The sequence below is a fragment of the Xenopus tropicalis genome, chromosome 4, assembly GCF_000004195.4.
Source record: "Xenopus tropicalis strain Nigerian chromosome 4, UCB_Xtro_10.0, whole genome shotgun sequence".
In the NCBI taxonomy this organism is placed as follows: domain Eukaryota; kingdom Metazoa; phylum Chordata; class Amphibia; order Anura; family Pipidae; genus Xenopus; species Xenopus tropicalis.
This window is the reverse complement of record NC_030680.2, coordinates 138,014,498-138,134,618: the sequence shown is the minus strand read 5'-3', so window position 1 is coordinate 138,134,618 and position 120,121 is coordinate 138,014,498. Positions and strand designations below refer to the sequence as shown.

Below are 120,121 nucleotides of genomic sequence, written 5' to 3'. Positions count from 1 at the left end.
AGAGCTTACACTCTACAAATGCAAGTAGTTTCAGTTTTGTGATATTGTCATTTATCTCTCTTGTAATACATATATATATATATATGTAAAAAATGCTGATGCACACCAGGGGGGAGACTTATCAATCCACGAACGGGCCCGATCGTCGTTCGATCGGACCGTTCGTGTTTTCTGCGACTTTTTCGTACCTTGAGTATTAACGTGTTATTTAACGTTATTTAACACGACTTTTTCGTACTGTGCTTAAAAAAAATGCACCAAAATCGTATTGTCGCAACGAGTACTAAAGTTTTGGATTCATTCAAGCTTCAGTATCGTGACTTTCCTCGGGCCGGGTTGGAGCTGCAGAGTGCCATTGAGCCCTATGGGAGACTTTCCTTGGGCCGGGTTGGAGCTGCAGAGTGCCATTGAGCCCTATGGGAGACTTTCCTTGGGCCGGGTTGGAGCTGCAGAGTGCCATTGAGCTCTATGGGAGACTTTCCTTGGGCCGGGTTGGAGCTGCAGAGTGCCATTGAGCCCTATGGGAGACTTTCCTTGGGCCGGGTTGGAGCTGCAGAGTGCCATTGAGCCCTATGGGAGATTTTCCTTGGGCCGGGTTGGAGCTGCAGAGTGCCATTGAGCCCTATGGGAGACTTTCCTTGGGCCGGGTTGGAGCTGCAGAGTGCCATTGAGCCCTATGGGAGACTTTCCTCGGGCCGGGTTGGAGCTGCAGAGTGCCATTGAGCCCTATGGGAGACTTTCCTTGGGCCGGGTTGGAGCTGCAGAGTGCCATTGAGCCCTATGGGAGACTTTCCTCGGGCCGGGTTGGAGCTGCAGAGTGCCATTGAGCCCTATGGGAGACTTTCCTCGGGCCGGGTTGGAGCTGCAGAGTGCCATTGAGCCCTATGGGAGACTTTCCTCGGGCCGGGTTGGAGCTGCAGAGTGCCATTGAGCCCTATGGGAGACTTTCCTCGGGCCAGGTTGGAGCTGCAGAGTGCCATTGAGCCCTATGGGAGACTTTCCTTGGGCCGGGTTGGAGCTGCAGAGTGCCATTGAGCCCTATGGGAGACTTTCCTTGGGCCGGGTTGGAGCTGCAGAGTGCCATTGAGCCCTATGGGAGACTTTCCTTGGGCCAGGTTGGAGCTACAGAGTGCCATTGAGCCCTATGGGAGACTTTCCTTGAGCCGGGTTGGAGCAGCAGAGTGCCATTGAGCCCTATGGGAGGCTTTCCTTGGGCCAGGTTGGAGCTGCAGAGTGCCATTGAGCCCTATGGGAGACTTTCCTTGGGCCGGGTTGGAGCTGCAGAGTGCCATTGAGCCCTATGGGAGACTTTCCTTGGGCCAGGTTGGAGCTGCAGAGTGCCATTGAGCCCTATGGGATACTTTCCTTGGGCCGGGTTGGAGCTGCAGAGTGCCATTGAGCTCTATGGGAGACTTTCCTTGGGCCGGGTTGGAGCTGCAGAGTGCCATTGAGCCCTATGGGTGACTTTCCTTGGGCCGGGTTGGAGCTGCAGAGTGCCATTGAGCCCTATGGGAGGCTTTCCTTGGGCCAGGTTGGAGCTGCAGAGTGCCATTGAGCCCTATGGGAGACCTTCCTTGGGCCAGGTTGGAGCTGCAGAGTGCCATTGAGCCCTATGGGAGACTTTCCTTGGGCCGGGTTGGAGCTGCAGAGTGCCATTGAGCCCTATGGGAGACTTTCCTTGGGCCAGGTTGGAGCTGCAGAGTGCCATTGAGCCCTATGGGAGACCTTCCTTGGGCCAGGTTGGAGCTGCAGAGTGCCATTGAGCCCTATGGGAGACTTTCCTTGGGCCGGGTTGGAGCTGCAGAGTGCCATTGAGCCCTATGGGAGACTTTCCTTGGGCCAGGTTGGAGCTGCAGAGTGCCATTGAGCCCTATGGGAGACTTTCCTTGGGCCGGGTTGGAGCTGCAGAGTGCCATTGAGCCCTATGGGAGACTTTCCTTGGGCCAGGTTGGAGCTGCAGAGTGCCATTGAGCCCTATGGGAGACTTTCCTTGGGCCGGGTTGGAGCTGCAGAGTGCCATTGAGCCCTATGGGAGACTTTCCTTGGGCCAGGTTGGAGCTGCAGGGTGCCATTGAGCCCTATGGGAGACTTTCCTTGGGCCGGGTTGGAGCTGCAGAGTGCCATTGAGCCCTATGGGAGACTCTCCTTGGGCCGGGTTGGAGCTGCAGAGTGCCATTGAGCCCTATGGGAGACTCTCCTTGGGCCGGGTTGGAGCTGCAGAGTGCCATTGAGCCCTATGGGAGACTTTCCTTGGGCCAGGTTGGAGCTGCAGAGTGCCATTGAGCCCTATGGGAGACTTTCCTTGGGCCGGGTTGGAGCTGCAGAGTGCCATTGAGCCCTATGGGAGACTTTCCTTGGGCCGGGTTGGAGCTGCAGAGTGCCATTGAGCCCTATGGGAGACTTTCTTTGGGCCAGGTTGGAGCTGCAGAGTGCCATTGAGCCCTATGGGAGACTTTCCTTGGGCCGGGTTGGAGCTGCAGAGTGCCATTGAGCCCTATGGGAGACTTTCCTTGGGCCGGGTTGGAGCTGCAGAGTGCCATTGAGTCCTATGGGAGACTTTCCTTGGGCTGGGTTGGAGCTGCAGAGTGCCATTGAGCCCTATGGGAGGCTTCCAAAATCGTGCACAGAAGGATCAAAGTCGGAAAAATTTCGTGACTTTTGGATCGCCAATACGATATTATCGTGACTAATACGATTTTTTCGTAAGTAATTAGTGAGTGAAAAATGAGTGAAACTGTCAAAGAAAGTGAAAGCATGTGAATGCGTTTTGGGTTTACCAAACCTCTTTGAAAAAAAAAAAAAGCAATTGTTTTGCCTTGGACCACGCCCATTGATTCTACATGAACTTTTAGATGCTAAAGTTTTGCATTCAAGTTTTTCAAATTACTTGCGCTAAATAAATATTAAACATTTAAGTTCTGGAAATCATCATTCAAATTTGGGAGTTTTAGTGCAAAACATTTGAATCATGGAAAAATGTGAATTTGACTGTTGATAAATCACTCCCTCAGTGCGTGCATATCATCTTTGAATGTGGTAGGGTCCTTAGATTGTAAGCTCTACTGGTGCAGGGATTATTTGAATGTGTGTAACACATAGGCACTAGTGATACACAGGTCAGCCTGAAACCTATGAGACTGCGTGGACCAACCAACGGTACCAGAGGAGAGTGGCAGGCAATATTTTCTATAGCAAAAAAAAGGAAAGTTGTGGTCACCACTGAACCATTTTAAACCACTGGGGGCACTGAGGCTGTTACCACAAAATTCATACAAAGACAAGAGGTCCCACTCACTCACCCATTATCAATATACAGTATATAGGGCATTAAGAAATTCTATTCATTGAGCCACCAAGATACTCCCTCTCCTTTAGGCAAAACAGGGATTGTTTGTCCATATATTGCAATATACTTCAAGCTGGGCAACTGCGTCAAAGTCATCCCTTCTGGCCAGTCCTAACCACCCCCCACTTTTCATAGGAGCAGTGCCACCTCCACAATTTGGCCCCCAGCATACCAAGCTACACTAGTAGAACTATTAATGATCCATCCTTAATAAATCAGGTTAGTCAGTGCAGAAATCAGAAAAGATAACCAGATTTTTCCTATGTAAGATCCCCAACTAAACTATACATCATGGCTGCTATTGTATATTATTACGGAAATGCAACGTTTCGAGGCACAGGGGCTACTTTGACAAAGGGGCTACTTTGTGCCTTGAAACGTTGCATTTCCGTAATAAAGATAATTAAAGGGCTTGTCCCGTATACAGCTCTAGAGTGCCAGTGCTAATTTTTCTATACAGAACTTTTGGGAGGGTGCCGATCCCTCCAGCAGTGTGCACTGAGCGGTGAAATTGCCAGGAGAGCTGAGGGTGTGCGAGTTAAGGTAATTTTGTTTTTGCTATTGTATATTACACATATTGTAAGTAACTCTACACATCCATGACCATAAACTGTTAAAAAACAGTAACGTATAATCCCCCAACAGTACGACAGGAGCGCAATAATAGACTACTGAATGGAAGAGTGTTATGGTTGGATGGCTGGTCCGCAACACTGCAAGTTTCCAAATGTTAATCAATGGCAGCTATCATCTGGTAACCACTGGGACAATCAGTTTCTCTGATGGGTAAAGTGCTTCAAATAATTGTGTTCAATTTCAAGCATCTCGACTTAATTACTAAATATATGTTTGATATATGGAGTTGTACCTAGGTTTAATCTGATAGTACACATACTAGAGTTTTATTCATGATTGCTTTCACATGCAAGGGCATAAGTGTTGCTTTATCTCTGTGCCCATAAAAGCAAATTTTAGATATTAATCTACAGGATAGGTGTTCTACAGATCACTCGCTCTATATCCCTTGGTAATACAGTATACACCGACGCTGCTGTAGGGGGGTACTGAGAACCCAGGCAACATCCCCCTTATAATTCCTGGAGACCTTCAACCCTATATGCAGAGTAGTGGATAGGTACAGATATGGGATCTATTATCTGCAATACTTGGACCTGTATTTCTGCATATACAGGTATAGGACCCGTTATCCAGAATGCTCGGGACCAAGGGTATTCCAGATAAGGTGTTTTTCCGTAATTTGGATCTCCATACCTTAAGTCTACTAAAGAATCAATAAAACAGCACTTAAATCCAATAGGATTGTTTTGCATCCAATAAGGATTATTTGTATCTTAGTTGGGATCAATTACAGGTACTGTTTTATTATTACAGAGAAAAGGGAATCATTTAACCATTAAATAAACCCAATAGGGCTGTTCTGCCCCCAATAAGGGGTAATTATATCTTAGTTGGGATCAAGTACAGGTACTGTTTTATTATTACAGAGAAAAGGGAATCATTTAACCATTAAATAAACCCAATAGGGCTGTTCTGCCCCCAATAAGGGGTAATTATATCTTAGTTGGGATCAAGTACAGGTACTGTTTTATTATTACAGAGAAAAGGGAATCATTTAACCATTAAATAAACCCAATAGGGCTGTTCTGCCCCCAATAAGGGGTAATTATATCTTAGTTGGGATCAATTACAGGTACTGCTTTATTATTACAGAGAAAAGGGAATCATTTAACCATTAAATAAACCCAATAGGGCTGTTCTGCCCCCAATAAGGGGTAATTATATCTTAGTTGGGATCAAGTACAGGTACTGTTTTATTATTACAGAGAAAAGGGAATCATTTAACCATTAAATAAACCCAATAGGGCTGTTCTGCCCCCAATAAGGGGTAATTATATCTTAGTTTGGATCAATTACAGGTACTGCTTTATTATTACAGAGAAAAGGGAAATCAGTTTTAAAATTCTTAATTATTTGATTAAAATGGAGTCTATGGGAGACGGGCATTCCGTAATTCGGAGCTTTCTGGATAACGGGTTTCCGGATAAGGGATCCCATACCTGTACTATAAAATGAACATGAGGGAGGGTAAGGGACCTATTATCCAGAATGCTCAGGACCTGGGGTTTTCCAGATAAGGGATCTTTCCATAATTTGGTTCTCTATAACTTAAGTCTGCTAAAAATCATTTAAATATTGAATGAACCCAATAGGCTTGTTTTTCCTCCAATAAGGATTAAATATATCTTAGTTGGGATCAAGTACAGGTACTGTTTTATTATTACAGAGAAAAGGGAATCATTTAACCATGAAATAAACCCAATAGGGCTGTTCTGCCCCCAATAAGGGGTAATTATATCTTAGTTGGGATCAAGTACAGGTACTGTTTTATTATTACAGAGAAAAGGGAATCATTTAACCATGAAATAAACCCAATAGGGCTGTTCTGCCCCAATAAGGGGTAATTATATCTTAGTTGGGATCAAGTACAGGTACTGTTTTATTATTACAGAGAAAAGGGAATCATTAAAAAAATTAGAATTATTTGCTTATAATGGAGTCTATGGAGATGGCCTTTCTGTAATTCGGAACTTCTGGATAAGTTTCCAGATAAGGGAAACTTTTTTTTTACAAATTTCACAATATTTCATTCATTTTTATATATTTGAATTGTAAAAAAAACTCACAAAATAAAATAGCTTGAATGTTATGTGTGCTCTTCCCGCCGACTAATTGAGAAGCTTGCCAGGCTTTAGCTGCCGAATTGTCTCATTCAAAGATTTTTTCACTATTTTGCCGCAATATTGTTTTTACAATTTGAGATGTAAGATGTAGATCTCTATAAAACTATATTGCATGAAACAGCCCATCACTAAATGGTGGATGAAGGGAATGGAAAAGGGCACAAACATATAAAGTCCTTCTAAGCAGCACAGCCAGCAGCTCTGAGACTGTTTCATAAGTAATAGTGAACCTGAAAAACCTTAACCTGAACCCAACCCTAATCTGCAAAATGTCGTAGGACAGACACACAACCCGTACCTGTGTCTTTCCACTCTGTACGTTACCTCTATGTGCACCTTAGGTTTCAGGACAGGAAAACTTCAGGAGCAGAGGAAGAATGTACTTCCCCAGTCACCAGCAATGGTCGCCCAAGTTTCAACCCTAACCTGCTTCACCTAAGAGTAAACCGACAGATCACTAATAAGTAATCAAGTTATTCTCGATCATCCCACTCTCAGCAATCTGTCTCGCTACACGCAGGCTTTGCAGCAGTCTTTTTCATGTGTTGTTTTTTTTTTGCTCTAGATCTTCATCCTGTAGGAAGTACAAGCCAAATATGCATTAGTAACCTGTCCATCATATAACTGACTCTGACATAAAGCTGCATGTAGAGAGACAGATTGCTAAGAAAGGAATATTTAAAAAATCTATCATTTTCATGTGATGAAGCTTTTACTCATTTTATTTCCCTAATTACAGTTAAATAAATATTATGGTAAATCTTATGATAAAAGGCCAATAAGGACCTGTAATGTTCATGGAGTGCAGCTCAGGGAGTCTATACACCCATGGCCGGTCATCAAAGTGGGAAGGAAACCTGATTGTAAAGTATCAGTGAGGTGCTTAAATAATAAAAACAAAACATTTTTTATAATATATTTAATAGGAACATGTTTCAGAAAAAGTTAACATATGATTTGAACATTAAAACCATCACAACTTTCTTTACTGAAATCTAAATGTTCTACATTGTTAATAAAATAAGACAATGAACAGATGAAACACAAATAAGCTGACAGAAAGTGAATTCAGGTCGACCATCTTTACAGACAGTTTTATAGTATTTGCTTTTCCCTTTAGAAACACTTCTAAACACTGACACTTCCGGAAGTAAAACTGCTGAAAGATGTCTGACTCGCAAGTCAAATGCAGTAAAGAGGCAACAGAACATTACAGCTAATTGTACAGGTAGAATTTTCTCCACAGGCAGATAGATACAAGTACCCCCATTGTGCAGCCAGCCGTCGACTGGGAAGCAACGAGGAGAGTATTGGGGCTGAAAGGTGAGTGCCAAACAAGCCAATGGAGTGAGACATACGTTTCTCCACTGGCAGAAATACACGGGAGGAGAAAATGTGCCACAACATTAATAAAATAATAATGTGTATTTATGCAGTTCCACTTCTAAAACATCTCAGCCTTTTGGAACAGTGGACCTATTAATGCATATGGTCTAGAACTTTTTTAAAGGCCTTTTTTTAAAAAAAAACACAACAAACTAATAGAGGTTTTAACATAATAATATACAGACTGATAACAACAGTGAGGGATTTTTTTCTTCTGAATTTAATATGTTAAGTGTTAGACATTTGTGATAACTGCTAACAAACAAAACATGGGGTTTAAGAACTTCAAAGGTTTTTATTTAATAAAAATGTGTTCTTATTTTATTTTAAAACTGTGACTCTTTATAGTTCACTGGCTGGAGGCATAAGGTGAATTAAGCAAATGATCACAGTGCTGTTATGGGTTCGTGAATCTCCAAACATGAAGTGCAAATGACATTTTCATTGTTGCTGAAGCTCTGCAGTTTAATATATATATTTCCTATCTTAGGCTGATGCCACACGCGGCGTAGGGCTGATTTTTTCGGCAAGCGGAAAAACGCTTGCCGAAAAATCAGCCCTACGCCTGCTACTTGTGCCTGCGCCCGAATGAATGGGATACGCTCGGGTGCAGGCACATGTAGCCAATATACACATGAAAACGCAAGAGAATGCAAAGTCTCGCGTTTTCATGCGTATATCGGCTACATGTGCCTGCACCCGAGCGTATCCCATTCATTCGGGTGCAGGCACAAGTAGGAGGCGTAGGGCTGAATTTTCGGCAAGCGTTTATCCGCTTGACGAAAATTTCAGCCCTACGCCTCGTGTGGCATCAGCCTTACATCCACCAGCGAATCAAGTTTCTACTGAGAAGCCGCCCAACCCTGCAGCAATAGCAGCTTCCCTCTCTCTCTATATCCTCAAGGATCAATTTGTGCTGTGACATCCAGAAATGAAAAAACTTTATTTAATCTGTAACTGTTATTTATTTGGATTACTAGAATCTTGGGGGCTGGATGTTATATTATGAGATAGCACATAGCACATATACATAGTTGGTAGATGGGATTGTGGTTATAATGGGGAAAAATAAGTAAAGGGATATAATTGTATATGGTTTATCTGAAAATTGGTTAGGTTAAAATGATACTATGTTAAGTTGTATTGCCATCATAGAAACCAAAATACTCTTTTTTCAGTCTTTATTTAGCATAAGGGTGGTTCAACATGTTCACTGGGGTCAGTTAGACCAGTGGCACCAATCACTTCTCAATAGAAGTTTAGTGAATGCAGCCATATTGCCAAGCATCAGAGCAGTGGCAACAATCAATTAAGAGTTTAATTACAAATATATAATTTAAAACGGAAAGAAGAACCTGACGTCACTCCTTAGATTGTTGTTAACTAAAGATGGTGCAGGAGTGAGTTAGGAGAGGAGCTGAACTTGTACTTTTGACTAATTATCCATGTAGACAGATATGAGAGATGGCGATAACAGGATGTTAATAAACTGGCCATACATGCCCAGATTTGGTCAGGCCAGTTTAAACTATACTCCTAGCTGGGCATGTATGGCCAGCCTGGAATTCTGCAGTCCAGGTCGATAAAGGATTTCCAATGGTTGCCGAAGAAAGTGAAAGGAAGCTGCAGCTCCTATTCATGCTATTCTGATCATTCAGGCAGTTGGCTACAAAGGTGGATATATATATATATATATATATATTTACAATTAAACATGAATGCCCCTTGTACAATATCCTTTCCTTTGCCCCAGTTGTAGTGCCACACAGTTTGCCTGTGTACGGCCATCTTTATAATAATCTGCCCTTATATTCCATCCACATTCTGGATGACTGGAATAAGCAAATTATATCAGTTTCAATTTTAGGTTTGAGAGAAGCAGTATCGATTAAAAATGCCAAAGAAAGCAACATTTCAAAATGCCTTATAATACCACTGCTATAACTCAATAAAATATTAAAGTTAATGTGTGGATTTTCTTCTTTGCTAATTATCTGAGAGCAGCAGAACATATTCAGTGTTTGTATGGGATGTTGCTAATATAGGGTGGCTTGTTTTGAAATGATAAACGTAACCTTCTAGGCCAATATTTTTGTGGCATTTATTTTAAATGTTAGTGTTCAAGGGGGATCTCCACCCAAAACTGTTTTTGCTTAATTAAGAAAAAAAGTTATTCTAGTCAACCAATATAAATTGTCAGTTTTTGCTTTTTTTGAAAGCATATGAAACGTATCTGTTTATCCCTCTTTGTATATGAGGATCTCATCCACGTCAGCTGGTTCTGCTACCCTGTTTCACAAGTCTGAACCAGTTGTGTAGATGTAAAGGATAAGAACAGCCAATAGATGTTTCACTAGCAATTACATTTACAATTAAGCTTAACATTACTGAACATTTTTAAAATAATGTATATTGGAAAATTTTCTTGCACTAAGCAAAAAAAAAAAAATGAAACAACAAAAACCAAACAGTATTTGGGTAGAGATCTCCTTTAAAACAACACAACTGGGTAAAAACCATACAGAATTTGCAGCAGCCATTGGGGAACTGCATAATTCTGTCATAATATTAAACTGCCAACTCCCTAAAGATGTTTTGGAAGCAAATGCATTTACCTGAAATGAATACACTGAATAAATATTTTACAAAAAAATACTTGCAAGTAGAAGTTAAAAGAGATGACACAACCAGTTTAACAGGCAGGCTTATCCTGAGAAATAAGACGCTTGATTGGAGACATAAAGCTGCTTTCCCACACTGCCTCCATTAGTCAGAGAAACATTTGGTGAGGATGGGTAGCTGGAATACGAGTACGGTTTGGGTGTGTAAGGGAGGACACCTGATGATCCAGATGCGGCAGCAGTGCTAGGCAAAGATATATTTTTGCCTGAAGTAGGATGGTAACTGTAATCTAAAAATAAATAGAAAATGTATTATACATTATAAATTAGCAAACAAAATGTTTCATATTTTACACAGAGCCTATTGTCTCAAACACTTGTATTCTTCAGGTTACCAGTGATAGATCAGTATACATAAAGCACATGTATCTACTAGAACAGTGATCCCCAACCAGGAGCCTCATGTTGCTCACCTACTTCTTGATTGTTGCCCCCAGTGATTTTTAAAGCAGGTGCTTATTTTTGAATTTCTGTGGGCTGCCAGTCCACATAAGTGCTCCCAAACAGCCAATCATAGCCCTAATTTGGTAACCCCCAGGAACTTTTTTTCATGCTTTGTTGCTCCCAATTTTTTTTTATATTTAAATGTGTCTCACCGGTAAAAAAAGGCTGGGGACCCCTGTATTTCCATATTTCCTTGCTGAGGAGATACAAGTCCTTGTGGGTTCAGCATTTGCCAACACCTCTCCATACTGACACAGAAAAACACAGTCTACACAAAAGCCAATTTGATCTTACAATGACATCCTTGTAGGTGACATCTTTAACTTAATTAACCTGCTTTTCTCTTAGAAACTGTCCTTTAGTCATTTTCATAATTAAAATTAAAAAAACAAAAATTCCCCAAAACGGTCCTAAGCCCATAAAATTTTATTACATAGCCCCTTTAGAATGTAATGTCAATAATTATTCATTGTGTCACACTGTAACTTGGATAACCTGTATAACGTTAATTCACAATGTTATATTTCCTACATAAAGTAAAAAATATTTTTTATAATTTTAATAATTCAAATATACCAGGACAGTACTTACCTAAATGCATTAGTGTAAACTGAGCTGCCAGTTCCTTTGCGTCTTCTACAATTGAACACAGCTTGTCTGGCATGAAGTAACTGTTGGTGTTACCTGCAATGGCTGGCACTATAACTTTATAAGCTAAGAGCATTTTCCCATCTTGACCGGTAGTTGCATACAAATAATATTCAGGGAATGACCAATTATTTTTGTAACAGTAGTACTCCAGGTGCATTACTGCTGAATGGAAATGATTTATCTTCAACGAATACAAATTCATTGGAGTAAGCTTTGTTCCAGGAATACATGGATATGTGCATCTCTCTGCTTCTAGGAATGTTGGGCTGTTCTGATTGTAATATGCTGGGACATTTGAACACATATCAAGAACCTTCTGGGATCCTTCTTTATTTGCAAAATTCAGTAAGCATTCAGAATTAGGATTCATGTGACCATTTCCATTCTGCCTCCAGGCTGCTTCTTTATTCACCGGCTTTGCCAGTGTTACCTCTATCCTCGCTCCATCAATTAATCTTCCATTCATTTCTGACATAGCAGCAATGGCATAATCACGTCTGAAAAAGTGCACAAAGGCATAGTCTCTTATTTTTTTGACACGTTCAACAACTCCAGGTTTGTACCTGTTGAATTCAGCTTTAATTGTTTCCTCAGTCGTTGACATCATTAAATTTCTAACATACAGAACCTTTACTTTCTGCATTGTTTCTTCGTCAACTTCTTTCTCTGGATCTGCCCAGTCAACCTTTATTGTACGTCCCCATAACTGGAACGTTCCTGAATAACAAGCAGAAGAAGAAGAAGTAGAGATTAACATGTTATTAATCCAAATAAGTAATAATATCAATGAATCCAATTTTCAAGACTTCTGTATCCCCAGTTGTTTGACTATGACTTTAAATAAAATCGTTGTAACAGCAGGGGGTACATTTACTAAAACTCTAATATTTCTCATTTTAAAAATTTGACTGAACTCACTTCCATGTCTGACATTTACAAAAAAATCTGAACGGAATAAGTCTGTGTGGGATAAAGTTGAAGAAAACTGCGACTTTTTCGAAATGTTGCCCTGAAAACACAAATTTTTCAAATTGCCGCACAAAAACCAGTGTCAAAAATCCTAAACCTCTAAAGTTTCAAGGCAAAAGAAGAATCTTTCAAAGAGAGGGAAGGGACATCTGCCATTAACTTTTTTCTACTTGATCTCAGCAACTTTTAGCTGGCAAAAAAGTTCGGATTTTTAGCCGTTTGGACGCATAGTAACTCTTCAAAAAGTCTCAACTTTTTTTTTGTGACTTTTAGGGCTAAGAATCCAAATCAGAAAAAAAAATCTGATGGTTAGTATATGACCCCTAAGTATTAAAAGAAAAATGGACCGAGAACTATTTCCAGAATTTTTCATGGAGATTTCTACACAAAATTTCATGAACTAAAATGCATTGCATTGTTAATTGTTCTCATGTTTTCTGAATTCTTCTGTAACTACAGAAATTGAGATTCCAAAATAACATATTTTAGCTGCTGGGTGTACATAACTGAACAGCAATGAGGAGAAAACATTTATGGGATTTTAGCAGTATTCTACTTTAGGCTAATGCGGAAAAGCGCTTGCTGAAAATACCGCCCTACGCCTCCTATATGTGCCTGCACCCGAATGAATGAGATACGCTTGGGTGCAGCCACATGTAGCCAATATACACATTAAAACGAGAGACTCTCGCGTTTTTATGCGTATTTCACTACATGTGCCTGCACCCGAGTGTATTCTATTCATTCAGCTGCAGGCACAAGTAGGAGGCGTAGGGCAGAATTTTCGGTAAGTGTTTTTCCGCTTGCCGAAAATATCCCCCCTACGCCTCGTCTGGCATTAGCCTAACAATTATTATTTTCTTTGAAATAGTAAAACTATAGGTTAGACAAGAGTAGAAAGGTTCAAAAGAAGACATTGGTTTTTGTGGATGCTCAGTACATACTGTATCAAATACCAGCCACAAACAAATAATAGCAATAAATAAACAACAACCCCTGCTCCAACTGATGGAAATTTCAATGTAAATTTCTAGAAACTAAACAAATATAAATTATTGTGATGCAAACACTATTGTTCAGTCCCTCAAAGGGGGTTGTTCAACTTTAAACTAACCATAAGCATATTGTAGAGCAGTGCTGTCCAACTTCTGCGGTGCCGAGGGCCGGAATTTCTCGCGCATACATGGTGGAGGGCCGCTAATGGAAGCCAGTTTGACCACTCCCCCCTTTTAAACCACACCCACTTCAAACCACACCCATTTTATCACAATGGTGTTAGTGCAGACACACCCTAAAATCCATATGACTTCTCCTCCCCTGTGGATAGCACAGCAACCCCCAGCATATAATTACACACCTTAGGGACCATTTAATGGCTATTTCCAACTGCTAACAAACTCCCAGAACAAACCCCTGCCAGGTTCACCTCCCACAGGCAGCATAGGGTAGAAAGAGTATGGCACACACAGGCAGCACTCTGCCTGGCCTACGCTACCTGTGTGTGCCATACTCTGCCTGCCCTATGATGCCTGTGTCTGCCATATGCTGCCTGTGTGTGCCATACCCTCCCTGCCCTATGCTGCCTATGTGCCTACCCTATGCTGTCTACACACAGGCAGCATAGGCCAGGCAGTACATACAATGTCTGAGGTGTGAACAGACAAACAATGTGGGTGATTACAGCCCAAGCCTGAGGTGTGAACACTGCAGGGGTTGAACAATGCAGAGATTAAAAGGTGTGAACACTACAGGGGATTACATGTTTAAACAATACAGGGGGATTACAGCCTGAATCTGAGGTGAGAACCATGCAGGGGGCCAGTTAATCTCAGTACTGATACCATTTAAAGCTTACACAAGGGTAAAACATCAAAGCAGCCAGACAGGTGGGGGGCCACAAAGAGGGGGGTCAAGGGCCGCCAGTTGGACAGCACTGTTGTAGAGTGCTATTCTGAAACAATTTGCAGTTGGTCTTAATTTTTTATTACTTGTGATTTTCAAATTATTCATTTATATATTTAGCGACACTTCAGTTTGAAATTTGAGCAGCAATATGGTCACTAGGGTAATTTATACCCTAGCAACCATATTGCTGCTCAATTTTCAAACTGGAATCTGAATAGGAGTTGGCCTGAATAGAAAGATAAGTAATTAAAAGTACATAACAATGAAACTATAGCCACAAAGAGCAATAATTTTTGGCTGCAGAAGTGTCAGAATAGGAAAGCAAATAATTCAAAAACAATAAAAAATGAAGACCAGTTAAAAAGTTGATAAGGACCTGTCATTCTATAACATACTAAAAACCCACGCTTTAATTAAAAAAAGTATAGTTTATGTGCAAATCCGCCAACAGTAAAGTTTGGGTATAGTACAGGTATGGGATCCCTTATCCGGAAACCCATTATCCAGAAAGCTCCGAATAATGGAAAGCGCGTCTCCCATAGACTCCATTTTAATCAAATAATTCAGAATTTTAAAACTAATATGCTTTTTCTCTGTAATAATAAAACAGTACCTGTACTTGATCCCAACTAAGATATAATTACCCCTTATTGGGGGCAGAACAGCCCTATTGGGTTTATTTAATGGTTAAATGATTCCCTTTTCTCTGTAATAATAAAACAGTACCTGTACTTGATCCCAACTAAGATATAATTACCCCTTATTGGGGGCAGAACAGCCCTATTGGGTTTATTTCATGGTTAAATGATTCCCTTTTCTCTGTAATAATAAAACAGTACCTGTACTTGATCCCAACTAAGATATAATTACCCCTTATTGGGGGCAGAACAGCCCTATTGGGTTTATTTAATGGTTAAATGATTCCCTTTTCTCTGTAATAATAAAACAGTACCTGTACTTGATCCCAACTAAGATATAATTACCCCTTATTGGGGGCAGAACAGCCCTATTGGGTTTATTTAATGGTTAAATGATTCCCTTTTCTCTGTAATAATAAAACAGTACCTGTACTTGATCCCAACTAAGATATAATTACCCCTTATTGGGGGCAGAACGGCCCTATTGGGTTTATTTAATGGTTAAATGATTCCCTTTTCTCTGTAATAATAAAACAGTACCTGTACTTGATCCCAACTAAGATATAATTACCCCTTATTGGGGGCAGAACAGCCCTATTGGGTTTATTTAATGGTTAAATGATTCCCTTTTCTCTGTAATAATAAAACAGTACCTGTACTTGATCCCAACTTAGATATAAATAATCCTTATTGGATGCAAAACAATCCTATTGGGTTTAATTAATGTTTTATTGATTTTTTAGTAGACTTAAGGTATGGAGATCCAAATTACGTAAAGACCCCTTATCCGGAATACCCTTGGTCCCTGAGCATTCTGGATAATGGGTCCTATACCTGTACAGACAGCAGAAGTCTAAACACAATTTGCAACTGATCTTCATTATTTTAATTTCTTGTAGTTTTTGCAGCTCTTAGGAAGCATTTTTAAAATAAAAATAAAAGAAGGTCTAAAAGAAGTCAGAAAATAATAGTAACTGTAAGGGGCTGATTTACTAAGACACGATTTCGAATCCGAATTGGAAAAATTCCGATTGGAAACGAACATTTTGCGACTTTATCGGCGTCTTTCCGATTTTTGCGTAAAAACGCGAGTTTTTCGGCGTCTTTCCGATTTTTGCGTAAAAATGCGAGGTTTTCGTAGCCATTACGAAAGTTGCGCAAAGTCGCGATTTTTTCATAGCGTTAACACTTGCGCGCAAAGTCGCAAAACTTGCGCGCAAAACTTAAAAGGCGCGATGTTTCGCGCAAGTTTTAACGCTACGAAAAAATCGCGACTTTGCGCAACTTTCGTAATGGCTACGAAAAACTCGCGTTTTTACACAAAAATCGTAAAGACGCCGAAAAACTCGCGTTTTTACGCAAAAATCGTAAAGACGCAGAAAAAAATCGCAAAATTACCGATCATTACGAAAAAAACGCAATCGGACGCATTCGGCCCGTTCGTGGGTTAGTAAATGTGCCCCTAAGTAATAATACAAGAAACCCAATAACCAGATAGCATTTTTAGGTGCTGTCAGTTAAGAGGCAGTCTAATAGATCAAAAAAAAAAAGTTTTTAAAAGTTGTCAATCTGTAATATAATAAAAGTTCCCCTTTAAACTTCTTTTCCTATTTAATTCAGTTTCTAAGATTTTAATTGTGGCTCTTCTTGGTAGATTAGGTGACTGCCACTTCACTGAATTTCTGAGAGAAGAGACACAATAAAAAAAAAGAAAATAATGAAGTGCCAGCGTAGAAGTTTCAGGTGTATTCAGATATCCATAGACAGCTAGAAACAGAGAAGCATCGGCACATACGCTGTAGCACAAATATAGGTTTCTGACACAAGCGTTACCTGGAATTAGCTTTCTTCGTGCCATGGCAGCTGCTCTGTGAGATTCATACGTCACAAAAGCAAAACCACGATTTTTTGTTTTATCTGTTGCACTAGGGCACACAATAACATCCATCACTCCTTCTGTTACTTTCTTCATTTCCTCTAAAATGTCTTCTTTTCTCTTTTCCTGTGGGATAGAGCCAATAAACAGTCTGCAGTTGTCTAAACTGGCACAGACTCCAATAAACTTTCCTTGGCGAATTTCATAATTATTTAGCATTCGAATGGCTAACAAGGCTTCTTCTTTGTTTGTGTACATGACAAACGCATAGCCTCTATTCTCACCACTAAATTCCATCATCAGCCTAAACTCATATATTTTTCCAGCCCTTTCAAACAAAGGAACCAATTCATCTTCATACATATCACGAGGAATTTTTCCTACAAAAACTTCACAGCCTCGTGGAGGTGGAGGTCCTTCCCAACCTGGAAAAAAAATGAATGCAAAAATGGAATCGGTCAGCAGCACTAGCAAAACAAATACATAGAGAAATGTGAGATACAGGTAGGGGACCTGCTATGCAATATATTTGAGACCTGGGACTTTCTGGATAAGGGGTCTTTGTGTAATTTGGATCCCATACCTAAATATACTGAAAAAGCATTTGAACGTTAAATAAACCTCATATGATTGTTTCACCTTCAATAAGGGGTAATTATATCTTAGTTGGGATCAAGTACAGGTACTGTTTTATTATTACAGAGAAAAGGGAATCATTTAACCATTAAATAAACCCAATAGGGCTGTTCTGCCCCCAATAAGGGGTAATTATATCTTAGTTGGGATCAAGTACAGGTACTGTTTTATTATTACAGAGAAAAGGGAATCATTTAACCATTAAATAAACCCAATAGGACTGTTCTGCCCCAATAAGGGGTAATTATATCTTAGTTGGGATCAAGTACAGGTACTGTTTTATTATTACAGAGAAAAGGGAATCATTTAACCATTAAATAAACCCAATAGGGCTGTTCTGCCCCCAATAAGGGGTAATTATATCTTAGTTGGGATCAAATACAAGGTACTGTTTTATTATTACAGAGAAAAGGGAATCATTTAACCATTAAATAAACCCAATAGGGCTGTTCTGCCCCCAATAAGGGGTAATTATATCTTAGTTGGGATCAAGTACAGGTACTGTTTTATTATTACAGAGAAAAGGGAATCATTTAACCATTAAATAAACCCAATAGGACTGTTCTGCCCCAATAAGGGGTAATTATATCTTAGTTGGGATCAAGTACAGGTACTGTTTTATTATTACAGAGAAAAGGGAATCATTTAACCATTAAATAAACCCAATAGGGCTGTTCTGCCCCCAATAAGGGGTAATTATATCTTAGTTGGGATCAAGTACAGGTACTGTTTTATTATTACAGAGAAAAGGGAATCATTTAACCATTAAATAAACCCAATAGGGCTGTTCTGCCCCCAAGAAGGGGTAATTATATCTTAGTTGGGATCAAATACAAGGTACTGTTTTATTATTACAGAGAAAAGGGAATCATTTAACCATGAAATAAACCCAATAGGGCTGTTCTGCCCCCAATAAGGGGTAATTATATCTTAGTTGGGATCAAGTACAGGTACTGTTTTATTATTACAGAGAAAAGGGAATCATTTAACCATTAAATAAACCCAATAGGGCTGTTCTGCCCCCCAATAAGGGGTAATTATATCTTAGTTGGGATCAAGTACAAGGTACTGTTTTATTATTACAGTGATTAAATAATTTTCAAAAATTTTAATTATTTAATTATATTTGATTAAAATGGATATGGCCTTCCCATATTTAAGAGCTCTCTGCGTAATGGGTTTCTGGATAACAGATCTTATGTATGTATTGCTGCTAACATACATACAATACATAATAATATGTTCAATGTAACAGCATTAAGCTATAAAGCAAGAGCAATTTGCAAAATTCATAGTAAATGAGCCCCTGTAACGTATTAATTAAAACCTTTGCTGCAATAATAAAAGTACCGTATTTTTCGCCCTATAAGACGCTCCGGAATATAAGACGCACCCAATTTTAAAGGAGGAAAATCTAGAAAAAAAAGATTCTGAAGCAAATACTGTAGTAAAATATTTTATATCAACTGTATAAAGTTAATTGTCTCTGGGCTCGCACATAATGAGGCTTCCCCCAGGGCCCCCCCAAGTATCCTTCAGCTTCCCCCAGGGCCCCCCCAAGCATCCTTCAGCTTCCCCCAGGCCCCCCCAAGTATCCTTCAGCTTCCCCCAGGCCCCCCCAAGTATCCTTCAGCTTCCCCCAGGCCCCCCCAAGTATCCTTCAGCTTCCCCCAGGGTCCCCTCCAAGTATCCTTCAGCTTCCCCCAGGGCCCCCCCAAGCATCCTTCAGCTTCCCCCAGGCCCCCCCAAGTATCCTTCAGCTTCCCCCAGGCCCCCCCAAGTATCCTTCAGCTTCCCCCAGGGCCCCCCCAAGTATCCTTCAGCTTCCCCCTGGGCCCCCCCCAAGTATCCTTCAGCGTCCCCCAGGGCCTCCAAGCATCCCCAGCTCCCCCACGGCACCCACAGCATACTTCAGCTTCCCCCCCGGGCCCCCAAGCACCTTCCATTTCCCCCCAGCGGCCTCCGGCGAATGTGTCTTCCTCTCTGTGCCGCGGCTCCCAGCTGCTTCTGTACTTTTATAAGGTTGCGCCCTGTACGTGTGACGTCAGTACGCACGGGCGCAACCTTTTAAAACCCTGTACACAGGTCTTGGTCTCGGTGCAGGAACGAGGCATTATGGGAAATTTCTTTACAGAACTCAGTGGTTTTTTTTTCCTATGAGACTTCTGTTCATCTGAACGGGAGAAATATGGGGAGACTTAAGCGCACTATTAAGAGAACTGAAGGTATGCCTTCAGCTTGAGATTAAAGGTGGCCATACACGCACCGATAATATCGTACGAAACCTCGTTTCGTACGATATTCGGTGCTTGTATGATATGTCGGCGAGTCGACCGATATCGCAGGAAGCTGCTGATATCGGCCAACTCGCTGATCGGACTAGTTTGAAAATTTTGATCGGGCGCCATAGAAGGCGCCTGACCACAATCTCCCTTCAGCGCTCAATCGGCAGAAGGAGGTAGAAATCCTATTGTTTCTACCTCCTTACCTGCCGATCCAGCCCTGAATGGTGTGTGGCGGATCGCCACGTGTATGGCCAGCTTAAATCTTTATTCGCCTTTCTTTGTCCTTTAAGCTCAAAAACAGAACTGCACTATTGCAAACAAGCTGCTTACCAGGAGGAGGGCCACCAAATTTCCTCTGTCCATTTACTTGTACCATGGTGTAACCGGTCTTATCGATTAAAGCAAGCAAAGCTACTTGAGTCTGAATGCTAAAATCAAATTTGCTGCATCCATTGAACATATCTGTACAATTATCTTCCATGTCTCCAAAAGCATCTATTTTAAAACCAAAAGAAAACATAGATTACCAATATGTATTTTATATGAGACTATTCTTTCACAAATCCTCTTTGCCCAGATAATTTCATCTGTATTTCAGAGACAGACAAAAACAAACACCACAATGCTGCCTCAAGGAGAAAGTATTAAAGGGGTGGTTGACCTTTAAATCAACTTTTAGTATGATGTAGACCAGGGGTGGGCAAACTTTTTGGCTCACGGGCCACATTTACTCACCCCCGGGCCAGGGCGGGCAAGGCAAGGCCAGCGTTACGGCCCCCTTCGTCTCTTTAATTCCGGCACGCCAATGACACCAAGTCTCGCGTGATGAGACTTGGCGTCGTCGGCGGGCCGGATTAAAAAGGCCAAGGGGCCGGATGTGGCCCGCGGGCCGTAGTTTGCCCACCCCTGATGTAGACACTCATATTCTAAGACAATTTGCAAATGGTTTTCATTTTTTATGGTTTTTGAAATATTTAATTTTCTGGTTGCTAGAGTTCCGCTGGATGGAATGATGTTCCCCGTTCCCTGGCTGATATGGTATTATTATTTACAACAGACAAACAAATAATGAGAGCAGTATGAAAAAACCTTGCCATTATATTTATTTACCATAAATACCCCATAATGCGATTCTTTTTTTTAGACTTGAGAATAATAATAAGTTAATGTATTAGTTACCAAATACTTGGACTTATTTCAAAACTCTTCTCCCCTAAAAATGAAGTCTCACTGTGACATCCAGTAAATAATCCTTCAGAAAATAGTCATCAGGTCAAGGTGATTAAAAACCATGTTAAATTTGTTATGCTTGCAGTATGTGTTTTTTCCCTCCAGTAAAGAGCAAAAAGGACACTGTGGAAAGTTTTATGACCTGCCCATAAGAACAGGTCTTTGCATCAATACTCCTCCTTTAAAGAACAAATTTACCTATTTTTTATCCCTAAAAAGACCCTAAACTGCCCCCAGAATATACTTTGCCTACCCTATGCTGCCTGTGTGTGCCATAACCTGATTGTCCTACCCTACCTGTCTGTGCCATACTCTGCCTGCTCTATGCTATCTGTGTGCCATACTTTGCCCACCCTACCCTGCCTATGTGTACCATACTCTGCCTGCCCTATGCTGCCTGTGTGCCATACTCTGCCTGCCCTATGCTGCCTGTGTGTGCCATACTCTTCCTGCCCTATGCTGCCTGTGTGTGCCATACTCTGCCTGCCCTACCCTGCCTGTGTGTGCCATACTCTGCCTGCCCTATGCTGTCTGTGTGTGCCATACTCTGCCTGCCCTATGCTGACTGTGTGTGCCATACTCTGCCTGCCCTATGCTGACTGCATGTGCCATACTCTGCCTGCCCTATGCTGCCTGTGTGTGCCATACTCTGCCTGCCCTATGCTGCCTGTGTGTGCCATACCCTGCTTGCCCTATGCTGCCTGTGTGTGCCATACTCTGCCTGCCCTATGCTGCCTGTGTGTGGCATACTCTGCCTGCCCTATGCTGCCTGTGTGTGCCATACTCTGCCTGCCCTATGCTGCCTGTGTGTGCCATACTCTGTGAACCAGGCAGGGGTTTGCTCTGAGAGTTTGTTAGCATTTGGAAATCATCAAGGGGTCCCTAAGGTGTTAAATGATGTTCTGGGGGTTGCTGTGTTATCCACAGGGGAGAGGAGGCATATGGATTTAAGGGTATGACTTAATAAATGTCATATATATGTGATGTGTGCTACAAACATTATTGTGGGTATGGTCTTAAAGAGGAACTATTGTGAAAATCAAATTGTCTAAATGGATAGATATGATGCAAATAATAATATTGTCAAATGCATTTGTTTAACAAAAATGCTTACTTTTTTAAATAAAACAAATAACATTACAGACTTTTAGAAGCCTTTCTTTGGGAGCCAGTTCAGGTGATTGCTGAATGGGAGGGGCAACACCTTGCTGCGATGTCATAACACCAGTAGCAAAGTCCCGGCCTCCTCTATAATGAATGCAAAACATTCTCCCACCAACTGTATGTGCTCTTTCTAACTAAGGCTGGTTTCTCCATATATGTACAGATCTACTGATCTTAGTAGTCAGGTCTGAGAAAGAAAACAAAGTGCGCATATGCACCCAGGTCTGTATTTAGGTCCAGTGGCACACCTATATAGGCCCTCTATGTTGTGTGTGTGACGTCACTTCTACCAAGCAACCCCATCCCTACCCCTCACCCCCCCAGCTCTTATAATGGGGCACCTGAGGGCCGGGTTCATGTATTTTCTTGTTTTTGTATTTAAAAAAAAAATGCCCCCACCTTCGCCGCAGATTTCCATAGGAGAGGTGAGGGGGTAGGGGAGCTTAGACACTCTGTGGGAGTGACGTCACACAAACAATGTAGGTCTGGTGCCTAGGGCGACTAAATACACCCCTTGACCTCGGGTGCTTTAATATAAATACAGCTCTGTATAGAAGTATTGCTTGCACTGGAGTATATGCAACATTTGGTGCGGTTTGTCATCTGTAACCCTTTAGCTGCCAAGCATGTACGTGCTTTCAAAAAAAGTGTTCATCTGCTAAGCATGTATGCCTTACTTTGTTTGGCAGATAAAGGTCCTGCTTCCTCCCCCCCCCCTTTCCCCATCCAGTGTTGCCCACTCCAGGACCCTCCAGGACCCTCATGCGATCCCTGCATCCTTCTACCTCCAGAACAGGCCTTCTACCTCCAGTGGCATTTATTTGCACTACTACATACATCTACACCCACTTACATGCATTTATACACACATACAGCACACAATTTAGCACAGTATTTTTTTTCATTTTGCACACTAGTTAGGGGGTGTTACGGCACTGCGCTATTTTCATTTTGGGGTCAGTACACACCAGAGACTTTGGTATATCTATGCATATTGGGCATCAAACTTCGAAGTGATTTTCCAAAAATTTCACAAATTTTGATAAAAACCAATAACTTTAGGAAAGCATTGCGACTTGGTAATTTGGAGTAGACAGAATTGTGCCTATTGTGCCCAGAATCTGTTCTTTCCAAAAATGTATAATTTTCTGGGATAAACCTTCTGTTAGTGGTAGTTTTGCCCTTGAAATCTAAAGTATGCAGCTTGACAAGGGGACTCCTCAATTTCCCTCTGAACCCCATTGTTACATACATTAATAAAACACCAGGAGCCGGAAATGGGTAAAAATAGGCCACCGCATTTATTTACATTTTATCAAATAAATAGGACCTTGCCAGCCTCACCCCAAGGCAATATTCAAAGCCAGAATTCCATAAGAGATCGCTACTATGCTCTGCTGTTCCTTACTGAAGACTTGAGATCAGCACTATGTCATTATATCCACCACTGAGTATTAGGCTGCCTCTACCTACAGAGAGGATGGCCCCAAACTCTGCTACCAGCAGGAGCTGCATCTCCCACCATGAGAGAAGTTCAGCAGCCCTGCTGCCGGTCCTGAATCTGCAGTGCCTCGATGATAGGAAATCCAAGCAGGCTGTCACCTAGCACAAGCAGTAGTAGCGTCTGTATCAATCAACCCACCGTGCAGTCAAAGGAGAGAAGCTCCTTTCTCCCTCTTCTAAAATTTCCTGTGCAGTACTCTGGCAAGGTCCTACCGCCACAACGAGCCCAACTGAAAATCTTCAGTTGGGTTTGTCCCCACCATAAATTGATAACTATGTTATAAAACATTTCTTTTTGTATCACACATACTGTACCACAGGATAGAATAGAATTGGCCATTAGCTCTATGGTATAAATATATATCATTTTTTTTTTTAAATATCATATGTTTGCAAAACATAAATACTTTTCTTTATTGAAATACCTTTAAATCTATGACCATGTGCAATTACCAACATGGCCAGCTATGGATGTATATTTTTTGGACACGTTACAGCAAGGCAAAACTTCCCACTAGGATGCCTGGCATATCAGCCCAAATAGTTCTCAACTAGAGGATTTGATGAGCACAAAAAACAAAAACCACTGGAGCATTCTATAGGCCAAGTGACTAAAAATTTGTAGCATTATTTTGCTGCAAATTACCATGTATTCTGCCCATGTGGTAAACTAGGATGCAAACACGGCTTTTCAAAGGCAATCTGATTCTATCCTGGATACCAAACTTGCACTTCTATTAATAAGAATGGAGCACAAGTCAACCAACCCCTTACCATGCCCTCCAGCTGTACACGCCTAGCTCAGAGGGTAAGATCAACCAACCACTTACCAAGCTGCTCCCATAGCTGCCTGTCCACTCTGTGGAGACCTCCCTCCGGCTGTACTTGCCTAGCTCAGAGGGTAAGGTCATCCAACCACTTTGCCATACTGGTCCAGTAGCTGCCCATCCATACTGTGAAGACCCAGCTCAGAGACCCCAGCTCTGAGGGAAAGGCCAACCAACCACCCCACCATGCTGCTTCCGTAGCAGCCCTTCCACACATATGGAGACCCAGCTCAGAGACCCCAGCTCCGAGGGTAAGGCCTACCAACCACTCCACCATGCTGCTTCCATAGCAGCCGTTCCACGCATGTGGAGACCCAGCTCAGAGACCCCAGCTCCGAGGGTAAGGCCAAACTGCTCCTGTTGCTGCTCCCGTACACTTGCTGCTCCTGTACACACTACCGCAGCTCTGAGGGTAAGGCCAACCAACCACTCCACCATGCTGCTTCCGTAGCAGCCCTTCCACGTTTTGAGGGTAAGGCCAAACTGCTCCTGTCGCTGCTCCCGTACAGACTACTGTGCTTTTTGCCACAGCCCATCCCTTTGTGCAGAGACCTCCATCCAACCTAGCCAAAGCCTAGCTCATAAGGGCCCAGCTCAGGGAAAAAGGCCAACCAACCACTTTTTCTTAGGCTTTGATATTATAGTCACTGTAGTGAAAACTAGCCACAGAAATAAATAAATAATAACCTTGTCGAGAATGGGGGCTATTAGTTTCTTGCCTGCTTGTACGCTTACTCCTTGATCGCCCTCCCCCCCAGGTGATCAAATCATATACTGACAGTGGGGAACTGCTTTCTGCCCAGAAAATTTAAAAAATAAGTTCTATGAATTAATAGCATTGTGCCAGGGAGCTATGTGATCAGCTTAAATATACATATATATACATATATATACACACATACACATAATAAACCTATGTCTACCCCCGCGCGCAAATGGAAGCTACAGTAAGCAGGCCTCTATCATATAATCTTGGGGTTGCTAATTCTATATAATTGCACAGATATGGTGAAATTGTATCTACCCCCCAATTGCAAGCTGAGTGCCCTGAAACTGCAAGCGACATTGTGCTAAGCGTATGGTATTTTCACAGGCGCTGTGGCTTTCTTATACAAACCTTTTTTCAGAGGGAATGCTTGCCAGTAATCAACCACCATCCGCCTTCATGGACTACCTGGCATGCCAGCCACCCAACCGCTACGGGTTGGGTGGGCAAGTGTAACCAGGCAGCCAATTGTCAACACTCCTGCGGGACCCATGCCCATCAAGCACCTGCCTCGCTAACAGTCGGTTGCATCCCAGCTAAGCTACAATAGGCAGGCTCTGTTTTTTATACTTACCCATTGGTATCTGGACTCCTACTAGTTGTACTAACAGAGGATTATACTATATGTAGGTTCTGTCTGCAGTAGCAGCGGATTGTCCTCTGAGCATGACCTGAAATCTGTGACTCAATAAATTAGAGGTAAGGATCCTACTAAAGGCTGCTAAATCGAGAACTATATCTATAGAAATACCATGCAATGTACAGACTTCTTAAACCAAAGCCTGGGAAAGTTACTGTATTCAGGCTTTGCCCTCTTCCTGACTAAGCTCCTCTCTGTAAACTCAAACAGCCTGGATTTCTATATTTAATAGAGAGGATGCCTTTTTGGACCCAGCCTGACTCCCCTGCTGCCCAAGTGACTACAGTGCAATTAACTGCTGTAACAGCAACAAGGAAGTGACTACTGAGCAGCCTGCCCAAATAGTTCTACCCCCAATGCTAGTAGTATAATGAGGAGTAAATTTGTATATACTGCAACTAATAACATTATGTAAAAGAGAGAGGTCTGTACATGGTCCATGATACACTCACAGGGGCAATTGTACTGTAATCCCCTCCTCCCTCACTCTCTCTCTCTCTCTATATATATATATATACAGTGGCTTGCAAAAGTATTCGGCCCCCTTGAACTTTTCCACATTTTGTCACATTACAGCCACAAATATGAATCAATTTTATTGGAATTCCACGTGAAAGACCAATACAAAGTGGTGTACACGTGAGAAGTGGAACGAAAATCATACATGATTCCAAACATTTTTTACAAATAAATAACTGCAAAGTGGGGTGTGTGTAATTATTCAGCCCCCTTTGGTCTGAGTGCAGTCAGTTGCCCATAGACATTGCCTGATGAGTGCTAATGACTAAATAGAGTGCCCCTGTGTGTAATCTAATGTCAGTACAAATACAGCTGCTCTGTGACGGCCTCAGAGGTTGTCTAAGAGAATATTGGGAGCAACAACACCATGAAGTCCAAAGAACACACCAGACAGGTCAGGGATAAAGTTACTGAGAAATTTAAAGCAGGCTTAGGCTACAAAAAGATTTCCAAAGCCTTGAACATTCCACGGAGCACTGTTCAAGCGATCATTCAGAAATGGAAGGAGTATGGCACAACTGTAACCCTACCAAGACAAGGCCGCCCCCCTAAACTCACAGGCCGAACAAGGAGAGCGCTGATCAGAAATGCAGCCAAGAGGCCCATGGTGACTCTGGGGAAGCTGCAGAGATCTACAGCTCAGGTGGGGGAATCTGTCCATAGGACAACTATTAGTCGTGCACTGCACAAAGTTGGCCTTTATGGAAGAGTGGCAAGAAGAAAGCCATTGTTAACAGAAAACCATAAGAAGTCCCGTTTGCAGTTTGCCACAAGCCATGTGGGGGACACAGCAAACATGTGGAAGAAGGTGCTCTGGTCAGATGAGACCAAAATGGAACTTTTTGGCCAAAATGCAAAACGCTATGTGTGGCGGAAAACTAACACTGCACATCACTCTGAACACACCATCCCCACTGTCAAATATGGTGGTGGCAGCATCATGCTCTGGGGGGGCTTCTCTTCAGCAGGGACAGGGAAGCTGGTCAGAGTTGATGGGAAGATGGATGGAGCCAAATACAGGGCAATCTTGGAAGAAAACCTCTTGGAGTCTGCAAAAGACTTGAGACTGGGGCGGAGGTTCACCTTCCAGCAGGACAACAACCCTAAACATAAAGCCAGGGCAACAATGGAATGGTTTAAAACAAAACATATCCATGTGTTAGAATGGCCCAGTCACAGTCCAGATCTAAATCCAATGGAGAATCTGTGGCAACATCTGAAAACTGCTGTTCCCAAACGCTGTCCATCTAATCTGACTGAGCTGGAGCTGTTTTGCAAAGAAGAATGGGCAAGGATTTCAGTCTGTAGATGCGCAAAGCTGGTAGAGACATACCCTAAAAGCCTGGCAGCTGGAATTGCAGCAAAAGGTGTTTCTACAAAGTATTGACTCAGGGGGCTGAATAATTACGCACACCCCACTTTGCAGTTATTTATTTGTAAAAAATGTTTGGAATCATGTATGATTTTCGTTCCACTTCTCACGTGTACACCACTTTGTATTGGTCTTTCACGTGGAATTCCAATAAAATTGATTCATGTTTGTGGCTGTAATGTGACAAAATGTGGAAAAGTTCAAGGGGGCCGAATACTTTTGCAAGCCACTGTATATATGTGTGTGTGTGTGTGTGTGCCGAAACACAGTAGAACTACTTCTGCCCTAGGTACACAGCCTGAGTGACAAAGTGTAGCCTCTATAAGAATGTTGTCTAAATAACTAGATGGCTATCTGGCAGGTTCTGCATGGGTTAATAATATATAGATAGATGACATCCGCAACTGGATAAGGCCCAGTAAATTTAGGGGTCAAACTCTGACAGCAGGCTGCTGAATCAAATGATTATATCTATAGAACTACTGTATAATACGTAGTGTTAGTAAAACAAAGCCCAGGAAAGTTACTGAATTCAGGCTTTGCCTTATTACCAACTGAGCCCCACCTCCAACTATAGCTCTCTGTATACTCCAACTACAGCTCTCTGTATACTCCAACTACAGCTCTCTGTATACTCCAACTACAGCTCTCTGTATACTCCAACTACAGCTCTCTGTATACTCCAACTATAGCTCTCTGTATACTCCAACTATAGCTCTCTGTATACTCCAACTACAGCTCTCTGTATACTCCAACTACAGCTCTCTGTATACTCCAACTACAGCTCTCTCTGTATACTCCAACTACAGCTCTCTCTGTATACTCCAACTACAGCTCTCTGTATACTCCAACTACAGCTCTCTGTATACTCCAACTACAGCTCTCTGTATACTCCAGCTACAGCTCTCTGTATACTCCAACTACAGCTCTCTGTATACTCCAACTACAGCTCTCTGTATACTCCAACTACAGCTCTCTGTATACTCCAACTACAGCTCTCTCTGTATATCCAACTGTAGCTCTCTGTATACTCCAACTACAGCTCTCTGTATACTCCAGCTACAGCTCTCTGTATACTCCAACTACAGCTCTCTGTATACTCCAACTACAGCTCTCTGTATACTCCAACTACAGCTCTCTGTATACTCCAACTACAGCTCTCTGTATACTCCAACTACAGCTCTCTCTGTATATCCAACTGTAGCTCTCTGTATACTCCAAATATAGCTCTCTGTATACTCCAACTACAGCTCTCTGTATACTCCAACTATAGCTCTCTGTATACTCCAACTACAGCTCTCTGTATACTCCAACTATAGCTCTCTGTATACTCCAACTATAGCTCTCTGTATACTCCAACTATAGCTCTCTGTATACTCCAACTATAGCTCTCTGTATACTCCAACTACAGCTCTCTGTATACTCCAACTATAGCTTTCTGTATACTGTAATGAGTTGCAGTAGCTGCAGCTCAACATCCCAGCCTGGATTCCTATTTAATAAAGAGGGTACATTTTTGGGCCCAGGCTGACTTCCATGCTGCCTGAGTGGCTACAGTGAGAGTAACTGCTGTAAAACTGCAAACAAACAGCAAGAGACTAACAAACAGCTTCCCAAATAGTTCTCCCCCCAAAGCCAGCAGTATAGTGAGGAGTTAGTGTGTATATACTGCAGCTAATAACATTATATTACAGAGAGAGCTCTGCCTCATGTTTCTACCTGTTCAGAAGATAGGAAGTGAACTCCTTCTTTTGTGACATCACATCCCTATCCTTCTCCACCCCCAGCCCAGCTTTCCCCCCCTTAACTTACTGCTTCTCGCCCAATCACAGCTGCATCTGATTTTTCCAATATTTAAAGATAAACCAGTGTAATGTGGCTGCTGGCCATTCGGATCCCTTGCCATGCAGCCCCTGCGCTTATAGCTTCAGGGCTTCCTTTGTGGAGCAGTGCTTTGGGAATTTGGTAGTGTACTGCTGGGAGTGTTTGGCCTATACAAGAAATCTCAATAATGTGATTCCATAAGAATCACATGTTTAGAAGTGCACACACATCCATACCCAACACATAGGGGCTGATTTACCAAAGCACAAATTCAAATCCCGAATGGCAAAAATTTGGATTGGAAACAAAATTTTTGCGACTATTTCGCCGCTTGCATTGCATTGCTTGCATTACATGCTGGGCCCCTCTAAATATTTATTTGCAGGGGAGCCCCAGGTGATCTCCAAATGCCACTGAGGCATGCTGCAGACTGAAATGATTTATGTGTAGTCATGCAGCATGTATCTTAATTATTTATTTGAAATGTTATGTTGTAGAAACTGTGGTGGAACTAAAACCATACCTCCCAACATTTGAAAACCGAAAAGAGGGCCAAAAAGACTTGGCGCGCGCGCAGCGTGGCACATTTTTGACCACGCCCATTTTTGTGATCACGCCCCAATTAACACACCCCATTTTTTTGTAAAAATACTCCTTTTATATAGTTGAAATGGCGGGATCAGATGCAAATGTGCTATACCCTCATACTGTACTACCTAAGGAAAACAATATAGCAACTCCTACATATAAAATACAAATATAGAGAAAAGGCAGTCAGTTATAAGTGAGTTCTAACTATCTACCAGTTTTGCCCCCCCTACACAGGGGAGACAGTACCCCTCATACTCAGAGCCCCCCATACACAGTGCCCCCATACACAGTGCCCCCATACACAGTACCCTTTATACACAGTGCCCCCCATACAGTGTGCCCCCCATACACAGTACCCTAAATACACAGTATCCTTTATACACAGTGCCCCCCATACACAGTGCCCTTCATACACAGTACCCTTCATACACAAAGCCCCCCATACACAGTCCCCTTTATACACAGTGCCCCCCATACACAGTACCCTTCATACACAGTGCCCTTCATACACAGTGCCCTTCATACACAGAGCCCCCCCATACACAGTGCCCTTTATACACAGAGCCCCCCCATACACAGAGCCCCCCATACCCAGTATCCTTTATACACAGAGCCCCCCATACACAGTACCCTTTATACACAGAGCCCCCCCATACACAGTACCCTTTATACACAGAGCCCCCCCCATACACAGTACCCTTTATACACAGTGCCCCCCATACACAGAGCCCCCCCATACACAGTACCCTTTATACACAGAGCCCCCCCATACACAGTGCCCTCCATACACAGAGCCCCCCATACACAGAGCCCCCCATACACGCGCTGACTCCTTGCGCTGCTTCTCTCCTTATGTGGCTCCTTCTCCAGCGGTCCCAGGTCCTTTTATAAGCTTGCGCCCCGTCTGTACGTGTGACGTCATTACGCACGGACGCAACCTTATAAAAGGGCCTGGGACCGCCGGAGAAGGAGCCACATAAGAAGAGAAGTAGCGCAAGGAGTCGGAGCACTCAGCTTAAGACCTCTCATCCTGCTGTCGCGGATCGTTCTATGAATGTCCCGCATTTCCGTAATCTATTACAGAAATGCGGGACATTCAGGGAACTATCTGGGACAGCGGGATGCGCTATAGAAAGCGGGACAGTCCCGCTCAAAGCGGGACAGTTGGGGGGTATGCTAAAACTCACTGCACCCAAAAATAGCTGTTATGCACTATTATTAAGTATGCTTTAATCATAAGATTGAGAGCTTCTGTTTTCCACAAAAAAGCTATTTTCTGTTTTTTTCACAACTAGAATTGGGAATGCCGTGGCTTGAAAAGTTTCCTTTTCTATTTCCCCACCTAAACGTACACTTCTCCTGCTTTCTTCTTTGACCCTCCTCCCCAACCCAGAATGATATGTGGAAAGGCAGCGTCTGGAGTGAAGATTTCCTCCTCCGTTCCCCCATCAACTCACATAGAACTTCCTTCACTGTTTCCCACCGCATTTTCACTTGCTATAATTCTCTGAGACACGCAGGCACAGGCTGTGCAGAGGGGAGGGTTTGAAGGACAGCAGCAGTTATATGCGGTCAGGAAATAGCCAGGCCCGGATTTGTAGAAAGGCCCGGGCCTAGGGCGGCACAAGTTTAGGGACGGCATGCCGCCCCGCCGCAACAGAATTTTAAAATTTTTAAATGTGCGACTAGGGGGAGAGGGCGCCACGCGATTGCGCATGCGCACTCGTGGGGGGTGGGGGCGGCCTCGGGGCGCCGTGAAGTTAAATCCGGCCCTTGGAACAGCGAAGGATGTCTATGCAGCCACTTTAGTACCGATGGCGATTTTTAACATACCATTCTGGGGGAGAGGTCGGGGGTCAAAAAAGAAAGCAGGAGATTTGTGTATTTAGGTCGAGAAATGGAAAGGAAAGATTTCAGGCCACCGCAAAACCGATGCTGACTATATTCAGTAACACGCTCTTGATTGACAGTGTAACAACCAATAGACGTTTGTTATCTAAATTAACCCGACTCCGACTTCAGTGCTGGCCAGAGTCAGGTAGGAGGGAAGCAGCTTCAATTGGCACCAGTATAATAATGGAAATATTTTAAAAACTGTATAAAATTTTTAATATTTAGAAACTTTCATAACATGATGTTATGATTAATTTCAAGAATTAATTTCATGATAGTTCCCCTTTAAAAGGTCATATGATAACATGGGTGTGGTTTAAAAAAGGGGAGTGGACAAACTAGCTTTCATTATTGGCCTCCACCATGTAAGAAACAAAATTTCTGGCCCTTTACCACAGAAGTTGGAAACCCCTGGCCTAGAACATTCCCAGGGCAATGTATTGCGATTGATGCCATTTAGTGACCAAACTTGTACATTACATTTAACTGTAACAGAACTACAGTTTCCATTTCTCCTGTGTGTGTATAAAGCCAATGATCCCTGCGACAGAGACATAGGAAATGCATTGCTATTCGCAGGGCCGCTGCTGGCCAAATGGGTGCCCTAAGCAGAAATTTACTTTGGTGCCCCCTCCCCCAAATATTACGGACGTAAAAATAAAATAATAAAAAAAAAACACCTACTATAGGGGCCAAAATAGAACCAATTGCCCCCATAAACAGTACCCCCCATAGACAGTAGCCCCCACACACAGTGCCCCCATAGAAAGTACCCCCAATTGCCCCCATAAACAGTGCCCACAATTGCCCCCATAAACAGTACCCCCCATAGACAGTAGACCCCACACACAGTGCCCCCATAGAAAGTACCCCCAATTGCCCCCATAAACAGTGCCCACAATTGCCCCCATAAACAGTACCCTCCATAGACAGTAGCTCCCACACACAGTGCCCCCAATTGCCCCCACAGAAAGTACCCCCAACAGACCAGTGATCGTCGGCGCCTCCTTCTCTCTTATGCTGCGGCAACAGGCACTACTATAAGGTTGCGCCTCGTCGCTGACGTGTGACGTCATACGCACGGGCGCAACCTTATAAAAGGGCCTGTTGCCGCGGCATAAGAGAGAAGGAGCCCCTGGCGCTGGCGAAGACTTGAATTAACCCTTTAAGTGCCAGCAGAATTTGACATTTCGGTGCCAGACGTTCTGTAAACATTCTGTGCTCTCTCAATTTAGGGGCTTTTACTGGGGGCAGGGTTAAGTTTAGGTAGGCAAACTATATATTGTGTTTTTCAGGAGAACCTGAACTTTCCAAATATGCCTGAGTTTTTGTGTATTTCCACTTCTGGAACAAGATTTAGAGCTTGAAATACAAAAAAAAAAAAGAAAAAATGCTATTTTTCATGATATGGGAATTTATACCAGAAACATATTTTATTTTATGGACAAAAATTAAACTGATTTGGAAAGCCACATGTCTCCCGAACGTGCCAATACCTGATATGTATAGTTTTATTGAGATTTCTGACTTCTATAGATCAAAAACTCCCAGCAGTAAATTACTAAATTTTCAAAGCATTACAGCAGAATACGGCATACTTTACATTCCAAAGCCAAAAATCCTGAAACATTAGGTTTTCCCCAGGAAACCATACATTTTTGAAAAGTACACATTCTGACAAATCCGAAATGGGTAACTATGTCTTCCAACTCCTAAGTACCAAACGGCAATGCTTTACTGAATTTAGCATTTTCTATAAAAAAATTATGAAAATTCAAAAAAATCGCCTCAAATCTTCCACTTTCAAGCATCATATCTCCCACATAACATTAGGTACCAAGAAAACACATCCTAAATATGAAAGCCAAGGGTCCACTGAACGGTTTGATGCCCATTGTGCATAGGATCACTGATGTATCTGGAATTTAGAAACCCCAAAAGGAAGTTAGTACATACAAATTGCCCCAGAGATCTATTTTAGCTACTGAAAATTCAACACATTTACTGCATTTTCTGTGGGGTAAAAACACAAAAAAATACATTGACCCCCCACATTCTGGCGAATTCAAAATTGGTACCCATGTCTTTCTACTCCAAACTAGTCGCAATGCTTTCCCAAAATTGTTGGTTTTGATGAAATACCTGAAAATCACATCAAATCTTCCACTTTCAAGCACCATATCTCCCACATAACATTAGGTACCAAAAGAACACACCCTAAATATGAAAGCCAAGGGTCCACTGAACAGTTTGATGCCCATTGTGCATAGGAACACCAATGTATCTGGCATTTAGAGACCCCAAAAGGAAGTTAGTGCATACAAAGTGTATACACTGCAATATAAGCTATCGGCATGTGCATTATGTGCCATACGACCCCCTAACAGTAAGGAGACTCTAGAAAACTATACATTTTCCAAAAGTACACAATCTGACAAAACAAAAATGGGTAAATACATCTTTCTACTGCAAACTACCAAACTACAAAGCTATGCTAAACAGAACGTTTTTTTTTACATTTCTGAAAATCGTCACAAAGCTTGCATTTTACCCCATTATGTTCCCCCACATTTTGTACCGTATCAACATAAAACATTCTAAATATGAACACCAGGGGTCTACTGAACAGTTTGATGCCCTATATACATAGATTTACCAAACTATGTGGGGTACAGGGGCACCCAAGTAAAAATAGTGCATATGAATTTTCACATAAGACGCTCTGGCTCATGCAGTTTTTGCACCCGGTATGTGTATTATGTGCCATAAGACCCCCTAACAGTACAGAGACCCTAGAAAACCATATATTTTCCGAAAGTACACATTCTGACAAAACAAAAATGGGTAAATACATCTTTCTACTGCAAACTACCAAACTACAAAGCTATGCTAAACCGAACAGTTTTTATGACATTTCTGAAAATTGTCACAAAGCTTGCATTTTACCCCATTATGTACCGTATCAACATAAAACATTCTAAATATGAACACCAGGGGTCTACTGAACAGTTTGATGCCCTATATACATAGATTTACCAAACTATGTGGGGTACAGGGGCACCCAAGTAAAAATAGTGCATATGAATTTTCACATAAGATGCTTCGGCTCATGCAGTTTTTGCACCCGGTATGTGTATTATGTGCCATACGACCCCCTAACAGTAAGGAGACCCTAGAAAACCATATATTTTCCGAAAGTACACATTCTGACAAAACAAAAATGGGTAAATACATCTTTCTACTGCAAACTACCAAATTACAAAGCTATACTAAACAGAACGGTTTTTGTGACATTTCTGAAAATCGTCACAAAGCTTGCATGTTGCCCCATTATGAACCCCACATTTAGTAACGCACCAACATAAAACATTCTAACTATGAACGCCACTAGTCTACTGAACAGTTTGATGCCCAATATGAATAGATTTACCAAACTATGTGGGGTACACAGGATGCCAAATTGAAATACAGCAGACAAAATGTCCATGTGCAAAGACAAGTACCGTATTTTCCGGCGTATAAGACGACTTTTTAACCCTGAAAAATCTGTGCCAAAGTTGGGGGGTCGTCTTATACGCCGGGTACTTGCTTACAGGGCCCAAACGATCGAATGGCCCCCCAGTGTCCTCCACCACCCCTCCCGCTCACCTGCTGCGTCCGGCTGCTTCATCCGGCTTTAAAGGGGGCCCGTGCTTAAAAATTGTATCACGGTCGGGCCCCCTTTAAAGCGTTACAGGCTCATTGGTGGTCAGCGGTTAATTTTATTGGTTGCGCCCCGTGCGTACACGTGACATCAGCACGCATGCTGCGCAACCTAATAAAAGAGCAGCTGTAGCGGCGAGACGGTGGACGAAGCAGCTGGAGGACGCAGCAGGCGAGCGGGAGGGGTGGTGGAGGATGCTGGGGGGAGCTGAAGTATTTGGGGGAAGATGTTGGGGGGAGCTGGAGAATGTTGGGGAGGACGCTAGGGGGATCTGGATGATGTTGGGGAGGATGCTAGGGGGAGCTGGATGATGTTGGGGAGGACGCTGGGGGAGCTGGATGATGTTGGGGAGGATGCTAGGGGGAGCTGGATGATGTTGGGGAGGATGCTGGGGGAGCTGGATGATGTTGGGGAGGACGCTAGGGGGAGCTGGATGATGTTGGGGAGGATGCTAGGGGGAGCTGGATGATGTTGGGGAGGACGCTGGGGGAGCTGGATGATGTTGGGGAGGATGCTAGGGGGAGCTGGATGATGTTGGGGAGGACACTAGGGGAGCTGGATGATGTTGGGGAGGATGCTAGGGGGAGCTGGATGATGTTGGGGAGGACGCTAGGGCTAGCCGGATGATGTTGGGGAGGACGCTAGGGGTAGCCGGATGATGTTGGGGAGGACGCTAGGGGGAGCTGGATGATGTTGGGGAGGACGCTAGGGGTAGCCGGATGATGTTGGGGAGGACGCTAGGGGGAGCTGGATGATGTTGGGGAGGACGCTAGGGGTAGCCGGATGATGTTGGGGAGGACGCTAGGGGAGCTGGATGATGTTGGGGAGGACGCTAGGGGTAGCCGGATGATGTTGGGGAGGACACTAGGGGAGCTGGATGATGTTGGGGAGGACGCTAGGGGGAGCTGGATGATGTTGGGGAGGACGCTAGGGGTAGCCGGATGATGTTGGGGAGGATGCTAGGGGGAGCTGGATGATGTTGGGGAGGACGCTAGGGGTAGCCGGATGAAGTTGGGGAGGACACTAGGGGTAGCCGGATGATGTTGGGGAGGACGCTAGGGGGAGCTGGATGATGTTGGGGGAGGACGAGCTTTAGGATGCTGCGGGGGGGGGGAGCTTGAGGATATTTTAACTGGAAAAGTTGGGGGTCGTCTTATACGCCCAGTCGTCTTGTACGCCGGAAAATACGGTAACAAAGAACAATGTAAAAAGCAATAAAATTGATAAAAATAAAAAAAAATCACTAAAATCATTTTTTTTTTTTGCCTAATAATATCTGCCGTCAGAATAACAGTTTGAGTATTTTGGCTTGGGCAAATAAGTTTTACAGACAAAGTCAAGCGAACAACAACTATACATAACTGAAAACGCAGTAAAATGGCTAAACATGCAACAAAATACCCCAAAATGCACCAAAATCACAGAAAATGTAGTAGAAACACCAAAATAATACACAAAAGGTATTGCGCAGTGCGGTTAGCGAATACACTATCCGCAATGGCAATAAAACATTTTTTTCAGGCAAGAATAAAAACGATGCGATAAAAAAAAAAAATTACAAAATTACAGTGTGTAAGTGTGTGTGTACATTAGGTAAAATGTGTTTTTTGTGCATGTGTGTGAGTGTGCAAGCAAGTGTGAGTTTTCTCTAAGTGCTGTAAGTGATATGAATGTGTGAAAACCTCCCCAAAATGCATGTGTGTGTGTGTAAGTGTGAGTATACAATGCCCCCTTCCTGATTTCTTATTCTTTTGCATGTTTGTCACACTTAAATGTTTCTGCTCATCAAAAACCGTTAACTATTAGTCAAAGATAACATAATTGAACACAAAATGCAGTTTTTAAATGAAGGTTTACGTTATTAAGGGAGAAAAAAAACTCCAAATCTACATGGCCCTGTGTGAAAAAGTGATTGCCCCCCTTGTTAAAAAATAACTTAACTGTGGTTTATCACACCTGAGTTCAATTTCTGTAGTCACCTCCAGGCCTGATTACTGCATGAAAACGCGAGACTTTGCATTCTCTCGCGTTTTCATGCGTATATCGGCTACATGTGCCTGCACCCGAGCGTATTCCATTCATTTGGGTGCAGGCACAAGTAGCAGGCGTAGGGCTGATTTTTCGGCAAGCGTTTTTCCGCTTGCCGAAAAAATCAGCCCTACGCCGCGTGTGGCATCAGCCTTAAATAGGAGCTACCTGACACAGAGAAGTAGACCAAAAGCACCTTAAAAGCTAGACATCATGCCAAGATCCAAAGAAATTCAGGAACAAATGAGAACAAAAGTAATTGAGATCTATCAGTCTGGTAAAGGTTATAAAGCCATTTCTAAAGCTTTGGGACTCCAGCGAACCACAGTGAGAGCCATTATCCACAAATGGCAAAAACATGGAACAGTGGTGAACCTTCCCAGGAGTGGCCGGCCGACCAAAATTACCCCAAGAGCGCAGAGACAACTCATCCGAGAGGCCGCAAAAGACCCCAGGACAACATCTAAAGAACTGCAGGCCTCACTTGCCTCAATTAAGGTCAGTGTTCACGACTCCACCATAAGAAAGAGACTGGGCAAAAACGGCCTGCATGGCAGATTTCCAAGGCGCAAACCACTTTTAAGCAAAAAGAACATTATGGCTCGTCTCAATTTTGCTAAAAAACATCTCAATGATTGCCAAGACTTTTGAGAAAATACCTTGTGGACCGACAAGACAAAAGTTGAACTTTTTGGAAGGTGCGTGTCCCGTTACATCTGGCGTAAAAGTAACACAGCATTTCAGAAAAAGAACATCATACCAACAGTAAAATATGGGGGTGGTAGTGTGATGGTCTGGGGTTGTTTTGCTGCTTCAGGACCTGGAAGGCTTGCTGTGATAGATGGAACCATGAATTCTACTGTCTACCAAAAAATCCTGAAGGAGAATGTCCGGCCATCTGTTCGTCAACTCAAGCTGAAGCGATCTTGGGTGCTGCAGCAGGACAATGACCCAAAACACACCAGCAAATCCACCTCTGAATGGCTGAAGAAAAACAAAATGAAGACTTTGGAGTGGCCTAGTCAAAGTCCTGACCTGAATCCTATTGAGATGTTGTGGCATGACCTTAAAAAGGCGGTTCATGCTAGAAAACCCTCAAATAAAGCTGAATTACAACAATTCTGCAAAGATGAGTGGGCCAAAATTCCTCCAGAGCGCTGTAAAAGACTCGTTGCAAGTTATCGCAAACGCTTGATTGCAGTTATTGCTGCTAAGGGTGGCCCAACCAGTTATTAGGTTCAGGGGGCAATTACTTTTTCACACAGGGCCATGTAGGTTTGGATTTTTTTTCTCCCTAAATAATAAAAACCCTCATTTAAAAACTGCATTTTGTGTTTACTTGTGTTATCTTTGACTAATAGTTAAATGTGTTTGATGATCAGAAACATTTTGTGTGACAAACATGCAAAAGAATAAGAAATCAGGAATAGTTTTTCACACCACTGTAAGTGTGTATTAGTGTAATAAGTGTGTGATTGTGTGTTTGTGTGTGTATTTACCACTTACTTGGGGGCTAGAAGGTCAGGATCTGCAGAACACACACAGTGGCAGCAGCTCATGTGAGGGGGCGGGGCAGGAAGCAGGGGGGCGAGAGGGGGAAGCTGCAGAAGGGAGAGGAACTGCCTCTCAAAGCCACATGGATGGCAGTAGAATCTACGTTCTGTGGCACTTAGGTACTTTGATACCCAGGACGTAGATTCTATGTCCTGTGGCACTAAAAAGGTTAAAAGATAAAACATATGGCACCTAAAAAATAGCATGTTGTTCAGTAGCGTAACTATATACAGTGGAGCTTGTGGTGCCCCATGGGGCGGGGAGAAGGGACTGGCCCAACCAGATGGGGGGGGGGGGGTCTGGCTCAACCAAGTTATGCTGCTGTTTGAATTAACAATAAATGATTAAGGATAAAACAGCAAAACAACATAAATCAGTGATTGAGTCTAAAAGGATTGAACAAGCAGGGGCAGGTCACTTTGCTCAGGGTGGGACATAGTGTAAATCACAGCTTGCCTAAAGCTATTTCTTCCTGCAAGTTGATGAAAATGAAAACCAGACTCTCCTGCTGTAAATCAGATCCCTCCCAGTTTCCTCTCTTCTGTTCATGGGATAGCAGGTATAGTAGGGAGAGATGGTGCCTATAGTAGCAGTGGGATAATAGCCTCTGGGAAGGGACTGGGGCTGTGGGATAGCAGGTATAGTAGGGAGAGATGGTGCCTATAGTAGCAGTGGGGGAATAATAGCCTCTGGGAAGGGACTGGGGCTGTGGGATAGCAGGTATAGTAGGGAGAGATGGTGCCTATAGTAGCAGTGGGATAATAGCCTCTGGGAAGGGACTGGGGCTGTGGGATAGCAGGTATAGTAGGGAGAGATGGTGCCTATAGTAGCAGTGGGGGAATAATAGCCTCTGGGAAGGGACTGGGGCTGTGGAATAGCAGGTATAGTAGGGAGAGATGGTGCCTATAGTAGCAGTGGGGGGATAATAGCCTCTGGGAAGGGACTGTGGCTGTGGGATAGCAGGTATAGTAGGGAGAGATGGTGCCTATAGTAGCAGTGGGGGGATAATAGCCTCTGGGAAGGGACTGGGGCTGTGGGATAGCAGGTATAGTAGGGAGAGATGGTGCCTATAGTAGCAGTGGGGGATAATAGCCTCTGGGAAGGGACTGGGGCTGTGGGATAGCAGGTATAGTAGGGAGAGATGGTGCCTATAGTAGCAGTGGGATAATAGCCTCTGGGAAGGGACTGGGGCTGTGGGATAGCAGGTATAGTAGGGAGAGATGGTGCCTATAGTAGCAGTGGGGGGATAATAGCCTCTGGGAAGGGACTAGGGCTGTGGGATAGCAGGTATAGTAGGGAGAGATGGTGCCTATAGTAGCAGTGGGGGGATAATAGCCTCTGGGAAGGGACTGTGGCTGTGTGATAGCAGGTATAGTAGGGAGAGATGGTGCCTATAGTAGCAGTGGGGGATAATAGCCTCTGGGAAGGGACTGGGGCTGTGGGATAGCAGGTATAGTAGGGAGAGATGGTGCCTATAGTAGCAGTGGGGGGATAATAGCCTCTGGGAAGGGACTGGGGCTGTGGGATAGCAGGTATAGTAGGGAGAGATGGTGCCTATAGTAGCAGTGGGGGATAATAGCCTCTGGGAAGGGACTGGGGCTGTGGGATAGCAGGTATAGTAGGGAGAGATGGTGCCTATAGTAGCAGTGGGGGGATAATAGCCTCTGGGAAGGGACTGGGGCTGTGGGATAGCAGGTATAGTAGGGAGAGATGGTGCCTATAGTAGCAGTGGGGGGATAATAGCCTCTGGGAAGGGACTGGGGCTGTGGGATAGCAGGTATAGTAGGGAGAGATGGTGCCTATAGTAGCAGTGGGGGATAATAGCCTCTGGGAAGGGACTGGGGCTGTGGGATAGCAGGTATAGTAGGGAGAGATGGTGCCTATAGTAGCAGTGGGGGGATAATAGCCTCTGGGAAGGGACTGGGGCTGTGGGATATCAGGTATAGTAGGGAGAGATGGTGCCTATAGTAGCAGTGGGGGGATAATAGCCTCTGGGAAGGGACTGTGGCTGTGGGATAGCAGGTATAGTAGGGAGAGATGGTGCCTATAGTAGCAGTGGGGGATAATAGCCTCTGGGATGGGACTGTGGCTGTGGGATAGCAGGTTTAGTAGGGAGAGATTGTGCCTATAGTAGGTAACTGTAACACATACCTCCCAACTATTAAAATTTTTGCTGGACAGTCACGATTTTAACAGCTCAGCCCACAGGCCCGTTTTCTTATTGAAATGTCCACTGCACTGAATGCCAAAAAAAGATACAAAGTTTCTCAAACTTAATTAGATAAGTAGCTTTTGGCAGAGCCCAGAATACTCACCCCCTGCACTGAGATACAATTGTAACTAATAAGCTAAACAGGTCTCTTGGGAGAACTGAGACTTGCAACTTAAAGAGCAATATCACCGTTATTAGTAAACCTGTAATAACACATAAAAAACCCCCAGAAATATGGTCAGACTTTACATAACCTGCCAGATTTTGTAAAATGTGAGTGGTAGTTAGGCTTGGCCAAAAAATTTTCGCCATGCTACACAGCATTACTTTTTGTCCCTCTTTGCATTTTTCAATTGTTGGGAGGTATATTAACACTTTTAATTAGTCTTTTCCAGTGAACAGGCTTTCACTTGATATTAAAATACACATTGCTGCACCCACTGACAAAAGTGGGTGACACTGACAAAAGCCTTGTAGACAACAGCTGAGGCCCCAAATATCAGAAATTTCTACTTCATATAAATAATGGGGCCCTATTCTGACTCCAGCTCCCTAGCTTTGCAGACATCTCAGGCTGAACCATAAAAGGACAATTAAGTGATACGTTGATTTATTAGAGTAATGCAGCTTTACCGTATCGGAGACAACATTGTGATGTGTATGTAAGAATGGGAAAGGCCCCAGCTCCAGGTCTAGTCCCTCTGATGAGCACCATGTGACTGTTGTGGAAATGGCTGCTGATACCCTGCCAAGACCACCCCAGATAGGCCCTTGTTTCATCTCAGTTAAATAAATAGAAAAGGGAATATAACAACAATGTTAGACATCAATTTCTTCAGCAGTTAGGAAGTTATTTTATTTCACAGTGTGCGGTCCCGGGTGCTGCTTGTTGACAACTTGTGGCCGTGTTAACCTCTTCCATCCTGGCTGACTTAGAAGCTGAATAATCAGTATAACCTACAATTTTAACATCATATTTAGTGCAACCATAAAGGGGTGATCTTACTGTTAATGTAACTTGGACCACTGGGTGGCAGTAAACAGCTGTATACACAAGTATGGCGCTATCCAGACTGCAGCCATCATTCAGCAGCCTGTCTGATTAAAGTGCTGAGCGAGCATTGCCTGCAGTTGATCACCTTGCACAAGGGATTTCATTAAAATCTTAACCCCACAGCCTTCTGGCTCCATAGATGTATCCATAACCCCCCACCCTTAATCATGAACATGCATGATAAGCATTAAGCATGTTAATATATATATATTTTTTTTTTATAAGTTCATTTTTCTTTCTACCATTAAGCCATTAAGGCTGTTGCCCTATGCTGGGTCTTCTTTGGCCTCTGAAGATCACTTAAAGAAAATTGCTCTGTCTAGTTAATTGGGGCCCTTTATACTCCGGGGCCCCCCGACAGTTGTAGGGTCTGCTTCCCTTATTATTACAGCACAGCCATGCTGCAACGTTTATAATTTTCTTTGATCTAAAATACCAAGTGACCTGGGGGGAGGCAATTTATTCACGAGGAAATAGGCAATTTCATGTATCTTTTATTCTTTCAAATTACACAAATGTTTTATCTTTGGCTTCAGCAACACACAAATGACAGCAATTTCCTGTTCCTTTAAAAAGCCCAATATTTTTTCATGTTGCTCTACCCATGATAATATCTGTACAGTATGTACTGTATGCCTGACTGTGCTGTACCATGATATAAACAGTGGGATTCTATTACTAAAATTGCCTAAATTAGTGCTTAAAAGGACACTATGATTTTTTTTAATTTAAAACTGATATGTATTTAATGTAACGGCCCAAGAAGTCCCAAGTCAAAACCCCAGGCCTGGACAAATGCCAGAGGGGCTGCTGTAAGGTGCCATAAACAGTCACTATTTATTGGGCTGGGGGGGCTGTTTGGCACAGACACAGCAATGCTTCTGACCTCCTGGTCCTTTCTCAAGCTAACAAAAAAGGACCAGGAGGTCCGAAACGTTGCTGTGTCTGTGCCATTTGTAAAATAAAGGCAGTTTTATGGATATGAAATGGAAGTGCTGCAATTTCGATATACAAGTATGGTATCCGTTATCTGGAAAGCCGATATCCAGAAAGCTCCGAATTACGGAAAGCCTGTCTCCCATAGACTCCATTTTAATCAAATAATTCAAATTTGTAAAATTGATTTCCTTTTTCTCTGTAAAAATAAAACAGTGCTTTGTATTTGATCCAAACTAAGATATAATTCATCCTTATTGGGGGCAGAACAGTCCTATTGGGTTTATTTAAGGGTTAAATGATTCCCTTTTCTCTGTAATAATAAAACAGTACCTGTACTTGATCCCAACTAAGATATAATTACCCCTTATTGGGGGCAGAACAGCCCTATTGGGTTTATTTCATGGTTAAATGATTCCCTTTTCTCTGTAATAATAAAACAGTACCTGTACTTGATCCAAACTAAGATATAATTAATCCTTACTGGATCCAAAATAATCCTATTGAGTTTAATTAATGTTTTATTGATTTTTTTTAATAGACTTAAGGTATGAAGATCCAAATTATGGAAAGACCCCTTATCTGGAATATCCTTTGCCCCGAGCATTCTGGATAACGGGTCCTTCACCTGTAATGACCCTAATTTTAGGTCAGATTGAGATGGGATGGGACACATAGAATGCAATGCCCTACTGTTAGTAACAGCTTGGCCACTCCCATAATGTCCAACCATTTCCTGCCTGTCCAGTGCTGTCTCTTTTCAAAGTAAATTTTAGGCCCATAACGCCCTCACAAGTAAATGTAGGCGCATGCCACAGATAGAGGAAAACTGGGCTTCCAATGCAGGTTCCTATGGCACGACAATATCCTTGGTTAAGCAATTAGTCACTTTTGAAATGAAATTATACGCTACACAAAAATGGAGTCAGCAATTATTTTATTTCAGAGTTGTACTTTATTTACACTTGTAATTTGGCACACAGTATGGCTGACCAACCAGGCCTCAGCACTGGGTTATGTACACATTCAAAAGAGCAGGTTCTCACATTTGCACACAAAATGGCTGCTCTGTCAGATTGTCACAGCTTCAACCCTATAATTCACACAGAGGCCTGAGTCACGTGACCTCCTAATTCAGCTGCCTCAGCTCCCGCACCAGACTCCCCTATTCCCCAATGAAGGAGGGAATGAAATACTCAGCAATGTCCATGGTCACTAATGATCTTGTTGCAGAATGATTGCTGGTGCAATAAAAGTGCATGTATACATACATACACATATATATATATACACATTAATACACAAATATATACAGGCTGAAGTGGAGTCAGAATTTTTTTTTATATTTAATGAGGGTGGTTAGAAGTAACAGCACAAAAGGGATTTTATTTGCACTGCACCAATGCAGGTGCCATTTTGTTGTCATTCAGGATTAGCTCCTAAAAAGAAGGAGCCTCAAGTGGTAGGAGGCCAGAAGTGCCCCTAAAGCTAGTCATGAGCCAATTCCAGTGTGACTTGATAGCTAAGAGGGTTATAAAATTGATTGTGCGTCATGAACCAACTACCAAATACTGATCTGTCTGCAGGCAGAGCATTTAGATGACTAGAAAGCAGGAAGTGGGTATGGTTGTTGTGGCATGCTGGTAATCTCCTACATGTGTACTTCTCCATCATAACTGACGCCCATGGGTGCTACTTTTGGTGTGTGACAGTGGCCAATTGGACAATACTGCAATGGCCAGATCTCAAGTAGCCCTGTGTATGTGGCTGGAGCAATAGATTACAAACGCAGGAACGCCAATATAGTTAGAATTCCCACCTCACTTCTTTAAAACCAGTTATGTTATTGCAGACAAATGGCTTATTAGTATATAATTAGGGTTCATGCTGCTGATTGCAGAAAGTGCAGCCATAAAGCATGCATCTAATTCAGTTGTTTGTTAGCCATTTAGCATGAGAAAATTACATGTGCCATATTTTAAAGCGGTGATATGCATTCACCGCCTTAGCCTTTTACAATTATTACCATGCTCAGGCAATATCCACGTGCCTTTAACAGATTTAGGCTTAGCCTCTTGATGACATATAAATAGGTATGCTGTCAGAGGAGCCTGGATGAGTTCTTGAACAAGCATAGTATCCAAGGCTATAATGATACTAATATCTACAGGGGATAGATAGGTCCGTGTGGGTCTGTATGTGAGTGTATAGATAGGTCAGTATGGGTCTGTATGTGAGTGTATAGATAGGTCAGTATGGGTCTGTATGTGAGTGGATAGATAGGTCAATATGGGTCTGTATGTGAGTGTATAGATAGGTCAGTATGGGTCTGTATGTGAGTGTATAGATAGGTCAATATGGGTCTGTATGTGAGTGTATAGATAGGTCAGTATGGGTCTGTATGTGAGTGTATAGATAGGTCAATATGGGTCTGTATGTGAGTGTATAGATAGGTCAGTATGGGTCTGTATGTGAGTGTATAGATAGGTCAGTGTGGGTCTGTATGTGAGTGGATAGATAGGTCAGTATGGGTCTGTATGTGAGTGTATAGATAGGTCAGTATGGGTCTGTATGTGAGTGGATAGATAGGTCAGTGTGGGTCTGTAAATGAGTGGATAGATAGGTCAGTGTGGGTCTGTATGTGAGTGTATAGATAGGTCAGTGTGGGTCTGTATGTGAGTGGATAGATAGGTCAGTATGGGTCTGTATGTGAGTGTATAGATAGGTCAGTGTGGGTCTGTATGTGAGTGTATAGATAGGTCAGTATGGGTCTGTATGTGAGTGTATAGATAGGTCAGTGTGGGTCTGTATGTGAGTGGATAGATAGGTCAGTATGGGTCTGTATGTGAGTGTATAGATAGGTCAGTGTGGGTCTGTATGTGAGTGGATAGATAGGTCAGTGTGGGTCTGTATGTGAGTGGATAGATAGGTCAGTGTGGGTCTGTATGTGAGTGTATAGATAGGTCAGTGTGGGTCTGTATGTGAGTGAATAGATAGGTCAGTGTGGGTCTGTATGTGAGTGAATAGATAGGTCAGTGTGGGTCTGTATGTGAGTGTATAGATAGGTCAGTATGGGTCTGCTTGTGAGTGGATAGATAGGTCAGTATGGGTCTGTATGTGAGGGGATAGATAGGTCAGTGTGGGTCTGTATGTGAGTGGATAGATAGGTCAGTGTGGGTCTGTATGTGAGTGGATAGATAGGTCAGTGTGGGTCTGTATGTGAGTGGATAGATAGGTCAGTGTGGGTCTGTATGTGAGGGGATAGATAGGTCAGTGTGGGTCTGTATGTGAGTGGATAGATAGGTCAGTGTGGGTCTGTATGTGAGTGGATAGATAGGTCAGTGTGGGTCAGTATGTGAGTGGATAGATAGGTCAGTATGGGTCTGTATGTGAGTGTATAGATAGGTCAGTATGGGTCTGTATATGAGTGGATAGATAGGTCAGTATGGGTCTGTATGTGAGTGTATAGATAGGTCAGTATGGGTCTGTATGTGAGTGTATAGATAGGTCAGTGTGGGTCTGTATGTGAGTGGATAGATAGGTCAGTGTGGGTCTGTATGTGAGTGGATAGATAGGTCAGTGTGGGTCTGTATGTGAGTGGATAGATAGGTCAGTATGGGTCTGTATGTGAGTGTATAGATAGGTCAGTGTGGGTCTGTATGTGAGTGGATAGATAGGTCAGTGTGGGTCTATATGTGAGTAGATAGATAGGTCAGTATGTGTCTGTATGTGAGTGGATAGATAGGTCAGTATGGGTCTGTATGTGAGTGGATAGATAGGTCAGTATGGGTCTGTATGTGAGTGGATAGATAGGTCAGTATGGGTCTGTATGTGAGTGTATAGATAGGTCAGTATGGGTCTGTATGTGAGTGGATAGATAGGTCAGTATGGGTCTGTATGTGAGTGGATAGATAGGTCAGTGTGGGTTTGTATGTGAGTGGATAGATAGGTCAGTATGGGTCTGTATGTGAGTGGATAGATAGGTCAGTATGGGTCTGTATGTGAGTGGATAGATAGGTCAGTGTGGGTCTGTATGTGAGTGGATAGGTCAGTATGGGTCTGTATGTGAGTGGATAGGTCAGTGTGGGTCTGTATGTGAGTGGATAGATAGGTCAGTGTGGGTTTGTGTGTGCTGGGTTTACTTGGAAGGGTTGAACTTGATGGACTTTTCAACCCTATGTAACATGGATGCACATACACGGTATATTAGGGTGCAGGGTGGTATAGTGGTCTCTGTTTTTTGGCTCAGATAGCTGATTTCATTTTATTAAATTGTATTTGGGTTGCAGAGATAAGTACAGAACTTTAGTGGCAAAAGGATTGCAAACCCAAATGTAGAATGTTGCACAATGAAATCAAATGTTATTCTACATTATACATTAAGCAAACATTTCCAGTCATTGTTTAGAAATATAATCGCTATCGAAAGCAGTATCAGTCTGTCCTTTCCTATTCCCGGCGCTGCTGGTTCTGCTGGTATTGTTGCAGTAGTCAGCTCTTCTCCAGCCGAGACTCCATTTCCCACAATGCACACTTTTAAGTTTCTTCTCTGGTAATCACAGAAAAAGCATGGTATTGTGGGTACTGGAGTCTTGGCTGGAGGAGAGCTATGTACTCCATTATTGGCCATGCTGCTACTAGCAAGACTATGACAAAATGATACTTGTATCTGGGCCTATAGAGCAGCCAGTACATTTACTAAGGGTCAGAATCAAAATAAGAACTTGGCACTTTCACATTATCTAAAACATTTTCTCAGCTTCATTTATTTAATATTTATGTTTAGATGTATTGTTATACCTGCATCATACCTTATTTTTCTGTGCTGATATAAATCTGCGCCCCCTGGCTGTTGTCTTTGGTAACTGCCAATATATATAATGTATATTCTGTATCTTATATGTTAAGGTCAGAGCAGGCCTGTCGTTTTCTATCAGAAAGCCGTATATTTTTTTGATTTGTCAACCCTGTAGGGTGAAGGCATATTTCTTTGCTAAGTGCAGCTTGAAGACATACGCTAGCATCTGGGGAATTCTTATCAACATTCCACAAGCAAAACAGCACAAATGAAAACATTTTTTGGCAGAAATATTATACATTTTTTGTGAATGTTCTCCTGTTGTGGCAGCCTGTGCCCCATTAATGGTTTGCAGGCAGGTTACTATATATTGCTCTTGAGAAAGTGTTCCATCTATGGAAGCCTCTCAGCACTTTCTTCCTTTTAAATTGAACCCTGCCATACAGATTGTAATCTGGGAAAAATTTGGCACCCTAAGTTGCAGGAATGAAAGCGAAATAAAGTCACCTTATGGTCGTATTGCTTTAACATGGAGCTATTTACTGGGCACTCAGAGCTGCTTTGCTTTGCTTTACCAGTTGTTATTCTGGGGATAGAGGGGCACATCTCATAGAATTTAGAAAGCTTGCACTAGGTCTAGTAACCCACAGCAACCAATCAGAGGTTTCCTTTCAAACAGGTGACCAATAAATGCTACCTTGCTGGTTGTTTGCTGTAGGGCAGTTAGTGTTGCCACCTCTGCCGGCTAAGAAAGCTGGGCAGGGGGCAGGGAGCAGGTGGAGCCATGACATCGCAGAACGGCGAGAAGGCGGGGCCGTAATGTCACAGGGGTGGGGCTTTGACATGGCAATCACCGATTAGCCCATCACCGCGTCAGTGTTACTGAGTCCTTCCCGGTTTTTCTAATTAGGGAAACCGGGCAGGAGGTTTTTGACCCTGTGCAGCCCTTCTGAAAACCGGGCTGTCCGGATCAAAACCGGACAGGTGGCAATTCAAAAGTCAGTGCTGTCCAACTGGTGGCCCCCCTCTTTAAATGGTATCACTACTGAGATTACTGGTCTCCTGCATTGTTCACACTTTAGATTCAGGCTGTAATTCCCATGTATTGTTTAAACATGTAATCCCCTGTACTGTTCACACCTTTTTAATCCCTGCATTCACCCCTGTAGTGTTCACACCTCAGTGTAAGCATCCACATTGTTCACCTGTTTACACCTCAGACTGTAGGAGCAGTGCCAGCATTGTGTTACTGTATATACTGCCTGCCCTATGCTGCCTGTGTGTATGGCACACACATACAGCATAGGGCAGGCAGAGTATGGCACACACAGGCAGGGTAGGGCAGGCAGAGTATGGCACACACAGGCAGGGTAGGGCAGGCAGAATATAGCACACACAGGCAGGGTAGGGCAGGCAGAGTATGGCACACACAGGCAGCATAGGGCAGGCAAAGTATGGCGCACACATACAGCATAGGGCAAGCAGAGTATGGCACACACATACAACATAGGGCAGGCAGAGTATGACACACACACAGGCATCATAGGGCAGGCAGATTGAGGCACACACAGGCAGGGTAGGACAGACAGATTGAGGCACACACAGGCAGTACTCTGCTTGCCCTATGCTGCCTGTGGGAGGTGATCCTGGCAGGGGTTTCTTCTGGGAGTTTGTTAGCATTTGAAAATAGTCATTATATAGTCCCTAAGGTGTGTAATTATATGCTGGATGTTGCTGTGCTATCCACAGTGGAGGAAGAGACATATGGATTTTAGGGTATGTCTCAATATGACATAATATAATTCTTTCACATATGAATGATGGGTGATATTCCTACAGTGAGCAACAACCATTTGGGATTTTGCTGCGCTACCACCATTAGTGTGAGTATGGTCTTAAAAGCTCTTGTGATAACTTGGGTGTGGTTTGAAGTGGGTGCGATTTAAAAAAGGGTCAAACTGGCTTCCATTATCGGCCCCCCACCATATAGGCCAGAAAAATTCTGGCCCTTGGTACCACAGAAGTTGGACAGCACTGCTGTAGGTTATTGGCCCAGGTTGTAACTTTTATTGGATTAACCACTAGGGTTGCCAACTTTTTTGTTATAAATCCTGACCTTTAGGTGGGGGCAGCAACGTCCCTTGAGGGTGTGGAAATGGACGGGCTAGGTAGGTGAATAGGGTGGGGAATGGGGATAATGGGCAGAACACATGCTGGCCTCTATAAAAGGGGGGTGAAAAGGGGGAAAAAGAGTCAGGGAAGGTAGGGATTATAGGTAGGGTTGCAACCATTACAAATTAGCCGGCATTTGTATTTTTGGTAAATTGATAATACCAGCACCAGCCCTAGCTGGAGGTTTGCCATCAGGCCAGTCAAATACTGTGGGGGTGCCAACCCTGTTACCCACAGAAGGTGCCATATCTACTTTCCAGTGCGTAGCTCCAGAAGTGCTTATTGCCTTGTCAAATTCCACGCACTCACACTTTCTTATATTTAGAAAACAACCTCGAATATATATAAATGAATATCATGATGCATCACCACTCTTTAAACAATATATACACATATACAAACATACAAACACACCGACTGCATCTTGTTTTCCATATACCTATGTTGCCTGTGTGCTTTAGCGCATTTAGCGAATTATCGCTGTTTTATAGCTTTTTTTTTTCCTTGCCTGATTGTCAAGGAGCACAGTTCAATGATAAACATGTTTCTTTTTGGCTTCGGAGTCTGCATTGCAGTACGACGCATTAGGCCTCGAGTGGTTGCCAAGGAAACAACCGGCACACATCCAACGTATCTGCTCTTCTTTACTTGCGAAACACGTACCTTATTAATAAAAGTACCACATTGTCATAAAGTAAATCCTATAGGCTCTGATACATTAGCCGTATAGGAGATTAAGTCTGCAATGTCTGGGAAAGCAGACGTCTATAACTGATCTGCCTGTAAGTGCATTTGTTTTAGAGGCAATGTTCCACAGTGCTGCCCGAGAAATGTGTCTAGCCATGGAGTTTATCCTTTTATAGGAAGGCATCAGCTGTAATGCACTACATCTGGCTATAGGAGTCCGTCTGTAAAAATATACATATAAAATCAAAGAGTCTGGTAAAAAAAAAAAAGACATGTTGTCTCCTACTAACGCAGATAAGGTGTGCTTGTTACTCAATACATCTTTACGTTCATCGAGATGAAGGACGGGCTAAACCTGTACCTGTAGTTATTATAAAACTGGTTTACTTATAAACCTACAAAAAACAGCCTACACTTAAACTCAGTGGGAGAAACCTCAACTTCAAATTGGCCAGATGTCATTACTCTACACTGTTTCCCGTGGCTACAGTTTGGACTTTTCATAGTTCAATGGTGTCACTAGCAAGACTATTCGAGTCAGTTGTCTGGCTTCTCTCAATGAACCTCTTTCCAAATGTCTTCTCAGGTTCGCTGCCCTTTGACCGGATGCTGGGCTGGGATCCTTGCTTTAGGAGCTGGGTGCTTGGGGCTTCCTCCAGTGGAAGACTCTCCACCGAGGACAGCCCATGGCGCCATGGGTTCCAGCTAATTTTGATTGACCCTTTCGAGACGCTATCCATGGAACTGCCTGAGACAACATTTTCTGTTGTTATGTCACGTGGAAGGTCTTTACTTTGCTGTAGATCCTCACTTGGCGAATCAACTTCAGTCATCGAGCTACTTCTGGCCAGGGTGTACATATAGTCAGGGTTGCTGCATCTTCTCATTTTCAAATCTGATGAGATCAGAGGGTCAACTGTCTGGTTCATAGCAGAGCTTTCCTTTAAGGAAGAACACGATTCTTGCCTGGTTAGGTAACTTGGATACTGAAGACTTGAATCTAAAAATATGCTGTCCCTGACCAGATGCTCCCTGAATAACGCCTCATCTATGCTTCTGCTCAGATTTATGGGTGAAGGAGGGCGAAATTCCAGATCAGTCAGCGATAGCATAGATTCCTTTTCAAAGCAAATACTAGTATATGATCGTCCAATAATCATGTTTTGGGATTTGGGGCCAAAGATAACATCTGGTCTAGGCTTGAAAAGAGGAGAAGCAGGGCTGCTATTGTTGCACAGTACGGAGCCAGACTTGATTTCATTGTTTTCCTTTAGCATTTTAAGAGGGACATTCTCCGGCTCATTGCGGATAAGGCTCTTAGAGATATTGTTATTAACTACCCTTTCTTGAATGCTATTTGTCCAGTCATAGCAGTTGTTTGGATACTCTGCAACCTCTGCTTTTTTGTAGGTACAGAAATAGCTAATTATTTTGGACCAGCAGGTGTGGTCGCTACTACTGCACTGCTGGCAGAAGCTGTGCGAAGCCACAAACAGCAATGAAAAACACAAGCCCAGTTCAAAGATCCGGAACCAGAACTGCAGAAACCACCAGGACCAAGTGAATTCATTCTTTTTTCCGAGTAACCCATATAGCCATAGTACAGCGTATACCTGCAAACCACAGCACAGCAACCCAAAAAAGCTACTAACTAGCAGGACTCTAGATGATGTAAAGAGACACCTCATATTCCTTTCTTGGGTTTGCACAGACACAATGTCCTCACAGGTTGGTGATACTCTCTGGTTCTCATTTGCTATATCTTTGCTACTTCCCCTCAGCCTATAATAGGCCACAAAGTTTCCCACCATCAGGAATATGCCCCAGGAGATTGAAAGTATCTGCAAGACAATGTTTACAGAAGGGTTCAGCAAGTGGGTGAGAAGGTCTGCACTCAGAAGAACAATGAAATGAATAACTCCAATGAAACCAAGCAAAGGGAGAGTTTGCAGCTTTGGAGGGAGCAACTGAAGAGAAGCAATCTTCATAACCAACAGGACTAAGATGGCAAATGTAGAGAGCATAAGAGGGAACGTGATGTTATAAAGAACCAAGGCAAGTCCATGAGAAATCTTTGACTTTGTTGCATAAGGATCTAAAAGAAAGAACACGCTTCTAAGGATGCCAATCACAAACAAGAGTGCATTCGAAGTTATGATATACGGAAGGTAGGGCACACAAACAATTGGAGACCCGATAAGGTTGACCAAGGCAATGACAGCTAATAAAGCAAAGAGGGTTCCACTTCCATAAACGTGCATATCCCAGGCAAAACTCAGAGTGCGTTGCAAGTCATCCCAGTTTAGAAGAGTCTTGTTGGATCCAAGATATTCACACGCGCCTCCTGCCTTGGTGCATAGTGGTGTTTCCGCTGTAGGTTTTTTAGATGGAGAACTCGTTGGAACCCCCATCATGCGTGGTCTTTGAACAGCCCGTTGAGTAGTAACAATTATTTCCCCACGGCGCCCTGTTCTTCTTGAAACATTCATTACAATATGTGGTGTAGTGGTTTCTCCTTTTTGGGGTTGAAGGGTCTGTGGCACCAAATCTGATAAATAAAAATGAAAGATGTGAGTTAATGGCAACAGAGGAAAAAGCCTCCTTCATATATATTCAAAACCCACTCATACTTATTTTCACCTAGACATTCATACCAATACATGGTTGCTACAGTTAGTGAAACTCTAGCAACCAAATAGCATCACAAAAATAAAGACCAATGGCAAATTGTATTAGAATACCAATGTCTATTTAACACTAAAGGTTAATTTCAAATTGAGCGCACAGTTTTCACTCCAGAGAAAGTAGAATGGTGCCATTCTGTGATTTTTTATTTATAGAATTTCCTCTTCACTATGACAGTATGCCTCATACATGTACAGCAAATAGCTCTCAAAGATGAATTTCAAGGCCTAATCTTTATATAAAGGGGCATTATGAAAGCACAATGAAATGATTGTAATAATGAGCGTTAAAAGATAAAGGGATGTAAGAGGGAAAATTACTTCTTCGCAAAACATACAACCCCAAACAAAATACATAAATATAATTTATTATCGCTTCAAGGATATAATCAGACCAGTAAAGTTTTCTGCTGATTAGTTGCTATGGGTTAGTAGGATTGTACCTAACTTTGGGCCAATTGAATCATTACCTTGTCTATATGTGTTTGCAGGCCTGGACCCGGGCAATAGTAATACAGTTGTAGTTATATTGATGATGTATTTCATAAAGGTCTATGTGTGTTTTAGCAGAGGCAATTCTCAGTATTGTCTATCAGTAGCCGTGAAAAAGTAGCTGCTGCTACTAGTAGCTCTGTGTGTCTTCACCCTTAGGGCTCTGGCACACGGAGAGATTAGTCGCCCGCGACAAATCTCCCTGTTCGTGGGCGACTAATCTCCCCGAGTTGCCATCAGTTGCCATCCCACTGGCGACAAAAAAAAGGAAGACAGGGAAAGCAAGCAACTGGTAGCAGACTCATGCAGTTATAGTGGAATTGGTAAAATATATTTGTGCCACCTGTCAGGTCAATGAACCTGTTAGATATGGTTTCAAAAAACAAAGCTGATGGATCAAGTTGCCAAGAGTTTATGCAGGAAGGTCTTTCAGTTCCTCAAAAGCCATGCCAGATGGGCTATAAACATTTCCATATCTATTTATTTACATGATGGAAAAAAGCAGGAAGCAACTTCAGACAGGGATGTTATGAGACTTTGTACTTTCTGTATAACAATGGGCATATTAAGACCACAATGAGCAGACACATTTATTTGTCCAACCAGTGGCCCAATAGCAGTTGTTAAAGTACAACGCCACATGGTGGGGGTGGAATTGTAACTAGTGTACTCTATGGACAACTGATAGTCAGCAGGTCTATAACTCCCATTATCCTCCATAGAAGGATGGAACCAAATATTATGGTATTCTGGGTAATGCAGTTCTGAAAAATGTGGATGCAGAGCTGGCAACCAACCCCATGTCATGAGGAAGATAATGATCCAGTTCTGTTAGGCCTGAATTCCTCTTCACACTAAATGATAACATGAAATAAGGTCTCAAAAAGGCCTAGAGTGGATCATTATCTCCCTCAGGACATGGGGTTGGTAGACAGCTCTGAGCATGGCAGATCTTGCCCAGTTTTGCCACCTGGGTGGTGGGACTAATTAGCCTGATCCTATCATTTAACCCCTTGGGCCATCAATAAGATCATAGTGGAGGCCTGTGCAGAGTTTTTGAGACAGAACTGAAACAATGGGTCCATGTTTAAAGATATCTGTCCTATGGATCTTCATGGATATGGCCAACTAAAATCTTTCTGTTTAAGTGCTGCAAGGTTATACCTGCTGGATTATATATATATCTCCAGTAGTGCGGAAAAACACAATCAGTATAGCTGCACAATCCAGAAAGTCAATTCTTGCTGCACGCACACCATTTCCCAGCTGCTTTGAATCACAGATTCCATGCAAAACCCATACAAAGAGCAGATAGTGCTACTCAGGGATGAGTCAGTGGCTCTCACATTATCTGATGTGTCTGCATGTCTGCATGGCCGCAGGACTCCATCTTTCTACATCAGTGAACATGAGATCAGCTCCGGAAAGGACTTGTTTTATTTGAAGGGCAGAGAAGAGCACAGATGGCCGAGGGTGCTACCAGTTAAAGTGGGACTCAATTCCGGAACTGACAGGAGAGAAAAAGAAAACCGAAGCCCCCGGAGCTACAGAGAATATTGCAGAAATGGATTTCTGATCTGTATAAGTGCAGCCAACTGTGTATGGTTTCTCGCCATGTGAAATGAAACCAGTTCTTATTATGCAGTCATGCCATTAAAGAAATATATACAGTTAGCTACAGATTCCCATCTCCCATTAGCACTGTTGCACTTGAGTCCTGGGCTTTAATAAAAGAGCTCTATTTTCATTTATGTCCACAGGGCAAGGAATATGCATTTTAACTACATTCACTCGATTAGTTAAGTAAAGTGCTTACCCTATCTTACAGTTATGCAAGACACATAATTAACTATTTTAAATCACTTCAATGCCATTTTTAATGTATGTAACTATAGGATAATGACCAATAAAGACCATATTCTCATATATCTGAAACTTTATTTAGGAGAGATTGAAAATGTTGACCCGAAAAAGGTGAGGGGCCCTAACCGAAAAGTCAAGGAACATCAAGCCTGCCCATGGAGCACAAGGCTCTTGTGGTCATTGTAATAGTCACTGAAGTTACTGAAACCCTCAGCCCTTGCACATCTGTTTGGAGTCTTCTCTTAAATTGTGAAACCAGTGATTTGCTCATTTCCAGTATTTGCCTTGACTCCCCCCTGTTCCTAAAACTGAGACATTCTGAAGGAATCTGGCAACTGTTTGCTTTCTGTTACCTTTCACTTGGGTGGGCCAAGGCAGACTAAACCTCTCCCTAAAGCACAACAACAAGAGCGACTCAACTAAAAGATCATGGAAAGGGCTGTACATCTTACAGATGCCTCCGTGCTTATAATCAAAGGGTTAAATCTGACAATATTAACCACAGAACGGCTCCATGCAAGTGTAAGCCTATAATGGCCTGAGGGAATACTCAGGAGTACATGACTATGTGATGTATAATATGAGTGGTTAGTAAATGAGCTCTCAAGTGGCTTAAGACGAGGTGCCAGCTCAGTTTGCCTCTCAATACAGACACTTGTAGAATCTTAGAAGAGCAGGTATCCAGCCAAAATGTACAGCTGCTCCACTACATCTACGTCTTTAATGGGCTTCAAACACTTAATTGTGTTTAAAAATAATGACTCAGATATCTGGCTGCTGGATGGGCATGTATAAGGGTGGGGGGTATGTAAGCACCTGTTATAATTACTTTCTCATCTGTGTGTACACTTCTTTAAAGTGAGCAGGATTAGAACAAAGTTGAAGCTGTTAGAGATCTAGAGCCGGGATCCCCAACCTCTTTTTATTTATGAGCCACACTCAGATGTAAAAAGTGTTGGGGAGCCACACGAGCATGGAAAAAGTCCCTTGGGGATGCCAAATAAGGGTTGTGATTGGCTATTTGGTAGCCCCATGGGGACTGCTGTCCTGCAGGAGGTTCTCTTGGTGCAAATCTGTGCCTTTGTGCTTCCAAAACTTGTCTCCAATACAGAAATGTAAAGATGGGCACCTACTTTGAAGGCTGATGCCAGACGTGGCGTTTTTACGCTGCGTATTTTCTAATTCTCTCAGCGGCTGAAAAACGCCCGATATCATCATCCATAGAAATAACTTGAAAAGACTCGAAGCAAACCACACAATGCGGAAATACGCTAGAAAACGCCTTAGCACGGATTTTTCAAGCGTTGGCCGAAATACGCCAGTATTTGCACAGCAAGCTATTCCTATGTATATACAAAGGCAGCTGCCAGACCTAGCGGAAATACGCAGCGTTTTTTACTACTTCGCACTATTAGCACCATGGAAACGGGATTTGCTACATCACCAGTACTAGGCTGAAAAACGCCATAGTCAGGGGCTGTGTGGCTTGTGCGGCGCAGCGTAAAAACACCAAGTGTGGCATCAGCCTAAGGATGCACCAAATCCAGGATTCAGTTTCAGCAGGATTTGGATTCAGCCGAATCCATGCTCCTGACCAAACCAGATCCGAATCCTTACAATCACACAACTTTTTGTCATACGCAAATTCTGATTAAGATTCAGTTCGGTATTCGCCCAAATCTTTCACGAAGGACTTAGGGTTCAGCCGAATCCCCAAATTATGGATTCCGTGCATCCCTACTTTGAAGCCACTGGGAGCAACATCAAAGGGGATGGTGAGCAATATTTTGCCCCGGAGCCACTGGTTGGGGATCACTGAACTAGAGCTTTCACATTCTTACAGTAGTTCTGGTTGGGCAACCTGTGGCACTACAAACCCCAAAAGCCCATGATAAGCTGTCAGGGAGGGATTCAGAATTATTATTACATTGCTGGGAGTCACATTGCAGGTTCCCCATACTGTAAACTACTGTGAGATATTAAATAGTTTGAAACATTTTAGGGCTAGTATAGATAGCCTGTGCCTGCACTGTAGGGTTAAGTCATATAAAATGTGATATATACACAAACCAGGCAATATTTAGCCTTCTGAATGTTATTCTTCTAAAGATACATAAATAGGATTCTGTGTCACACATCTGGAGTTGTGCTTTTTATCAGCGATACACTTGAGTCTCAGTCCTACCGGGCAGCCTTGGGATTGCTTGGCTGGAGATTATCCAAGAGTTTAGTTTTACCAGTTATGCAACAAATGTTATTAAAAACACCATTCAGGAATATCAGCGAAGCCAAACAATGAAGTTCTTATGAGAAAATAAAGGGAGCGGGAGGTGGAATATATGGGAAAACACATCAAGCATACTCTTAAACCATATATCCTCCAGCATGAAGGCCTCAGAGTTAATCAAAAGGCAAAGCGCCTGGTACAGTTGGAAAGCAAATCATTGATATATGAAGTTACTGTTTTCTTTCATTCGCTTCATCAAAACGTTTTCTAGACACTGACATCATGTGTGAGCAAAATGGCTCTGTTTTATTGCAGGTACCTTAATGTTTCTTACGTCTGTAGCCAAATGGGTTTCCCACAGCTTCGCTTCTAGGTTCTCACGGGGGTTGAATTTACATACACCAGATGTTTTTGAGGTACAATAGCTTTTGGCTGAAGGGAGTTGTAGTTTAATAACATCTGGAGATTGTGCACAGTAAGAAGTATAATTGAGGGACTGCTGCCATTTGGGTGTAACACCAAGATGCCCAGTAGAAATAATTGCGTTCATGGGTAGAGATAAAACATAGGTACCATAGCGTGTTGGTTGGTATCAGTAATACCTGTCAATGTCCCAGTTTTGGGTGGGTTATGGGCAGGTCTAAGTGTTAACCAGGTAGTTCAGAGGCCAGGCCAAAATGGTTAGAATGGAATGTTGGTAGGTCAGTGGATGGGAGCTTCTGAAACTATTGAGCTAGGAGCTAGGACCTATCAAGTTCAGTACTGGGTCTTTATTGTGTTGCAAATGGTATATTACTGTCCTGCAACCCTACCGGAAAGACTTCAGGACCTCTGTCCAAACTGGGCCATAGGGTCCTGTGTTATTAAATTGGTTGAAATATATTGCCAGTTTATTCCAAATTTGCTCATAAACTTCAACAGGGGAGAGGGTGATGTGTAGTTTAAAGGAGAAGGAAAGGAAAAACTAAGTAAGCTTTATCAGAAAGGTATATGTAAATACAGCCATAAGCACTCACAGACACGCTGCTCTATCAAAAGAGTCCTCTATCAAAAGAAACACAGGATTTATTTTCTTCTTTTGTGTACGGATGTTTTTCTATATCAGACTTCCTGCTCTCAGAAAATTCTTCTTCAGGTCTGCTCACTTTGCTCCTCTCTCCCCCTCACTTCTCCTCCTTTACCTCCCATCAGGGTTTGCTTCCCCCTCCCAAATCTGTTTAATCTAAGCTACCAGCAGCAAGATCTGCAGCTACTGAGACCAAGTTAAAATGGCAGCTGCTAACTTAAACAAACAGAAGGAGCTTCTAGGGCTGTTTAATCAGGTACGGTAATGCTTTATGTTGAATAAATATATTGTTCTAGGTGGCACTAATGTGGCAGATCTATTGGCAGTAAAATGCAAAAATGCCTTTCAACAATGGAATTCAAAAACTGCTGGTGAGTGTGGACACGGGTGTTTTGACAAGTAGAGGAAGGTCAAGGCAAAGCCAGCTGGTTACTAGGTAAGCCACTCCAATACTAGTTAAACCAATCTACCATGTTAACCCTTAGACCTAACTAACTCGTTTCACACAGGAGGTTTCTGTTTAAGACATCAGCCAACTATTTCCGCTTTTCTACTGCCAACTACTTTTTTGTAGTTCCATTTTAATGGAAAACTGACTTGAGGACATACTGCCGAAAGCTGTGATTAATAGAATATATTTAAGTTGGAAAAGGCTTTTGAGTAACTTAGGGTTCTGTCCTTGGGCACCACTTTCATAAATGTATTCAACATTATGTTGGCAATAGAAGTTGGACTTCATTATCTGCAGATGGCGCCTGTTAATGTAGCATTGTAAGAGCCATGTTGGATGGGGTCGGCCTGTAGAGAGATTTATGTAAGTGTGGAGACGTGGCCAACCAAATGATGAAATTCAAAAGTGATAAATGCAGTTGGTTACAACGCTATGCACAACAGCCATCTTTGATACTGGCAGAAGAGCCCAAAGAACTTTGAAAAGGCAGGTGTAAACATCTAAGGCTATTACCTACTGCAACTGTTAGAAACAACTATAACTACAGTTATATAGGCCATGATCAAAGGAATGTAAATATATCTGAAGGTTGTTATATGTACTTCCCAGGTAAGAAAGTGAATGCTTATTTTTTTGGGCAGATCATACCAAGGTGGCACTGATCAACTGGTTCATATAGAATTAAGAGCCAAGGTATTATTATAGAATTATTAAAGGGGTTGTTTATAAAAGAGCAATGTTTGATCCAGGTCTAGTAACCCATACCAACCAATTAGATGTTTTCTTACAATGCTATGCGCAACAACCATCTTTGATACTGGCAGAAGAGCCCAAAGAACTCTGAGAAGGCAGGTGTAAACATCTGAGGCTATTACCTACTGCCAACATTTTTGGTATCACGTTACATAGAATGTGTAATTATTCTCTCTCCCACAGGAGCTTACAATTAGTAATAAGCGAATCTGTCCCTTTTTGCGAAAATGCTGAAAATTTTGTGTATCACCATATTATCTGGCTGGTTTCAGGCTTTTCCAAGTATACCCCCCCCATAATTGTTATAGCACAACACAATCCTCAGTGCTGATGGGCCTGTTACATTCTGGGGATAAACAGCTGCGAGCAGCTCAGTGTGAAATATTTCATTTATTTTTGTTTTGTTTATTTTTTTCAAGCATTCGTTCCAACTTGCCCAGGGCGCGGGTAGCTGTGTACAGAGCGGGCAGTCAAAGCATGAAATGACAATCGCACTGGAGGCTTGGAATGTAGCAGCAAGTAGGCTGCACAGAAAGGGACTGTGCTGGGGGCAACGCTGGGATCGGGGGGAAACACATACTGGCCTTATTTCATCATTAATTAGAGCAGAGATGTTGGACATGTCATAGTACTGCAACTCTTAGCATTGCTTGGGCTGGGGTACAAACTGCTGCCTGCCCTTACTTTAAAGGAAGACTTTTTTTATTCGAAATGATCATAAACGTACAACATTTCTACAAGTTGCCCATGCAATTATTGGGGCATATAGTGTAAAGTACCACTGCATTATTAGTTAGCTTTGGCACCCACCACTCGAACATTACTCTTCCCTTGGCTGCTTTTCCAGTATGTTTAGGAATACTGGCAGGGTCGGACTGCGGGGTGCAGGGCCCACTGGGGCTACCGCTCCAGGGGCCCCACACCCCTCAAGGTGCCCACGCTGGCTATGTCTCCCGATCCACCACAGGGGCCCCCTCCCAGTGGGCCCTGGCAGCCCAGACCTGATGCCCTTTTGCCTCTCCCCCGGCTGCTGTTGTCCTCCCCTGACGCGTTTCACTTATGCGCACTCAGGGGAGGACAAGGGTAGCCAGGGGAGCGGCAACAGGCATTGGGTCTGGGCCGCCGGGGCCAACTGGGAGGGGGCCCCTGTGGCGGATCGGGGGACATGGCCGGCAGGGGCACCTTGAGGGGTGTGGGGCCCCTGGAGCGGTAGCGGCCCAGTCTGACCCTGAATGCTGGTGGCATAGGCATTGGAACTAGGGAGGCTCCAAAATTTTTGCCACCTAGGTTCTGATTTAGTTGCTGAGGGACCCAGTAGGTGACCCCTGGCCCCCCTACTGCTGAAACATCCCTGCTGACTGGTGGCACTCAGTTTGCTCAGCCAATGCCCATTTTGTGGACAGGTAGTAGTCACACTACTTTGTTCCAGAGCCACCATTGGCTCGGTGGACCTGACAGAGAACAGCCATATAATAATGTATTTGGCTGAGTGGTAAATGACTGTGCTACATAAACCAATTAAGGTGCATTTTAAAAGTTATCAATTATTTTTAGCCCAGATTTAAATTAGACCCCATAAATCATGTATCAGTAGCATTGTACAGCGCTGCGGAATATGTAGGCGCTTTATTAATAAATGTTAATAATAATAATGTCCCATAGTCCCAACAAAGGAGACATTTACCCCCATCCCATCTGCCCAATTGGGCAGGTACATGAGCAGTAAGACATACAATCGCCCTAGACAAAAAGATTACAAATTTGAGTCACAAGAAGGGATGCAATATATTGGCACACCCAGTGTTTAGCCTTTATTTGTCCTTTAAATAACTATAACCATGATGCTGAAAATGATGTTCTAAGACAATCTGCCTTTTAAAAAAAAAACAAAAAAAAAACAATTTTAATTTTTTTTTTTGTTTGTTCTGCAGCTGAACTACTTGGCGTAAAACTGCTATCTAGTTGCCAGGCTCAGCAAGCATTTGTTTAAATGTCAGAGTAAATAGGAGAGGAAGAGAATGGAAAGATACATATTAATAACAGTCTAGCCTTGCAATCACTACGCTTTCTGGTTGCCGGGGTCACTGACCCCAGAAAACACAGTGCACCCAATATTTTACTTTGACAGTTTAAACTTAAGGACCCCATACACGGGCCGATTGTAGCTGCTGATATCAGTCCCTTGGACCAATTCGGCAGCTCATCGGCCCGTGTAGGGGCAGAAACGAGGGGCCTACCCGACCGACTTCTGGCCTGAAATTTGCCAGATATCGATCGGGCAGGTTAAAAGATTCAGTTGGATGAGGCACCGCATCGGCTCGTTGATGTGGTCCCCGAACCGACTGCCCCACTGCCGCCAATATAATTCAATCGAATTAGCCTACACGTTCCCCCGATATCGCCCACCCTAAGATTCAATTTAAAGTTGAGCTTCCCCTTTAAATACATGTTTGTGTGCACAATTGCCTAACGGGGGTAACATGCTTGGTGCCAGTAATTAATTCAGCAGCCCTTTCTTTTGATTTGGCTGCTTTTCTTATATAATTCATAAAGCAAATGTGGTTCTGTTCCCATCTCGGAGCTCTTTGGGTCTGTTTTCCATTTAAATGTGACATAATTTTGTTCCAGGAGTGGCAATCGGTCAAGAAGTTTTCATATAAACATATGCAGCCGCTCGGCGCAATGGGTGAGTCACTGGGAAGCAGACATGGTTTATAGGAATGGGGGGGAGAGAGAGGATAGGAAGGGAATGTATGTGAGAATGAGCGGCTAAATACTGAATAAACTAACAACGCTTGATTGATTCCTTAACAGGGGATGTGAGCCCAAAAATAACATTTGGCCTAATGAAAGAGCATATGATTAAAAGCAACTTTCCAATTTGCACGTGCGTTCATTAGCAATGCTTAGTGGTTTTAAAGTTATTTGTAGATGTCTTTTTATTTCTTCGTTGTATTCCTGGCTTTACATCCCCTTCTACTATCACAGAACGGGATGTGAATACTATCACAAAGAAGTTCTGTGTTTCTGTGCTAACTCAATGAGCAGCCTTCTAAATATCCACTGTCGCACACTCAGCCACACTCAGCAACTGAGCAAGTAGTAACCCAACTGAGTAAGTAGTAACCCAACTGAGCAAGTAGTAACCCAACTGAGCAAGTAGTAACCCAACTGAGCAAGTAGTAACCCAACTGAGCAGACAGTAACCCAGTTGAGCAGACAGTAACCCAGTTGAGCAGACAGTAACCCAGTTGAGCAGACAGTAACCCAGTTGAGCAGACAGTAACCCAATTGAGCAGACAGTAACCCAACTGAGCAAGTAGTAACCCAGTTGAGCAGACAGTAACCCAGTTGAGCAGATAGTAACCCAACTGAGCAAGTAGTAACCCAGTTGAGCAGATAGTAACCCAATTGAGCAGACAGTAACCCAATTGAGGAGGTAGTTGCCCAATTGAGCAGACAGTAACCCAATTGAGCAGATAGTAACCCAATTGAACAGATAGTAACCCAATTGAGCAGATAGTAACCCAACTGAGCAGACAGTAACCCAATTGAGCAGGAAGTTACACAATTGAGCAGGCAGTAACCCAGTTGAGCAGGAAGTTACACAATTGAGCGGGCAGTAACCCAACTGAGCAAGTAGTAACCCAGTTGAGCAGACAGTAACCCAGTTGAGCAGACAGTAACCCAGTTGAGCAGACAGTAACCCAGTTGAGCAGACAGTAACCCAACTGAGCAAGTAGTAACCCAATTTAGCAGATACTAACCCAAGTGAGCAGACAGTAACCCAATTGAGCAGGTAGTTGCCCAATTGAGCAGATAGTAACCCAATTGAGCAGACAGTAACCCAATTGAGCAGGTAGTTGCCCAACTGAGCAGATAGTAACCCAATTGAGCAGATAGTAACCCAATTGAGCAGATAGTAACCCAATTGAGCAGACAGTAACCCAATTGAGGAGGTAGTTGCCCAATTGAGCAGATAGTAACCCGATTGAGCAGATAGTAACCCAATTGAGCAGGAAGTTACACAATTGAGCAGGCAGTAACCCAACTGAGCAGATAGTAACCCAATTGAGCAGGTAGTTACACAATTGAGCAGGTAGTTACACAGTTGAGCAGGTAGTAACCCAAATGAGCAAGTAGTAACTTCATTCCCTCCTAGACTGGAGATTTGCAAGCCCTTAGCTAGGTAGGGTAGAACAGATGCCTATATATCAATACGGCCCTGCTTTTTGCACAAATGATCTGAACAAAGGAAAGTTAGCCAAATATAGCTCCTCGTACACTATTTGACCCATGTATGGCCTCCTGAACACTAATATATGGTTAACTGAATTTATTATTGGTTATTTAAATGTATTATTAGCCAGATTTTCTGCCATACATGATCAATATTTGTTCAATCCAATTGGCCGGGCCTCACAATGGTCAGCTAATGCAGTTTAAATTAAAAATCCTATGACACAGTATATGGCCGGCTTTAGAAGTCCATAGACTAGGGATTTGGGGAGCTGAATGGTTAATGAATCCAGCCGTGCACTGAGTTCACATCCTGAACTTCACCATCTGGTTCATATTTAAAAGCTTTTCCTTGCAGGTTATATATGTATGATGTAAGGTTATTTGGCCAGTAGTGCTAATGACAATCAGCCTCTCCGATCCTACCCGATTACTGCCAAATGCTGCACTGACAGAAATGGCATCCTCGGGGGCACAGAACCTCGGCATTTCAGAGCCATTAAATTTCTATTATAAAAGCAGAATCCCAGAAGTCTTACTGTCTGTAGTTTCACTCTAATATCTGAAATTGGCTCCACTGAGCCACAAATTTTACTTATAGATATAAATTATATGAAATATAGATGTTGAAAGTCATGAGGCTAATGCCACACTGGGTGGCTTTCAAGTGGGACAATACCTATCTATTGCATAGAACTTGCCTTTGGCCAGTGATAGCCAACAGGGATGTCAGTAATGAGACTCAAATTAATAGCTTTGTAGACGCATAAGATGTGTATGTGTGTGTGTGAATACAAGGGTATGCCTTATTAGTGACTGATTGTCTCTATCTGACACTGGCGCATGTGCCCTATTCCATAGGAAGCCCATTGTCACATTTTTTTAGTGTTACATTAGCTAAAGTGAATTCAGCTATTACATGCCATATTACTGGGTTCTTAATGTGTTCAATCTTTAACAGTACATATTATTAGAATTTATTGGTAGATAAAGTTTGTATTTATGCCAGTGATATCCAACCCTCAGACATTCTAGACTAAAATGTTAAAATTGAAATAAAACCCAAATAGTGTTTCCATAATAATAGTGTTCATACAACAGCTCTATTTTTCTCAAAGCACTGGCAGAAGGCTGTAAGGGGCTGTCCTTCGGGGGGCCCAGAGCCAAACAGAGAGGTATTAGAGCAAAAGGTGTAATTTAGATTGCACCATGATTGTGCCTATTAAGGTCTGAGTGTGGTGTGCAGGCCAGGCGTGTCGGTAGTAGTAGCACCAGTTATTCTTCATAGGCCGTGACTCATAAAGTTCCATTTATAGTAACACAACTGTTGCACGCCATGATCACCAATTGATCTTTATAAAAGCCATTACATTACATAACTAGGAGAGACCTTGCTGTGGTTACTTTGGTTTTCATCCAAATTTGTCATGTTGTAATCCAATGCAGCATGTGTTACACCGATACAGTGATACATCTCCTCACCCAGGATAACTCATCTGGTTAGAATGGCAGAGTACAGATTCCAAACCCAGGCAGCAGGTGAAGGGCTTTCCATTACTGACATCTGCTCCATGGTCAGCCTCAATGGTGGCCCAACTATTCATTCGCAGGGATTCTACTCATAAATTAGTCATTATAGTGATATGTTAGTAAAGATTCTCATTCATCCAGGTCATGGTATATCTGTAGTATTAAGCCAAATCAACTGGACTGAATTTCAGAATTGAGAAAGCCAGGTGGACGACTGGTGAAACGTCTTCAAGAAAAACACAGCAATTCCAGTTGATTTGACGTATTGCTACAGATATATGATTATAGTGACATTACCACAGGTAATGATAAATGAGAGTTAAGTCTGGTTTAGTTAAAAGATCAGATTTTGTTGGATATTTGATAGTTTATGTTTCATTAATTCAGGTCAACAATTAAACCAAACCATTCAGAAAGATCAATGTGTCTACTATACATTGATATACCTGGATGTGAGTGCACTCCTGTATACATGACAAAAAGGTATGAAACTTGGTGGTATTGGTATTGCAACCACACCAGGACCCAGCCCACCCTTCCCTGATACTCTCTACATATAAACCCCTCAAACCTAGAAACTAAGGGAGTGTTCTGGACCAGGAAAGGTGTGCAGCGGGTCGAAAAGTGCAAGTGCAAGAAAAGTGGGTACCCTGTGGGTTGTGGGTAGGGTTTTTGGATGCAAGTATAGATGTGGGTTGCAGGTCTACTGGACGTGGGTCGGGCTGTGGGTCTTATCCATTTTGCTTATCTTATTACCTATATTATCTGTATTTTACTCATTTTTAAACATTTTTTTCTGCCCCTGCCCACTTCTGATGATGTTACTTCCGGTTTGAAGCAGCAGCAATTCCTGTTTAATGGTGGTCATCGGGCACAAACTAGAGTCCGCACAGGACTCTAGTTTGTGTATGTGGGGGGAATGTGTTGGGGGATTTTGTGTTGGGTGGCAGAGCACTTGGGCCTTTGGGTAGAGATCTGCCCCTCTGTCTCTAAGTACATGCCCCCAACCACATGATTGGTTGTTGTTGTGGGCCAGCAAGTTAGCCAGTAGGATCACACTGCATCATAAGCAGGCTCAATGTGGAATGGTTGTTCACTGGCCACGTTCTTCTTGTCTCCTGCACTTAATCTTAAATGTAACTGTATTTATATATTTATTTATACAATTGTATTGTCTGTTTCTGCATTGTTTTAAAAGATTGTGCTGTGAATATAAGTAGCATTGTATCATTAAAATAAACTTACATTCTTGAGAATAGTTTGCCTATAGCAGGGATCCCCAACCTTTTATACCCTTGAGACACATTCAATGGAAAAAGTGTTGGTGAGCAACACAGGCATAAAAATAGTGCGTGATGGTGCAAATAAGAGCTATAATTGGCTATTTAATAGCCCCCTATGTGGACCGACAGCCTACAGGAGGCTCTGTTTGGCATTATACTGGGTTTTTATGCAACCAAAACTTGCCTTCAAGCCACTAATTAAAAAATGGGCACCTGATTTAAGGCCACTGGGAGCAACATCCAAGGGGTTGGGGAGCAACATGTTGCCCCCGAGTCACTGGTTGGGATCACTGGCCTATAGACTAGAGTTCATAATTGAATATTTTGCAGCCAAATTACCGGTAGCTAGCCTTGCAGCAACCCCACTGGCACCCCACGTGCCCCCAGATGCCTGCCCACCATTCATTTACTCGACAGACTTTAAAGTTCCCATTAGGAATACAGCAAAGTTACTGCTCAAGCAAAAGCAAACGATAATAGCCATGGTCACAGCGGAGGAGAAAACTACTTCTCTCCAAACTGTGGATGTATTTTACATTTTTGGCAGCCGGGGGGCCCCTAATGCTCCCCTGAGCCCTGGCCCCTTATCCAGACTCGGTGAGTCATTTCCTATTAAAGAGGCTCATGAGTTTGGGCTCACAGACACCTGCCCAGCTCCTACAGTAACACACTGTCTCTGTGTTCTTTCAATTGTCTCTTCTAAGTTTCCATGATTTGTTTGCTCTGGAGACAGCAGAACTGGGACAGCATTCAGGAAATAGAGTTTAATTCTTTTTCTAATACGGCCTGACATACTAAAGGAGCGGGGAGAGGGGAGGGAAAGATGATAGTTTTTTCTTAAATCCATAAAGCAGGAATATAATTCACCCTTTCATGAACACAACAGGCGGTGTATGTCGCACCTACCTACATGCACTGCCGTCGGCAACCCAAACCCTAAGGAAAATGTATCCACAAGGAAGGTAATCCCACTACCGGCTACAGATGATGCAGAGCCTCTTGGGATCCCAAGAAAATCTGTAAGTGATAAGACCTCCCTGGTAATGCCTGCAGCATGTACAGAATACATGGGAGGTGAATGGGTCTTGATTTTGTCATCAAATCAACAATGTTTAATGTTGTGTATAGAAGTGTAGTAAGAAAAATATACTTTACCTCTGAAAACTTAAGCCAATTAGACATGTCAACATTATTTGGGTGAGGTCCCCAAAAAGAGTGGATCTTTTAATGATTTGGCCACCCAGGTGGTGTTCCAATTTGGGCTGATCTTGTCTAGGGAGCCATAAGCTCCTGCAATGTCAGCAATGAGCTTGTGTGATATTAATTCCACTGCTTGTGTCCAGTGTGGGTACCTCCTAGTCATCCACGTGGCCCCAGTCTTAAAGGGGCTGTTCATCTTTAAATTAACTTTATTATTATAATGTAGACATTGATAGTCTAAGAGTATTTGCAATTGTCTTAATATTATTATAATTATTTATGTTTTTCTGTCGTTTAGCTTTCTGTTCAGCAGTTTTCCAGTTTGATATTTCAGCAGCTACATGGTTACTAGGGTTTTCTTTACCCTAGCAACCAGACAGTTGTTTGAATGGCAGATGGGAATATGAATAGGAGAGATAAGTTATAAAAAGTAACAGTAACAATAAAATTGTAGCGTCGTGGAGCAATAGTTTTTGGCTGCCAGGGACAGTGACTCATTTGAAAGCTGGAAAGAGGCAGTAGAGGAAGGGAAATAATTAAAAAACTATAAAAAATAAATAATAAAAACCAATGGCAAAGTTGCAAGGAATAGGCCATTCTATAATATATAACTTAAGTTAACTAAATGTAAATGTGAACTACCCCTATAAGGTGACCGCTCTGTTGCTTAGGAAAGATTTTTGACAAACTGTTGGGATACGGTTAGTATTTGATTGGCCAAATCTTTCCACTTGCCCCTAGGATGCTGGAGATTGATTGGCTGATTTATTTGAAGCGAAAAGTGTTAAGAACATAAAAAAAACCAGCACAATTTGCCATATTTTGTATGTCCAATGCAATATTATTTCCCAGAGTCCCAGTGTAAGTACAGTATACCCACTGCAATCAGGCTCATAATGCGGAAGGCACAAGCATTTTCTCATTTTCATAGGATACTGGGTTTAGAGATGAACAATAGCTAAAGGGCCACAGGCTGACATATATACCAAAAGTATCAGAGAGCTGTTACTCAGTGCAATACATAATTCATTCTTTCAACAATTATATTTTTTAACCTTGAGGTCCCTCTTTGGCAGAAGGCCCAAGGCATAAGCCCTGATCGCTAACACTGGCCCCGTTGAAAAGCAATAAGTTATCCCTGATTAACAGGGGTTTAGAACCATCTGAGATATGAAACATAGTCCTAAACTGATTGTATATGCACCATTTGGAGGATTATGGGGAGGCCAGTTCAGAGGTCAGAACAACAAACCCTGTGGCTACTACTAAGTCTATTGAGTCTTCATGCAGCAGCGGCGTGTGAAAGGGTTAATCCCCCCTTCTCTCCGGGCATCTGTTCTTGGTTAGTTTGACTTCTTTAAACAGTTTTTCACTTGCCATGAATGGCGAATGGAAAGCCCTGGGTATCAGATCTGTAACGTGCCAGCGTTCCTATGCTCCCAGCTATATACTTTCATTCTTCATTAGTCATAGGAGCTGAGAAATGCAGAACTCGGTTTTATAGAGCAAAGAAAAACACGCGTGCAGATTTGTTTTCCTTTCGGGCTTTCAGATTGAATTTCTATCAGCTTGTTCTATTCTATTCTAGAATGTAGTTATTGCAAGAGTTACTTTGTGTTAAAGGGACCCTAACATAAACCTAAAAGTGTTTGTTTAGCAAGAAAAACATGACTAACAGTGAATAGTAAAAAAAAGTTGATATATTTAAAGGAAAACTAAAGCCTAAAAATGAATATGGCTAGAAATGCCATGAACTGAACTTAATGTAACAGCCCAAAGGGTCAGTAATGATCAAGGTTGTCCACATGAGCTTGGTACTTGAGTGTCAGTGGCACTGCACATGCTCAGTGTGCTCTGGGCAGCTGTTGCTACAGGGCCGATCATTACATTCTGAGGCAGAATGCATGAAAGGAGATGGGGAGCTACCGGGGGAATATTTAGAGCTAAAGAGCCTCACTCATAAAGGGCCGAGGGCCTTGGGCTGGTACCAAACCCCACAATAGAATGTGTAGCGTTTGTAGCCTACTTCTTTGTTGCATTATAATGAATGATACAGCCAATCTCTATGTTCCTGTTAAAGCTGGGCCTCTCTACTTTGACCCGGTCATACACTGACCAATTAAGTTGCAAACAGAGGGGTATCATTTTGAAAATCAGATTTTCTGATCTCTCTGAGGTTCCTGAATTAGGACCAGGTCTTAAATTAATGGACCAACCTCCTAAAACATATGATATTTCTGCACCAATTGCCCCAAACGCTGTAGGGTTGCAGAATTACCCAACCAGTTATGCAAAGAATGACATTTGGATTTATTTAATGCAGGGCCAATGGTACCTTTCTGTCTTGTCTCTGACATCTTCCAAGTTGTAGACATCAGAAGTCCGGGGGGCGCACTGCTGGCCATTGGGCCTTTCTGTGTAGTTGCTGGCTTTGCAGATCCTTTGCCGGCCTCTACCAAACTTCCATTTCCCACCTGAGATTTTTCAGAATCTAATACAAGAAAACAAAATAATATCAATGATAGTATAAAGTACATTAATTTGGCCCCCAAATGAACAGAAAAGTAACATAGTAACATAGTAAGTTAAGTTGAAAAAAGACACTAGTCCATCAAGTTCATCCTTAATGCCTATATATATATATATATATATATATATAACCTGCCCAATTGCTAGTTTATATAGAGGAAGGCAAAAAAACCCCAAAACATTGTGAAGCCTCTCTTACAGCTCTCACTGTAAAAAAATATTTTCTGAATATTTAGACAGAACCTCCTTTGTTCTAAAAGGAATGGGTGCCCTTGTGTCATTTGGAAGGACCTACTGATAAATAAAGCATTAGACAGATTATTATATTATCCCCAAGGCTGGAGGCCATTAGAGTCCCTTTGAAGGCCATACTCAGCCCATACACCTTTAGTCGCACAGCCCTGCCCGAGACTGACACAAACAATCTAAAACATCACCCTTGGTTAGAAAAGATATGTATGAAACACTTACTTTTGCCATATATTTGCATCGCTGGTGTTGGAGTTTCATGAGGTTGCATAGAAGATGGTGGGATGTCCTGTGAATAAGAAATCAACCCATTGGTCGCTTCATTGTTAATCTCAGTTCTGAAGGTTTTTGTGGGAGCAGGCAGAATCTGTTCTGTTTGGGTTCTTGATTTTGCTTCTAGAGTAAAATGGCTTCTTGGATCAAAGGAAGCAAATGGAGAGGTCTTGTTAAGAGAAGGCCTCAATGTGGATGGTTCATCCTGAAGAGATGGGCTTAATGGCAGAAGATGACCTGAAGTCCCATGGGTTGAAGTTGATATGTCACTACCATGGGGAACATTATGTATAATTTGTTTCTCTTGGATAACAGGAGAAAAATGAGGAGGGTTTGTTTTATTTTCTGACTTGGATTCCTCAAAAATAGTGTTTCCACCCTTTGGATATTCCATGCTTTTGTGATTTAATTCTGTATCTGCAGATACGACCTCATTGCCTCCTGGCCCACTGTCCAATTGCAAGGCTGTGTAGCCCTCTGTGGTTCTGTATGCAGCATTGTATTTCTCTGAAGGCTGCATACCTTGTTCTTTTGGAATTAAATTATTATCCAGAAAATTGTTCCTGGCACGACTATCTTGAGTATCTAAAGTGTTCTTTTGTAGTACTTTTCTTAAATGCTCATCCCCACTCTCAATTTGCAGTTTCTGTATCTCGGTGACGGGACTGGTTTGCCCCGATGACAGTGTGGCCTTTATTAAGGCTATGGTTGAAATAGTTGGGCGGACAGTACTAAGGAATCCTTTCCCCCGCTCTTGTTCCTTGTCGTGCTCAATGTGATTCAGTATTTGCAATGACCCTTCATGACTGTGAGATGACAACTTCTCATTGGTTGATAGGGGTTTGATTCTATCAGAACTCCCTCTGTCTAAGTCAATGTTCTTAGAATTTGAGAAGAGCTGCAACATTTCTGATTTGCTTGGTTGACCCTTTTGAAGAGTGTGTTCCACCAGTGCTTCCTCAGCGTCAGGTCTGACAGTTGTCACTGAGCCCATTTGGCTGACTTTATTAGAAGCTGCACTCAGCATTATTTTTTTATCCTGAGTCAAGAATTCATTGAAGTTATTTTCTATGTGATCCTCTGTTTTTTCCACTGGCTCCTCACCACGACCAAGTACAGATGTTGGGAGGTAGCTGCCAAACCTTTCTCCAGATGGTCTGGTATGTGACAGATCTCCTCCACTTTCCTCCAGATTTAAAACCTGTGGGACCTCAGGTTTCCCAGAATAGTCCTTCATTTCCCCAGTAAGATTGTTGATAGGTTTTGCATTTGTGATATTGTCAAATTTAGAAAAAGCAACTGAAGGCCCAAGAAGTACTAAGGTAGCCAGGTAAATCCACACGTGGACAGTTGAACGTTCAGCCATGATTTGGTACGTGGATGAAAATTCTCATTGGTTGTCTGGTCTAAAATGACTCATCACACATACAGAGGTGTATCCACAAGGCCTGAAAGGGAAGAGAAATATTTTCATTGGTACAGCTGCAAGTACAAAGAAGTTTAGAGAAGCTTTCATGGGTCATTTACTACCTACAGGGCAGGGTGCAACATGAAAAGAAACAGGCACAATCCACCATGTTTGCTGCAGGTATCTGCACTCCATGAATACAGCCCTGTATGCACTCGTCAGCACTACATTCATGATGGGCAGATGGAGGGAAGCATGTAGGCGACCCCATTTTACACCCTAACTTGTGCAGGTTAGGAGCACTCAGCGCCGGATTTCAAATCCAGGCGCCCCAAGGCCGCCCCCCTGGCGCGCATGCGCAAACATCTCCCCTCCCCCCGCGCCGCGCAGATGCAAGTGCGCATGCGCAGCCATTCAAACTACCGTACGGAGCAGTGGGGAGAAGTCCCCATTGCTCCGTATGGCCGCAAAATGTTAAAATTTCGCTGTGGCGGGGCGGCATGCCGCCCCTAAAATTGTGTCGCCCTAGGCCTGGGCCTTCATGGCCTCGCCACAAATCCGGGCCTGGGAGCACTGGGGGGTGCTGGCCACAACAGAGGCCTCTACTTACTGCCTTCCTGCCCTATGACAGTGGTAAGGACAGGGTTGCCTTGCACCCACCTTGGCTGCTCTCTGCACCTAGTACTGGATATGATTCTTGAGTGGGCACCCCTTACTGCTCTTGTACTTGCGTCTGGAGTAAAACCCATTTCTATTGACAATAAAAAAACACTTGTTCGTCAATTATTTAAGTACAGGTATGGGCCCCGTTATCCAGAATGCTCGGGACCTGGGGTTTTCTGGATAAGGGGTCTTTCCTTAATTCGGATCTCTTAACTTAAGTTTGCTAATAAAATTATTTAAACAGTAAATAAACCCAATAGAATTGTTCTGCCCCCAATAAGGGGTAATTATATCTTAGTTGGGATCAAGTACAGGTACTGTTTTATTATTACAGAGAAAAGGGAATCATTTAACCATTAAATAAACCCAATAGGGCTGTTCTGCCCCCAATAAGGGGTAATTATATCTTAGTTGGGATCAAGTACAAGGTACTGTTTTACTATTAGAGAGAAAAAGGAAATAATTTTTAAAAATATGAATTATTTGATTAAAATGGAGTCTATGGGAAATGGCCTTTCTGTAATTCGGAACTTTCTGGATAATGGGTTTCCGGATAAGGGGTCTGATACCTGTTCATCATACACATCAGTCCCTGATTGGTAGCATGCTTCTAGTTGCACTACAGGTTGGACATGACTGGTGTATACAGTGAAAATATTAAACAACTGTTCCACAATATAATATATCCTTTGTATTGCCTTTAAACCAGACTTGCCACCAGAAACGTTTAATTGCAATGAGCATTCTTCATACTGGTGCACATAGGGTGGCGGTACTGCTTTTTGGGGACAGCAGCCTTAGCAGTTTAGGATTTAGCAACTCCCCCAAAAGCATTACCATAAATTAAATGACACTTGTATTGGAGTATTGCCCTTTAAAAATGATGATTTGTTTCCATTTGATGGATACACAGACTGCGCCACCACAGTCATTAGGAAGAAAAATCCCTTTTCTTACCCCATGGAAAGAATGTGTCTTTTTGGCAAGCATGGGGAATACTAGGCTGAACTATGACAAGTTCATTAGAAGAGCTTATGTTAATAATAACCTCGCTTGGTAAAAATCCCTCTTCTTCACAATTCACCTAATTGGTCAATTTGTCATTTCACAGAAAAATAACAAATACATTTCAAGATAAAATTTCAAAATAATTCAGTTGCACATGTTATCGCCTGCGGGTAATTATTTCACTTCTGCCATTACGTTCTACAAATGGACTCCCTGCAACAGTAATACCCATAGTGACTTTGTTTTTTTTTTTTTTTTTTCAGTTTTAACTTTTTTATTGGAGATAACAAAGTACATGACATATTCAGTGACATTTCCAGTTGTAAATCATTGTGTCAATAAAGAGTACCACTGTTGATCGAGATTGGTTTTTACGTGTCGTTCCTTAAGGGGGAAGAGAAGAGGAAAGAAAAAGGAGAAGGAAAGGGGATGGGACGGGGGGGGGGGGTAGGTGAGGAGGGACATGCAAGTCAGGGTCTTGTTTTTCCAGAGTCCTGACTTGCGAGGGGATAGTGGGTAGATACAAGAGAAATATACATACATACATATTAGAAACAGTAAGGTTTTAACTAGTTAAACTCTAACTAAACCATGCCGGGTGGGGTGTCTCTCGGAGCTCCTCTCTACTTTTCTCTTGGGTCCGGGTCCAACCTGAACATTATTCCATTTTGCTTCCCTCGTGACTTATCCCTGGGACTCTTAGGTCGTTATCTAGTTTGACCTTGTCCCTTTTGGTTCCCTGCCCTCCTATTGGGGGTGGTTTTATAATTGATTTTTTATGGATTGCATACCTTAGGTAACGTACATTATTTATAAAAGTTATATGGGGAAGGCACGGTTCAAGTGGAGGAGGTAAAGTATTGCTCCCAAGGGGCCCATTCTTTTTGGAACCGTTCTTGCTTATCCGTTAAGATACTGGTTAATTTTTCATTGACGTAGATCCAGTTAACCTTATTTTTTAGTTGTAAAATAGGCAAGAATGGGGATTTCCACGATCTTGCTATTGTTAGTTTGGCTGCGATAAAGATTTGATTTATCAGCTTCCAGGTATATTTATTTACATTAGGAATTTTCTTCCCCAATAATGCATGTTCTGGGGATTTGGGTAGGTTAACTCCTGTTACTGAGAATATCATTTCGTGGACCCTAGTCCAGAATCTTTGGACCCTGGGGCACTGCCACCATATGTGATAAACTGTGCCTTCCCCTCTACAGTTTCTGAAACATTGCGAGTTGTATTGGTTGTTTATTTTATGTAACCTAGCTGGGACCAGGTACCAACGTAAGAGAACTTTGTATCCTGCTTCCAGCAGGGCAGTATTAATTGAGCTATGCGCTGCTTGGTCCCATATTTTGAGCCAATCCTTTTCATCAATTGTATGACCCAGATCTTTTTCCCAGGCTTTTACATATGATAAGGTAGGTGGGAGGTTAGTTTCAGATAAAATGTTGTATATTTTAGACAGAACCCCTTTGGAGTACGGATATTTGGTACATATTGTTTCCAGGTACGTGGAGGGTGGTGTATTTGCTTCCTTAAATTTGGATTTTAGGTAATGTTGTACCTGTATGTACCTATAAAGTTCTCCGGGGGGGGGGGAGTACAGTTGTTGGAATTAGTGACTTTGTTTTAATTAAATGGATATTATATTTCCAACATTTCTGTTTTATTTATATGTAATTCTGGTAAGTTTACTGCTCCTAAATACATCCCATTTATTAGGATTACAATGCTCTGCTATAAAGTTAGATAGAAGCTCGTCATTCATCATGCAAACAGGCAGTTTTTAAAAATGTATTTTGCCATAAAATGACTACTTTACTGAATGTTAGGCACAAACTTGTAGATTTCTGATGATAGTGTTAGAGAATGATAAAGATATTTATGGGTCGAGCTGGGCTGCCGGGCACGGGGTGTGAAGGCTGCGGAGGGGGCCTATTGGGTGGTGCAGGGGCCCCTGAGGCAGTAGCCTTTTGCGCTCAGTACAGGAGATCAAAGGGAAATGAGGGACTTTTCAATAAGAATATGGGACTGCGGGCTGAGCTGTTAAAAGAGGGACTGTCTCATAAAAATTGGAAAAGTTGGGAGGTATGGCTAGCTGGCAGTTCAGTAACTGGCCAGGAGATGTCAGCGTTCTGCTCTATAAAATGGCAAGCCAATGTTTGTTTGACTTCTTTGGAACCCACCTGTTGGAGGGGGTGGATGGGTAAAGGTAGGCCTTGTGGGTGAAGCTGATGCGAGGATAGTTCTGTAATAGCTCGCTCCCGGAGTGAGAGTCAGGATCAGGGTAGCTACTGAGCAGCTTGATGCTCCAACAAGTCAAATAGAAGGATTAGTAATCCTGGGTGTGCCACCCGCAGAGTGTACAGACCTAGGGGTAGATGTGTTCCACCTATGTTCCACTTGGAGGACCTGTTACACTCAATCCACACATTGATCATTGACCCCTGATGGATAAGCATTGCTGGAAGCTGTATTCCTGAGTACCTGTGAACAACCATACTGTATTAGCTAAAGGCGGACAGACAATTTGGCAGCTTATAAGCTCATGTATGGGGACCCCCAACAAGCCTACCCATTACCTGGACTAAAATTGGGCAGATGTTGATGGGACAGGTTTGATTTTCCCATTGGAATGGAGACCACATCAGCTCATTGATGTGGCTCCAACAGGTCCTATTCCCATCATAATTGGCCAAGCAATTGGATTACTTCAATATCCGAGATCCACTCTTTTGGTGACCTTGCCATCTTATAGCGTATAGCCACCTTAACAGCCGTGACACACGGGGAGATTCGTTGTGCCTCAACAAATTTCAATTGTCGCGGGCGACTTATCTCCCTGCAATGCCATCCCACCGGCTAGAATGTATGGCGTACGCGGCGCTGCGATTTGCCAAAGTTGCCGAAGTTGCCTTGAGAGGACAAAGTCCAGAGTCTTTCCAAAGTCACCCAAAGCTTTCCCATGGCCCAGATTTAACCACAGGCAACAAATCTCCCCCTGTGCCATATAAATGTCACTCTCATATGACAATCATATATGTAAATCCATCCATAGGCTACAATGAAAATGTGCCCTCTGTTTAACTTTGACAGAAAATAACCTCTGATGTCAGATCCTTGTTGTACTGAAGAAGAACGTCCTGACAAAACATTGCTTTCAATGACTGGTTGGATAATATCCTTCGCACCCACAGACAGATTAAATTCAGTGGCTGCTCCTACCCGATTGCTCAATCACTCGCCACTGCCAGTTCCCTGGGACAGTTCTAGGATCAGACACAAGCTTCTCATTAGCACCTCATCACTTAGGAGGCTCTAGCTGGCCTTCAGTCACTTTGGGTTACATTCCATCAATGGGGCTCCAGCAGCAAGACAAACAGGAGGAGACAAGATAGCCAGAGCGCGTGTGAGAAATTGCTCTGTTCCATAACCCAAACTCACTCCTAGTCTCAGGCTGAGCCAGAAAAACAAAGCAATGTGACTTCAAACAATCTGACTGAGGAACTGGAGGGCGACCAAGGCTTCAACAGCCATTTTGTTTTGCTTAAGTCTTTTCCTGTTTCTGGGAATTGTGATCTTGTACAAATAAATATGCTCAGGCTTTGGAACAGTAAGCGTCCAAGTAAAAACAGATCTATGGCCGGGTCATATGTGCAGGGAAAGCAGAACTACACCTACCAGAACCCCATGCCCTGGCACTTCTACCCATGGATTCATAAAAGTTGCCAATCTCTCTTATATCAACTGTGCTTTAACTCTTTAATTAAACAAATGAATGTAAAAAGAAATACCATATTTTACATACTGAACTATTGCCATATTTTATATACTGCATCAGCCTAAAGGTTCAGCATCTCTATAGTATTAATGATCTGGGCCTTCAAAGTTGTCACAGGAGCCCCTCATCTTGGATTTTGTTAAATGTGTCAGTGGCACTGCACATGCTCAGTGGGCTCTGGGAGATGTTGAGAAGCTGAGCTTAGGGGTTGTAGCAAATTATCAAGCAGAAAATCAGGTTGGCCTGTCATATGGTACAAAAATTATCAGAACAATAATTCGGAGCCCACATGCAGTCAAAAAATCATAAGAAACTACATTTCATATAATTATATCAGTGTTTGTATAGCCAGTTTTAATTACTAATCAGCCTTATATTGTGACATTTATATTCTCTATATATAGTATATTGTGTCATATATACAGTATTCTATATATACAGTATAGTGTGCCATTTATATTCTATATATACAGTATAGTGTGCCATTTATATTCTATATATACAGTATATTGTGCCATTTATATTCTATATATACAGTATAGTGTGCCATTTATATTCTATATATACAGTATAGTGTGCCATTTATATTCTATATATACAGTATAGTGTGCCATTTATATTCTATATATACAGTATAGTGTGCCATTTATATTCTATATATACAGTATATTGTGTCATTTATATTCTATATATACAGTATAGTGTGCCATTTATATTCTATATATACAGTATAGTGTGCCATTTATATTCTATATATACAGTATAGTGTGCCATTTATATTCTATATATACAGTATAGTGTGCCATTTATATTCTATATATACAGTATAGTGTGCCATTTATATTCTATATATACAGTATAGTGTGACATTTATATTCTATATATACAGTATAGTGTGCCATTTATATTCTGTATATACAGTATAGTGTGCCATTTATATTCTATATATACAGTATAGTGTGACATTTATATTCTATATATACAGTATAGTGTGCCATTTATATTCTATATATACAGTATAGTGTGACATTTATATTCTATATATACAGTATAGTGTGCAATTTATATTCTATATATACAGTATAGTGTGACATTTATATTCTATATATACAGTATAGTGTGCCATTTATAGTCTATATATACAGTATAGTGTGCCATTTATATTCTATATATACAGTATAGTGTGAGTGGGCCCCTAAGCTCAGGTAAGTGCCAGCAGCACAGAGTATGGGCAGGGAATCAGCAGAAAAGAAGATGGGGGGGCTACTGGGGCATCTTTGGAGGCACAGATCTTCCCTGCTAAAGGGCTGTGGGTGCCTTGTGCTGGTACAGAAGCACAAAACAATGAACAACATGTCGGCCCTACTTCTTTACCTGTTTGCCACCTGTTGCTTTTCATTAAACATTTTATGTTTTTCTGCATTTAAAGTAGCTTTTTCACATACTTTACAGACAAACCTCTATTTTACACCCCCTCATTTTACGTTTTCCTGCATGACTGTTTAATGTTTTTACTGCCCATCCCTGCAGTGAAACTGATATGTAGGATCGAGGGTCCGCGAGTGCAGAGGGCAGGGCCAGTGTGCGGCTAAATTGCATTATTATTATTATTATTTTCTATAGTTTATTTTTCTATTCATGCATACTTGTTTTACTTCATTCTGGCATTCAAAATCCTGGTTGCTAGGAGATTTGCACCTAGTGACCCTCACACGAAGGCAGCATTTTCAGTTGCAGGCTGGATATAGGCTGAGCGGAGATGCTTATAACACTCCACCCCTTTAGAGTGTAAGCTCTTGTGAGCAGGGCCCTCAGACCCTATTTTTATTCTGTTATTGTTATAAAGTACTTGCAAGGACCACAAATTAGCTTTTAATGTTAGTTTTACAGAGTTTTATGATATCATCAAAAAATACGTGCACATTAATGAATGCTCGTTAATTACTTGCAATTATCTGGGATACGGCCCCTACAGGGAGAGTGAGATATAAATGCAGCCAATTTAAGCCATAAGGAACGCCTGTCAGATTTGGCTTTGTTTTCTCTAGAGAACTGGCGCTTGCGAGGCGAGAGGGCGACTCTTTCCAAATATGTTAGAGGTCAGGGTGGCACGTCCCAGGGGGACTCTTTGCTTGTAATAATATACACAGAACAAGCCGTCGCCTCTTTAGAAGAAAGGCGTTTTCACCTTCAGCAATATAAATGGCTTTTCATTGTGAGAGGAGGGAGTTATGGAATGGTTGCCCTGCCAGGGTCCCACTCTGGCATCAAAATCATTATGGCATTATATAGCCAGGGATAAAATGACTTATTCTAGGTAAAAAGTTCCTCCGGCTGCCACTAATGAGGCACAAAGTCGTATCTGCAAAGTGCAGGGCAGGTTGAGAATAAAAAACTGGCACAAACAAGCATTTCAAAATGGAGAATCATCCAAAAAGTGATACACACATTAATCTCAGAAATAGCAGTAGTTATAGTGAAGGTGAATTCTTACCCCAATAGGAGTGGGTCCAGGTGCTCATGCCCCAGACCTTCAGCTTAGGGAGCTATATGGTTAACAAGAAAAAAAGACAGCAGGTGTCCACAAATCTTTAATCATAGGCTCAAGGCCCTCAAGACACGAAACGCGTAAGGCTTTTGTCTGTAATTTTATGTATGGAATAAATAAAATGTAAACTTTTTATGAATACTACAAGCTGCTTCTCCTGATCTTTTGAGGATTTGTGGACACCAGAGTGCCTGCCTGCTGTCTTTTTTTCTTGTATTTCAAAATGGAGCCCAGACTCTTAATCAGGGAAGGACAAGCAGGCCCGGATTTGTGGCGAGGCCACAAAGGCCCGGGCCTAGGGCGGCAGAAACTTAGGGGCGGCATGCCGCCCCGCCACACAAAAATTCTGACATTTTGCTCCCATGTGCTCCGTATGAAAGTTTAAATGAACGCGCATGCGCGCTTGCGTCGGCGCGGTGGGGGGTGGTTTGTTCGCACATGCGCAGGGGAGAATAGGGAGCGGCCTAGGGGCGCCCGGATTTGAAATCCGGCGCTGAGGACAAGGGCAGGCACATAGGTGTCCCCCGTCGACCGCAACGTGCAATAGAGTACTTACTGCCCAATGTGAATGTGCCCTTAGTGCTCCAGCATGTGTAGCAGGGGCATTATTAAGGGGCAGATTTATCCAAATCTGAGATTAAACCTCTCCCATTTTTTATTTATTTCTACAGGATTTTTAGAAGCTTATTTATTAAATGGCAAACTCACCTTTGATAAATCACCTTGATAAATCTGCCCCTAAATGAGGCACAGGGTATCTATAACCTTTCAACTGCTGCCTAGGATTTCCGGGGCATAAGGATGCCCAAGGGAATTTGCCTGCTCGGTCTGTCAGCCTTGTCTTCTGACATAATGGTGCCAGAAGCACCTGGAACTGACAGGGCTACTTTCCTATGCAGGGTATTGGTACATAGCATCACAGGGCCAACTCGGGAATAGCTCCAGGACCCTCCATTGCTAAATTTAGGGGAGGGCTGATAGCACTGGCAAGTCCTGTAGTTATCCCTTAGCATAGACCCTTAGGGTCAGTAACAGGAATAAGCAAACTGTGGCTTCCCTGCTGTTGCAAAACTGAAACTCCCAGCATCCTCAATTCAAAAAGCAGAGCTGGGAGTTGTGGGTTTGCCGCAGCTGGAGTGCTAGAGGTTCTGTCACACACTATCAATAACTGCAAGGGGACAATAAAATAACCTTATGAAACAGAATGTACTCCTACAGATGCAACTTCACATTAACACCAATCTTAGGGTTGTCATGACAACCTTAGGCACACTGCCTTTTGTAAAACAAAATGGCACCCCCCAGGAACAAAAACCTTAAGAGAAAAGCGCTCATTACTGCCAATCAGTAAGACAAAGGAAATGCATATAAAATACGGTATCATTAGAACCTATTCAGTCCTGATGGTTTGAAAACTGGAGCTTTTCTAAATGGATCTTATTTAAACCGGCTCATATTTACATCCCATCCGGGCACAAACATTACTGAGTGGCCAAGGGCAGCCGGCTGGACTTCAGAGCAGCCCTCTATGCTGAACTGACCTTGATAAACAATTAACGCCCAATATGTGAGAGACTTATCCGCCCTACAGCTAATATATACACCGACAGGGCAGGAAAGAGACACTGCAAGGGGGAACTGTGCTGAAGTCAGGCCCGGGGATACCGGTTCTGTTTAAACTTACAGTTCAGGATAAATTCATCTGCCCAGGGCTCCATGAGAGAAGGCCGTCTGCTATTTTCTTTTCTCTGTAGCCTGATCGCTGTGGTTAGGGAAAGAGGCTACTGGAGATAAAGAGCTTCTTTGTGTGGGATCTTCTGCTTGTGATTCAGCCAATGGCTGAGTGCTCCATGCTTGCACCCACATGGCTCCCATAGCAGGGCACAGTTACACTGGGAGCTAAAATAACATGCACGCCTCCTACTTTCACAGTTAACCCCCTGTGTTAGTCCCGGCTACGGCCATGGGCACCGGCTTTGTCCTGATATCAGGGTTATGGTGTGCCAGTAGTGCGTGTCAGGGAATCTGCCCTGCCCAACCAGCCAAGGCATCTTTGTGGCAAATATTTTTCAAAAGATGCTGACATTTTCACTATTACAGGTGGCTTTAGAGAACGGCAGATCATTTGTCTTGTGGTAAAAGTACAAATTAATTTGATTATTTTCACTATTTCCAGTACTGATGTCCCCAGGGTTGGCGTGGCCTGCCAGAGTATCCGAGTTCTAATGGTAAAGGAGATACAATTAGTGAATGGTCATGGGGGCACCTACATCCTACTGTACGTTCCCAGCCATCTTTCATTTTTAACAGCAATTAACGCTCTTGCACTTGTGCCCCCCCAGGGTCAAGAATCACCCCTGTAATCGTTATTACATTTTATAAGTTTGAAAAGTTTTTTTTTACTTACATTAAAATGCAGTTACAGTCTCTTTTTTCACCTTCCTTTCTCACACAGAGCAGTAGTTCTGTCACACTTTATGGCTCAGATACTGGCTATGGTTATACACTGTAATAGCATTCAGACCACAGTGGTCCTATCTGAAACCCACTGCAGGATTCTGACCCTATATTAGCCAGACAGGGTGACCCACATAAGAAAGCTTAGCAAGTCAAAGGGAACAACTTCACAGCAGTGGATATATTGGACAGTGGACATTGGACATATTGGATATATATACTATTATTAAGAATTATTAAGAAATCTGTGTACTAAGTAGAAGTGTACAAAAAGGGAAATTTGTGAATTAAATTATGAGTATAATAACTCTGTATCTAATCTGTTCTATTATTATAATGTTTTAATGTAATATATACAGTATATATATATATATATATATATATATATATATATCTATAAACAGGACCAGCACACCATTTCACAGCAATTCTTCTATTTATCCATTCACCGTGCGTTCCTGTGCTGGTCCTGTTTATAGGTATTTACATATTTTGACTTCAACACACATCTGTTAATATATATATATATATATATATATATATGCATTTCTATTTCTATATCATATAAACAGTCGGTTTCCTTTGAACTGGGTTAAAAATGGCCCAAACTGTATCCTTCCCATTGACTTTGACAGGATGTATTTTTGCCATCTTGGCAAATAATGGAAATGCCAGTAAGAGAGAACAACAAAGGAGCTGACTGGCCCATAGGGGCTAGTATATAATGTGAGAAAATGCCTGGCACGCAGATGGTCGATAGGAAAAAGCTGCATTTTCCCTTTCTGCCGGAGCAAAGAAAAAACTGGGAGCACTAAAAGGTTTTATAATCTGTTATTTTTGGGGATTTGCAGAGGATTTTGCCTTTTATTAGACGGCTGACATCAGTGTGATGAATAAAGCAGGGGCAGAATTATTAGCCGCAGTGAAATATAACATGTGATTGTGTTTAACTAAAAGGGGCTTTATTGGAGAGCGCTCCCTAAAATCACAGCACCTTCGGCCGCGTCTGTTCTAGTGTTACTCTTGGCCAACGCCGGCTATAAATTTGATAGATTTATGCAATTTAATAGCGCAGCACTGAGGTCAGAGAAAAGCAGGAACAGAAGTAAGAATAGAGTGGTTTCATAGCCTGCAGAGGCACAACCGCCGCTTCATTAACTTGGGTTTAATGGTTTTGTTATTAAGTTGGTTTAGCCTTGCACCCCTTCAGCTAATGTCCTGCCCAGCCTGACCAACTGTTACTGAGCCCCACTGCCCTCTGTGCCAGGTAATGGCAATGCTTTGTTTTGCTGCTTTTCAAGGTACCTACCCTGAAGAGCTTACATTCTAAACGTGGTATCTGTTTCCATAGGAACATTCAATGCAATTCAATGAGAAAAACTTTTCTCACTGTTTATCATACGAGAAGTGTATGGAAAAAAACTGAAAATGAATTAGGAGAAAAGTTTTATCTTCTCAAATTGAATTCTCCCATGGGATTTCGTGTGATAAACTATAAAATAACATTTTTTTGTCATGGAATTGAATATAAACCAATGTTTTTCCAACAACCCCCTAAGCTTAGCTTCTCAGACACACCTAGAGCACACTGAGCATGTGCGGTGCCACTGACAAACAAAAGCTTATGTGAACAACAGGCCTGGATCATTAGAGCATTTCTAGCCATATACTTTGTTAGACACTATTTATGCTTTAAAAGGGATGGTTCACCTTTATGTTAACATTTAGTTTTATCATGTCCTATGCCTAACAACTTTGCTTTTGATACTGTCGACCATTCTATTCTTATGCAAATTCTCCATTCTCTGGGTATCCGGGATCAAGCAGCATCCTGGTTCTCTTCCTATCTCTCTAACCGCTCCTTCTCTGTCGCTCTTTCTACCCCGGTTCCGCTCAGTGTGGGGGTGCCTCAGGGCTCTGTGCTTGGTCCCCTGCTGTTCTCCCTGTACACTCTCTCTCTAGGAGACCTTATTTCTTCTTTTGGTCTTAAATACCACCTATATGCAGATGACATCCAGATATATTTAGACACCCCTGCACTAACTGCTGATGTCCAAACCCAGATTGGTAACTGCCTCCTGGCTATCTCCTCCTGGATGGACCGACGCAGGGTCGGACTGGGGGGTGCAGGGCCCACCGGGGCTCCCGCCCCAGGGGCCCTGCAGGTGCCCCAGCCGCGTCCCCTAACCCCCCCAGGGGCCCCCCTAACCCCCCCCAGGGGCCCCCCTAACCCCCCCGAAGGGCCCCCGCCTGACGTCCTCTCCGAGCCGTATAAATTGAACGCGTCATCGGAGGAACAGTCAATTGCGGGGAGCGCCGGCAAAGGTCGGACTGGGCCGCTGGGGTCCACTAGGGCCGGGGCCCACCGGGATTTTTCCCGGTGTCCCGGCGGCCCAGTCCGACCCTGGACCGACGCCAGCTCAAACTTAACCTAGCTAAAACAGAGCTCATGGTCTTCCCGCCCAAACCTGGCCCTCCTCCTCCTTTCACCATTAATATTGATGGCATGACCATCAACCCTGTAAATTCTGCACGCTGCCTTGGGGTTATCTTTGACCAGTCTCTCTCCTTCTCTAACCATATTAATAACACTGACAAAACCTGCCGCTTTTTCCTCCGCAATATTGCCAAGATACGCCCCTTTCTTTCACAAGCAACAGCTAAAACACTAATCTATGCCCTTATCCTTTCCCGCTTAGATTACTGCAATCTCTTACTAACCGGCCTCCCAGACTCCCACTTCTCTCCCCTGCAATCAATCTTAAACTCTGCTGCCAGGATCCTCCTGCTCTCTCCTAAGAGGGATCCTGCTCAGCCTCAATTAAGCTCACTAGCATGGCTGCCTGTCAAGCAAAGGATAGCTTACAAAATCCTTCTGCTGACATTCAAAGCCCTTCACTCCTCTGCTCCTCACTACATTTCTTCACTGGTCTCCCTACATGTTCCTGGTCGTCTCCTCCGCTCCTCTCAGAGCCTCCGTCTCTTTACACCATCCACACCCACTGCGCTCTCTCGTCTTAAACCTTTCTATCTCGCTGCTCCTTCCCTCTGGAACTCTATCCCTGAATCCCTCCGTAGGGAAAACTCACCCACTCTCTTTAAGAAAAAGCTCAGCTGTTACCTTCTGGAGAACTAAGACATTATTTTGCCCAGTCCTGTGCTTAAGGGCAAATGCCCATACCTGGTGCACTCTTACCTTCCAGTTTGTGCCTGTATGTTACCCAACCACTTAGATTGTAAGCTCTACGGGGCAGGGACCTCCTTCCTACTGTGTCTCATACCACATGGCACTTATATATATACATATATGTATTTATTGTATTTATTTATTATATCACTTGTCCTCCCTGTGTGTAATTGTGTATTCTGTAAGACTGTACAGCGCTGCGTACCCTTGTGGCGCTTTATAAATAAAGTTATACATATATACATACAATTGGTCTTCATTTTTTATTATTTATAGTTTTTGGGTTATTTGCCTTCTTCTTCACCCTCTTTACAGCTCTTTCCAACACTGCTATTGTAACTTTTTTATCTTTGTATTCAGTCCCTCTCCTGTTCATATTCCAGTCTGTCATTCAAACCACTGTCTGGTTTCTTGGGAAAATAAGACAACAAGATCGCTGCTGAAATACCAAACTGGAGAACTGCTGAACAAAAAGCTAAATAACTAAAAAACATTCAAATTAAAAAATAAATGACCAATTACATATTCCTATTGTCTCAGTATGTCATTGTTTATAATATCATACTAACGTTACATTTTAGGGTGAGCTACCCCTTTAAGATTAAATGCCTTGTGGGAGATTAAAGGTTTGGCAGCTCTGAGCTCTCCCTTTATTGTATCAGGGCCTCATTCTCTAAGAAAACACTGCTGTAAAGTTGCTGTAGCAGATGGATTCAGTGTACACAAGCGTTTAAGCTTCATTACCTTTCAGTTCCGACCCACCTACCATCCCTAACTCGTACACAGTGTGTGTGTGGGGGGGTAGATTGGGGGCTCCCTGGTTAAAATCCTGGACTAACTTTAAAACGAGGCTTCTACTGAGAAGCAATTGCAGATATGGTCAGACAAGGGCAACATTTTTCTTGTCTTTTGATATTGTTTAACCCTCTAAGCTGAGCTGGGAGCGCCCAGAGCATGCCGTATGCACCCACACATAATCCATTAATGGTGTCGACCCAACCACTACTCTGTAAACAGTCATTATAGAGCAAGTACTAGAAGTTTATTTCCACTCACACAGCCCACAAAAAAACTAGGTGGAACTTAGAAGTGGATTGAGCTGGGGGGGGGAGAGGGGGGTATATAAAGTTATTTCTAGTGTGGGGTGACAATGATATTCTAGGAAAGTATACATTAAGCCTTTGTCAGCGGTGAGTTTTGTTTATTTTTATCGTTGTTCTGTAGCTACAGAGAATGTGTATGAGGTAAGCACTGTTATCTGGTTGCTTGGCTACCTAGCCCTAGCAACCACTTATTTATTAGAATTTAGAAAGAACAGGATCAGCTTTAAAAAATGCCCCCTATGCAAATGAATAGAGTGTCTACAGAGCATCTAACATCTCCCTTTCATTGTCCATTACCAGACTGATAGTTTACTGGCCTGGGCAGTGCAAGGGATCCCTAAGAAATTCAAAGATATGGTGGTCTAATGGAAAGTACCCTGGGCTGGCCAAATCCATCCCATGTCAAATGCAAATAAATATGCCCATGGGGATAATCAGGGAGCCCCTTCAGCTATGGAATACTGGTTCCAGCTCCAGATTAAGTCTGTAGTTAAGATGCCAGTATTTAGGACCAAACTGATGGCTGCTCAACCAATATTCAGGGGCAAGGACCACGTTGGCCCATTAATGTGGTCCCCTCCCAATCAGTCTTCATTATGATTCTATGAGCCAAACAATTAGATTAGGTTGATCTGTTGACTTAGCAGTGGGGCTAATGCCAAGTTAGTACAGGTATGGGATCCATTATCAGGAAACCCGATATCCAGAAAGCTCCGAATTACAGAAAGCCTGTCTCCCATAGACTCCATTTTAATCAAATAATTCAGATTTTTAAAATTGATTTCCTTTTTCTCTGTAATAATAAAACAGTACCTGTACTTGATCCCAACTAAGATATAATTACCCCTTATTGGGGGCAGAACAGCCCTATTGGGTTTATTTAATGGTTAAATGATTCCCTTTTCTCTGTAATAATAAAACAGTACCTGTACTTGATCCCAACTAAGATATAATTACCCCTTATTGGGGGCAGAACAGCCCTATTGGGTTTATTTAATGGTTAAATGATTCCCTTTTCTCTGTAATAATAAAACAGTACTTGTACTTGATCCCAACTAAGATATAATTACCCCTTATTGGGGGCAGAACAGTCCTATTGGGTTTATTTTATGGTTAACTGATTCCCTTTTCTCTGTAATAATAAAACAGTACCTGTACTTGATCCCAACTAAGATATAATTACCCCTTATTGGGGGCAGAACAGCCCTATTGGGTTTATTTAATGGTTAAATGATTCCCTTTTCTCTGTAATAATAAAACAGTACCTGTACTTGATCCCAACTAAGATATAATTACCCCTTATTGGGGGCAGAACAGCCCTATTGGGTTTATTTAATGGTTAAATGATTCCCTTTTCTCTGTAATAATAAAACAGTACCTGTACTTGATCCCAACTAAGATATAATTACCCCTTATTGGGGGCAGAACAGTCCTATTGGGTTTATTTAATGGTTAAATGATTCCCTTTTCTCTGTAATAATAAAACAGTACCTGTACTTGATCCCAACTAAGATATAATTACCCCTTATTGGGGGCAGAACAGCCCTATTGGGTTTATTTCATGGTTAAATGATTCCCTTTTCTCTGTAATAATAAAACAGTACCTGTACTTGATCCCAACTAAGATATAATTATCCCTTATTGGGGGCAGAAAAGCCCTATTGGGTTTAATTAATGTTTTATTGATTTCTTAGTAGACTTAAGGTATGAAGATCCAAATTACGGAAAGATCCCTTATCCAGAATACCTTTGGTCCCGAGCATTCTGGATAACGGGTCCTATACCTGTATAATAGCTGACTAAATATCAGTTGGGAATGCTGTAACTTTGGGCCATGCAAACTCAGCAACTCCTGACCAAACTGATAAGTTTATTGCCAACTTTAGACATTCCAACTTTATAATGAAGGCTTTAGTTGTATTTTACAGAGGACCATTACAAAATTTATATTTACTGTATATATATAAATGTAACATGGGATTCATGAGTTCCATGCCCAACATATTTCAGTCTGTTCCAGACAATGGGTATATAAGTATCAGTTGTGCCACCGGACAAGTCATTAGCTTTACCCAGATTTGCCCAATCCCCCCAGGATGACTGGGTAACCCAATAAAGCAGGTTGATGAGACTCATGAGTGCATGAAGTTCAGCTTCTGGCTATTACCCTGCTACTGACCCACGGAACAGCAAATATAAATAAACAAACAAGAACCCTGGATCCACTTCCAGTTTCTGCCTCAAACGGGGAAAAACAAAATTCCTTCGCTTAACTGGATACAGATGGAGCATACGGCGCCGCATCTCAGCCAGAGAATTGTACATTATGATCACTCCTCATTGCCAAACAGGCAACCAGATGCTAAGCTGCTGATATAAACGTCAGTCCAAAAATCACTTGGCCACTTCCATTTGTTTCATGACTCTCCAGTGATTACAGGCACCTGGACCCCCCAACCCCAAGCAAGGATCCACCCAAAGCCTGGTGTAGTTAATATGAGAGTACATAAGCTGCTCTAGCATCCTTACACAGCAGGTGGATATTCAATAGGCCAGTTCTTTGTAGGGCACATAAAGAATACTGTGTGCCTGGAAAGCACATGTACAAACAATCGAGCCAAGGGCACCATAGGAAACCTAACTGGTCTTGTACATGCTTCCAACATAGTGAACAATAATAAATACCCCTTAGCTACCATCTGGGAGCCGCTGGTTGCCCATGCTGGGGATCCGCCAGTCAGTGGCTCAGCACTACTAGGAGCGTAGGATTAAGGTGGTATCTCTGCACTGCTGTAATTCCCATACTCTCTGACAAGCCAACCCCTAATTATCCTGTAATTGTAATGTCACCCACTGTGACCTACAGCACTTATATTTGCCTATTTGTGTCTGTAAGTTACCCTCCCATATAGATTGTAAGCTCTACGGGGCAGGGACCTCCATCCTCTTGTGTCTTTGACTCTTAACTTATTGCAACTGTATCTTGTATTTATCTGTATTTATTGTTGTACTTTGTATTTATCTATTATTATCTTAATAACCCCCTGTTCGTATTAATCTATTCTACTGTACAGCGCTGCGTACATAAGTAGCATTTTATAAATAAAGATATACATACATACATACATACATACATACTAGGATTTCTTTGCCCAACTCCCTGCATGACAGCACTGCATTGCCTGGGCACTTTGTCCTCTCTCTCTCTCTGCAGTTTAGGAACCCGGCTATCTGCAGAGGCACTGCATGGCTTATTACTGACTATGATCACCTTGCCTTTTAAGCACCTAAGTCTTAGAGAAGCTCTAGGATAAATTAGCGGAGCTGCTACACATGCCCAGTGCAAAGCAGTTATAATAATAAATATCCAGTTTGTATTCCTTCAACCGGAGGCTGCAGCTTTCAGATATAAATACATGCAAATATTGCCACCAATAGGGAGAACTGAGACCCCAGAGATTACACAGTGCTGGAAGATTTACATAGTAACATAGTAAGTTAGGCTGAGAAAAGACACACATCCATCAACCTTAATGCCTATATATAACCTGCCTAACTTCTAGTTGATCCAGAGGAAGGCAAAAAACCCCATCTGAAGCCTCTCTAGTTTCTGGCACTGAAAGTGGTTAAAGTCAGAAGACGTGCAACCTTACATACACGCAGAATGGCATCCCTTAGCGCAGTCTGTCTGTCTGTCAGGCACACGTCTCTTGCCCCAGGGCCTGCAGCAGTCGTGCAATAGTGAGCTCACCTTGGCAGCGTCTCTGCAATTCCTGCGACACAGCATCTTGCTCTGAGCTAGAAGCATACGGCTGCGGAGGATGCTCAGACTCAGCTAATAGAGCCCAGCTCAGCGGAGTTTATTGGGATGTGATCCTGCTTCCCTGTGATTGCTTTCCCAGAGCCCAGTCCCCCTCCAGCACGGCGTTCCCATCTCGGGAAGGGAAAAGTGATGTAATGAGCCCAGTCCTGCCCCCCTCTCCCTGCGATTGTGCAAAGGTATCAGAGATGCAGCAAGCACATGGCAGTAATTGCACTGGGAGAGGAATGAATATTCCTATATATAGATAGGTCAGTATAGGTTGTGGGTGCTGGGCTTACTTGGAAGGGTTGAACTTAATGGACTCAGGTCTTTTTTCAACCCTATGTAACTATGAATATAACACCATATAATAGTATGGTGAAACCATACTCGCCAGCGCCCGGGGCAAAAACACTCATTTGTAAATCAGACAGACCTGGTGGCAATTGGCTGTAGCCCTGTCTGACTCTATCCCTGCGCTACACAGGGGGGCTTGCCATCAGCTGCCAGCCACCTGCCCAATAAGTGGAAACTTTTTGGGGCTAAATGTAATGGGTTTTTTTTTTTTTTAAACTGGAAATTCAGCAGATAAGCTCTGTAGATTCCCATTGTACTTTATAGAGCTTATCTGTTATCTGCTATGTAACCTGTGCCTTTTCTCCTTTTTTCCAGCTTGAATGGCTGCCCCCATGGCTACACAGCAGGATATTTATATAAACCATAGTAGTGTTTTTGTAGCAAACACTGCTACAGTACATTATATTTGAATTACTTTTTACTATTTTGTTTATCGTATGCAGAGTTTTGCCACCTTAGTGTTTACACCTATTGTCCAATAACCCAAAGCAACCAATCAGCAGTTAGGGTTTATGAAGTGCACTTGGGCAAATGGCATATGGTAGCCATACGGCAGTGTGTTTCTATATGATATTCAGCCATCATACTGGAACAGATTGGGATTTAATAAGTTATAAGTAAATAAAGTGCTTGCCATCCATTCAGTGAATGTTTAGCTCAGAGCTGGGGGATTCACGGAAGATGTGGGCAAGTAACAGCAGGAATTCCCTCCATTCATGCGCAGCGCCATTAATCATTCCCAATGAGCTGTACATAAGGGCACAGAAACTCCTATATTTATGGTGCTCTGAGCCAGTTTGCACAGTAGAAGGAGGGTCCAACCCTTGTGCAGGGGTGGTGGAATGTGAATGTGTCCTATATATGTGATGGAAACGCTGGCACCATAGTTAAGCATTCAGATCTTTTACTAGCCAAGTGGTAAATATAGCCCCCATCCCCATATGGCCTCATTTGCCCATTCTGAAGTCACTGCTTTACAGAAAGTATCACACAGCTTCTTGTGCCCCCTGTGATATATTACCCAGCTCATTGTGCCCCATACAATGTATTACACAGATTCTTGTGCCCCATACAATGTATTACACAGCTTCTTGTGCCCCCTGCGATATATTACCCAGCTCATTGTGCCCCATACAATGTATTACACAGATTCTTGTGCCCCATACAATGTATTACACAGCTTCTTGTGCCCCCTACAATGTATTAAACAGATTCTTGTGCCCCATACAATGTATTACACAGCTCATTGTGCCCCCTACAATGTATTACACAGATTCCTCTGCCCCATACAATGTATTACACAGCTCATTGTGCCCCATACAATGTATTACACAGATTATTGTGCCCCCTGGAATGTATTACACAGCTTCTTGTGCCCCCTGGAATGTATTACACAGCTTCTTGTGCCCCATACAATGTATTACACAGCTTCTTGTGCCCCATACAATGTATTACACAGCTTCTTGTGCCCCATACAATGTATTACACAGCTTCTTGTGCCCCATACAATGTATTACACAGCTTCTTGTGCCCCCTGCGATATATTACCCAGCTCATTGTGCCCCATACAATGTATTACACAGATTCTTGTGCCCCATACAATGTATTACACAGCTTCTTGTGCCCCCTACAATGTATTACACAGATTCTTGTGCCCCATACAATGTATTACACAGCTCATTGTGCCCCCTACAATGTATTACACAGATTCCTCTGCCCCATACAATGTATTACACAGCTCATTGTGCCCCCTACAATGTATTACACAGATTCCTCTGCCCCATACAATGTATTACACAGCTCATTGTGCCCCATACAATGTATTACACAGATTATTGTGCCCCCTGGAATGTATTACACAGCTTCTTGTGCCCCCTGGAATGTATTACACAGCTTCTTGTGCCCCATACAATGTATTACACAGCTTCTTGTGCCCCATACAATGTATTACACAGCTTCTTGTGCCCCATACAATGTATTACACAGCTTCTTGTGCCCCATACAATGTATTACACAGCTTCTTGTGCCCCATACAATGTATTACACAGATTCCTCTGCCCCATACAATGTATTACACAGCTCATTGTGCCCCATACAATGTATTACACAGCTTCTTGTGCCCCCTACAATGTATTACACAGCTTCTTGTGCCCCTGGAATGTATTACACAGCTTCTTGTGCCCCATACAATGTATTACACAGCTTCTTGTGCCCCATACAATGTATTACACAGCTTCTTGTGCCCCATACAATGTATTACACAGCTTCTTGTGCCCCATACAATGTATTACACAGCTTCTTGTGCCCCATACAATGTATTACACAGCTTCTTGTGCCCCATACAATGTATTACACAGCTTCTTGTGCTCTATACAATGTATTACACAGCTTCTTGTGCCCCCTGAAATGTATTACACAGCTTCTTGTGCTCCATACAATGTATTACACAGCTTCTAGTGCCCCCTGGAATGTATTACACAGGTTCTTGTGCCCCCTGGAATGTATTACACTGCTTCTTGTGCCCCCTGTGATATATTACACAGCTCTTTGTGCCTCATATAATGTATTACACAGCTTCTTGTGCCCCATACAATGTATTACACAGCTTCTTGTGCCCCATACAATGTATTACACAGCTTCTTGTGCCCCATACAATGTATTACACAGCTTCTTGTGCCCCATACAATGTATTACACAGCTTCTTGTGCCCCCTGGAATGTATTACACAGCTTCTTGTGCCCCATACAATGTATTACACAGCTTCTTGTGCCCCATACAATGTATTACACAGCTTCTTGTGCCCCCTGGAATGTATTACACAGCTTCTAGTGCCCCATACAATGTATTACACAGCTTCTTGTAACCCCTGCGATATATTACACAGCTTCTAGTGCCCCATACAATGTATTACACAGCTTCTTGTGGTATATTCTCCATGTGTCAGTGCTACAGAAGAGCCTACTTTAGCCAACCACAAATATTCCCATGTGGCCCCACAGCCCAGTCACAATGCCAGCATGAACAGATGGACCTCTGTGGCTAGGTTAGAAATGAGCAGGACGCTGGAAGGATTTGCTTCGCTGGCCCCATGACATTAAATGGCGCTGCCAGCCAAGCTTGGAATCACTCAGGGATTAGAGTTCTGACCTGATGCCATCACCCAGCTAATTGCCAGTGACACATCCACCAGACATGACAACGATCCTGTTGCTGTAACCCAGCCAGCAGTTGCGACAGGGGTATGGCACTGGGAAAGCGGCATGGCTTCATAGCAGCGCAAGCAGCACCCAACCCAAGTGCCAACCCATCAAGTCACAAACTGGAACAAATGAAGCAGTTCCCCTGCCTATACATAGTTGTGCTTGAATATTTATTCCTGCTACAAGTGACATTCTGATAGAATAGGGGTTACTGGGGTGGTGGGTTGCATTGGCATTGTGTGCTGGGCAGGGGAGCTGGCTATGAGAAACTCACCTCGGGCGGTAGTGTCCTGAAATTAACAGGGGCGGCAAAAAGCTAACTGGTAACTTCAAAGGCAGGGATTCCTATTTTAAAAGCAAAAAACCTCCCCGCTCTGAAGCAAAAAACCTAAGCACAGAGGGGTGAAGGGGAACGGCATTCCCTAGGCCCCCTCAGGGCTGAAATGCCCCCAGTGCTGGGTATTGCTGTGCCCCACTCTGATAAAGTGGAATCCAGCAAAGAGAATCAGTGTGGGACTTGGGTATCCGGGTCCCGCCACCTGCTTTCATGGCTACGGCACACCCAGACCCCATGCCCACATGCCACCACTAACAGCTAAACAAAGTGACTACGGCACACCCAGACCCCATGCCCAGATGCCACCACTAACAGCTACGGCACAGCCGGGCAGCGGTGCAAATACGGGGGAGTGTTTTTTTCACCTGATTCAGAACCTGCACTAGAATTTTGGAACACGCTTTGTTTTGCTGGATAAATGGAAAAATGCCCACTGACTCCTGCATTTGGCACTAGAAAAAAATGTGAGAAAAAAACAATTAAGAGAAAAAAAAATGCCTGTTGACACCAATACATCAGGCAGAATTTTGGTAACATTTTGCAAAAAGCAAAACTGGGGCATTTAGCTCACTGCTAGTTGCAAATTGTCACAGTATAGAGAAAACAACGAGAAACTTCAGGGATCAATGGGCAACAATTTAAAGTTCACCACAGTTACCCAGATGGGTCATTTACAGAGCACTTATATCTGTGCTGTGACCGTGCATGGCACCCCTGTCCTTACTGTCTGCCATTGGCAGGTCCCCAACTTGCACATGAATGAAGGGGTACAGCAGTGCCTTGCAGGTTGCCAGGGGTGGTAAATTTAGGAGCCGAAATTTCAATTTTAAAATCAGAATTTTGGCTTCACAATTGTGCCCACTTCAATAGTAATGCAGGCCCTGCTCAAGCTGCTCCTAAGCTATAAGTTAGATGCATTGGGAAGGTGGGAAGGTGGCCTCAGGGTGGCACAGGGGCCAGAATCACCCCTGCGTGAATGACTTGCAGTTGCAGCGCTCTCTTGCATAGCTGTTACTATGGGCAGCGACAGGAGCAGAAAAGGATCAGCAAGTATAGGAGGGACCAGTAGGGTGGGTTTAATAAATAGAATTAAAAAAATCCCTAAATGAAAAGGGGAGACTGTAATATTTACGCTAATAGAAGGCTGCTTAGAACACCATTTCCAGTAAATATAGGTATTGTCTCACTTCCCTCTAGGAATGTTTCTATATAATCCTATACAATCAGCCTTTGCTTTCATCTCCACATCTCTGACCTTTAAACTCTGTGTTCGGTTCCAGAAACAGCAACAGAAAGGCTGCTCGGCCCTTATCAGCGGGGCACATCGGCAGCGGTTCAAAGACTAAAGTTATTAAAGGTCTCTTCTGGGTGGCTCCTTGTGCTACCTGGCAGAATGCCGCAGGGAGTTCCAAAACACTTCACTTTTTGATGTGTAGAAAGAAAGAAATAAGGAGAGAAGGCAAAGTGTACCTTCAAACCAGGCCTGATAATACAGCATACTTTATAGCATATCAATCCCTCCCCCAGAGGAGCTTACAGTCTAATTTCCCCTACCACAGACAAACAGGTTGATTCCATCAGACTTCAGTTAGAAAGTACATACCTACCTTGATATTTTCAGCCATAACTGACCCACCTATTCCATGGACTTTTTCCACCCCCATTTCACACCCATCCCTTTGGGCACAACCGTTCAGAATTCTCCTGCCTTAATAGGGGCAACTAGAAAGCATGAGAATGAATTATTAGACCATGGAGAGGAAACTTACTAATAAATAGGGCAAAAGCTACAAACTCTCTTTGTATGTTTGGTGTCTGCCACCTATTTCATGTTCAAAACATCCCCCAATTTCTTATTTTTAGGGCTTTATCCTACTATTTCATTCAGCCTGAATGTTACTTTTAGATTGTTGCATTTAAATATCCGAACATTCGTCGGAAAAAGACTAAAATCTGAACATGTATGGCTAGCTTAAATGTGTTTCAGCTCCTTCAGTCTATGTCGGCAGATTATCTGCCCATGTATGGGGCCCTCCAACGGGCCTACCTGACGAATATCTGGACAAAAATCATCTACATATTGTCCAGGCAAGTTTCAAAATCTTGTTGGAGCTATGACTGCATAGGCTCATTGATGTGGTGATGTGCATTTCTGACATACGATCATTTAGCCCTAGGTCCAAACCATTGAATCAGTCCGATATTGCCCACCTCAAGGTGGGCCTATTGTGGAAAGATCAGCTTGTTTTGTGTCCTTGCCAAAAGAGTGGATCTATCAGCATTTGGCCAGCCTTAGCACAGCCATACATGGGCTACTGATAGCGTCAGAGGGGCTAAGCTTTTCTATTGTTCCAGTCATTCATGGCTTCACTTACTCATCTGCTGATGCACTAGCCACAGGGGCAGGTGGATTTTTCAAACCGTCCTCAAATCGACTGATACCCATGTACTATGGATCACCATACATGTACAATGTTATTGGTATGCGAGTGGGCAGTGTTAGGGGGCATGTTTATCAAAAAGTGAAAACACTCCATTCCCTTGTATAGGATATTTAGGGGCATATTTTAAAAAAGGGTGAAAGTAGAGTTCCCAAAGTATATGACTTTAGTGCAGCCTGACACATTAGTAGTACAATTCACTGAGAGATTAGTAGCAATTTCTATGGATTAATCCATTACATAAGACACAGAAGGCAAGATAGTAATTACCATTATCCTAAAATAATTAAAGCTAATGATATAACAGCAGTGCGCATACATGTGATCAGCGCAGAAAGGCCTGGGCGTGCGGTGCAGTATGTGAGCCAGAGGGAAGTCTGGGAGATCTCGGGGCCCCCACCCAGTCTATAGGCGTATGAATCAGCTTCCGACACCCTGCATTGTCTCAGCCATTCACACTTGGCAATTAACAGCACGGATGAGTTTAAGTTAAGTGGCAAAGATAAAAAGCACTTGGGAAACACGCAACAAAGGCGACTTTGATTGTGAAAACGTGGAACACAAAGTACCCATTGTAAACAATAGATTGGGAAGGAAGATACTTATAGGCGACACACGTGACTCTATCACACCACATAACCCCTCTTGCTGTCAGGAGCACAATGTGGCTCTGCTTAAACACAGATACTGGATCCAACATATTTTTGGATAAGGGGTCAAGGCAGGGTGCAAAGTGCAAAAAACTGAAGAAGTCTGCCATTGCTTTGTACACTGAACCTTTCCAGCCCAAATAATTCCTGCTCCCCCCAGTCCAGCTGCACCACTGGCCATCCCCTACCACATGTGTAGCCCCAAATAGCTACTTTGCTGGAGGGCCCGGGGATGCAATGATTTGAAGCAGAGTAGCTGGAGAGATCCTGCAGTTGATATCTGGGCCCTCATCCCACCACAGTCAGAAGAAGGCAGAGCATATGGGCAGATTCTGTAGTCGGCGGAACTGCAGCCAAGCTTATGGTTTTCATGTTCATTTGTACAGCCATGATTTAGAATGAGCATATGGAAATGGAGGCAGTCTGTTGTGATGCCTTGATAACAGCTGATGAGCGTGGGAAGGAGCAGACAAAGGGAATGTGAAACAAGGTAAATCGGGGTTTCTGCGCAGAATAAGACAAGAACAGACACATTTACAAATCTTCTTCGCAACAATATTTGTGTAGGTGGCAATAAACAGGTTCAGAGCCAGGCCAAGTAGCAGTGCCACCCAAGGTGCCCTGTTAGCCCTTCTGCCCTCTCCAACCCACCACTCTCACACCCCCTGCCAGTTTCTCTCTGCCCCAGCCATGTTACTGGCTAGCTTTGTCACTTCTCCTCCCAGACACTAGGGCTCTACTTTGCACTGCACCCCTGGCACTTGCCTACCCAGCACACCCCTAGTGCCGTAAACATGTTACTTGCCCTTAGTGTCCCACTTGTGACTGTGTTGGCATCTGGGCATAGGCTCCAGTTATGATCTGATCCCTGACCTGGGGCCAAATTCCTAAATTACATTCTGCTTACAGATAGCCAAGGGGGCTGTAGATTTTTTACTGGAAAACCATTTCATCTCCCAGGTTAATGGCAGAGAATCCTGACCGGCCAGTCCAACCCTGTCCATTCACTTAGAACTCCTTATTCTTAATAACATCTATTTTATCACTAAGTGACAAGGAGCTGCAGGAGGAGCTTTATAGTTGTGGGAGGTTGGCATTGCAATGCAGGAGTGGTATAAATGCCAATACAATATGCAATAAATACAGGACTCATTTTACAATTGTAACATTATAACTTTACACTCTCACAACAATACTGTAATTCCTTCTGTTCCATAATACGTCCTCTCTCTTATATTTTTTGTTTGCTGGTATTTTGTCACTTGTCCACCGAGCTATTAATCGTCCAGGGGTAACAGATTCACTACCTGTGCCATTGTCCTTAGGGATCTCTATGGTGCTTTGCTGCTAAGCCAAAATAATTCAGGAGGACGATATTTCGTTCCACTGTGTACTTGTAAGTATATTGTTGGGATGACAATAAAACTCTACTTACTTACTTAAGTGCCAGCCCCTAATCCACAACAGATAGATCAGCTCCAAATTGTCATTTCTAAACACATATAATTCAGGGAATATGGTGACATTTAGTCAATTAAATCACTTATCTCTCAAAAACCCATGTGTTGTAAGTATCAGACTTTTCTTTTTTATTTGTGTCCCTCATCTTCTGCTGAGAGGGCAAATAGAAAGTGGTCCCCTTCTCAGAATAAAGAACAAGATCCAGCAACAGCGTGAATGCAATTTACAGTGTAACCATAACATTTCCCCTTTAAGTGGCACTGGATCAGAGTCGGCCCTGGGCTGGTGTTAGACTTCAATCCCCCTTTTGATCAGGCTTAGACATGAATGGATACAAAAGTACCGACTCCACAAACAAAGGAGAGGAATGCAGCCCTAGGTGCAAGTATTAGCTGCTAAGCATCACATGCTGCCAGATTCCCAGGCAAAGCAGCAACGCCGGGCCTTGGGCCACTTATATTCTATATACTTTACATGCACTGACCGGGCACATCTGATCCAACCCCTGACCGGACATGTATACACAGATCCTGCAATTGCCCATATGTCCCATCCAAATTTGGACACGTATGGCCATATTGGTGCAGAGGATTTTATGACAATGTTATGCCCATTGCACCGTGTTATGCCCATTGCACCATGCTATGCCCATTGCACCATGCTATGCCCATTGTACCATGTTATGCCCATTGCACCATGTTATGCCCATCGCACCATGCTATGCCCATTGCACCATGCTATGCCCATTGTACCATGTTATGCCCATCGCACCATTCTATGCCCATTGTACCATGTTATGCCCATTGCACCATGTTATGCCCATTGCACCATGCTATGCCCATTGTACCATGTTATGCCCATCGCACCATGCTATGCCCATTGTACCATGTTATGCCCATCGCACCATGTTATGCCCATTGTACCATGTTATGCCAATTGCACCATGTTATGCCCATCGCACCATGCTATGCCCATTGCACCATGCTATGCCCATTGTACCATGTTATGCCCATCGCACCATTCTATGCCCATTGTACCATGCTATGCCCATTGTACCATGTTATGCCCATTGCACCATGTTATGCCCATTGCACCATGCTATGCCCATTGTACCATGTTATGCCCATCGCACCATGCTATGCCCATTGTACCATGTTATGCCTATTGCACCATTCTATGCCCATTGTACCATGTTATGCCCATCACACCATTCTATGCCCATTGTACCATGTTATGCCCATTGCACCATGTTATGCCCATTGCACCATGCTATGCCCATTGTACCATGTTATGCCCATCGCACCATGCTATGCCCATTGCACCATGTTATGCCCATCGCACCATTCTATGCCCATTGTACCATGTTATGCCCATTGCCCATTTTATGGTAAAATAGAACCTCTTTTAGGGTCCAGGGTCCAACAGTCCAGGCAAAACAATACCAGCTAGTAGGATAGGCAAAGAGTAACAATTAGCAGCAGATGGCAAAATAATAAGATAAAGATAAAAGGCAGGAAACATTATTAGCAGATAAACAGAGGCCTGTGCCAAGCACTCTGGGTAACATGTTATCTTGCACATAACCCCCTGGCAACTGCTGATCCCAAACTCATTTCACAGCGCTGTGCAGATAAGGGAGCTTTAAATAAAACCCTATTTCCGGAACCAAAGCAAACATGGCATTGTTCCTGGTGCGCAACTAAGTAAACAGCTCCCAGTTCTGCATTGTTATATGTGCCAGCGGGCAGCCGGATACAGAGGCACCAACCTAGGCTGTCCCTGTGCAAAATACTATCCTCTGATACGTACCAATATGGGAGACACTTGGGTCATATGATGGCCTGTCAGTGTAATCTCATATTCTTCAACCGTGGATATATTCTAAATACAGAGCAAGTAGTTACTACTGGGCCCCTGAATGCACGGGCCGATGCCATCCCTATCACTAAGTGGCATCAGGCAGCAAACACAGCATCACCATGCAGTAACCCATAGCAACCAATCAGCAGGTAGGCCCGGGCCTATGTGTTCTGCCCACGAATCCGGACCTGCTGGTGACATCTTATTGCTTGCTATTGATTTTATGCACCAGGGCAATGTTTGTGCCTTTTATCACATAAGGGGGTTTGCCTGATAATAGCCTAATAACTGCAGGGTATATCCCAAAGGACAGATGTATTGGATACGCTATAATAATACCCATAGTTGTAGGGTAGCAACATGCATAAAGGGAATGTTCACCTTCTGATTAGCTTTTAGTATGATGCAGACAGTGTTATTCTGGGACCTTGGTGGGCGCTGGGCAAAGACCAAACTCACCAGATTATAAGTACAACACCCACGATTTATATACCGTTATACATTCTAAATTGTAAATAATCAGTGTAACCATATTCTTATACTGTTAAAGATGATCAGTGTAACCATAACAACACTAATACTCAGACTCATATTGTTACAGATTATTAATCTAACAACACTCTGCATTCTAATACTGTTTCAGACTGTCAGTGTAACCATAACACCCATACCTAGACTCATATCATTACTAATTATTGTTCTAACAACACTCAGCATCCTAATACTGTTAGAGAATATTGGTGTAACCATAACAACACTCATATCTAGACTAATATAATTACTAATTATTGTTCTAACAACACTCAGCATCCTAATACTGTTAGAGAATATTGGTGTAACCATAACAACACCCATACCTAGACTCATATCATTACTAATTATTAATCTAACACGCAACATCCTAATATTACAGATTATTAATCTAACATCACTCAGCATCCTAATAATGTTAGAGATTATCAGTGTAACCATAACAACACCCATATCTTGACTAATATCATTACTAATTAAAACCCGGCATCCTAACACCCTTACAGATTATTACTATGACAACCCAGTATCTAATAGCATTACAGATTATCAGTCTAACAGCACTCCTCATTCTAATACCTTAATAGTGTTGTAGCATTACCATTGCAGTACTTAGCATTACTATATAGCTGCGGATAATCACTTGAGCCAATAATGAGTGGCATTTGGTGAGACACCTGTCTGCCCCTCAGATTACCTGTATCACAGTCTCCGTTGAACTCCTGTAGCCCCGACCATCAGTGAGCCTTGGGATTACAGAGGAGCGGAGGCTCCCCAGCTGTTCCTCTGTGCCATACAGCAGCCCTGCAGTTCCAGTAGAGCTCATACAGCCCGATGCTCAGTGTTACACAGGGGCAGCCAGATGCAGATTCCCTGGGGCGGATAATGAATAGATGGGATTGCTGGGCAGAGTGTGGCTTCTCTCTGTAGTTCTGCCTGTGAGTGTGCTGCCTGCTCTGCCTGCTCTGTACTCTGCCTGCTCTGCACTCTGCCCACAGCATAGCAAAGCCCAGAGCTACACCTCCCCATTACACTCACTAACAAGGGATCAGACTATTCTCCCTCCCTCGCTTTGTAACCTCTGCATTTCCCACACCAGGAAGCAGGAACAGCGCAGAGTTTGGGCAGAAAGCACAGCCTGGTGCCTATAGGAGGGGAGTGCAACCAACTAACTGCCTATTCTCCCCTAACCGTAAGGAAAACTAGCAGCAATTGTACATAAGTTACAAATAATAAGCAATTAAGCACAAGCAATGAACTCTGATGAAGATCTGCCAGTATCTGGATATGGGAATTTATTATCACATGTAGGAGCTGCCATACTGCTTCCCTACAGTCCTGCAGATGTTTTTTATTAACATTGTGTATTTTCTTCTAATCTTCTAATCTCATCAGGAAAATGTAATGTGAGTGATAGAGCAAATATTTGTGCTGACCCCTCACTGCCCCTACTATACCCCCATTTATCAATGTGCAAACGCATGCAGGGAGCCTTAAGGGATCTTGCAGCTGTTATGGACAATCTATGGACAATTGCTGTGGCTTTCCGCTGCATTTTAGATGCATGAAACAAACTTAGTTTACCTTTCAGTCCACTTTTAGCATGTTATAGAATATAGGGTTTTTTTTGCAACTTTTCAATTGGTCTTTCTTTTTTTATAGTTTTGTTTTTAAAATTTGCCTTCCTCTTCTGCCTCTTTCCAGCTTTCTTATGGGGGTCACTGAACACAGCAGCCCAAACATTATTGTTACTTTTTCTTTTTACTACTTATGTTTCTACTACATCTTGTTTCTCATTCAAACCAGTGCCTGGTTGCTAGGGTGAATTGGAACCCTAGCAACCAGACAGCATCTTAAATTCCAAACGGGAGAACAAAAAGCTAAACAATTCAAAAACAACAAAACCCGCAAATTGTCTCATGATATCAGTAACCCATAGCAACCAATAAGATGTTTGCTTTTAAACAGGTGACCAGTAAATGCTTCTTGCTGATTGGTTACTATGGGTTACTGCTCCTGGGCAAACTTAGTGCCTTTTATTACATAACCCCCTAAATCTGAATTTAATGGTGAGTTACTAACATTAGAATACACATTATTGATGACTCAAAAAATGAGGGTCTTTTTTCAGCCTCCTCTGCTATTGTTACTGTGTTGTATGTTCCTATCTCTCACCTAGTACAGGTATTGGACCTGTTATCCAGCAGGCTTGGGGCCTGGGGTTTTCTATCATTTGGATTACCATGCCTTAAGTCTACTAAAAAATAATAATTTAAATATTAAATAAACCCAATAGGGCTGTTCTGCCCCAATAAGGGGTAATTATATCTTAGTTGGGATCAAGTACAGGTACTGTTTTATTATTACAGAGAAAAGGGAATCATTTAACCATTAAATAAACCCAATAGGGCTGTTCTGCCCCAATAAGGGGTAATTATATCTTAGTTGGGATCAAGTACAGGTACTGTTTTATTATTACAGAGAAAAGGGAATCATTTAACCATTAAATAAACCCAATAGGGCTGTTCTGCCCCAATAAGGGGTAATTATATCTTAGTTGGGATCAACTACAGGTACTGTTTTATTATTACAGAGAAAAGGGAATCATTTAACCATTAAATAAACCCAATAGGACTGTTCTGCCCCCAATAAGGGGTAATTATATCTTAGTTGGGATCAAATACAGGTACTGTTTTATTGTTACAGAGAAAAGGGAATCATTTAACCATGAAATAAACCCAATAGGGCTGTTCTGCCCCCAATAAGGGGTAATTCATAATTCTGTTTTATTTTATTTTTATTATAAAGAAAAAGGAAATCATTTTTAAAAAATAGAATTATTTGATTATAATGGTGTCTATGGGAGACGGCCTTCCTGCAATTCAGAGCTTTCTGGATAATGGGTCCCGTACCTCTACATATAAATGCTATATTATATTTATTACCATAGGGCAATAGAAAAAAGAAGGCTCTTATTTTGCCAAGGTCTGGGCAGGGGAAATACTTAGATTACAGCACTAGTTACACAATGTATTTGCAGAATTTGCCACATATGCCCAAATTGTGCCAAGGGGCCTCTATTGGAGGATTTAAGGTGAAAAACAAGTCCAAACCAAGAGAATTTCTAGGGTACATTTTTTTTTAGCATATCCAACCTGCTCCCCATCAGCTCTTGCTGAACTGCAATAAACCTTGTCCAATGACAGCCACAGGCATCCGCAGCAGAAAAGTCGGTTCTGATGTTACAGTAAAGCCTTATGTAATGGGCCCCACAGCCCAGAATACTGGTTCAGTCTGTTGCACACCAGTGAGATGCCTAAAGCTGGTCATTAGCATCAGTGCCTTGGCATCTCCATAGCAACTAGCAAGAACCACTAGGAGATGCCATGTGCATTGCTTCCCAGGGAGAATATCAGCTGGAATTCCCTCGCTCAGCAGCAGCAGCCATATGAAGGGACCCTGGGAGACTGTCATGTAACATAAAATCTCATCTCTGCTTAAGAATGCAGCTTGCAGGGCCGGCTCCCCGTATATTATGCTAGTTGGCCTATTGCTCGGATGTTACTGATGCCATGAAGTTTAATCTCAGGGCTCTGCCTACCTTATAATTACACATGCACCCAGGCTCGCCCAATCACAGCTCAGCCCATTGCAGCTAATTGTATCAACTGTCAGGATATTAGGCATGCTGTGGATTGTTACTTATTATTACACCGTATAACAATAATAATCATAAAAATAACAACAGCACATAATAATATAGTAGCTAGGACTGAAAAAACAACACACCCCCATCAAGTTCTCACCCTTGCTCAGCTCATTAACATCTCCTAGTTAGCAATACAAGACTTAGTCATGGATTTATATGCACAGAATGGCCTATTTCCAAAGAGAGAGACATACTTACATGATACACAGACTAAGCCCCACTCGGGTTTCCCAGCATGCTCCTGTACAGGCGCCAGTTGGCCCCAGAGAGTGTCACCTTAGTGTCTCAGGCCGGCTCTGCAGCCATGGAATATGCACAGCATTCAGCAGCCTGAGCGGCTATGGGATCAGCAGGCACCTCAGTGAATGGGCCAACCCCCGGCCGTGCTGTGGGACAGCCCCCTGTTGAGAGATTAAAGAGGGGGTCACATGGGATGCAGCCAGAGAGGCTTATACAGTGCAGGGCCTGACTGGGAACTCTAACTCCCAATCCCCCCTGCTGTCCGACCACTTCCCCCCGGCCTGGCCACTCATATTGTCTCTCTCACTCACATCCTGCAGCCAAAGAATGGCCTATGGGCAGCACAAAGGAAAGCCCACACCTTTCCTTCTAGAATGTATAGAATTTCCATGTATTTTCAGGGAAAGAATTGAGTGCAACATACAGGGCAATGAGACACCATTACACCATTCCCTCCCTACTCGGTTACTGCAGTTCAGCTAAGTGTCTGTAGCCGCAGTCCCTCTGTCTGTAGCGCCACAGTCTGACTCTGTTCTGTTGCAGCCAATGCCTAATGATTGCTTCTTGCACATTAAAGTAAATATGCTCAGTGCTCCTCTGTGGAATTTGCAAGTACATCAGGGCCCCGATGAAAGAAAAAGCCCCAATAAAGGCCACAGCATTAATATGCCCCGACTTTGCCCCACTATACCTCAAACACATTCTTCAGCCAAACCCGGCCCACTCCCCCTGAAGCCCCTCCCCCATCACAGGTTATAAACTGGACCAACACCTCTATCAGAGTAAAGGTGGCCATACACGGTTGCCAAGCAAGTGGATCTTCTCCCGCAGGGTTGGACTGGGGGGTGCGGGGGCTACCGGGGCTACTGCCCAAATTAGTCTAAATTACTGATATCAGCAGCTGAAATCGGCCCGTGTATGGCCACCTTTACTGTTCTTCTTCGGGGTCCCAGACTAGGCTCCGCCCTATCCCTCCCAATGGCAGCCCTACATGTAGTGACATACAGATGTTATTAAAGTTAGTGACTGTCAGCTGGGCAGGTATGACACTTTCCTTAGCCCCCATTTTGCCTTACTATACACAATATCTCACAGTTACAGTCGATTACATCTGAAAAGTAATATATCTTTGGGGTTTGCAGAATAACAGCTTAGAATAGAGCTATAAAGCTGATATTGTGGGTGGGAAGAGTTAATGGGGACGGGCAGCTCAGGGCCGGGGCAGTTGGTTCTGTGACACACACCTGCCAGGATACAGACTTTTATTTTACTGAATTTGGTTGGTGTTAGTAAATGAGTCTCTTATGTAACTGCCTTTCCCTGGATATTGGGACTACACAGGGCTAAACATTGTCCCCGAGAGGCTGCGACAGGTGCTATTGTTTGGCCTGACGTCACTTTCCTCACCTGATGACTTTTGTAACTGGGAGGGGGATACAATTTATAACTGGCCCTTATTCCCTTAGAATCTCAGTGATATTATAGATTAATTTCCCATCATTTGCTCATGAGTACGTTTACTTTACTCTCCTCTATAAATAACCAGTGAGACAGGAGGATATTATACACACAGGCGATTACACACACGATTAATATCAGTGGGAGTTGCCATGTTGCTTTCTTTGCTAGAGGAAAATCAAAAATCATATACAGATCCAATGAAATAGCAGTAAAATGCCTGCCTGACTTTAGCAAACAACAACATAAAAACAAACTCGCTCCCAATAAGGGCTCTATGGAACAATCATAGGTAAAAGGAAGTTTTATATTTGATCAATAAAAAAGGTCTTAATTTTGAGTAACAAAAAGTGTATTTGGCTGCTGATGGGATGCTGGGGGTTGCAGTCTAACAACAGCAGGTTGGCATTCTCATTGCTCAGTGTATCTGTTCCCTTACTGTTTTATTTTTCCTGTGCTTATGGTGTTATGTATTATATGTACAACATTGTGTTGTTTTTGATATTTTCAAAAATGCTTTATAAAGATTTTTCTTTTTGATAATACCACCTGTTTGAACTGCCTTTTTTTGATACACGGGCAGATAGTAGCTAGATATCAGTCCCTTGGACCAATTCGGCAGCTTATTGGCCCGTGTATGGGCAGGAACGAGGGGCCTGCCCGACAGATATCTGGCCTGAAATTGGCAAGATATCGATTGGGCAGGTTAAAAGATTTAATTGGATCGGGGACCGCATCAGCTCGTTGATGTGGTCCCTGAACTGACTTCACCTATTGCTCCCATTGTAATTACCCTATATTTTCCCGATATCGCCCACCCATAGGTGGGGATATCGGGAGAAGATCCGCTCTCTTGTATGGCCACCCTCTCGCAACTCCATCCTGGACAGCTGTGCTGCAATCTCTTATATAGCAGAGCTGACCCACCCATGTCGTCATCATCATCATCATCATCATCGGTGGGACAGGGAGGGTACAAGTGCAAAATGGTGCAGGTAGTTGGGGGGTAGAGGACTACAAGGACCAGGACCCACTAGGGGTTTTGCTAGTGTCCCAGTGGATCAGTCTGCCTTTGTCCAAATGAATGGAACAATGCAAAGGCTGGCAGGTACATGGTGCCCACAGGCTGCAGTTGGGGGTGTGTGTTGTTGCAGACTGGGTGCTGCTAACACTTTCAGCCTGGCGATTGCGTCACTTGTGGCCCAAGGCATTATAATGGCATTTGTGTGTGATTTATGCCCAACATTTGTGTCCATTTCAGCACGTCTGCGCTTGCACTTGTGGTGATAAATGAGCTTTAAAAATCTATAAATAGTTTAAAAACCTCTGTGACAGAAGATAACACAGTGCTGTCAAAGAGTAAAATAAAATTAAAGGGCATTGTACAAAGGGGCAATTATGGGATGACAGTGTCCCTTTAAGGGTAACTTGAAACCACTGACTAATGCGTGCAGATGGCGCCATCCCCGTTTGCATCTGCAGGATGCTGCCATTCTAACCTATCAGGCTGTTTCCGATGGAGGCGTCATTAGAATCCGCCCACTCGATGGATTCTGAAGGCAAAGAACTGCAATTACAGTCAGAGCCTGAGCAACTTGATGCTTCATAAAGGATGGGTGTTCTCTGCTGAACGTACTTTGGACCTCAGGCTTTACATGGAGATGCCGGTGGGTTGGGAGGCAGCTGCGAGTCAGAAGGAATGTGTGGGATAATTGTTTCCACTAATGAACAGTATCAAACACACACAAAAAGCAGAAATAAAGAGGTAACTGGAGAACGTTCCCTTTGGCTTTACTGTTCTATTAGAATAACAAAAGGTGATGCACCAACAGCCTGACGGTACGTGTGGCCCCTTGGGAAACCTGACCAGCCTGTGCCCGCATCTCCCTTGGCTTCCCTTCAACCCAGTCATTGTTCTGAGGCCGCCTGAAGGTTCTTTCCTTGGAACGGTATCAGAAAGTAAATAAGAGGCATGCTCGTTGTGTTTGTTCTCCTGTCTACATTAAAGGCAGCTCCGTCATGGTGGCTCCTCACCGTAGCCATGTTCTGCTTGCCAAGATAGCCTGGTGCAATGATCGCACATGAACTTGGGGATTAGTTAAACAATATAGTCCCTTAAAGAATGAAATTGCTATTTGAGAATAAAAAACAACCACATAAAGCAGCCAAACATCTCAATTAAGGAGCATCACTTTGGGTATATGGTTACTAAATCCACTGAGGTTCTGGCAGCAATTTCATGCTATCACTTTCCCTCATAAAGCACCTGCAGTTCCAGGTGGGTCTGTACTGGGACTTATAGTTGCTATTATGCCTTCATTTGATTATTTTTCTACGGATTTGCGATTTCAGGCATTTTGATGGGAAAATGACCCGTGTGATCTCTACAAGCTTCCATATTGCCTCTTGTTGTGTCAGTGGGGTATGGTCAGTTAAATGGGGCCTGAAATGGAAGTCTTCAATGCCTTTAAAGAGTGATATCATATAGCTGGCAATATAAGTAAAGGTGGCCATACACGGGCTGATTGTAGCTGCCAATATCGTCCCTTAGACCGTTTCGGCAGCTTATCGGCCCGTGTATGGGCACAAACAATGGGCCTGCCCTACCGACATCTGGCCTGATATTGGCCAGATATCGACCGGCAGGTTAAAAAATTCAGTCGGATTGGGGACTGCATCAATCTTCAAACCGACTGCGTCTATTACTGTCATTCTAATTCAGGGCCAAATGACCAAATTAGCCTAAAATCACCCGATATCGCCCGCCCGTAGGTGGGGATATCGGGAGAAGATCCACAGGCTTGGTGGCCTCGCCAAGAGAGCGTATCTTAACGTGTATGGGCACCTTAAGGATCAGTGACTTCAGGGACTCATTAAATTATGATTGTATCAATGGGCTGAAGTGGTACTTGTGCAACAGGGTTTTCAAACCTGCAAGATAAAAGCCCGGATGATTTCTGGTCAAGTATCAGTTGGGCAGTCAGTCCCAGTGACCCCAAACACATGCCGATATCAATCAAACTGGAGAGGTCAAATCAGCAGCTTTTAATGGTCCCTGTATGGCCGGCTTTAGACTATTAGTAGCACAAAGGTATTCCCCCTTTCTGGGTTCTATGGTTTTCAAAGGTTCCATAGATGATTATTATCTGACAGAAATGATATATAGTCTAAGGTTGGACAAGGTCTGACCTGTCTGGGTTGGGTGAGCAACTCAGGGCAAAGAGTTAAGTGATGAGTTAGATCTCTGGAGATCAGTAGAAGTGTGAGGGTATGGTCAGTGCTGTACTGAATCTTGCCTGGTCTCGCCTACAGGGATAGTGAGGGTAGGTGCAGATTATAACCCCATTTTGCAAACTGCTTTGCCTGGAAAAGTGGCAAGGGGCTCAGCCTGATGGGCAGTTAGGGAGAGATTTGGGGAGAATGACTGTTTGTTCTTGCAGATACACCTGAAAGTCACCACCGGCCATTGACCCACAGGGGAAAAGTAGAAGCAGGGCCATAACTACAGAGGCAGCAGACCCTGCGGTTGCAGGGAGGCCCAGTAAGGCCCTAATTAATCAGCAATTTAAAAATATCTTGGTAGAATGGGCAGTTTGGGGCCCTAAATTCAGTTTACTGTGGGGCCCAATAACATCTAGTTACGTCTAGAAGGCTGGGAAATGCCTTCCCACTGCCCCCTATACAAACACAATGCAAACAAATCAGAGTTTAAAAAATAGCAAAGAAACACCGAAGGCTGAATGTCTCCTCCTCTGTATAAATAAATGTACCTACAACTCATCGGATAAACCATTTAGAGCACCATTGCTATCACACGACTAAAAATAGTAGTTGGAACAGGGACAATTCTATAATACTATAATCCATATTTTATGGCAGTTGTTCAAATAAAGTGATGTAACTTCTCGGATTCCCGGAGCTGCCGGCACCTCTCGTTCGCTGAACCCGATATTCTCGCTGCACCTTTTCTCCATTAGTTTGGAAGCTGTGGAATTTGGTTAAAGGAAATGGTTTGGTTTCCTACCACACCCAAGGAATGGTGTTTGTATGTATAGTTACATAGGCTTCTTCCTTCCAGGGGCTGGGGGTGCAAGCGGAGCTGTGTGCAGGGCAATCCGTTATCCTGACTGCGCAAAGGGATTGCTCATTTAGCTCAGCTCCATCATAAACGCCCAGTGCTCCAGCCCTTCTGTTTGCTTTATCCCAACAGCCTTTAGGGCAATGATGGTGCCGGGAAATTGCACTTGGATTCAGGGGAAGCAGGTGTTGGGGAGTTCACACATGGGGATAAAGGGGGGCGGCCTAGGGGTGCCCGGAAGATAAATCCGACGCTGCTTGGATTGTAAGCTCTGTGGGGCAGAGACCTCCTTTCACTGAGCTTTTAATCTTTAATGCAACCGTACTTTATATGTATTTGTTTTTATTAATATAGTGACCCCCTGTTTGTTCTGGGGAACTCTGGCTTCTGAACGAAAATCTGTCAAAGAGCCCCACGCAACACAGAAACCTCTAATATACCTATCCCTGTAATCTGTTCCTTCAAAAGTAGAAATAAATACCATTTTATATGCTGAAATCCAACAGCTCTTCTCTTTCTGCATCATTTGAAATCCTGGCAGGGGAGGAGGGACTAAAACATTGATGTTACAAATTGTAACAACTTCTCCACAGCTTACAGACAGCATGCAGGAACTACATAACCCACAATGCATTGCACTGGGATGTTCCTTTCCTTATTGGCATCATGTGTGCAGCAGGGAATTGTGGGATTGGGAGGATTCAGGCTGAGGGACAGGCGACTACTGTTACAGTTTATTTGAGTCACAAAGTAGCCAGCCAGACCAGCAGGGGAACAGGGGGCGGGGCTTAGGGAACTGTTCCAAACCATATTATTACATTAAAATCATGAAAATGCTGCATATTGTTCAACTGATGCACAGTTGAAATTACATACTCTGTACTGCTGGCACTTACCTGAGCTTAGGGGCCCACTCACAATACTGTATCTATTGTATATACTGTATATATACTATATAAATTTCACAATATAAGGCTGATGTGTCTCATGTGTCACAGATCATGATTATTATAGGGCTGCTGCAGTAAATTAAAAGTATATAAAATATGGCGTTTCTAGACATTTCCATTTTTTGTTTAAGTTTGGGTTTAGTTCTCCTTTAAAACATGCACTTCAACATGAATCATATGCAGTTGTGTTCGGTGTTTGATTTTGGCATTTATGATATGACACCATAAATGCTCCCGATGCTTTAGGTGGAAGTATGGGGCCCCTATTGGCGCAGGACACTATGGGAACCGTGGCGCTACTGCCATCTTGAGGTGGCGGTAAAGATTAGGGGTACAACTAATTCTCATTAGTGGGACGATAGCTCTGGGTATAAAGGTTCTCTTTCTCACAGGAGCCATATACATGACCTGAGGTGCAAGGATAACCAGACCCCCCCCCTATAAACACAAATATCTGTTTCTGCTTCTGTGAAAGGTCAGGTCCCTGACCCACTGGAAAAGAGCGGCGTTTTAGCCATTTGCTATTCATTCCACATGATCTATAGTATAATATTGCTTTGTTCTGGGAACCTGTTCTGAATTAGAGGCTTTGAATGGCGAATGTGTTTGATGTTACAAGGCCTTTGCTTCCCTTGTGTCCTACCAGCTCCTGCCCAGAGCCAGCCTTGGATTCAATAAGCAAACACAATCTGAGCGCCACTTATGCACGTATCCCCCATTCATTAATGGCATTTGTTCAAATAAAGGGGATGTAACCCCTAAGACAAAATTAAAGTAAATGTGTTCAAATTGCCCTTCTCAGAAGTTTTGCAGTTAGCGGTAACTATGTGTTTTTTCAGCTGTTTTCTAGATATTTTATAATTTGTAGCCATATATCTTGTAGATTGTAAGCTCTTTTGGGCAGGGCTCTCTTCACCTCTTGTATCGGTTATTGATTGCTTTATATGTTACTCTGTATGTTCAATGTATGAAACCCACTTATTGTACAGCGCTGCGGAATATGTTGGCGCTTTATAAATAAATGTTAATAATAATAATAATAATATATCCTGAGTAATGCCATAGCAATGTAGGATCGAATCTCAGCAGTACCGGTGGCCAGTGGTTCTTTCCCTCTCCAGACACCCCCTTGCTGTGCTGGGCTCAGGGGTAAATGCAGAATCCCCCCCATAATGCTTAGTTATATAATAAAGGGCAAGTATACACATGAAAGGGCAATAACAGCTTCCATTTTGGTCCTGTGCCCTAATATGTTGGAATGTTCCGAGTCAGCCTGTGTTTACACTGGTTTCCATCCACACGCCAAAAACATACAGGCAGGTAAGTGGCTCATGATGACATTGAGCGGGGCTCATTCGTGGCTGCAGTATGTAAAATGCCGTTTCTGCCGAATATCGCCATGTTTTTTTATCCATATTGAAACAATTTCCCATAATTCCAGGGTAATTTTGGTGGAGAGTTAGCACAAACCCCTGTAGGAAGGCCTCACCACGTTGAGGGGGGCAGTAGCTCCAGGATTAGAACCATAGCCATCACTAGTTCAAGGGAAATGGCAATAAAACCAACTGATCAGCGGTTACACAGTGTAATCAGGGACCAATAATATCGGCGGCTGTAGCACAGCTTACCTGGAAAACAATACAAACACACATAAATCCCAGGCGATAGATAAGGAAACCTTACAATAACCCTCTGATGCACAGCTAAGCTAGCAATAAAGACTTCAAGCCAATCCACTGACTTTAAAGAAATACAGATGGAAAAACAATCAGACCTGGGTCCAACCCCTCAGCCCCCAACCTCCCTAGAACTCCTGAACTTTCTGTAACTCCCCGGACCTTTGTTGAACTGAAGTGCATGTATGATTAGTGATGGGCGAAATATTTCGGCAGGCATGGATTCGCGGTGAATTTCCGCGTTTCGCCATTGGCGGATTGTTTCGCGAAACGGATGAAAAAATTTGCCGCGGGAAAATTCGCCGCACGTCAAAAAATTGTTGCAGGCGTCAAAAAAGAATAGGCGCGGGCGTCAAAATAATAGCCGCAGGCGACGAAACAATAGCCGCGCGACAAAATAACAACCGCGCAACGAAACAATAGCCGCGCGACAAAACAATAGCCGCGGGCGATGAAACAATAGCCGTGCGACAAAACAATAGCCGCAGGCGACAAAACAATAGCCGCGGGCGACGAAACAATAGCCGCGCGACAAAACAATAGCCGCGGGCGACGAAACAATAGCCGCGCGACAAAAGAATAGCCGCGGGCGACAAAAGAATAGCCGCGCGACAAAATAATAGCCATGGGCGACAAATTTTTTTTGTCGCACGACATCGCAAATTTTTCGCTGTTTCGCGGATCTTTTGAAAGATTCGAGAATTTTTCGGCGAAGCGAAATGGAACAAATTCGCTCATCACTATGTATGATCCATGAGAGATACAACTGGATACTCTATGTGCACTTGTCCAAATAACTGATAATTATCAATTATAACACAAAGAGATCAGCGATTTCACAGTGTGATGAGTAGAATATTGGGTCATACTTTGCAATGACAGTTCCTACAGACACAAACCAGCAACTGCCAATGATACAGAACAAAACAAAATGCAAAACATCCCCTCAAATCAATAGAATTTTTAAAAAACTGATTACACATATGTCTGCAGTGGTGAAAATACCGGAGCCACTAGTAACACAGTGTAATCATTGTTTAATGGGCAACAAGATTGTTGGAACTGAAAAGCCAATAAATGACTGAAACCAATAAAATGAAATAAAAAAAACAATTAAACAATTATTGAAAAACAAGAAGAATAGTGTATAACTGCCAAATTTGTGCGCTTGTGCATGTGTACTGAAGTGTTTATACAGGTCGGAGGAAGGGGCATCTATGGGCTCAGTGCCACCCCGAGGCAGTCAAGTTGGTGCCACCCCCCTTCCTTTGCCACCCCTAGTAACTTGCAGGGCACTGCCACCCGAGGTGATTTTCTCAACTTGCTTCATGGCAGCACCGTTCCTGGTCAGAGAGTCAAATCACTTTGTATTTAGCCCACTGCTTGGCTTCTTGTGGTGTTGAGGTCGAAGGCAAAACAGACTTTGTGGGACCCCAAATTATTGGGTGACCAATCTCTGGTACTTTGGCTTTTGTGTTGGGAGTTGTTATAACACTGATATAAATTGATGCTGCTACGGCCCCCATCATGTCCTACTGTCATTATCTTTTCTTACCATGCATGCTACCCCCCCCCATACTTCCTATCTGGGAACCACTGTATGAGGGGCCCATACAGTCGCCCCTCTCTAGAAGAATTGGCCTAGTGGTACAGAAGAAAGACATTTTGTTATCCCTGTTGCTTTTAGCATATACTGAGCCGGCAGTTTCTTTGCTACATGAAATGATTTCTGTCCCAGATAATTGTACATTGTGCCCAATGGCACACTAATGTAGGTTAGTTAGCGCTACAGGGAAGGTCGTATTGGTGCCGTTTGTGGAAAGGAAACATTTTATGTTTGGGCTCTGTGACGCAGGGTGTATATGTACATAACCACATACAGTGGCATAGTGACATTTCCTGAGCACTGAAGTTATAACTAATGCACTTTAAATCCAATTAAATGGCATTTCTGCTGATATTAATAAGAATCTACAACTAATAAAATACACCTTGCTACCTTGAAAAAAAGGGTATAAAAAAGGGTTCCTGCATTAAATGTTTTATTCCACATTCTAAATAACATGCAAAATAAAAAGGGTTGAATTGTTTGCTCCAGTTCCAGTAACCAATAGCTTCCAATTACCAGTTAGCATTTATTGTCTCCAATGTGAGTTAGCAGTAGGTTTAAATATGCACAATCATCTCTCTACTTTGCCTTTTATTGCTAAGCTATTTCTCTGCTGATTTTCTTAACTAAGTTTTCAGAAGTGCAAAGGAAGCTATTTGCCCCCATTGCTGGCTCAATGCCAGGTATTAGTGATGTGTGGGCCGGCCCAATACCTGTGGGACCCACGGGTCGGGTTGGTTTAAACCGAACTTGGCACAACATTTGTGGGTGGGTTTGAGTTGAGCTCTTCTGCCTGCTCTCCCCATCCGCGACCTTACAATGCCAAACTTGGGTTTCTGCTCTCTGATTTATAGGCAAGTGGCCATACCCCACCCCTTTTGTGACATCATCGATGGGTGGGTCAGGCATGGGTCTATAAATAGAGGGGACTGAGTGGTTCCAATTTAGAAGGCTGAGGAGTTTGAGCACAGAAGATTGAGAAGTTTTAGTTAAGAAGACTGAGAAGTTCCAGCTTTAAAGCCTGAGGAGTTCTATTTGAGAAGACTGACGAGTTTGAACAGAAAAGACTGAGGAGTTTCTGTTGAGGAGCTCCAGCTTAAGGACTGAGGAGTTTCAGTTAAAAAGACAAAGGGGCATATTTATTATGCTGTGTAAAAAACAGCGAGAAAATTTGCTACACATTGCCAGGCTACGCTGTGTAAAAAACGATGTAAAATCGGTGTAATTTTTAGGCGTTTTTTCTTCCGCCGGAACGTAAAATAACAGTGTACAATCTGGCATTCAGAAGGCGATGTTCTCCATTTATTTTACACAGCTTTTTACACCATTTTTTCAGCTAATTAATTTTACACAGCATAATAAATATGCCTCTAAGAATTCTGGGTCAAAATTCTAAGTTCCATTTGAGAAGACTGAGAAGTTCCAGCTTAGAAGACTCAGAAGATAGATAGATAGATTCAACTTTATTGTCATTACACAAGTACACGTACAAGGCAACGAAATACAGTTTAGGTCTAACCAGAAGTGCAATTAGCAGAAAGTACAGGATAAGGGTATAAGTTCTAAGTGCATTTAGAGATGTAAACAGGTGTCAGTGGGGGGCAGAGTTCAATAAGGAGACAGCTCTATGAAAGAAGCTGTTCCTCAGTCTGTTGGTTCTTGACCTGAGACACCTGAAGCGCCGTCCAGAAGGCAGGAGAGAGAACAGTTTATGGGCGGGATGAGAGTAATCCTTAAGAATACTGCGTGCTCGACGCACACAGTGTTTCTTTTGAATGTCCTCAATGGCTGGAAGTGGAGTCCCTATAATACGCTGGCCAGTTTTCACCACTCGCTGCAGTGCCTTACGCTCAGCAACAGAACAGCTTCCATACCAAACTGTGACACAGTTGGTTAGGATGCTTTCTATTGTGCAGCGATAGAAGTTCACCAGAATAGTTGAAGACAGCTGATTCTTCTTTAGTGTTCTCAAGAAGAATAGACGCTGGTGGGCCTTCTTGACCAGGCTAGAGATGTTAGTAGCCCAGGATAGGTTCTCCGAGATGTGGGTCCCCAGGAACTTGAAGGATGAGACAGGCTCAACAACCATCCCATTGATGTGAATGGGTTCATGTGAACCACTTCTTCCTTTCCTGAAGTCCACAATGAGCTCCTTGGTCTTATTGGTGTTAAGGAGCAAATTATTGTCCATGCACCAAGTGGCCAGGTGCTTGATCTCCTCTCTGTAGGCAGACTCATCGTTGTTGCTGATGAGGCCAATCACTGTTGTATCGTCTGCAAACTTGATGATGTTGTTAGATCCATACACAGGCCTGCAGTCGTGGGTGAAGAGGGAGTAAAGGAAGGGGCTTAGCACACAGCCTTGTGGTATGCCAGTGTTAAGCGTGGAGGTAGTGGAGCAAATATGGCCTGACCTAACATGCTGAGGTCTGTTGGTGCAAGATGCAAGATGGCGGCGCGTACACATCGCGAAGCTCAGTGTCTTTCCAGTTTCTGCAGTTTTGCGGTATTTTACCTGCTCTTCTCAGGTCTGTTCGTGAAGAACAGTAGTGCTTTTACATCGTACACCCGACAGGAGCTTTTGGATATCGGTTTACACATTCCCGACAGTTTATTCAACAATCTTCGACTCATTCCTGAGATCGTCAGAACATCTGAGGCTGCGCATTCTAACTGGCCGGGCGGAAGAACACTGAGGAGTTTGAAAATAGAAGACTGAGAAGTCTTCCAGCTTCCAGCTTAGAAGGCTGAGGCATTCCCAGAAGCTTGAGGAGTTCAATTTGAGAAGACTGAGGAGTTCCAACAGAGAAGATTGAGGTGTTCTATTTAAGAAGAATAAAGAGCTCCAGTAGTGCTCCAGCAGCACAATAGAACAAGGTGGAGCCCTTAAATCTTCTGTTGGGCCCCCGGATATGCCAGTCCGACACTGGTTGCACTAACTGCCTGCACTTGTAGCCAGTTTGTCCCATGGCTGCCTACAGTACAGGTGGGAAGGAACAGGTTCTCATTCTTAGAACAGACCAGTTCTACAACCACAGCAGAGGAACCTCTTCTCAACTGCTTGCAGAATCCCTGAGATGGGTGCTAGTGGTTTTTACCCAATTAATAAATATCCTTTACATTTATTCTCCCGAATCAATCCCATAATTATCACAGGAAGCACACAGTTACCTGGGAAGGGGGATCATTTTCCTCCCACAGATGGGCCAGTTGGGGTTGATTCAGACCCAAGTGACAGTATGAATCTGTGTATACTTTTTATTGATATAGCACTTCTTGCCTACGACATGCCATCCATATCGGAACAGAAGAAAACAATGCAATAAATAGAATATAAAATAATAAAAAAATCATATAATTTCACATACTGTATGCTTCATGTCTGTCTGTCTGTCTCCCTTGCAAACCAATAGATCAAGCTGGGCCCAAACCATCGCCATCTGGCATCGAACAGAATCCTACACGCTGGCGTGGTCTTGGCCCCTTCTGTAGGACGCGCCAATAAGAGCATTTCAAATCCAAATATAAGATCATGTAGAATTAGAAAGAAGTGTTTTGCACTGTTTTTATATAGGAACCAAAAAAATAACAATGGAAAATGGGATTCTTTTTCCAGCTACGGAATTTTCGCCTCACCTCATTAATCTCGCCCATTCGGAGCAAGGGGAAGGGATGGGATTTGTAATTACTGGAAACTCTGAGCTCTGCAGAAAAT

The 120,121-nt window shown here is 43.0% G+C and overlaps 2 protein-coding genes across 4 annotated transcripts; both read right to left on the bottom strand.

Moving 5' to 3' along the window:
- Positions 1-8,273: 8,273 nt before the first annotated feature.
- LOC100498620 (probable RNA-binding protein 46) lies at positions 8,274-29,358 on the bottom strand. Its single transcript, XM_018093696.2, has 5 exons — positions 29,320-29,358; positions 19,910-20,074; positions 16,616-17,083; positions 11,211-11,987; positions 8,274-10,405 (listed from the first exon to the last, which is right to left on the bottom strand). The coding sequence occupies exons 2-5, from the start codon at positions 20,058-20,060 to the stop codon at positions 10,200-10,202; spliced, it is 1,602 nt and encodes a 533-aa protein (XP_017949185.2). The 5' UTR covers positions 20,061-20,074; positions 29,320-29,358; the 3' UTR covers positions 8,274-10,199.
- Positions 29,359-50,734: 21,376 nt separating this feature from the next.
- prrt3 (proline rich transmembrane protein 3) lies at positions 50,735-106,766 on the bottom strand. Of its 3 annotated transcripts, none has more exons than XM_004914104.4 (4): positions 106,594-106,766; positions 71,841-73,339; positions 71,176-71,331; positions 50,735-53,600 (listed from the first exon to the last, which is right to left on the bottom strand). In XM_004914104.4, exons 2-4 carry the CDS (start codon positions 73,255-73,257, stop codon positions 51,553-51,555), a joined length of 3,621 nt encoding a protein of 1,206 aa, XP_004914161.1. In that variant the 5' UTR covers positions 73,258-73,339; positions 106,594-106,766; the 3' UTR covers positions 50,735-51,552. The 3 variants fall into 3 exon arrangements, with proteins under 3 accessions (XP_004914161.1, XP_004914160.1, XP_031757049.1); XM_004914103.4 differs by lacking the exon at positions 106,594-106,766 and adding an exon at positions 103,384-103,744; XM_031901189.1 differs by lacking the exon at positions 106,594-106,766 and adding an exon at positions 91,799-92,002.
- Between the last annotated feature and the right edge of the window lie 13,355 nt (positions 106,767-120,121).

Bases quoted from the DNA above. Each gene is read 5' to 3' on its own strand.
- LOC100498620 (XM_018093696.2), bottom strand. From the start codon at position 20,060: ATGGAAGATAATTGTACAGATATGTTCAATGGATGCAGCAAATTTGAT. The intron at 17,084-19,909 runs GTAAGCAGCTTG...TTTTTTTTCCAG, and splicing joins ATTTGGTGGCCCTCCTCCTG to GTTGGGAAGGACCTCCACCT. The intron at 11,988-16,615 runs GTAACGCTTGTG...CTTGTTATTCAG, and splicing joins ACGAAGAAAGCTAATTCCAG to GAACGTTCCAGTTATGGGGA.
- prrt3 (XM_004914104.4), bottom strand. From the start codon at position 73,257: ATGGCTGAACGTTCAACTGTCCACGTGTGGATTTACCTGGCTACCTTA. The intron at 71,332-71,840 runs GTAAGTGTTTCA...TTCTTGTATTAG, and splicing joins GATGCAAATATATGGCAAAA to ATTCTGAAAAATCTCAGGTG. The intron at 53,601-71,175 runs GTACCATTGGCC...TTTATTTATCAG, and splicing joins GTCAGAGACAAGACAGAAAG to ATTTGGTGCCACAGACCCTT.